Source organism: Sarcophilus harrisii, chromosome 2 (genome assembly GCF_902635505.1).
Source record: "Sarcophilus harrisii chromosome 2, mSarHar1.11, whole genome shotgun sequence".
Classification (NCBI taxonomy): domain Eukaryota; kingdom Metazoa; phylum Chordata; class Mammalia; order Dasyuromorphia; family Dasyuridae; genus Sarcophilus; species Sarcophilus harrisii.
Genome location: NC_045427.1, coordinates 78,302,607 through 78,433,533, shown reverse-complemented (window position 1 = coordinate 78,433,533; position 130,927 = coordinate 78,302,607). Strand labels below are relative to the sequence as shown.

The window sequence follows — 130,927 nt, the reverse complement described above, 5'->3', positions numbered from 1 at the left end:
GCAGCCCCTGGAAAGACTCTAGACCGGCCTGACAGCTTAACCGAGTCTCCAGTGGGCTGGAGACATAAGTTCCTAAGCCATGGTCATCTACTAGGGGAAAAATGGACTGCGATCAGCAGAGGGCATACCCGCACCAGTGAAATCCTAATTCCACTGAGTCTATATAACAGCTACAAAGCACCCTCCTCAAAACATCCCTGGTAGAGGTACCTGCTTCTGATCTGCTATCCTGTGTCATTTATACTTTTTACTCTATCCTATTCTGCATTTGCAAATTTTAGTCACTTAAAAAAAACATCCAAAATCAAAGACTTTGGACAATATGTTCTATCCTTTTCTTTCCAATTTATTTGTTCCTAAGCCTGATTTTTAGGGGGAAGGGGGAGAATTTTGTGTGGGTGGACATCTGTGTGGGTGTAACCAAGTTGCAGCAAACAGCAGGTAGAAAAATGTGTTTTTCACTGACTTGGCTGGCATCAGTATAAATTACAAGAGCCAATATATAGCAGTCCTAGGGATCTTAATATAATTCTGTCATCTAATTCCCCATTTTTAGTTTATACTAATATTTCTTGTACATGCAATGAATGAAAAGTGTTTTTGAACTTTGCAGAAATGGGACATCTTATATCTGAAATATTGAATCATATAGTTTAGAAATGTTTTTAGATTCTTTGTAGTAATTCAGAATTATGAACTGGTCTCCTATTTTCACTTTTAAGAACTACACACACAGCATGTACTTCCAAATTAAAAGTGAACATATATTTTACCTTTACTATTGTGGTTTTAATTTTAGCTAGAATATGTACAATCCACATAAACCTGACATGAAGAAACAATATTTTGCATTCATTTAAAATAACTGGAAGAGTCATATAATTTTTTAAAAAATCAACCTGACATACATCTGTACCTTAAAATGAATATCTTACTCAAAATGATTTTGGGAGTTGGGCAGTTAACAATAGTTCTAACCCATGCTATGATGAATTTCCTTCTTTTGTTTGGGCCCAAGCTATAACATCTTTGTGATAATTGAGCTGAACTCTTATGAAGATGCAATATTTGTCAATAGGGTAATTTAATTGTAAAGATTAATAGATAAAATGAAGAAACTTCTTTGGCTCCTCTAACAGGCAGGAAACAGCTCTGGTTCTGAAAAAAACAAAAACAATAAATCAAAGGCAACCTTAGCAGCTCTTTGGGTAAGACCTATAGAATAGAGAGAACTATATTTTAGTTCAGTAGACCCTGGTCAAGAGAAAATGCCTTCTCTTCCTGGGGAAATCAGTTGGAAGCCCACCCTGAACCAGGAGAAAAAGCATAAAAGAAATGGACTTGAGTAAAGAGATCTGATTTTAAATCATTTATGTCTTCATCTGTAAAATGGAGAAATAATAATGCACTACCTCCCCTTCCCAAGGACCATATGGAGATCAAAGTTCCTTAAAGGCAAGCCTTGTATTTCCTTCAGCATATGACAGTCTACTGAATATAGTAGGCATTTAATCAATGGCTTTTTAAAAGTAATGTTTAAAATCATAGAGTCCTTTGGAATCATCAAACTTTGGTGAAGTCCTGCATAAATGTCAGTTATTAGGAAACATGGAATTTTTAGATGTATAGAGAGGGGAAAGAAGCCTGAACAAAAGCATAAAAGCTTCTGATGCTCATAAATCAGAGTAAAAACATTTCACTCCACAGGTATGCTCACAGTGATGTATGCATCAGAGGACTTCCCCACAACAAAAATTCAAGGTCAGCTGGCCATCAAAGAACAACGTATAAAACCTCTCTGTTGGACAGCACAGCCATGGAAGCATTGCACAGGTCAGAAATGACAGAGGGATGGAGTGAGAAGAGACTAAGTTTGTGTAACAAGATTGGGAGGCAATAGATGAATCACCTAAACAAACAATGACCCCCCAAAGATTGAAGGAGAAAAAAAAAACCATCAGGAACATGAAAATAGGGCAATTTGGGCAAAGACAAAAATAATGAGCAAGGTCTCCATCATGTATTCATTCTAGAATGCAGTAGGTCTTTAATGAGAGAAAATATCTTGCATTTTGGATTAGATGGGATGCAAGAGTTAATGCTTCCAGAGTGGTAATCAAGAGCTTCTCAGAAAGCTTCAAAAGAACTTCAAAAGCATCTTTACCTGGCATTTAAGGTCCTCCCCAATTTGCCATCACTCTGCCCCTCCAGCCTTATCCCATTATTTATTCCCTTCCTCTCCCTCCATGTTCCAGCGAAATTTAGCTAGTCTCTGGCTAGTTTTTGACTTTCTTTCCCATACCTGCAATACTCCCTCCCTCCTTGCCTGCCCCTGCCCCTGCCCCTGCCCCTGCCCCTGCCCCTGCCCCTGCCCCTGCCCCTGCCCCTGCCCCTGCCCCTGCCCCTGCCTCTGCCCCTGCCTCTGCCCCTGCCCCTGCCTCTCTCTCTCTAACTCTCTCTCTCTCTCTAACTCTCAGCTTCTCTGGTTTGATTCAGCTCAAATCTCACCTTCTCAAGGACCCTTGTTTCAGTCCCTACTATTGGTAATGCCATCTCTGAAATTACTTCTCATCTTCTTTCTGTATATATTTTATATATAAAATTGTTTCCTAATGCCCTTCAATAGAACTATGATCTCATTGATATGAATAATTCTACTTTTAATAGGATAATCTGTCCCTGTATCTTCCTATGGAATTCTTGTCTTTGTTCAGCCAAAGTGCTGGATTCCTTCTTCTGGAATTTTTTTTTTCTATTTCCTGTGTACCAGTAGAAGATTTGAACTATGCCATTTTTTCCTCTTGCTACATAATTGGCTCACCATTTTAAACTATAAATTCATTCTCCTTCCCAATAAATTCCAGCAAATTCCTATGTCTCAAGAATAAATTATAGGACTTCCGGCCAAGATGGCGGCGAGGAGGCACAGAGCTGTGTAAGCTCCGCATTTTCTCTCAGAATCCATCTCATTACAAGCCTCTGAATTAATGCCTGACTGAAAAAAAAATCCCACAATCAGTTACCAAGAGAAGACATCCTTGAGAATCCCCAGGAAAGGTCTGTTTTTGCTCGAGGGCAGGACAGTTTTAGATCGGGCACAGACTGAGGGCAGCGGCAGCAGGAGCTCGGCAGGCAGCTCACAGCCGAGCAGACTGGAGCGGGTTGGGGTGTGATCTCAGCCGTCTCTGCAGGGAGAGCTTCACTACAGGATTGGATACTTTGCCCTGGCAGCAAATCAGTAGCCCAGCAGAGAACCTAAAAACACCGGGGGTGAAGAATATAACCCCAAACAGCTGGAGTCCTTGAGACCGGCCACCCACAGCGTCTCAGCACGCTCCCAGAGTCTCAGAGGGCAGGCGCAGCACAGTCCTGCTAGTGCCTCGCTGCTGCCCCCGCAGTCTGTAGAGGAAGCTCGGTAACGCCACCCAGCCCCTCCCCCAAAAAAGCAGATTCCATTTGGGGTTTTTTTCCTTTTTTTTTTCTTTGCTAGTTTGTCTCTGATTCTTCTCTGACAAAATGAGCAAAAAGTTAAAAAGGACTTTAACGATTGACAGCTTTTATACAGACAGAACAGACTCTAAACCCTGAGGAGACTAAAAACAGACTGTCTCCAGGTAATCCTCATTAGGAGGAGATCATCTGTTCCTCAGCACAGATGAATCTCATAGAAGAATTAAAAAGGCTCTCACAAGAGAGCTACAAGAAAATTGGGAAAAGGAGAGGGAGGCTTGCAAGAGAGTCTGGAGAAGTCATCCCACCTCACTTAAAGACAGAATGGATAAAGAAATAAAATCTTTGAAAAATAGGATTAGTGAACTGGAAACAGAAAATAGCTCACTAAAGAATAAATGGCAAATGGAAAACATTCCATAGAACAAATTGACAATTAGAAAAAGATATAAAAAGTGAGTGAAGAAAACACTTCACTGAAAATAAGAATAGAACAAATGGAATTGAATGACCTGAGGAGACAAGAAGAACAGTCAAGCAAGACCAAAAACCAAACAATGGAGAAAATGTGAAATACCTTCTGGGAAAACAACAGACCTGGAAAACAGGTCTAGAGAGACAATCTGAGAATCATTGACCCCAGAAAATACGATGAAAAAAGAGCCTGGACACTATTTTCCAGGAAATTATCAAAGAGAACTGCCCAGAAGTCATAGAAACAGAGGGTAAAATAGGCATTGAAAGAATTCACCGATCACCCACTGAAAGGGATCCTAAAATCAAAACACCAAGAAATATAGTGGCCAAAATGCCAGAACCCTCAAACAAAGGAAAAAATACTCCAAGGCTAGAAAACCCAATTCAAATATAGAGGAGCCACAGTAAGGATCACTCAAGATCTAGCAGCATCCACATTAAAAGATCAAGGGCCTGGAATATGATATTCTGAAAGGCTAAGGAACCTGCATGCAACCTAAAAATAACTTACCCAGCCAGAATGAGCATCTTTTCCAGGGAAGAAGATGGTCATTCAACAAAATAAGTGAATTTCACCTATTTTGGTGAAAACCAGAACTTAACAAGAAGTTTGATCTGCAAATATAGAACTCAAGAAAACCTAAAAAGGTAAAAAGAAATCTTGGGAACTATATTTATGCTGTAAAGATGTATAAAAATACATGTATACCTTTGTTCTAGAAATCAGAGGTGGAAAGGACATTGTATCAGAAAAAGGGTAAAGTGGGGGTACTATATCTCCCAAAGAGGCAAAGGAAACCTATTATATCTGAGAGAAAGAATGGAGGTGGATGAATATAGTGGGTATTTTACTGCCATAAGAATTGACTTTAAGAGAAAAAATGTTAAACATATTCAATATATGGAAACTTCTCCCATCTCATTGAAAAGTGAGAAGGGAAAAGTGAAAAGGGAAGGAATAAGCTAAGCAGAAGGGAATACAGAAACTGAGAGGGAAAGGAGTAAGATAGGGGGAGGAACTCTAAGGTGGGGAGGAGGGATACTAAAAAGGGAGGGCTATGAGAAGCAAGTGGTGCTCACAAGTTTAATACTGGTAAGGGGGAAAGAAGGGAGAAAAGCATAAATAGGGGTTAACAAGATGGCAAGTAATACAGAATTGGTAATTTTAACCATAAATGCGAACGGGGTAAACTCCCCCATAAAGAGGAAGCGATTAGCAGAATGGATTAAAAGCCAGAATCCTACAATATATTGCTTACAGGAAACATACCTGAAGCAGGGAGATACATGCAGAATAAAGGTAAAAGGATGGAGCAAAATCTACTATGCTTCAGGTGAAGTCAAAAAAGCAGGGGTAGCCATCCTGATCTGAGATCAAGCAAAACAAAAATTGATCTAATTAAAAGAGATAAGGAAGGGCACTATATCTTGCTAAAGGGTAGCATAAATAATGAAGCAATATCAATATTAAATATATATGCACCAAGTGGTGTAGCATCTAAATTCTTAAAAGAGAAATTCAGAGAGCTGCAAGAAGAAATAGATAGCAAAACTATAATAGTGGGAGATCTCAACCTTGCACTCTCAGAATTAGATAAATCAAATCACAAAATAAATAAGAAAGAAGTCAAAGAGGTAAATAGAATACTAGAAAAGTTAGATATGATAGACCTCTGGAGAAAACGAAATGGAGACAGAAAGGAGTACACTTGTTTTCAGCAGTTCATGGAGCCTATACATAAATAGACCATATATTAGGACATAAAAACCTCAAACTCAAATGCAGTAAGTCAGAAATAGTGAATGCATCCTTTTCAGACCACGATGCAATAAAAATTACACTCAACAAAAAGCCAGGGAAAGTAGACCAAAAAATAATTGGAAACTAAATAATCTCATACTAAAGAATGATTGGGTGAAACAGCAAATCATAGACATAATTAATAACTTCACCCAAGAAATGACAATAATGAGACATCATATCAAAATGTGTGGGATGCAGCCAAAGTGGTAATAAGGGGAAATTTCATATCTCTAGAGGCTTACTTGCATAAAGCAGAGAAAGAGAAGGTCAACGAATTGGCTTACAACTAAAATGCTAGAAAAGGAACAAATTAAAACCCCAGTCAAACACTAAACTTGAAATTCTAAAAATAAAAGGAGAGATCAATAAAATTGAAAGTAAAATAACTATTGAATTAATTAATAAAACTAAGAGTTGGTTCTATGAAAAAAACAACAAAATAGACAAACCCTTAGTAAATCTGATTAAAAAAAGGAAAGAGGAAAATCAAATTGTTAGTTTTAAAAATGAAAAGGGAGAACTCGCCACTAACGAAGAGGAAATTAGAGCAATAATTAGGAATTACTTTGCCCAACTTTATGGCAATAAATTTGACAACTTAAATGAAATGGAAGAATACCTTCAAAAATATAGCTTGCCCAGATTAACAGAGGAAGAAGTAATATCCTAAACAGTCCCATCTTAGAAAAAGAAATAGAACAAGCTATTAACCAACTCCCTAAGAAAAAATCCCCAGGGCCAGATGGATTTACATGTGAATTCTACCAAACATTTAAAGAACAATTAACCCCAATGCTATATAAACTATTTGAAAAAATAGGGACTGAAGGAGTCCTACCAAACTCCTTTTACAACACAGACATGGTACTGATACCTAAACCAGGTAGGCTGAAAACAGAAAAAGAAAATTATAGACCAATCTCTAATGAACATCGATGCTAAAATCTTAAATAAAATATTAGCAAAAAGATTACAGAAAATCATCCACAGGATAATACACTATGATCAAGTAGGATTTATACCAGGAATGCAGGGCTGGTTCAATATTAGGAAAACTATTAGCATAATTGACTATATCAATAAGCAAACTAACAAAACCATATGATCATCTCAATAGATGCAGAAAAAGCATTTGATAAGATCCAAAATCCATTCCTAATAAAAACACTTGAGAGTATAGGAATAAATGGACTTTTTCTTAAAATACTCAGGAGCATATATTTAAAACCATCAGTAAGCATCATATGCAATGGCGAAAAACTGGAATCTTTCCCAGTAAGATCTGGAGTGAAGCAAGGTTGCCCACTGTCACCATTACTATTCAATATTGTATTAGAAACACTAGCCTCGGCAATAAGAGTCGAGAAAGAGATTAAAGGAATCAGAATAGGTAGTGAGGAAACCAAACTATCACTCTTTGCAGATGATATGATGGTATACTTAGAGAACCCTAGAGATTCTACAAAAAAGCTATTAGAAATAATCCATAACTTTAGCAAAGTTGCAGGTTATAAAATAAATCCCCATAAATCCTCAGCATTTTTATACATCACCAACAAAATCCAACAGCAAGAGATACAAAGAGAAATTCCATTCAGAATAACTGTCGACAGCATAAAATATTTGGGAATCTATCTACCAAAGGAAAGTTAGGAATTATATGAGCTAAATTACAAAAAACTCTCCACACAAATAAAGTCAGACTTAAACAATTGGAAAAATATCAACTGCTCCTGTATAGGTCAAGCAAATATAATAAAGACGACAATACTCCCTAAACTAATCTATTTATTTAGTGCTATACCAATCAGACTTCCAAGAAAATATTTTAACAATCTAGAAAAAATAACAACAAAATTCATATGGAATAATAAAAGGTCAAGAATCTCAAAAGAATTAATGAAAAAAAAAATTAAATGAAGGTGGCCTAGCTGTACCTGACCTAAAACTATATTATAAAGCAGCAGGCACCAAAACCATTTGGTATTGGCTAAGAAATAGATTAGTTGATCAGTGGAACAGGTTAGGTTCACAAGACAGAATAGTCAACTATAGCAATTTAGTGTTTGACAAACCCAAAGATCCTCACTTTTGGGATAAGAATTCATTATTTGACAAAAACTGCTGGATAACTGGAAATTAGTATGGCAGAATTAGGCATGGACCCACACTTAACACCGATACTGAAGATAAGATCAAAATGGGTCCATGATTTAGACATAAAGAAGGAGATTATAAACAAATTGAGGAACATAGGATAGTTTATCTCTCAGACTTGTGGAAGAGGAAGAAATTTGTGACTAAAGACGAACTAGAGACCATTATTGATCACAAAATAGAAAATTTTGATTACATCAAATTAAAAAGCTTCTGTACAAACAAAACTAATGTAAACAAGATTAGAAGGGAAGCAACAAACTGGGAAAACATCTTCACAGTTAAAGGTTCTGATAAAGGCCTCATTTCCAAAATATATAGAGAGCTGACTCTAATTTATAAGAAACCAAGCCATTCTCCAATTGATAAATGGTCAAAGGATATGAACAGACAATTTTCAGATGATGAAATTAAAATCATTACCACTCATATGAAAGAGTGTTCCAAATCATTATTAATCAGAGAGATGCAAATTAAGACAACTCTGAGATACCACTACACACCTGTCAGATTGGCTAAGATGACAGGCAAGATAATGATGAGTGTTGAAGGGGATGTGGGAAAACTGGGACACTGATACATTGTTGGTGGAACTGTGAACTAATCCAACCATTCTGGAGAACAATATGGAATTATGCCCAAAAAGTTATCAAACTGTGCATACCCTTTGACCCAGCAGTGTTTCTACTGGCTTATACCCTCAAGGAGATACTAAAGAAGGAAAGGGACCTGTATGTGCTAAATGTTTGTGGCAGCCCTGTTTGTAGTGGCTAGAAGCTGAAACTGAGTGGCTGCCCATCAATTGAGAATGGTTGGTAAATTGGTATATGAATGTTATGGAATATTATTGTACTGTAAGAAAAGACCAGAAAGATGAATACAGAGAAGCTTGGAGAGAATTACATGAACTGATGCTAAGTGAAATGAGCAGAACCAAGAGATCATTATATACGTCAACAACGATACTGTATGAAGATGTAATTTGATGGAAGCGGATTTCTTTGACAAAGAGACCTAATTCAGTTTCAATTGATCAATGATGGACAGAAGCAGGTACAACCAAAGGGAAAAAAAAAAAAAACACACTGTTTGCATTTTTGTTTTTCTTCCCGGGTTACTTCTACCTTCTGAATCCAATTCTCCCTGTGCAACAAGAAAACTGTTTGGATCTGCACACATACATTGTATCTAGGATATACTAGGACATATTCAACATATATAGGACTGCTTGCCATATAGGGGAGAGGGTGGAGGGTGGGAGGGAAAAATCAGAACAGAAGTGAGTGCAAGGGATAATGTTGTAAAAAAAAAAAAAAAAAAATTACCCAGGCATGGATTCTGTCAATAAAAAATTACTATTAAAAAAATTCTTTAATTCTCAATTATCAGGGAAATTTTTCATGATGATTTTTTGAAATTTTTGAAATATGACCTTTAATCCCTTTTTATTTATTTATTATTTTTATATAATTTAGGATTTTCCTTCAGCATGACCAATTTTTTATTTTCATTTTTCTCAGTAGTATTTTATTTTTCATATATATGTAAAGATAATTTTCAAAATTTATTTTTGTAAGGCTTTGTGTTTCAATTTTTCTCTCTTACCTCTCTCTTCTCAAGACAACAAGCAGTCTGAAATAATTTAAACACATGCAGTTCTTTTAAACATACTTCTACATTTGTCATGTTGTACAAGAAAAAATCAGAACAAAGGAGTAAAAAATTGGTAAAAAAAAAAAAACAACAAATAAAAAGATGAAAATATTAAAAAAAAAAAAGAATAAATTATAAACTCTTCCATTTAGGTTTTAAAGTTCTTTATAAATTGGCCCCAACCTACTGTTCTAGCTTTGTGATATACGTTACTATACTTCCCATATTCTATTGTCCAGTCAAATTGACCTGGTTATTCCAGAAGCATGACATTTTTTTCAGTGTTCCCAAATGCCCTCCCTCCTCCTCTCTATCCTATAGAATCCTTTATTTCCTCCAAGATTCAGCTTAAACTTTATCTTCTATATGAAACTTTTCTTGACCCTCCCCCATCCCTATTTGCTAATGCCCTCTATCCCAAAACTCTCTTGTATTTACTTTCTATTTATTCAGTATATCTTTGTATAAACCAGTGAGATATAAACTTAGCAAGGCCAGAAATTGTATTTTTGATTTTCTAGCCAAATGACTAGCACAGTGTCTAGAACATAAGAACTTAACGTTTGCTGATTAACTCATTGATTGCTTAAAGGTCTCTTCCCTCCCTAAATCTATGATTCATCTTTGATTCTCCTTTGTTCCAATAGCTTAAAAATTGTTATATTTTCTTAGCTGCCCTTCCTACTTTGCTTTATTTTGAGCCAATCCTTCATTAACTGCTTTTAAGATGATAAGGCTGGGCCTGATGCTAGTATTTTGTTTAGATCAGGTTCAGTTTAGTGCTGAAATGAGACCGTTAGACATTGAACAGTTAACAAAAGGAAGTTTACTTTGGCCAAACATACAAAGAATAAGGATACAGTGGCACTTAACTTATATAGTTGTATCCCTCGTTATCTCCATAAGGTGGTCAGTAGGGAAGAGTATGGTGACTAACATCGTCTTCACACATCCATTAGAGAGTCCCTTTCCGACGTTTTGGACCCTTTGGAAATCAAAAAGCTGTGTCAAAAGTGTCAGTCCAATTATACTTGCTCTTGCTTTCATATCTGTATACAGCATGTGTGTGTGTGTGTGTGTGTGTGTGTGTGTATCCTTTCCACCTGTGATAGGCAGTTTTTAGTGCACCTAGTAAATTGTAGGATTTGGGAGACCCAGGCAAGAAAAGACACCTAAAGGAAGTCCAAAAACAAATTCTAAGTCAGAAAACTACATATGCTCTTATATAAGGCAAACAGTACAGAACATCTCTAAACTGAAAATGAAGAAGAAAAGACAATGGTAGAAGGGGTAAAAAAGAAAGAGGGTAAAAGAAAAAGACTAAGAAGATAATCCCTGGAAACCACCAATGAGAATAACAACTGATTGGTGGGCAAGGTTCAAAAAACCAAACAAAAACAAAACAAACAGACAAAACAAACAAACAAACACTATTTCAACTTTCAGAATACTTCTTGTTACTTTGTTATGTGAAGAAGTTTTTAAATTAAGATTCCAGAAATTCATTACCCTTAGAAAATTGAGAAATTCTGGGATCTATTTTTGCCATCTGAGTGTTTCAAACAGACAAAGTGGGGAAAATAAGGAAACTCTGGGTTTAAATCTTACATCCTACTCCTATTAGAGGTATGTCCACGAGGAATCACTTTAACCTTTCTCAGCCTCAGTTTCCTCATGTGTAAAATGGGGATAGTAATATCTATAATGTCTTATTGAATTCTTGTAAAGATCAACAAATCTTAAAACAATATATTATTGTCATAGTATGACAATCAGAGCACTAATCTGGCAGTTAAGAAAGTGAGAATTCAAGGGCTACTTGATGGATGCTGACAATATGACTATAGAGGAACCACTTTTCCTCTCCATACAAATAAGATCAGACAATTTGCTGATTTGCATCCATGGAAATATTTTCCATCCCAGAGAGTCCATCAACACAAATAAAATCGTAGGTCCAAACTCACAACCCCAAATTATTATTGCTTTATAGTATTGTTTTTTTTTTTTTTTTCTTTAAGCTTGGTAGAGTTTTCCCAAAGTTTAGGAAATTGGGGCTAATCCTTCCCTCTCTTACCCTTAATATTCAAGTTGTCCCCTTCTCTACTCTTACAATGGAGGAGGAAGAGATGATGAAAAAATAAATAAAATATATAAGTAAATTAAATTTACAAAATAAAAACATGTCTGAATCTCTGACACAAATAATAAGTTAATAAACTTCCCTAGTCATAGCAAATGAGGCAACATGCATGCAACTGGCCCTCTTCTCTTCCTCTGAGCCCTACTTCAGAGCACTAGACAATTTATTATAATAATATAATAATAAACAATAATTATAATAAATTATAATATTATAATAATATATAATATAATAATAATATAATATAATGTATAGCACTTTAAAGCTCCCAAAGTATCTTACAAATATGTTATTTGAGTCTCACTAGAACCCATGAGGTAAGTGCTATTATTATCTGCATTTTACAGATGAGAAGACTGAAGATGAGAGAAATGAGGGCCAAACAAAAATGCCTCCTTCCCTAAATTCAAGAGATATAATAAATATTAGAAAACTTTACTAGGGAATCAAGGAGATAATAAAATAAAGCAAATTAAGGCACAGAAACTCAAAACTGTCAAATATAAAAAAGATGTAATGATCTTCAGTAACCCTATCTCATCCTGTATAAGCAGCTCCCTTCCTTTCCCTGACCTATCTCCATAATGCACAGAGGCATTGTCCACAGAGTGCAGGGGCTGGATTCAGGTAGATCTGACTTCAGATTTGTTATCAGACACCTATTAGCAGGATCCTTTGGCAAGTAACTTAATCTCTTTGCCTTAGCTTCCTCCACTGTAAGACGCAGATGATAGGCATCTGCCTTGTTATTGAGAGGATTAAATGGAGTAATATTTGTAAAAAGCTCCTGGAATATATTAGGTGTTTAATAAATGCTTATTCCTTACCTTCATTTCCCAGTACTGCACATACCTAATAATTGTCTGCTTATCTGGCTACAGAAATGGTCTATCTCCTTTTCCAATCAAACCTTAATTTTAGAAAATAAAGAGACTATACAGCAGCAGCTCTAATCAAGAGAATAAAGGTTTAGTTTTTTTTTTTTTTTTTACACAATGAAATCATGCTCTCTCCTGAATTTGATATCTGTAGGACTGGGCTTGCTTTCATCCTGTCCTATCATTGATCTCATAATTATTCTTCATTAATACCTTATAATAAGAACAGCACACCTTTATGCAGCACCTTTGAGGTTTTTTTTTTGTTTTTTTTTTTTTTTAACAACAATCCTTTGTAACTGGTGGTACAGTTATTATCCTTTCCACATCTGCCTTTCCGCATCATGGTTTTGATGTACTGTGGGTTGGAATAAGAAATTAAGTGGGAATGGAATTTGGAAAGAGCTTTGTGGAATGTGAAGGCTGACAAATGATACAAAAAATATTTAGAAACTCAGAACATATATATATATATATAATTATTGTATAATATCAAACCAAAATTTAAAAATACTTTAAATAAACTCTAAAAGAAAAAGAAAAAAATCAGACTTCTCTGGTGCTTTTTCTTTTGGGAGGGCCAAAAAATTTTAGACAGATTTTTGAAATCATGGGGGTGCTGTGCCCCTAACCCCACTGATATGGAAAAAATAACAGTATAAACACGAGTACCCCTATTTTAGAAATAAGCAAGCTGAGTGTCACAGAGGTTAAAAAAATAACCAGGGTCATACAATGAGTATCAAGGCTAGGACTTGAACTGAGATCCTCTGACTTCAAAACAAATCTCTTTTTGCTATCCTACACTGCAGACATCATCTAGAATAAGAACTGCCCAGGAAGCTCACATGTCATTCCATGGTTAGCCTGATGAACACACTTCTAAAGATTTCATTTTTCATTCTTTCTTTGTTATGTTGTGTACAAGTCTTCAGGCATGTAATTATCCAGCACAGAACCAGCTGCTCAATCTTACTGGGTACTAGCTTGACATTTTCTTTGACACCTTCTTTGGTTCTGTAGGCGTTGCACAGACCCACACTGGCGATGATTGTTATTAGTTATATTCAGGGTTTTTCAAAAAATAACCAAAAAAAATGTGCTAAATGTAAAATTAAAGCTCAACTCTCCCCCCAGCAGGATTTTTGGTTTTCCTTAGCAGAAACTAGAAAAAGAGGAATTGACAAAGAGTATTAGTTGTCTTCTTCTGGGCTGTATGGCTCTAATCCTCTGACCTAGCTCCCCACCTTAACCCCCACTTGTCCTGTGCTTCCCTCTCCCCCAGTCTATTTCCCTTCAGAACCATCTGAGTTTCTCTGAGCTTTGCTCCCTCTTTATGTCCTTATTCTCTCTGGAATGTTCCTTATTTAAAATCTACCTAGTCCACTGAATCCATATCACGTTAATCACATTGTTATCTGCCCTCTATTACCTTTCACAGTTGGATAATTTCAATTCTTTAGTCTTTTTATTGGAGTAATATGTTGGCATGAGAGTAATTTGCTTGAAGCTTATGGGTAGCATATAAAAAGGTGATTGATATTCCATAAATGTGCTTGCAATAGCATGTGGGACTCAAAGGGACAACCTTGGTCTATCAAGTCCACACATCTTGGCTGAGGAGTTGGACAGTTTGGATTACACTCCCTGATAATGGCTTGTTTTGTAATCTCAGGCAAATGCTAAATGACCTCAATATAACCAGACTTTAATAACTAAGAATGTGTAGTATTATAATAGAAAGAAAAGATCCACTGGACTCAAAGTCATGAAGAGCTAAGTTTAAGTCCCAGTTTTGACAGCGGGTGACTCATAGACAAGTCATTTGACATCCCTGAGCCTTTGTTCCTTACCTTCAAAATGGAAATATACACATTGATAACAGGAAGAATATCTAGAACAATATCTTAATTATTTTTGTATCCTTGACCTCTTTGGTAGTCTGGTGAAGACTTTGAACGACTGAGAATTATCTTCTTAAATATATAAAATAAAATTCATAGAATTACAAAGGAAACCTGTTATATAGGAAAAGGAGTGATCGTTTCTCTATTATGTTTAATAACTAATTATTAAATTAAGGCCAAGATTTTTCCCCTTTTCTATTTCCTCATTTAGAAATTGACCTGTGTGGAAAATCTTGCTCAAAGACAACAAAGAGTGTAAAGAACTTCTAAGTTTAGGTGATTTCTACTCATTGTGTCTTCTCAGACAGGTCTGGGAAAATGTGAATTCTCCCTTTTATGTGATAGGTGATATGGAAATTGATAAATCCCTTTGACCAAGATTTGGGTGCTCAATATAATGTACCTTAAGACACTCACTGAAATAAGTCCATCTTTCACTTTAGTATTCATTCTCTCATTGTTAACAAATCGGAGTTGATTGTCATCCTCAAGAACATCCACTCTTCCAAGGGCATATAAACTGTGAACCCACCATTATGATTTCTCTTTGCATTCATGAGTGTTACTAACCCATTTTGTTGGTAATAGGCTAGCCTAGTTAATGATGAATTATCAAGAAGTTATGTCTCTTGATCTTTGTAAATGTCACAATAGAAATACATTTATCAACATATTTTTGAAAATGTTCATTGGTCCCAGATTAAGGACCTCTGAAAGGCAACCAGGGCAATGAAGAGTTTTAAATTCATGCCATAAGTATGAGTTAGACAAATTGTGAACACAGTCTAGAGAAGAAAAGATTTAGGAAGCATATAATAAATGTCTTCAAATTTTTGAAAGTATATCATCTGATAAGAAATAACCAACAGGATGATTTCAGAAAGGCCTGGAGAGACTTACATGAACTGATGCTGAGTAAAATGAGCAGCACCAGGAGATCATTATATACTTCAACAACAATACTATATGATGATCAATTCTGATGGACATGGCCATTTTCAGTAATGAGATGAACCAAATCAGTTCCAATAGAGCATTAATGAACTGAACCAGCTACACCCAGAGAAAGAACTCTGAGAGATGACTATGAACCACTAGAATTCCCAATCCCTCTATTTTTGTCCACCTGCATTTTTGATTTCCTTCACAGGCTAATAGTACACTATTTCAAAGTCCGATTCTTTTTGTAAAGCAAAATAACTGTTTGGACATGTATACATATATTGTATTTAACTTATACTTTAACATATTTAACATGTATTGGTCAACCTGCCATCTGGGGGAGTGGGTTGGGGGAAGGAGAGAAAAAATTGGAACAAAAGATTTGGCAATTGTCAATGCTGTAAAATTACCCATGCATATATCTTGTAAATAAAAAGCTATAATAAAAAAAAAGTATATCACCTGAAAGGGGATTAGTTTTATATTTTTATCCCAAGGAATTTGAACTTGAAGCAATGGGTAAAATTTGTGTCAGTCCTGAACAAATGACCAGAGAACTACAGCAGCTCTGCAACTACCATTAACTCTAAAAAATCCAGAGAACTCATACAAGTTATCAAAACTACTCTAAAAATAAAAATTAAAAACAGAGATAACAGTGGTCATGAGCAAAAGGCTTTCTTTATTCCACTGGAGAAGGGAAGCTGTACTCATGTGCCAGGGCCCCCTCTAGTAGGAGATCCATTTTAATGTGGGCAAATCTCAATATCTGGAACTATCAGTGGCTATGCAGTCAGCTGTAGATCTGACCCTGGAGGGGTAACAGCAACAATGAGACAAATTTGATTCATAGTAGGATTTCATGACCAGAACAAAAGCACAAGATTGTTCAAGTTCAAGGATCTAACCCTGGTTGAAGCAATTTTGGAATTTTGCTGTGGCTGAGATCATCTACAGGGAAAGCACAAACAATTATTGTTATGTCAAGCCCAGGACACAGCTTGCTCACTGGCCTTAGCTCTGGATAACACTGTCTCCCAAATACTAAAAAGAGAAGAGTAAAAAGAACAGGAGGATATTGACATTTGCAAAGAGGACTTCCTAATATTTAAAATTGGAAGTAGGTAATCTCAAGAAATGAGCCTCCCTTTCCTTCAAAAGACTGGACTCTTCAGATAGAGACAGACAGGGAAGTAGGGAAGCGAATGGAGTAGAAGAAAATGAGAGAGAGAGAGAGAGAGAGAGAGAGAGAGAGAAAGAGAGAGAGAGAGAGAGAGTTGTACAAATCAAGTTATTTAGATAATTAACCATTTACCAGTATACCACTGAATATTAGACTACGTTATCAAAATTTTAATTGGTAGTGAGAGGGTCCTCAATAATTTTTAAAGCATTCTGAGAACAAAAATTTTGGGAACTGCTATTCTATAGATAAAACTTTCTCAGAAAAAGGGGTTCTCTAATCCCCAAGATAATGATTTATCAGAAACTTGGAAAGCATCTTTTATTGATCCAACATCAGATGGCTTTATTTTATTGTTTATACCTTATTTATTATGCATTTAAAAAAAATGCCTTGCTTTAAATTCACTTTGAATGAAGCAAGTAAAAAGGCTGCACAGTGTTTAGAAGGCTTGAAACACCCTTCTTTTGAAGATCTGATGGAGTCTGGACAGCCCCTACCCCACAACAAGAGGGGCCATTCAGAACAGAGAAGATCCTTTCAAAGTTACTGCAGGTTCATCAAAATTGAAATTCAAAAGTTTCTGAGTTCCTGATTCTGAACTCTAACCATATGACCTTCTTTTACAAATGTTATTGCAAATTAAGAAAAGTTGTCAGGGTAAAGCATCCCTCCTGGCTTTGAACAGAGAGGTGATGGACTAGAGGTGTAGAAGGAGACATACATTTTCAGACAAAGTGTTGATTTTCTTTCCCCTGGTTGTCTAAACTTATTTGTTACAATGGAGGCCTTCTATTATGGGGAGAGAGGAGGGGAAGAAGAGGTAAGTTTGTGGAAAATGAGAAAGATAAAAAAGAAATACAGAAAATACACAGAAAACAAAAATTAAAATTCCAACAAGCCAATGTTATTATTACCTTTAAAATTTAATACTTAAGTGTATAGTTTCATGTGTAGTTGTCTTTTTAAAAATATATATTGGAATATTTATGCTTGTTGATGATTAAATTCAAAATAAATTTTTTTTCATAAAAAAGGAGTAAAGCAAAGTAATCTTACTATTTTTCTGTTATACCCAACACAAAACAAAATAAAGAAGGAAGATATCCTCTCATCTCTTCATCTTTGTCTCTTCTTAATGAGGAGGTGCAAAGCATAATAGATGGAAAACTGCCCTCAGACCCAGGAAAGGCTGAGTCTCAGTCCTAATTGTGATTCCCTTGAGAAGTCATTGAATTTTACTATTCTAGGAAATTCTATAAGTTTCTGAATTACAAAAATGGTGCCAAATTGCTTTGGTAGAAGGAGATTCCTCATCCTAGAGTTCCTTGTATCAACAAAATCATAGGTCTAGTCTCTTGTCTCTATCCATCCTCGTCGTAATGACTTATTCCTGAATAAGGAAACTTCTTTGGAATACTAGAGATCATTAAAAATAACTGGCACACACTGCAATTTCTGAGTGTTCTTGAAGGTTGGTCATCCCTTATATGAAGTCAGTTACCAAATCCTATCAACTTAACCTCTTTGATATCCATCCCTTTCTCTCCAGTACTACTTTTACTACCCTAGAATAATAGACCCTCATCATAACCCAATACTAATACTGAAACTACTCTCTTCTAAGTGTTCTAATCTCTCATTTCCATTCTTTTAAAATAATCTTCCTCATGTACAGCTTTGGGAATGTCATGACTGCTCAAAAGTCTTCCATGGGTCACACACGATTAAGTGTCTGAGATTAGATTTGAATTTAAGAAGATGAATCTTCCTAATTTCAGGCCCACACTCTATCTACTTCTCCATCTAGTTTTGCTAGAATTTCTGTCCTAATCCAACTCCCATCATTTTGTCCATTAAGAAACTATGTTTTTTAAGATTATACAAGTACTATCATCAGTATTTGAATGAAGGATCTCTAATCAAGTAATCTTTCCATTGTACATTACTTGGAGGTATTCAAGCAGAACACAATCACTTGTTGAGATTACTGTAAAGGGCTACTCTGGGATTTAAAAATCCTCCAAACAGCCTTTCAATTACAAGTTAACAGTGACACATTTTTTTTAAAGCTGAGGCATTTGGGGTTAAGTGACTTGCCTAAGGTCACAAAGCTAGGAAGTATTAAGTGTCTGAGACCAAATCTGAACTCAGGTCCTTCTTAGTTCTGGGCTGGTACTCTACCCACTGCACCTCCTAGCTGCCCCTAACAGTGCCACATTTTTTAAACCTGCTATTTATATCTTTTCCTATTTGGTGTCCCACCATGACAGTTAGGATTAATTTTTACTCTCATCTGACTCATGGCCTCGGTTTGAATCATGGATTGGCACTAATAACCATAGGACCATAGACTCTAACATTGCTAAAGTTTTTGGTATAATTTTAATATCTGAAACTGTATCAACTTAACCAATGAAGTGAGATTTGACATGTAGTAAAGAGTAGGAAGTGAATTTAAATTCTACTAAACATACTGAAGAATAAAACAATGCCATTAAGGCCACCTTTTCTAAAATGAGTTTCCTATCGACATCATAGCCCCCTCCCTTTTGAGTCCCAAATACTGTCTATCAGGCATTAACTGACCAGTTCTCACACCATCCCAAAGTGACAAAAGTAGAAAAGAATTTGTTTTGCCCTTTAGGGATATATGTTTTCTGACAGAGATCTGACTGTAGTTTATCAAAAAACACCTTTTCCAAGGATTGTCATTCAGCCCATAGGAGAACTTTTTGTCGGGTTTAATAAAGATATTGAATCTTCTGATACAGTGGAGGTAAGTTTTACCATTCATGCTTAGAGATCCTATCCTGTGATATTTCAGTAACTAAGACCTTTGAGTTGGGATCTATATGATGATTTTCCAATCCCAGATTTCTATCATACAGTCCCTGAGACTCTGAGTGAGCCATTTCCCTTCCCTAGGCCTTAGCTCCCTCATTTATAAAATGAGAATGTTGGATTGGATGATTTGTGACGGTTCTTTTAGCTCCAGATCCTGTGCTGCTGTTGCTGCTTCCATTCTGAGGTTTCAAGTTATTAAATAAATATATTAAGGAACACCCTCCTAGGTCACAAGCATGGCCTAAAATTATTATCTGGGAAATCAGGATCAAAATGGATCTCAACTCCTGATATATTTCAATATATGACCTTAAAGACTGGAAGATGCATTGGCTATTCAGTTCATTTTTCTCTGCTTTGACAATCCTTAGGGGAAATTGGTGAGCATGGGGATCATGGGACCATAATACCTATCTGTTGTCCATATCTAATGTAACAATGCTTGATTAGAACAGATCTCCGTATGGCAGTCTATCATTTCATGAACAAGCATTCTTAAGAGGAACATTGTGAAGACTCTATAGCAAAGGACTTCCAGGAGCTGTGAATTACCCTTTGACCACATATTTATGACCACAAAGCTTCAGCCTATATTCTTCTATGTACCATATGAACTTCAGGGAGAGTATATTTAGAATTCTGGTACCAATTGTTCTTTCTAATATTACTATCTTAGTAAATAAGTCAATTATTCTAAAAGTCAGTTAAGACTGCCTTCTCTGAACCAGTTTCATCCTCATCAAAATGGGGTAATAATAGAATAGGGTTATTAGGAAAATCACTTGAGATATTGTATTAAAATTTTGCAGACTTTAAATGGCATCTATTATGATAGTGCGGATCAGCTACTAAAAGGTATGGCTTTGAGTTGCAATGAAGAATTATCTGAAGGTTTTCACAAAATGGGATTGGATTTCCCATACTAGATCCTTGATCATAATAAATATAAAATGAAAGATAGCATGATGGGGTCCTTTCTCATCCTCTCTCCAGACCCCTTTTCCTTTCTCCCCCAAAGTCCCCTCTTCCTAATCTCTTTTTTTTTTCAAAATACATTTTGAACATATGATACATGTAAGCATTGGTTGCCTTAATAGAATGTAAGTCCTTTGAAATCAGGGACTCTTTCTTTGTTTCTTCCTTCTTTCTCTCTTTCATTATTCCTGCCTTCCTTTCTCTGGCTCTCTGGCTGACGTTCTCTCTCTCTCTCTCTCTCTCTCTCTCTCTCTCTCTCTCTCTCTCTCTCACTCATTTTCTTTCTCTTTCTCTGTCTCTCTGTAACTGTCTCTCTCTGTCTTTCTCTCCTTTCCTTCTTTCTCTTATATTCAGCATTCCACCATTTAGTACAGTGTCTGGCACACAGTAGATATTTAATAAATGATTGTTGTTTGCTTGAATGATGAAGAAAACAAAGAATAACAAGGAAAAGATATTTTTTCTATTGTCCATACAGTTGACTTTCTTTTACATTTTTCATTCTGCACAGATATTTATAAGTAAAATGTATAGTTAATGTACAGGTGTACTTTGAAGTCATGTTTAAGAAGCCTCCGAAATTCAGGTCACACCATTAAAGACACAGGGTCAAGCATCTATATTCACAGCATACAGCAGGATCAAGTAGTTGCCTAGAGCTCAACCCTTTGTGGACCACTTTCAGCAAGGAAGGAAATAACAGACAGCTTCCTTTCAGAGAATAAAGCCCCTGGAGAAACACATATGCAAACGGACCTTGCAGGATTTCAGTTAGCTAAAACAGGTGCCTGACAGGAAGAGATTTCCAAACCATTGTTTTCCTAGTTCTCATCAGAGACCTTAAAAACACATAAAAGGTAGGACATCAAATTGTGATGCAGAGCAATATGGGGGCTAGCACTGTTTAGGACATAAAATAAATATTGTATAGTCTTTAGTTCACCAGTTATTTCTGAGTTAATATGAGTTAATGGTCCTTCTAATTATCCTGATGGGGCCAGCTCACAGAACTAACACCCTCTTTCTATTTAGCCTTATCACATAATGGTACCTTCCTGTGTGTTTCAAGGAAATCAGTACTGAAGGAGTCAATGCTGTCTATTCTGAGCAGTTCCATTGTCCAGTGGAGTTTAGAAGGTCTCCAGATGTTTCCTTCCATTCCCTAGAGGCTTCCTTATGTAGCCTCTGTGCAGGCAATGTAAACAGTAGGGAAGGATCATAGCATCCCAGCATTGGAAGGGACCTCCCAGTTTCTACAGCATGACTGCCATAAAAGTTCCTCTGCAGGAGAAGGTCTTAACCTTTTGTTATGGACTCTTTAGGCAGTCAGTGGACCCCTTTTCAGAATATATAAAATAAAGCGCACTATATTTTAAATGAATAAAATGTTATGTTTTTAAATGCATGAAATAAATCAATTCTACTGAAATACAGCAATCAGAATATTTTTAAGACATGTTCACAGCCCCCAGATTAAGATCTGCTCTACAGTATCTCTAATGTGATAATCCAATAGGCTCTGCTTGAAAACTTCTAATGAGGGGGGACCTATCACTTCCTAAGGTCACCATTTAAGTTCTAATTATTAGGAAGTTCTTCCTGCTAATAACTTTGAATTTATCTCCTTGTATATTCCAATCATTGATCCTAATTCTTCTCTGTGGGGTCAAATAGAGCAAGTCCAATCATTCTTCTCCCCCTCCTGCACTTCATAGGGGCAGCAAAGTAACCACTGTGGATAGAGTGCTGGAAGTCCTGAGTTCAAATCCAGACTCAGATACTTAATAGCTGCGTATTTCCTCATCTTAAAATGATTTGGAGAAGGAAATGGCAAACCATTCTATTATTTCTGTCAAAAAAGTATAGGATATGATTGAAGGAAATGGAGTATTTGAGGATGAAAAAAGATCTCATTTAGAAGTCTTTAACTGTATCCCATTCAGCTCCTACTGTGCCAAGCTTGATTAGCCATGGTTTTGGAGCCTCCTTTGAGGATCCAGTATCTTAGGTATTCTACATTCCCCCAACCTTGTATTTATTTATAAATAGAAAAGGAATATAAGGGAGCAGAACTTCCTATGGAGAATTCTTGGAAGTGGAGTGGAAAAAATGAGATTGACAACTGCAGTCAGCTGTCAGTTTTGAAGCTGAAAATGGAAAGAAAAAGAGAAACAAGATCCTTCTACAATTAAGGTGGGGAGGGGATATAATGGTAAAGGAGCTAATGAGAGAGAATTCTTGCCAAAAAGTTTTCCACAGAAAATGTTTTCCATAATACTGTGCAATCTTTTTTAAATCCCTATTCATAATGGAACCAATCACATAAATCTTCCTAAGAGGGATGCAAGTTCTCTTGTGTCCTCTTGACCAGCTGTCTGGTTTTGGCATTGCATCTGGATCATGTTTCTATGACAGCAGATGGAAAGCAGGTGACCTTGAGGGGATGGTTATTCATTTCACAACTTACTTTGGCTGGAAAGGCTATTATGACTTGGGCCTTGCCAAGAGACACTTAAGTCCTGAGTGGATGACCTTGGCTTTTATGTGTGTTGTTAGTGTATGAATCTTTGGTCCTGGTGCTCTTTCACTTGTGAAATACAGTAATCAGAAAGGGCTACCTGACCCTGAGTCGACTGACCCTGTGGCTGGACTAGGTTTGAAGCTGTTGGAATCAGTTGGAATCAGTTTGGATCAGTTGGAACTAATCCTGTCATATCTCTGGAAACTTGTTTCTCACCTGTATCCCACTCTTCTGACCATATGTCTCGTCTCCCAGAGTTTCCCCAGCTTTCTCTATGAACTTTCAGTTTTTAGGCAAAACCATTTATGGAACAGCTTTGAGAGGGTAGTAACTACCTTCCTGAGACTCCCTCACTCCCTCTTGAAGCATATTTAAATCCTACTCCCTTTCTCCTTTCAGTGTTGTGTGGTGTCCCAAATTTTAGTTATCTTGCTTCAATTAAAGACCCTTGTAATTGCATAGACCTCTTTATTTCAGTTGACACATCATCGTTTCCTTTTGTCATTTTTTTTCAAACTCTGAGTGGCAGGTGTGCAGTAAACAGCACAGATTAAGCAGGATCAAAGGGCTTCCTTTTTAATGGACTCCAGGATCACTGGAAACCTCATAAGGTAGGTAATTTATCCACACTCCCTGCTTCTTTGTACAGCTACAAAGTCTTGGCAGCAAGATGTCACAAAGGGGGTCGTGGAGCTCGGAGAACTTGAGTTCAAATCCATCCTCAGACTAGCTGTGTGATTCTGGACAAGTCACTTAACCTGTTTGCCTTAACTGTGAATATGTAAGGAGATAATAGTTGTAAAGTACTTAGCCCAATGCACAGCATACAATAAACACTATATAAATGTTAGCTATGATAATAGTAGCAATTCTATAGCACTTTAAGATTTGCAAAATATTTTACAAATATTATTTCATTTGATCCTCACAACAATCCTAGGAGGTAGGTACTCTTAGTACCCCTATTTTCCAGGTGAGAAAACTCAGGCAAACAGAGCTTAAGCGACTTGCCCAAGATTAGATAGCTAGAAGGTATCTGGAACAGAATTTGAAATCTGATCTTCCTGACTCTGGATCCAGCATTCTACCCACTACATCATCCAATTCAATACTTAACAGTAAAGAAGCAAATTAGGGAACTGGTCTTGGAATGAGTAAGGGCCAAATTCAAATCTTGCCACTGACATTCATATGCTATTTAACTGAGGATAAGATAGCTACATTTTCAGGGCTCTGGATGACTCTTCTAGAACTACAAGTTGCAGGAAGTATGTTCTTCATTGATAAGAGGAGTTTATTCACCCCAGAATTCCCTAAAATAATTGAATCACAGATCCAATCTCTTAGCCTAGTTAGTTCCCATCCCTAAACACATTTTATACATAAGCGCAAAGTGCTGGATTTAAAAACTCAGGGAAACTCAAATTTCAATCCAGCCTCAGATGCTTACTAGCTGTGTGATCATGAGTCTCTTAACCTCACTTAACCTCAGTTTCCTTATCAGTCAAATGGGGATAAAAATATCTGTATCACCTATCACATGGAGTTATTGTTATGAATAAAGTGCACACATACTATGTATAAATCATATTTAAAAATTTAAAGCATTATGTAAATATTAATTTTCATTATTATTATTATGCCCTACAAGTTTCAAGAGACATTTACCTTGTGAAGGTTTGTTTTTGTTTTTGTTTTTGTTTTGGGGGGTGGGTTGTTGTTGTTTTGGTTTGGGGGGGAGACGATATCCAGTAAAGGTCAGCTACAATAGTGGAAAGATCACTGGAAGCAAAATTGGAGTTAGTGAATCTGGCTGAAAAACCTGAGCTGCTGGACCATTTGGATAGCAATTTCGATGGTTTTGGTAGTTTATTGTTTATGGTTTGTAATAATAATAAAAATATACATATATATGGAGAGAGATATGTACATATATACATAATTTTTAAAAGGGCAGATGGGAAATATGCTATATGTCAGTAACTGGCATGAAGTTTTCTGTGAAGTATGTACTTGATTCTATTTTAATTTAAACAATAATGGTCTGCCTATTAATATGAAGCTTGTGAGGGTTTTGCTAAAACATCAATATTGATAAACATTATACAGTTGGGATATTTTATCACACCATATGTAAAAGGTTATCTATAGAAAAATACGCACAGACTAACAAGAGGGGAGTTATTTAATACTGAAATCCAGTTAACATAAAGAGACTGAAATTGCACGGCAAGACATGACTTCAAACAATACTGCATAGAGTCACTTACTATCTCTTACATAGTTGATTTTGTTTTTCATACATTGTGTTGGGTCCAGTAAAAAGACATAAAAGGGGCTTCAATAAAAGTCAACCGAGCAAGAATCCTCCCTAGACAAAGAATATCCACAAAGAATACATAGATATTTGGTGATGACACAAGACACTATCAGGACAGTCAGCTTTGAGTTTGGGAGATGCTGCATTTAAACTTAGCAAGCATATAGCAAATGATGAGCAAAGTAGGTTTGCTTTGCTAAAAATCATTTTGCAAATAGAAATCACTCCCTTGGGCAATGGCTATGTACAAACTTTCTGAAATAAATGCAAATTATCCACGTTTTCTTCCCCCAAAAGGTTTTTCCACCTTTATTGGACCAAGGAATGTTCCATGGCACTGCCCTCATGAGACACATCCAAACATTACGGAAAACTGCATACGTAATTCATTAAAGCACTTGATTCCACAGTATTCACGTCTTTAGAATAACTGTAGGCTTTCTCTTTGATCCAGCCACTCAGGCAGGCCAGTAGGATCTCTCTTGCCTCCCTTTTGGCTGGCAGAAGACATGCTGGAATGGAAAGGATCCATTTGTGCTTGGATTCCATGCTTGAGCTTCGACTCTCTTCAGAAGTCCTCCGAGCCAAACGCAGGCTGGTGAGCGCCGAATTTGCACGGAAACAGTCAGACCGTGGAGTCCCTGGCAGACTTTAGGTGTGCAATCTTGGTCCGGCTAACAAAGGGGTAGGCAGTGCAAAGACCTCCGGCTGCCACAATAAAGCCTAAACTGCACCAAGCGCAAAATATAGACCAGCTGTAGCCATGGTCCACGTCATCGGGCAGACTATAAATTAATTTCGGAAGCCGGTTCAAATCATAGGAGATACTCGCAGCGTAAGTGCACAGAGAAATAGTACAAAATATCCCTAAAAAACAAGACAGAGCACAGAGATCAGTTACAGTCTAGTCTGATGGCCGGTTAATTTAGTTTTAGCCTGCATTTAACTCCATCCTTCTCAACTGGGTCTCTTACGGTTTACCGCAAGTCACAACCGCGGAGTCTCATCTCTAAACCTAAGGAGCAGATGTATCAGTGAAAAGAGAGCTAAATTTGGAGTCCAGAAAGCTTGGGTCCCAATCCTACCTCTGACACTTAGTAATTATGTGATATTCGGCAAGTCATTTCGACTCAGCCTTAGTTTTCTCATCTGTAAAATGGAGCTGGAAGTAGAACATGAGGTGGTCCTTACCGTCTCACAGAATTGTTGTGATTTATGAGATAATGCACATAAAACATTTGGTAAACTCTAAAGTGATATATGTGCCAGTTATTTTATTTATTGTTACTAAATATGGTTTATTTGTAATAATAATAAAAATATACATATGTATGGAGATACACACAGATTATATATATATATATATATATGTACATATATATATATATATAATTTAAAAGGACAGATGGGAGTTCTATATTTGAGCTAATCTATTCAGTTTTAATTTACCTATTGATTTATTAATGATTATTACTAATTTAATATTATTACTAACAATAATTAGATGAAATCTAGAGTCCTTTCTAGCTCAACAATTTTAGGATTCTGATAACAGAGTAACAATTGTGACTTTAGTGGAAGAAACATGCTATCAGTCTTAGGAGGCTTAGTATATGCATCAGGAAGATGTAACTCAAATCCTGCCTTATTTACTTTTAAGCTGTGTGACCTGAATAAATCTCTCAGTTTCAATTACCTTATTAGTAGAACTGGGATAATAATAACACTCATTTCCCAGGATTTTTGGAGGATAAAATGGAACAATATATGTAAAGCACTTTGCAAACCTTAAAATGCCACAAATGCTAATTATTGCTACTACAGTATGTCTAAGCTTCAAAGTATATAATGGGCATTTTAATGGTTCTGATTTATCTAGGTAGCACTCACATTCACACCTGTGTTTTTATATTGTTGCGAGGCTAGTGGGAGGGGGAGAGCATAAACTTATGTCTGTTGATGAGAGTAATAGTAATATTACTATTAATAGTAACTAATCATACAATATATCTAACAATAATAATTTGTTTATTTATATATATTATATGTCTAACATATATATGTTATATATATAACATAATATGTCTAAATTGATGTTTATGTCTTCAAAGAACTGATATATATATACTTTTTTCATATCAATACAATTATATATCTTAGTATATATATATATTTTTCCTAGCATATTGTTTCCTGTAGCTCCCGTTTCAAATGGATCTCCTTAGGTATATGCATCATTTAATAATTATTTTAATACATTCATTCTTCTCAGGAACTTGGAAGAGGTGAAAGATGGCTGCAATAAGAGATTATATATTTGAACCCATTCAGAATGCCAACAAATTAAGAGACATGATCAGAGTGGCCACAATCCAAATTAAACCCATTTGCTTTTAGCATCCATTTTCTACTAACACATACATTTGTAATTATCTCGAACAGCCTGGCCATTAAAAATCAGGTCTGGGATAAAATGGTGAGCCCCAATGCTCAGAGGCTAAACAACCAGCTGAGAGCTGAAGATTTTTTAGCAACTGTAACTATGCCCCAGTGATGTGAATGTTTCCATTACATAGCAATGACCTTCTGAGGATTCTCACATTTGATGGGCAGAAGATGACAATGAGACCCAGGAGCTTAGCTAAGAAAGAAAGTGGAGGGAGGGAGGAAAGGGGTCATGGAAACCCTACATGGCCCATTAGCCTGCATCAGAATTTCCAGATTCCATTCCTTGTTTTTCCACTGACTATAAGACTCCCAGAATGCCAGGCCTCCTCATGATTTCATTTTGTGGGTTTGTTGTTATTATTATTGTTGTTTGGTTTAATGCAGGTGTGTGATAAAAGTGCCATCAGTTTGAGAGTTGCTTTGGACTCCTTAGGGATATTCCATTACTAAAAGAGATAGTGAGAAAGACTTGGAAATTGGGAGGAAAAGGTCTTACTTTAAAAAGGAGACTCATTTTTGAGAGTTCCAGGGATCAGAGTAATTTTCAGAAGAACCCAGAGAAAATAGCAATTTTAAAGGAATTTTTTGAAGAAAATCATTAAAGGTAATCTGTTAAGTGCTGACTCATTCCCCATTAAACTAAGTTATCACACATTCCTAAGGCACTCTCCCCCATCATGCACATGTAGAAAAAAAATATAAGATCTAAAATGTTTAAAAGAAGTGCTGAGATTCTTTGATATTTTCTACCCTTTTGGGGGGTGGAAGGCAAAGGAAGAGAGTTACCAAAGCATTAGTTCCTCCTTCTTAACCTAGACTGTAAAAATAAACATGCTGTTACTTTAAGCAATTCAGAGAAGGAAAAAATCAGGATTAAAATATTTTTCTTAAGGAAATATCTTCAAAATGGAATTTTCCTTTTCTTGCTTTTAAACAGTGTGAAAAGCATTCTTATTCCTATATGACCATTTAAGCCAAACCAAAAACAAAACACTGTATGTTTACAAGGACCTTTTAATGAATGCTGGTAATGGAACAATAAAGTAGTTTGAAAAATTGATCTCTAGAGTATTAACAAGTAGGATATAATAAAACTATGACCTGTTCAAGGAAAAGAACTGTTCTTTGTAGTTAATTATATATAGAAGTGAGAATAAACAAAAATATTTCACAAGAACAAAAAATATAATATTTTAAAAATTTAAGCCTAGTGCTTTAAGCATCTTCTGGAGACTGAGGCTTCTGGAGACTGAGAAAGGATGTTTTCCAAAATCTAGCATTTTTTTTTTCAAGATAATTCAGCTAAATCAGAAATGTATGTCAAATCTCAGAGATAATGGGATACTGTGGCTTCATTTCTTTAAAAAATAACTAGCATTTAAATAATGCTTTAAGATTTACAACATATTTATGTGCATTTTCTCACTTGGATTTCATAATTTGTATAAATTGTTTTGGAGGCACCTAGGTGACTCGGTGGCTATAAAACGCTGGACCAACCAGTCAGGAAGGTCTGAGTCCAAATTTGGTCTCAGAAATTTACTAGCTTTTTACCTTTACACAAGTCACTTAATCCTATTTGCCTTAATCCACTGGAAAAGAAAATAACAAACTACTCCTGTATTTTTGCCATGAAAAGGCCAGACAGGGTCACAAAGAGTCAGACGTGACTGAACAGCCAACAATAAACACCATCAATAAGGACAACAATGAATTGTTTTAAGAGTACAATAATTTCAATGCTAATGGAATATATCTCACCTCCCCATTATCACCCCCCCCCCAAAAAAAGGCATGGGAACTAGATGTTGTCTATTGGATCTTACGTTTTAATATGGGGTCTTTGCATCAATAGAAACTCTTTCTTGATCAGCCCCTGTAAGAAATATTCCCCTGACTCAGCTTAAACCTAACCTGTAGAAGGCCTTTCTCAGTTCTTCTGTATACAAGAAGTCTTTCAAGTTACCTTCCACCTACCCTTTAGTATATCTATAGGTATCTACTTATCTATTTACATAGATTCTCCATCATGCCCCCAAAGATGCCTTTTTTTCTCCTTTTTATCCCATTCATATAAGCTCCTTGAGAGCTAGGACTGCCTTCCCTTCTATTTGCATTTGTATTTTTAAAGTTTAGCACTCTGTCTGAAACACGATATGCACTTAATGCTTATTGATTTGGCTTGTAGTCAAGGAAAGACAGCAGTACCCGCCACAAAGCCTTTTCTCTGCATCTCCTTCTTCCTGACAACACAAAGTCAACTCAATCTTTGGGACCAGCTCATATCCCTCATTTTGAAGGAGAAAAAAAAAAGAGGAGGAGAAAGAGGAGGAGGGGAAGAAGAAGAGGAGGAGGAGGAAGAAGAGAAGAAGGAGGAGGAGGAAGTTTAAAGTTTTCAAAACACATTAGAAATGTTATCTAATTTTATCCTCACAACAACTTGGAGGTAGATGCTATTACTAGGAGGGCAGGAGGAGGAGGAAGAGGAGGAGAAGAGGAGGAGGAAGAGGAGGGGAAAGGGAAAGAAAATGAGGAGGAAGAGTCAGGGGAAAGGAGGAAGAGAAGGAAGGGAAGAGAAAGAGGAAGAGGAGGAGGAGGGAGAGTTTAAGGTTGGCAAAACACAATACAAATGTTATCTAATTTTATCCTCACAGCAATCAGAAGATAGATGCTATTATTAGCCCCAGTTTACAGAAGAGGAAACTGAACAGAGGTTAAATAGCTGCCCCGGGGTCACATAGCAGAGATCTGAGGCCAGATCTGGCCTTCCTGACTCTAGGTCCCCACTCTTTTTCACTATATCATCTAGGTAGCTTGGTATATTGCAGAGAAAATCCTGTTTCTGGTATGTGTTAAACGAGATGGCCACCAGAGTCTCTTTCAGTTCCTATATTTGATGGTTCTATGAAATGTTCAATATTTAATATAGCTATCATATTAATTTTAGATAGGTTTAATTTATGATACAGTAGCATTTACTTTTATGTACTGTACTTTTATGAACACTTTATGACACTCTCAGGGGCCTTAGTATAATCAATGTTTACAGTAAATTTCTGACTATTTTCTAAGATCTAAATTTATTTTATTATTTTAACTACTTTAAAAGCCTGTGCTGTGTCCTTGCTTTTATGATATACTATTGGTTACAGCTATGATTTCACAGGATCACTGCATCATTTATTTGACACTGAGTCATAGGTCAGAAATACAACCCTCAGAAGTAACATTTTGTCTAAGGGAAAACATGAGCCATTCCTAGAAATGCATTCCAGCAAAAAGGAAGGATTGCCTGTCCTTATCTGTATCCCCATACAATTTCTCTCCTAATCTTTCCTCCTTTGCACCAGTCTCAAACAAGCAGATGGTCCTTTTCCTTGGCAAGATGAACTTCTTTTTATTCTGTGTTATTCACTAACTTACCCCCTTAATCACTTTCCCCAATCCCCTTTGTTGCTAAGCTTCAATCTTTCCCCATCTACAGGCTGCTTTCCTGCTGTCTATAAACATACCCAGGTCTTTCTTGTCCTGGAGAAAAAAAAAAAACAAAACCCTTTTAATTTGATCGTAGCATCCCTCAAGCTATCAACCTCTTTCTCTCCCTCTCCTCCCTATTACAGCCAAACCCTTGGAAAGAACCATCTGTGCTTATTGTCTCCATTTCCTTTCCTCTCATTGTTCTCAACCTGTTCTAATGTGCCATAGTAACAACTCATCACTCAAATGAAACTCTTCTCTCCAAGGTTACTAATGATCTCTAAATTGCTACATCTGATGATCTTTTCTAAGACTTTATTCTTCTTGACCTTTCTGCAGCTTGAGCCACAATTGACCCCCTCCCTCCTCTGTATACTCTTTCCTTCCTGGGTTTTTCTAACACTGCTCCCTCCTCATTCTCCTACTTGTCTGATTGCTCTTTTGCTGGATTATCATCTATATGACAAATTTTCTCTAGCATGGACATTGCTTCCCTTTTTTGTCTCTATTTCTCGCACCTAGCACAGTGCCTGGCACATAGTATGTGCTTAATAAAAACGTGTTGATTGATTTTTGGCTGTATATGCCCAAGGCTCTCCCCAGGACCCTTTTTTCTTCTCTCTGAACTCTTTTTGGAGTGTTCTCTATACATGACTCCCAACTTTACACACTTGGAACTCATCTCTGTCTAGCGCCTTTGTCCCATATCACTAATTGCTATTGGACAGCTTCTTCTAGCTCTCTTGGAGAGATCCCAAACTCCAACAAGCTCAATAGAGAAATAATGATCTTTCCTTCCATATCCATCTATCTTCTTAACTTCCTTGTTTTCACTAAGGAAGCCACTCTCTTGCAGGTTGCAATTTTGTAACCTGAATCACCATAAGTTTTTCATCCTCATCTCTCATATCCATTCAGTTGCCAAGTCCTGTTGATTCAAACTGTGTTAAATCTCCTATCCTTTTACACTCTACTCAACCTACCCCCAACCTAATTTAGGACCTTGTCACCACTCACCAAAAATATTTTGTGAATATTTGGTAATAACTTACATGTGTTATTTTCTTTAGTTAATTATTTTCTTTGTGCCTCTGGTACCTATGAAAGTACTTATACTATATTATATTAGGTGCTCCTTAAGTATTTGTTAAATATTTGCATACTTGCATGCATCCATGAATGAATGAATGACTAAATGAAAGGTTAGGGTACGTTTTTTAAGGCTAATGACTTGCTGCCATAATAATTTCCTAGCAAGATGTTACAGATAGGGGCAGCTAAGGAGGCCCAGTGGATAGAGCACCAGCCCTGAAGTCAGGAGGGATCTGAGTTCAAATATGCCCTCAGACAGTTAATACTTCCTAGCTGTATGACCCTGGGCAAGTCACTTAACCCCAATTGCGGGAGGGGGGGAGGGGGGGGATGTTACAGATGATACTTCTAACTATTATAGATTCTGCTATCTATAGATATATGGGAAAGAGAAATTCTATCAGGTACTAATAATTTTTCCATGGTTACATTAACACAGCTGAGTTTCTTCACTCTGTTTCCCTAATGTGGTTTTATCAACTTGTACGTCCTGCTATGAGGGGGAACGGATTTAAGTGTGGTCAGTGGGAAACCTCACTGGGAGTGAAATGAGCAGTTGGAGAAAGGAAGGAAGAGGAGAACCTGGGGAACAGTTCCCAAGTGTGCACAGATACTGTGCAGACTACCTATTCCACATGTGAGTAATTAGGAGCTGTCTGTAAAGAATAAAACGAAGAATAAAAATCTGACACACGTTAAAAAAAAAAAAAAAAACTTTCCATTTTAACACAGTATGCTGACATAACACTGAAATTCTTCCACTGAAGATTCTGCTAATAAACAGACACAGGATAAAAATCAAGACCCTCTATCTAAAAGTAGCTAAATTTAGCATTTATGATTTGTGGGTGTCAGGCTGATTCAGGCTGCTAGTGACATTTCTTAACTTTACTGCTTGAGTCAGATATATCCCTGCCCCCCACTTCACTCATATTTTCCATTACTAAATGTGTACAGTCAACACTGAATATTTACACTGAATGTGTTGAATGTGTGTATTATTTTCTCCCATGAGTGGGAATATCTCATTAAATCAGGTTTTGAAAGTGGGCCCTAAGACTAGATTCTGAGAAGGAAAGTATCCAGTCAGGCAGTGGGAACTCTCCTCTCCCCTGAGGTAAGGTGGGTGGCCAAAGAAATGAAAAAAGAGAAGGATTCAACCTTTGGAAAAACACACACAAACACACACACACATACACACACACACACACACACACATATACATATATATGTATATAACATACATATAACATATATATATATATATATATATATATATATATATATATATATATAACATATATCTCTGTTAGGTTTGCAAAACTATTGAAATGATCATGAACATTTTATTGAGTTTTTGCTGTATGTCAGGCACTGTGCTAAAGTGCTTAGAATACAAATACAAGCAAGCTAAACATTTTCTGCCTTCAGGGCATTTACACCCTTTGGTCGAGAAAGGAGAACGTAATGTATAAAGGGGTACCTGAAGGAGGGGTACATTTTGTTTATTTACTGCATCATGGCCCAAAAATGCCTGGAAAGGAGTGCAGTGGCCTGGCTTGAGGTGTATTAACATGAAAGCTCAACTCTCAGAGTCCAGGATCCTTGCAGGGCACACTCTGAGCTCCAATGGGAGGAGGATGAGGAAGATGGATAGAGTACACGTTCTCTAATTTGGAAATGAATGGCAAGCTTGAAAAGGATTGGAAAACAGTGGTGGGCTAGTTCCAGGGAAGATAAAATGAAAATTCACCAATCAGAGACACCAATTAGAATTGAAAATAGAGGAGGCACTGTCCCTTAAAGGAAAGGAGACTGACCTGGCCCATACTAACACTCAACTATGAGTCTGATTTCTGAGTTTTGGTGAGTTTCCAACTAACTTTTATTTAAAATTAAATCAGTCTACCCTACTTTCTCCTGGGATACTCTGGATTCCTGATTTCTATGGTGCTTTGGCTGATTTTATTGCTACCAAAGGTTTTAGATTATTCATTCATTAAGCTCATTAAAAGATATATTTTAAATGTACCATAGTGGGTGATGGTTGCCAGTGTCATTATTTCTCTGATTCTTATTTTTATACTTCCTCACAATGACATCCAGCAACATTTCAGATTATATTTCCTCTTCCTCTCCCTCTGTCCTTCCTCACCCTTTCTTTTTTTCTTGTTTCTCTTTTCTTTCTCTTTCTTTCTTTCTTTTCTTTCTTTCTCTCCCTCTTTCTCTCTTTCTCTTTTTTCTTTCTTTCCCTCTTTCTCTCTTTCTTTTTCTTTCTCTCTTTCTTTCTTTCTTTCTCTCCCTCTTTCTCTTTTTTTCTTTCTTTCCCTCTTTCTCTCTTTCTTTTTCTTTCTCTCTCTCTCTCTTTCTTTCTTTCTTTCTTTCTTAAAATAGGGGACATAATCCATGAAATGAGCTCTACTCAGAAGTCCTAGATTCAAAATCTTGCCTCTGAAATAGCTTCTATGATTATTTTTCCAAGTTGTATCTTCCCTGGAAGTCAGTTTTCTCATCTTTAAAGATGAGAGCGATGAGGTTTAGGTTTTGGGGTTCCCTTTAGTAGGGAACCAAATGATAAGATCTAGATTTAGGGAACCAAAGTGAGATTAGGATTTCTGGTGGTCAGGGAGTAAAATGATAAGGTGGCAGGTTCTATGTTCAGGGAACCAAATGGAGAGGTTTGGCTCCCCTGCACCCCCTTGGGATTTGGCACAAGGGTAGGGAGTTTGGGGGACTCCCTTCTGGCAGTGCAGAGGTTCTCTGTAAAGGAATTTACAGACCCGAAAACCTAGATTGATAAAAGAGGTTATTATAGGGATTGAGAAGTAAGATTAGAAATCCTGACAGAGGCACAAAGTCTAGATAGGGAAACAGGTGAGGGGAAAGAGAGAGTGGCACTGGAAAAGAATATTATTAGAGTGGGCAGAGGCCTACTTGGCATAGCATGGCATAGCCTGGCATGGCATAGCATGGTATGTTTAGAACCTCTGCAAAGAGTGGATTTTAGTTTGGCTCTTTTATAATAGGAGCTTTGGCTACAAGCTGAAGAGGGCTAGTGGGTAGAGTCCCAAGTTGGCTCATCTCCTAGCTGGATTTCAGCTTGAGCTGGGATTTGAATAGAATGAGTTTCTTGAATAGAGTTAGAATTTTTTTCCTAAGAACTAGAATCAGCCCCACCTAGATAACAGAATGAAACTGTCTCATTTCCCTTGGGTGGGGTCCCTTACTGAGGCAGAGTTGAAGGAGATTTTCTCCTTCAAGAATTTTTAGAATTTCTGAGTCTCTTCATCAAGAGGACTTAATTAGATGGGTTAAATGATCCTTTCCAGATCTAAATCTATAATCCTCCATGAGAGGAATATTGGATATAAGAGATAGCATTTATAAAAGCACTTAAAGGTTTGCAAAGCATTCTCCTAGGCTATCTCATTTGTTCCTCAAAACAACCCTGTGTTGTAGGTGCTATTATTATCCCCATTTTATAGTTGAGTAAATTGAAATTATTTTTTTTTTGTTACAATTAAAAACCCCAGAGGCACAGAATCCTTTTGCATCTGGGTTACAGAAATTCCCAACTTCCCTCAAACAACGGATTTGAAGTGGATATACCAGAAAGACTTCCTCCTAACCCAAACCCTGGGAATTAGAATACTAACTAACTTTCTTCTGCTTCCTCTTCTGTTTAGATTAGCACTGATCCCGAGAAGCAAAAACAAAACAAAGCTGAAACAACCCATCTCCCTATTTTCAGCTCATGATGGAATAATATTTTAGGGATAACTTTCATACTTTCATATTCTTCATCCTACTTCCCTCCTGCCTGCATTTCAACCCCCATCAGGTAATTTAGAAAATACCTTCATTTTACAACATTTAATGTAGATAATAGGACATCTCCCATTGGTACCATCCAGCTCTTTGTCTCAGATGGCAGATAAGGTTGATAAGGTTGAAGCCCTAAGGTTCTAGGTGGGTGGATGGGGGTCTTTGATTGGATTGTAGAGATCATCCTCTCAGCCCAAATGCTTCCCATTGTGGACATAGAGGCTACTCTGTCCCTGCTAACAGCTATTTTCCTCCTTCCTTTGTGAAGTTGGTTCAAACTCTCTTCTGGTAGTATGATGCTTTTAATCTCAATTCCCTGATGTTACAGAAGTGCCTGCTTCAATTGTAGCACAACTGCAGGGGAAAGTAGAGGGAGAAGCAGAGAAGATGGTTATAAAGGGTCACTAAATACTACTTTGGCTACAATGCTGATCCAATGTTGGAAGAATCACCTCTGTGTTAGCCATGGCTAACACAGTCAGTTCTCAAGACCTGGAACAGCTCAACTGCAGATGAGCTCCTGGCCTGGGGCAACCAAGGGTGGCCAAGCAGCTTTTAGTTAAGAAAGCCTCTGGGTTACTCCTTAACAACTAAAGACTTTCAGTATTCTATAGCCTACTACAAATCATGTGAGAAATTTCATTTTCTGACTTTGTTTAGAAGAAAAAATGTACAAATACACACACACACAAACACACACACACACACACAGTAGGATCAGTTTAAATTATGGAACTCTGGGCAAGTTGAAACAAGCTCATTCTAAATGATCACATGTCTGTGTCAAATGTAATTATTTTCTGATGTTGGGTATATTTTAAGGAACTATTAATTGTCCCGCTCACTAAAAATGCTTCATTAATGCATCAACTATTACATGAAGAGCTGTAAAAGAAATACACTATTCTTCATTAATGTCAAACTAGACTATTTTGGCTCCCTAGCCATGACAGAAGGCCAGTTCAGATGACAATGATTTTTCTTTTCCAGATGGCCTATACACTTGGAGAGGAGTTAGGAGTGGAGAAATAGTCAAGCCAGCCAAATCCTTCTTCTTTCATTACCAACTACCTTCCTTAGATCAGCCAAAAAAAGATGAATTTGGCTTCCCGGTAATCTAAAACAAGGAACCAAAAAGAAGTTATCTAAAATCTAAAGGGATCCAGAAAGGTGTGAGAATTCCCTGAGAGGAATTCTGGACTCTATAGCAATTAACTTCATTCTCTCTGCCTTGATGACAATCTCATCTAATCTTAAAACTCATATACTGTTTTATCAGTGGAGAGAAAATGCCCAAGGAACTAATTTCCTCATTTGGTATTATTCTTTCTAATACCCTTTACACAAATGAAGATAATCAATAGTATTTTCTGAATTCAAGTCCAAGAATAACTATGTCCTGTGATAAAAGACAGTAAAGATAGACAAAGCTTAAAATCTGAAGAACTTGGATTTAAATTCGGGATTGGTGAATTACCAAGTCATTTATCTTGTCTAACTTTTGTTTCTTCATCAAAAGGATGGAACCTTTCTTATCCATGCACAGAACTATGGGAAGAATCAGGTGAAATAAATTATGTGAAAGCATTTAATTACTAAAAAGCGTTAAATAAAAGTAAAGTATTATTAATTATTTTAACCCAAAAATGATCATCATAATTCACATTCAGTAGGACTCAGATTTGGAATGGATTTTCCATTAATGAGAGTGACCTTTTGCAGCTCTAGTTACACTCCACGTTAGTGTCCCTTTATGACCAATGACCACTCCAGTCATAAGAGAAAAGAATAGGATTTATTTTCTGGCCTTTTCATTTTTTTTGCTTGATGTGATTTTTACTGAAATGACAGACATCTCTTATTATCTTTTAATCTAACAACTGTAATTGGGAAGCTCCAGAACAAAGATCAGGGTTTCTTAAACTTTTTCCAACTGTGATTCCTTTTGGCCTGAGAAATTTTTAGAAAATTCCAGGTATATATAAAATAGTAAACAAATCCAACATTTGCTGACAATAAATCATAATTTTGTGATCTCCACAAACAGTTTAAGAATCTGGGGCTTAGACAGTAACTTCTGGAGGAGCCAAGAAAAATGTATTGTTCACCTATCATGGGTAGAGGAAAGGGGGTATTTTTACCATACCTGTCATAAGGAAAAGAAGTCCTGCAACATGCTGGGTAAGACTTTCCTCCCAAAAGAAACTGACAGTGGCAACAATGCAGCCGCAGAGGAGTACAGCTGCAGCCATTCCCAGGAAACCTGCTGTGATTCTTCGTAAGTCTGGTGCCAGAAGAGAAATAGAACAGAGTATTTAATGCTTCTGGGCTATAGAAATAAAATAAGGAAGAGTTTAATACGGATACTGAAGGGAAAGGTTAAAAAGCCTCCTTTCTGAAAACTTCAAAAGAGCAAAAGGGGGAATAGACATACAAATGGGAGTAGATGATGTACCCACCAGCTCTCTTGACTGCACTCAATATTTTAAATCAAGTCAGAAAAGGATTCCCAAAGAGAACTGGGCTTAAAGGAAGAATGGGTTAACTTGAAACATGCTTCAATCCAAGCTTGTGGTCTAATTAGTTCAGAAACTCCCAGTGAGTAAATTCTAGTAATGTAGATTGGCAACTACTTTGCACCTCACAACCTTAGAGAATTGTCTATCAGAATAGCGAACATAGAGACAGTGAATGTATCTTCAGTGATTTTCTGCACTAAAAGTTTAGCTGACAACTCAAGATCACAAAGCCAGTAAGAAGCAGAAGAGGTTCTTGAAATCAGGTCTTCCTGACCCACAGGCTGACTCCTCTATCTACTTAATTGACCTTGCTACTGCTCATGTCAGGGTTGCTAATACAAAAGCATCAATTTATGCTGTAAAATTGGTCAGTACTATTCCAGATGGCAGCAATTTAAGTTCTTCCTTTAAGGAGAGAAACTGATCCTTTAAGGAGAGATTTCATAAAATCTTTTTTTCAATGGGAAAAAAATTCTCAGTCTATATGATACCGGAAAGCACTCCAAGAATGTAGGCAGGTAGATGATTCTGAGGACAGTCAGGAAGACTCTGAGTTCAAATCCAACCTCAGACACTTACTGGTTATGTAACTGGGCAAACCACTTAACCCCATTTATCTCAGTTTTATCATTTGTAAAATGAACTGGAGAAAGAAATGGCAAACCATTCCAGTATCTGTCAAAAAAAAAAAAAAATACTACAGGGTCAGACAAGACTAAAGGAATGACCAATAAAAGCAAAACTTGAAGAAATCATACTGGGATAAAAGGGAATAAACTCAGAATGAATAAGTAATTTCCTCATCAGGATGTTGTCTCAGTCTAGCTCTTGCTAGTGATGTCTGCATGATTCAATGGTAAAAATTATCAAGGCAACTCATAAATCTGCTCTTAAAGAACTTAGACATGAAAATAATTTAGATAAGTATTCATCTTTGATTTGCTGAGAAAAGATGATTAAAAGTCAGATATCTCAAGGAATTTTCAGGACACCTTAGCATTTAGAAATAGAACATATTTAATTCTTACTGTGATGACTTCAACTTCCTAATGATTACAAATTTTAGATACAATACATATGAATGTAAGACCATTCAATATTCCAATTTAAGTGGCATGGAAAGAAAATACAAAGCTATTCCTTAGACCTGTTCTGATTCAGGATTTTCACTTCATTGGTTTTTACACAATAGTTTATCCTTTCTTTGGATCTTCAAGGTTTAGCACATCACCTGGCATATAGTGGAAGCTTAATAAATGTTTACTGACTAACAATAACAAACAAGACTTGTCCCTGTGGTTGTGTTCATTAGTGAACGGTTTCAGTCTTATGTTTGCTTTAAATATTTTCTTAAAAAGTCATCTAATCTGCTACCGCTACCTGATAGCTATCATCATGGAGGATTTTCTACCTCATTCTGCTTCCTAAATGTGATGGGATTATTTCTGGTGTTCTAATGTGTTTTCCTGATGAGGAAAAAGATAATTGCTGCCTTAGAGACATGCAGATACCTACAGCTCCTCCCCAGAAAATTACTGACATACATTCACAGGGACATTTGAGCAGATGTACAAAGACTTGAGAAAAGAGTGGAGGATAAAAAAAAATTGTATAAGCAAATTAAAAACACGCCTAACTACTGGGTTAGACATGGGTGATTATTTCTTCTCACTCAATGCCTCAAACTTGGTTTATAAAAATAAAACAAAGAAACAAAATCCCAGCAACAGGGCAAGCATGTTGTGATTTCTCTCTTCTCTACCTCTGTCTTTTCTATCTCTCTGTCTCTTTCTATCTCTGTCACTTCTCTTTGTCTCTCTCTCTCTCTGTGTGTCTCTGTCTCTTCTTTCTCTCTGTGTGTCTCTGTTTCTCTTGCTCTCCGTGTCTCTGTCTCTATTTCCATATTTCTTTCTGTGTATCTCTGTGTTGTTCCTGTCTCTTTTCTCTGTGTGTGTTTCTGTCTGTCTCTCTGTCTTTCTTTTTCTGTTTCTTTTCTGTTTCTGTCTCTTAGTATTTTTATCTCTCTTCTTTCTGTCTCTCTTTGTCTCTTCTCTCTCTATCTCAGTGTGTGTGTATCTCTGTGTGTGTATTTCTCTTTTTGTCTTTCTTTTTCTGTCTCTGTCTCTATCTTTCTTCTCTCTGTCTCTCAATCTGTCTCTTTCTGTCTATCTCTTATCTCTTTGTGTCTCTGTTTCTGTTTCTATCTCTGTCTGTCTTTTTATCTCTTCTCTCTGTCTCTCTTTGTCTCTTCTCTATCTTGGTGTGTGTGTCTCTCTCTCTGTGTATCTGTGTCTGTGTGTGTGTCTCTTTGTGTATGTATCTCTGTTTCGGTATGTGTTTCTCTCCTCTCTATCTCTGTCTGTCTGTCTCTCTCTCTCTGTCTCTCTCTCACACACACACAAACACACTTTTTCTCTCACTCTGTCTCTCACTGTATCTCTATCTCTCTGTCTTTCTCTCTTTTCTTTCTCTTTCTCCTGTTTCTCACTCTGTCTCTCTGTCTCTGTCTCTGTGTTAGGAGACAGAGAGATGTAAATGTATATGCACTGGCTCAATTGGTAAACAAGTCAAATTCTCTTTACACTGAATTAGTTTCATCAGCTTCTACTAGATGTGATTGGGTCCCAAGGGCAAACATCCACTGCACCATTTCTTGCTGCCAACATCTACTGCTGGGTTGTTAACTAGATGTAATCAAGGTTGGGTTCTGGAAAGAACAAAATCTCCTGTAGGAAGTCTCTGCTTCCTGTGGAACACCTTTGTGATAGATACTTACGGAGCAGGTGCCATTCATCTTGCTGGATTGTCTTGGTTAAATTAAAGGGAATGTTTCGCAAACGAATTGGCTGAGAAAAGTGATACTTGATAGCTGTGCATCTTTGGGCGATTCCTTGAAAAAGAGAAAAAAATAAAAAAGTTTTGTTTTCAAAGCCAATCTGCTAAAAGAGTAGTATGAGAAGGAATGATAGATTCACAAAAATTTTTGAATAAGGGAAAAATATTTGTTAGTCATCTATTGATTATCCTCAGTAATGGAGGGATCCCTTTGCTCAAAATAGCAATTTTCTTTAAGTCATCCTTCTGTTAACTCCTTCCTTCATATTTCTGTGGATATTAAACTGAATTTTCATATATATATATATATATATAGAGAGAGAGAGAGAGAGAGAGAGAGAAGAGAGAGACAGAAGAGAGACAGAGAGAGAGAAGAGGAAATAAACCAGGAGAATACTACATGGCTACATAAGCTTGAAATTTAAAATTTGCCTCAGGCAATATATATGAGTATAATTGAGAACAGACTAGTTAGGACTAGCAATGAAGAATCCAATTTCAATGTGAAATAAGTGTAAATAAATTTGCATCTTGCTTGGAATAATATTCTGATTTTAGATAACATGTTTTCAATTTCTGATTTTATCAAATCCTCATAATTTTGGGAGGTAGACTAGCTCCATTTCATGAAAAGGGAAACTGAGACTTCAAAGAGATAAGTGATTTAGCGCTGGCCAAAATAAAAATTATCTTAGTGAAGAAACTGGGAACTAATTCTGTCTATGATTCCTTGAGAGGGGTCTGTATGAACCAAGAGACTTGGACCCTAGCTTTCCTAAATGGTTTTTATAGAAATACATATTCCACACTGTATTGTGACATTTCATCCCAAGTTTGGTCATACTTTACAGATTTTTTGAAAAAAGTTTATAAAGCCATTCTGCTCAAGGACCATAATTTCTAAGAAGAGATCCTATTGGACATTCATCCACTGAATTTATGGCCCAGCAAGAAGACTAGGCTCCTGAGTTCACACCCTGTTTTATTTCAATTCAATTCAATAAGCCATTATTAAGCACCTACTAAGTATTAAGTGCTGTAATAGGCACTGAGGATTTAGAAAGCAGAAATGAAACAGCTTTGCTCTTAAGATACTTAGATTCTATTGAGATAGGAAGGACACTTTGTAAATACACAAAAGGAACAAAAGGGGCGGGTAGATAATAATTGGGAAAATCTGAAAATTACTGCTAAATAAAAGGCAGCAACAGCTGAGGAAGGAAGAAAAAAGATGATTAAAGTGTTACAGGAATGGAGAACATTTTGGGCAAAGATATGGAGGCCAGAGCTTGATCTATTTTTCTTTCTTTTTTCTTTTTTTCTTTCTTTTTCCTTATTTCCTTCTTTCATCCTTTTTCTTCTTTCCTTCCTTTCTTTATTTTTTCTTCCTCCTTTCTCTCTTTCTTAATTTCTTCTTTCCCTCCCTTTTTTTCTTCCTCACTTTCTTTTTCTTTCTCTTTTTCCTTACTCTTTCCTTCTCTCTTCAATCTATCCTTTCCTCTCTCCTTACTTTCTATTTCTTTCTCTCCCTTCCTCTCTTTCTTCATTCTTTTTTCCCTCCTTTTCTTTCTTCATTTCTTCCTCTTTTTGTTTCTTTCTTTTTCTTCTCTCTTCCTTCTTTCCTTTCTTTCTCTTTCTTCCTTCCTCTCTCTCTCTCTCTCTCTCTCTCTCTCTCTCTCTCTCTCTCTCTCTCTCTCTCTTCTCTCTCTCTCTCTCTCTGTTTGTCTCTGTCTGTCTGTCTGTCTATCTCTCTCTCTCTTTCTGTCTCTGTCTCTCTCTCGTCCAAACTGGAAATGCAATGAGCACTCATGGACCCAATTCCACTTCACAGGAGCTTTTTCCTATTCCTTTTCCAATCTAGGTCAGTTTGCCTTTCATAAAATAGCCCCATCTTCATTCACTCCCTTCTGTGGGTTTTTTTTCTGTGGGTTTTCCATATTAGTGCCAGACTTGGTGTGAATAGCTAATTGGCTTTAGTCTCTTGAAGCTCAGAATTCCCGAGCTTTCAAGCTGTCTGCAGAGGCCTCTCTGGTAACTGGAATTACAGATGTACTTCAACATTCCTGGCAACAGATGTCTTCATCACATCATCCTGCCTCTTTCAATCCTTTCATTACTGTGGTATAGAAAGAAGACAAATATCTTCTCCAAGGGCCTGTGATTTCATCAGTGTGAGAATTCCACAGACCAATGTCCCAAGGCTACTTTAAATGTGCCCAAAGATTTGATTACTGACATTGCTGTACTATGTCTTTGTACAAAGAGATCGTTCATTTGACATAAACAGGTTGTAGCATTTTAGTGCACATGTTGCATATAACCATTTGTAAGAGAAGGAAGAGAAGAGGAAAGGGGAGACAAGGGGAAGATCAGGTCTAAGCCTTCACTTAAGGGCATTTTCCTTGGAATATTTACAACAATAAATGCTTCTTACTTTGGATTTGGACACACTGCACAGTTGACTGAACTATGTTCAAAAATTTTCAGTCCTTATTGCCTCAAGGATCAATCAGTTCACAAGAATTTATTAAGTACTTATGTACCAGATACTGTGTTAAGCTTCTGGGATATAAATACAATGAATGAAATAATCCCTACTGGCAAAGAGCTTATTTTCTAATGGCAGTGATAATAAGTATACATATCAGTACAATGATGGAGATTGATTAAACATATCTAGTTATCCAAAACCATGTAAAATGTTAAGAAGTAAAGCTTAACTGGGTGAGAATTCTCTATGGAATAAATCAATCATAGACTTTAGACTAAGAGTGAAAAAAGTCCTTCATCAACTGAGATGATCAACTGAATACATAAGGAGTATATTCCAATTGGCTGAAGAAATTGGTCCTATGGGTCTAGAGAATATCAAGAAAGTTTGGGCTTCAGAGATTCAACCAAGTAGTAAGGAAAGAGCATTATAGCTAAACTCCCAAGAAGGAAGACTCCAGATCTTCTCTCCCACACTTGCTTTGAAAGGAGGAATAATACTTTGAATTTCCATGAAGAATTCATCAGAAAAGTTATGCTTTATCTATGGAGATCATCTTGAGGACTCCAACAAAAAGGATTACCAAGTGCTGTAAGGTACCTTTTTGTAACATATGTTCTATAAATTTCCTTTGGACTTTATATGTACATGTAGGAGACTATGTCACAAAAAATGAAGGGGGAAGATAGTGGAGACATATTTTATATTAACTACATTTACCATATTAATAAATACCTGTTTCTAAAACCCACTTGAATCTAGATGGCTAAATTATGTAGACCAATAATTATGACTGGAAAAACAACTCATATAAAGCTCCATTTTAAATCTCCTTCCACAATCCCTCAGCAATAAGTCCTAAGGAGACTTCTGGACCCTTAGTTGCTATTAATCTCTTTCTACTCATATTTCCTTGTTTATTTATTTGTTTTAAAATCTGTGTGTGTATGTATGTATATATTGAATCCCCTAGTAGAATGTATGGTCCTTGACATATAAAGCTAAGCACTTTCTAAATATAATGTAGCTTGTTATGGCTACCATATGTGCACATGAAAGGTAAGAATAAGAAAAGGACTTTATCCCTTCATCTTATTTTTGTTTGGTGTATTTCCTCCCCTACTCCCATTCATTTGCAAGGATTAACAAGAAATGGATTTTGGAAAATGGTTAACAAAAACTCAGAGATTTTTGAAGCTTGTTGCAAGGGAAGCTTCTAAACTGATAGTGATAAGGTATAGTTTAGCAACTAGAAATTAAGCACAAATGTGGAAGGAATGTCTAACCCTAAGTCAAAGTGAGTGGAGCTCTACTTGGCAGAATCCTGGGTGCAAAAGAACAATATTAAGCAGCAGCCACACAAGAACTATAGGGTGTAGCATCCTACACAGACTATCATGTCAAGCAGATACTAAGCACTATACAGAAATTGTACACCAGGCAAGATCAGCAAAGAATAAACCTACTGGGAAGAGTACAATATATTGAAAATTTTTATTAGGTATACAGCAATGATGGCAATTAGGCAGTACAGTGGTTAGAGTGCCAGATCAGAGGTCAAGAATTTTCATCTGGCCTTGGACACTTACTAGCTGCTTGACCCCAAACAAGTCATTTATCCCTATATGCCTCATCTGTAAAATGAAATATAGAAGGAAATGGCAAACCACTCCAGAGTTGCTCTTCCAATATACATGCTCCTTGACCATAAATATTTTCTCCTTTGATCCATGCTCTCTGGCCATATATTTTCTCTCCATGTTACCCTCTATGTCATGGATATCTACTGTTCCCACTGATGGTGAAGGTTTTCATAAGAGAGTGGTCCAAATCCATAAGGAAGGCATTTAATTGTTGCTTTCTTACCATACCATTTCACTGAATATTTTAGCTTTGAACTAAGTTTGTCCTCCAGTTGACTTATAAAAGAAAATATATCAGTTGGAGACTTGTGAACTATGGTTTTGAGCAGATATAGTTACACAGAATATGATGGAACTGCAATAGCTTTATCTAGGGAAGACACATACAAGTTCTATGTGCCTTGAGAGCTCTCTGCAGAGTTGCAGCTTAATAAATGATGGTTGAATTCTAGAGTAGAAATAGTAAACATGACTACAATAGCTAAAATGAGGGATGTTTTTCTCTGCCTAGGAAATTATGATCACTTTCATGTAATCGTAACTCTCCTGTACCTCTCGCCTTCTTCCCCTCTCCCATCATTCCCTTGGACAGAATGGAATCATCACAACAGGCGAGGAAAAGAGCAGAGAATGGTTAGGCAGGTAGGGAGCCTTCCTTTAAGTCCTTTCTGAAGCCACAGGGAAGAATGATGTGTGCCAGTGAAGAGGTAGGCAATAGGCAGATCACAGAATTGCCTTCCCTTTCCTACCAGGCTGATGATCTATCTGCCAACAGCCAAGAATACTGAAAGTGGGGAAGAAGAATCATATATTTAGGAAAAGACACAGAAAGGTAGCACGCATTTCATCTGGCAATATTCATTTCCTTACCCCATAACACTCAAAGATTTCAGGGACCTGAGCACCAATGGAGATCTTACTGACCATAGGGAGATTCTGCACTGAATTTTGCTTCCAGGCACCAATGTGTTCGGCTCCCATAGAAGATTAGTGTTCAAGACTGAATTAGTTAGCGAATTGTGAGTGAAGGTAAGAGAAATGCTAGAGTCAGAACATTACTTTTGGCTCTTTTATTTCTGAAACAGTTGTTTTAGTACCCTAATATAAATTTAACTGGAGAGAGGAAAGTTTATTAAGTTTGTGTTTCCTACAGTTTATCAATAGGACAGGGAAAAGCAAACTAGACAAAAATATAGAAGGGAAAGAACCAGTTGTTGGTTACTTAAATTCTTTTACTTGAGGAAAAAAAAAATCTGAGGTCAGTTGAGGAAATGGCATATCATGCTATAGTTATGCTGAATCCATCCACAAGGAGGCATTAGATTCAAATCTTTTCTTGGTCCCAGAAGTTATGAAATTACACAACATTCTTGATTTAGAATGCATCGAATCTGGCTCTTTAAAAGGGAGCACAGAAACTGAGTTTACAGCACCAGATGGCATCACACAGTGGGGGGGAAGATACATGCAGGGGTTGCAAAGAGCAACTTATGGACTATATTTAGTGATTAATTAGGCTCTTAAAGGGCCAGGTGGAACCAGTTGTGAGATGACACATAAAATAATCTAAGACAGTGAGAGGTGAGTAGGACTTAGGAGGGATGGTAAAGAACATATTTGATGATTATACTTTGCTTTTTTCAAGGACTGAGACAGGTACCACAGGCCCTTGAGTGAAAGTATGGAAAGAATTGGTCATGTGCCCACTTGTGTACTGCACTGTGTTGTGTCTATTCTAAAATGAACAAGAGGAATTTATACAAAAGAAATGTCAAGTCCTGGAATAAATCAGTTATGACTTGAGAAATAAAGAGTCTTTAATTGAGATAAGAAGGAAGCAAACAGGCCAGCTTGGAGAATGTCCCATAAGTATAGAGCACAAGGGATATCCCAACCCAGAGAGCCATGAGGAAGGTTTTTAGACTTTGTGGAAGAGTCGGGGAAGAGGCAGTAGGCTTGGTCCTGAGATACTAGCTACCCTCAGGAATTTGAACAAGAAAGACCACTTCCTTCTGGCTATTTTGTCCTACATGCCATGAATCCAAATGGAAGGGGTAAGGACATAAAAGATTGCTGTCTGACTTCGCAAGGAGAAGTTTTAGGGTGGAGGCTTAAGGTATGATTCAGCTCAAAACTAATCAACATTATCGTAAGGATTTGAATTCAAGGACACTACTAAGAGATAGTGGCAGTTAATATTACATTTGAAGTTAACAACTTTCTGTCACAAATATAGAGGAACAAATGGACATAGCAATGATAAGCCTTTTCTCTCAAATCCGAACCTTCCTCTGCTGTCGCCAACCAATTTAGTTCAAGCCTTCATCCCCTCACATCTGAACTATTGAAGATAGCATTCTAAGGGGTCACAGGATTATAGATTTTGAACTAAAAGAGATCTTTGAAGTCATCTGATCCAAATAACTTATTCTACAGCCGAGGAAACTGAGACCCAGAGAGATTAAGTGACTAGAGATCCATGTAGACATTATATTCCACTTTCAATCTATCCTTCCTAATACTGCTAAAATAATTTTCGTGAAAAACCAATTTTCTAGATGATCTTAACTTTTAGAAACTTCATCTAATCTACACCATGCATGTGACCTATTATCTTACTTGAGGCAACAACATAAACCAGATTATCTCTTCTTGTTCTTTCCTACTGTAAATTTTATTATTCTAACCTATTATTCAATATTATACCTTCCTATTCATTTAATTACAATGGTTGTCTGTTGCCCACCTATTGATTCCAGACTCTTCAGTCTGATATTTGTCTTTGTATTACTTAAATGAAATTATCCACACTCTTGTCAAGCTCAATTCTACTACCTTGATATTCACCATGCTGTTTTTTCTAACTGGAACATCCTCCACTTTTTTCTTACAATACTAAATCTATTCATCCTTCAAAACCAAATCCAAGACCTAATCTTCCAAGAAACCTACCCTAATCATTCAGGCCAAATTGATCATTAATGGAGTTTATATCTTATAATTTGAAGCTTGATTATATGCTTTTCTTCCTTCCTTCCTTCCTTCCTTCGTTCCTACTTTTGTTCTTTCTTTCCTTCTTTTTTTTCATTCTAATATTTATAAAACACAAGAAACCTTCAATATCTTTTCTATCCCTATATCCCTAATTCCATGATAGATACATGACATGAACTCAATAAATAGCCCTTGAGTTATGGTGAGTGAGCATGTCTATCACATTCAAAAAGTGAGTCTGGAAAAAAAAATGAGCAGAATGAATATTGGGGAAAGGTCTGATTGAGACAACTATTATATTTGATTCCTGCTGTTACTGAGCACATACTCAACATGTTTCAGATTAGGAAGAGAAAGTGATAATGAAAGCTGTCATCAGATCCAGGCTAGAGCAGCCAAGTTAAACTCAAACTCTAGAGAAGAGGTTCCTCGCACTTCTTGTCAAGCAGGTGATAGTTATTCCTATATATCTGGGTTTAGCATCGCGCTGGATGAGAAGGCAGAATTCAAAAATAACTCTAAAGAACCTTGGGAAACTAAGCTTTCCACTTTTAGTTAGGTATGGTTTGCCTTTCATACAAATACTAGTGAATGAAATGAAATTGTATTTACTTTTTAAAAATTAAATGTGATAGCCCAAGGGAGTTAGTTGATGAAATTGCACATTCACTCTTTCACTCAATGAAAGTATTCCCTTCTACTCACTGCTATGCCTTAACTGCCTTCTCATCCTGAAACTTTCCTTAGCTCCTGGGTTCTTCTTATACTGGGATATCCCTCCACTCATACCCCTTTTTCCTACTTGTTCCAAGGACATTGCTAGACAGACATTGGGCAATACAAAGAAAAGCAAAAAGACAATCTGTGTCCTCAAGAAGTTTACATTCTACACAAAAGGAAGCTGAAGGAGTGGGTTCCAGGGAAAGATGGGACTGATGAGGTATGAGTTCTATCTTCCAAGATACAGAGGTTTTTGAGGTGTGATGGAGAAATCCAGAGGAACCCCGCCTGGTGAAAAATGACATGAGTTCTTCCCAGCAGCCTCCTTTGGAGGAAATTGGAGGAAATACCAGTCATTTTCATTTCCCTCCTAATGGTGCTTCAGACTCAGTATTTGCCCCACAAAATCTCTACTTTCCTTCTTAGCTCCATTTCCTGTGGTATCTTCCCCCATTAGAAAGTAAGCTCCTTGAGAGCAGGGGCTATCTTTTGTTGTTGTTGTTATATTTGTACTCTTACCACTTTACACCATGGAGGGCACATAATAATTGTTTAATAAGATCTTGTTATATACCTACCAACCTATAATATCCTTGACATATGGTCATCTCTTTTCCAAAATATAGGGGAGTGCTTACAACATGCTCCATGGTTACATAACATGTACATTTATAAATATATATATATATATATTCATTTATTTATGAATACTTGTATAAATGGATTTATGTAACTTTCTGACATGCTGAAGCTCTTTACATCATGAAACCTGATCTGTGGGTTGGGTCTCTTTAAATTCACATTCATCAGAGCCTGGAAAAACGTACCTGAATTAATGCTAAGTGAAGTGAGTAGAACCAGGAGAATATTGTACACAGTAACAAGATTATATGATGATTAATTCTGAGAGACTTAGCTTTTCTCAACAATGTGGTGATTCAATACAATTCTATTAGACTTGGGATGGAAAATGCCATCCATATCCAGAGAGAGAACTATGGAGACTGAATACGGATTGAAGCATAGTATTTTCATCGTTTTTTTGTTTTTTGTTTTTTGGGGGTTTTTTTTTGCTTTTTCTTTCTTATGACTTTTCTCCGTTTTGGTCTGATTTTTCTTGCACAATATGACAAATATTGAAATATATTTTAAAGGATTGCACATGTTTAGCCAATATCAGATTACTTGCTTTCTTAAGGAGGGGGGAGTTAAGGGAGGGAGGGAGAAAAAATTTGGAAAACAAATCTTACAAAAATGAATGTTGAAAAGTATCTTTACCTGTATCTGAAAAAAAAATACTATTGAAGAAAAAATAAAGATAAGAAAATTGAAATAAATAAGTTTCACCTTTATTTCCCAGAGAAATATTTAGCAGTGAATACAGTGCTGGGGAGTATGGAAGATCTCTGTTTGAATCCTGCCCCAGAAACTTACTAGCTATGCCTGCCTGGGCAAGTCATTTAACTCTGTTTGCTTCAGTTTCCACATCTAGAAAAATGGGGATAATAATAGCACCTATCTGTCAGGGTTGGGAGGATATAATATGATGTAATTAATGTTTTTTGTTTTGTTTCATGCCCTCCTTTAATAGTATGATGGACTCCATGAATGCCTTCTCAGAATAATGTTTTTAAATGCATAAAATAAAACACAAAGAATTAGAAAGAAAACCAATTCTATTAAAATCATTTATTAAAATTAATTTTAATAAGACACGGATTCCAGTTGAAGAAACTTTGATTCAATGAGATGATATACAAAAGCATTATGTGTTTACCATTATTAGTTATTTTGGACACAAAACAAATGACCAGGTTTCACTCCTTTTGTTTGGAGGGAGGGGAAGCCTTGTCATTTTATTGCATTGAATAATAGTGTCCATCAAATCAAAGTACCTCATCTTGCTTTCTAAAGCTAGACACTAAATCTCAACCAATAACTTGAAGAAAAACTAAACGACATCAAAAACTAAGAGAACAATGTTTGGCTGAGCATCTCCTGCTGTATAAATGTTCTATAAATATTGTTTTGGTAAAATACTTAATCATTCATGGAAATGTGCCTTACTGGGAAAATAGGCTACATGTTTTTGACTGAATTGGCTGTGTTCCTAGCATTCTTTAAAAATAATTTATTGGTTGTCCCTCCTAGGCCTTTTGATACATTCCTCTTAATTGAAACAACTGCTTCAGAGGTTTATTTCCTTTATGGAAATGAAGACTAGATCACACTGAATTGGCTAACTCCTGTATATGGAAATTAGAAAAATAAGATTCAGTACTGTTAATTTACAAAAATAAAGGCATGGAAGAGAGGCCTAAGCTCAAAAATGTTTTGGGTTTTTTTTTTTCCTTCTCCTATTTGCCATTGTTGGTTTCCTTGCCCCATATCCTTAACTAGAAGCATTGCTCTGAAAAATGTAAACCTGTGTTTAGTTCAGAGCAGCCTTTAGGTCTTAAAGGGTGTGTCTGACAAATAGTTCACTCATCTGTATAGAATAAAGCCATAGAGGACCTTAAATCTAGTTTTGTGTGTGTGTGTGTGTTTTTAAGATTCAGTTTTTTCTTCACCTTTTTTTTTCTGAGTAAGCTTTCATCAGTAGAAAAACTATTTGGTTTGAAACTCATTTCCCTTAACTACCAGTACCCATCCTCAAATGTTATTGCCCCAGTTTCTCCAGTCAGGTAACTAAAAGGTTATTTAAGAAGAAGATGGAAAAGTAGTTGGCCAGTTGCAGAAATGATGGTAAATATTTGGTTTTTTCCCATTCTTTTGGAATTTCCTCCTCTTTCATTCCCTTTAATTGATCTATATATACCTATTATATATGTATATGTTGTCTCCTTGAACAGAATTCAAGTTCTCTGAAGGAACTGTTTTCTTTTTGTCTTTGTATCTGGAGACACAAACATAAATTGCAACCCTTATGATACCCATCTTCACAAGCAAACTAGATCTTTTTCAAGGGAAACTGTTATATTTGTTATCTTCTGATGCACTAGGAACATTGGTTGAAGGAGGACTGATCCACAGCCACACATTCCACCCAGACTTTTCCATTTTCTGTCATGGACAAGGTCCTCAATCCATTCCCAGGGTGGTCTCCTTTTTGTAGCTCCAAAACCCTATGGAAACTAGGTCACAGGCTGAGGAGGTCACCACTATTTATTATAGTATTCATTTACTTATTAAACTTGTTTTATATTCACTGGTAAGTTTTTGAGTATTGCATCCCTAATTCCATTTTCCCCATAACTCTGTGGTTTTTATGTGAATGATTTTTTCATAGCATGATGATTTTTCAGACGGCATATGTTGGGTTAAAGCAATGCATTACTAAATAAACAAACAAATGAATGAATGAATAAATAAGGTGTTTGAAAAGACATCAGCAGAAAGGAAAGCAAGGAATTATATGATGTACCAATTTAGAATCTTTTATATAAAACTAGAAGATATTTAAGAGGTCATCTAGTTTAACAGTCTCATTTTATAGATGTGGGAAAGAAGTTGCTAATGATCATTACAACTAATATGCATCCTAGGAAAACTTCAAATCCAGGTTTTCTGACTATAAGTCTAACTCTCTATCTATTGCACCATCACTATCTGACACAAGTCTGAATGCAGTTGAAAGTGATCTTTTCCTTGGTGGCTAACATCTTCTGCAAAGGGAAGTCTGTTTAAAGTCGATGTTTCTTAAACTGTTTGGTGAATCCCCTGGAAGAAATAATGTCACAAATCTGGACTCTGGTCTGTCAGAGGTCACTTTTGTACTCATATTCCTGCTCTACAACCTCAATCCAGTCCCACTCAAAACTGCAGGTATTTCTGAGCCACACAAAAATGTTTGTGGCAGCCCTATAGTGGTAGAAAGGAACTGGAAATTGAGTGGATGCCATCAGTTGGGGAATGATTGAATAAGTTGTGATATATGAATGTAATGGAATATTATTGTTCTATAAGAAATGATGAGTCTGGAAAGACTTACTTGAACTGATGCTGAGTGAAGTGAGCAGAACCAAGAGAACATTGTACACAGTAACAAGATTATGTGAGGATCAACTATGATGGATTTGGCTCTGCACAATGAAGTGATTCAAGACAATTCAAATAGATTTGTGATAGAAAATGCCATCCACATCTACAGAGAAAACTAAGAAAATTGAATGTGAATCAATGAATAGTATTTTCACGTGTTTATGTTGTTGTTTGTTTGTTTACTTGTTTGGTTTTTTCTTTCTAGAGTTATTTTTTCTTTTGATCTGATTTTTTTCTTATGTAGCATGACAAATATGGAAATATGTTTAGAAGAATTGCACATGCTAACTTATAGCATTTTAGGAAAGGGGGAAGGAGGAAAGGGAGGGAGAAAATTTTGGAACACAAGGTTTTGCAAAAGGGAATGTGAAAACTATTTTTGCTTATATCTGGAAAAAATAAAAAAGCTATTATTTAAAAAAAAAAAAGATTGCAGGCATTTCTAAGACAAGAAATATCAGTGTGAGCAGGCAAGTAGATTTTAAAGGAAATCAAGATGGTTGTAACATAGCAAGATAGTAGTATTTTTGTATACTACTACCTGAGTTCAAATCTATCCACAGATAGTGTGTGACCCAGGCAGGTGACTTAACTCTTCTGTACAAATAGAATAATAATACCTCCCAGGATTGTTGTGAGGATCAAATGATATATCTTCAATGAGTGTAGCATAGTACCTGGCACATAATAAATATTAAATAAATTTTGTTGTTGTTCATTCATTTCAGTCATGTCCAACTCTTTGTGACCCACTTGGGGTTTTCTTGATAAAAAGATAGTAGAGTAGCTTTCCATTTCCTTCTCCAACTCATTTTGCAGTTGACTCAAATAGGGTTAAGTGACTTGCCCAGAGTCACATGGCTAGTAAATATCTGAGACCAGATTTGAACTCAGGTCTTCTTGATTCTAGTCCCAGAGCTCTATCCATTATACTACCTAGTTGCTTCAATAAATAATAAGTATTATCATTTATATTTATAGAGTGGCTTAGTGAGGAAAGAGTTAGCTTGACAATGATATTAAAAAGTATAAATCTAAGTATTAAACTGAATGGCACGTGACTGGAAACCTCCCTACAAGTTGAAACAAATCCACTAATCAACACTTTGGGAATAGGGTTATTTAACCAGCTGTATTTCTATTTAATAAAATTATATTATAAATAACATATAAATATTATATATTTATTATATATATTTACAATAAGCATATAATATAGCATATATAATTTATATATAAAAACAATAATATTAATATCCAGCCCACATTTGTCCTTTCACATAGCAGGTACTCAATTAATAAGTTGAACTGGCTTAATGGAATCTCCACTGTAGTATTACTCCAAAGTCTCATTGAGGCAGCTTTGTCTATGCCAGTGGAACACTAATTCTAACAGGTTTTCCCAAGCCAAAAAGGCTTTGAGTATAGGTCCAGGACAAACCATCTCTGCCATCTGAAACCTAAATAAATTTAGGAAAGCTCATCACCAGCAGAGTGGACATTAGGTGATAAATTTTCTTTAACTTCAGCAACTCATGAATTTGTCACTGAAGCTGTTTAAGTGTTGGTGGACAGGATCCTATTTTTTTTTTTTTAACATTATTGACTTCTTGCAGTATCCACGTACCTGTCCATGTAGCACCATCCAAGTCATCCCAGGGCATGATGCTACTTAAGGGATAAGAACATGAGACCTAAAGCATAAACCACCAATTGAATCTAGTTTCAATGAGTGTGAGAGGGAAGGATTGTATAATGTTCTAAACTTGGAATCAAGGATCCAGAGTTAGAATCTTTAATCTGCTACTTACTATCAGTATAACCTTGAAGAAGTGACTTTAGCCCTCTACATTTGTGTTTTATCATCCAAGAAATAAGAGGCATAGAATAAGTGTCCTAAATATCTCGACATTTAAGATCCTATGACTGCTTGCTTTCATTTTGACCTTGCCTTGTTACTCCAGCCTGAACTCAGAAGTTCTTGAAAGCACAACATGCTGGTTAAAGATCAGCACAGCTCCATATCCATCACTCCATGACTCCTTACCCTAATCACTGCTCTTTACACTGCATCATAATGAACCTTTCTCTCCCCCTAACTTCCATAAAGCTGGAAAGATGATGGTGAAAGTGGCAGGACAACTAGATAGTACAATGGAGTCAGGAGAATCTGAATTCAGATCTGGCCTCAGACACTTACTAGCTGTACAAGACCTGGGTAAGCCACTTAACCTGATTGCCTCAAAACAAGCCAAAAAAAAAAAAAAAATACAAAATACAAAAGATCCTAGAATGAAACCTCAGAGTTATCTACTCTAACTCCCACCCTCACATTTTACAGATGAGGAACTTAAAGGATTTGCCCAAACTCAAACAATCCTCAGTGGAAGGATTTGAAGCCAAGTCCACTGTACCACACAGGTAAGTTAAAAATAATTTATGCAGGCATGTCAGCTGTTGAAAAATACAATGGTCAGGAATTTAGTAAGTGGTCAGAACTCATGAAGGATCATGGTAATTAAAGACCAACCCCTTATTACAACATGGTTCTCCTCAAATCAGTAAGAGGATTCTTATTACAGTATATACACCCTAATCCTGACATGGAATCCTATACATCATCTTTTATTTTCTATTCTATTATGCTATGGAAAAGCTTTTTTTATTTCTTAAGTTCAGAATAAAATAAAATAAAAACAAAAAAGTTATTCTATCTGAAAATATTCAATTATATTTCTCCAAAGACAAGCCAGTTTTGAATACATTAACATTCTTAATACTTTCCCCTAGGAATGGGGGCGGAGATGGAGGAGGAAAGGGAAGAGGTGAGAATTTTAGCTGCCTTCAAATTTAACTAAAAACTGTAGGACCATGATCCTGGACCTAGCTGCAACTAACAAGGGACATGTTGATAAAGAAATGGGACTGCTCCAGACTTCTAAAGGGTAACTAGATAATTAAAAGAAAAACCTAATTTAAGAGAATTCTGAAAAGCCTTCTGGCAATGTCCTTTTTATGGATTATTATCTGTTTACCAGAAGGTTTACATTATGCCTCTGGGTTTGTTTCCAAGGGCAGAAGAACCTAAAACAATGAAAACCACCCAAAAAATTCTTAGTATTGATTCCTGGGATAAAAAAGAAAATGGCACCACAGATCCTAAAGAGAAGCTTTCCTCTGTTTTCACAGATAATGCTCATTTGTGTCTACATGCTGGATAGCCAAATTGTCTCTAAAACTAACTTCTTGTAGAAGCCATTTGAGATTTTGGTAGCTGGAACTATACAAAAACTGGCAACCAGAGAACCATAAAAGACAGACCACTCACAGAATTTCAGACCTCAAAGGAGCCTTAGAAATCATTGAGGCCAAACAAGGAAGAATCAGAAACAATGGAATTCAATTAGCCAGTGTTCTATAAATCAGAAAATGTAAATTATTTAGGAAAGAACTCATTGGGATTAAAAAAAAATTGCTGGACAAAATTCAACCCAGTCTGGCAGATGTTAGGCTTACAGCAACACCTTAAGCCATATTTCATAATGCATTCTAAAAGTATACAAGACTTTAATTTAAAGATCATGCTATAAAATAAAATTAAAAGAGAAGCAGTCTTTTTCTCTCACAGGTATGAGGAGGAGATGCATTTTAACTGAATAAGATATAGAGGCAATTATAAAAGACAAAATACACACCAAAAAAAAAAAATCTTTCATTATAAGAAAGTAAAACACAAACAAACAAAAATTGTTGCACAAATTAAAATAAAATTAAGGGAAATGGTTGAATGGGAAAACATTTGGATCTATCAACTCTATACACACACACACACACACACACACACACACACACACATATATCTATATATCAATCAACAAAAGTCATTCTCCAATAGATAAGTAGTCAAAGGATATAAACACAAAGTTCTCAAAAGAATTGCTAATTATTAACAATCATAGGAAAGAGTGCTCCAAATCACTAAGAGTAAAGCAAATCTATCTCCCCAAATTTCATCTTGATTATGTACAGATAAATTTGGTTAATTGAGTACAAATATTTAAATATCATTAATATCTAGAGATTGATTAAGTTTACACTATCCATTCTCCTGCAGCTGTCTTTAGTTAACAGATCTATAAGTAAGTATCCAAAGCTCTAAACAAAGTTGATACATGGACCAGAAAATTATTAAAGTAAATTAAAGAAGTAATTTCCCAGGATTTGAAATAATTATACAATTTGAATTCAGCATGAAGAGTGTGTGTATTTAGTATAATCAAAGTGGAAACCATGAACTCATAAGACTGCCAAGAGGTCGGCTATTGGCCAGGAAAAACAGATAAAACCATCTGGCTTCTAATAAGTGAAAGAGACAGAGACAGAGAAAAAGAGAAGAGAGAGAGAGAGAGAGAGAGAGAGAGAGAGAGAGAGAGAGAGAGAAAGAGAGAGAGAGAGAGAGAGAGAGAGAGAGAGAATCTCAACATAATTTTGGAAGAAGGACAAAATGTCATACTGACCTCGAACTGAATTAAACCAAACCAATTCTTTTCATGGAAATTCCATTCTTGGAAAAATTATAAAATGGAGGGGTGGAACTTAAGTCAAGAAAACACTGAAGTTGTGGAATATTTCAGATGGAAAGTACCACCAGAAAAAAAAAAAAACAGCCAAGAGTTTGATTGACTTCCATGGAATGGGAAATTGTTAAATGGACAGACATTCCTTCTATCTCCATTCACCCACACACATGAAAGAAATAAGAATTAAAATAAAATTTAAAGAATTTGAGACATTGTATTTTGATGGCTCAATACATACATTAGAAGGGAACTTTCCAAAAAATAATAATTTTAATAGATTAGAAAAAGTGAGAGTTTCATTAGTAAATAGGTTTCTCTCATTATCTAAACATAGAGTTGAACCTTAATAGTCAAACACCTATCCTTTTCTTTTTAATGCTATAAGCCATGCTCCACAAGAGACTCCACAGTCTCTTGACTGCACTGCTACTCCAAATAGCCCTCTGCTCCTAGCTGGGGGTCTTATCTGCCTTCTTTCTAAGTCAAAGAAACCATAACCAGATTTAAAAAAAAAGTCATTTCTTCCTTTCAATACTTGGGTCCTCCAAGGCTCTGGGTCTTCCTCCAGGAAAGTACCAACCATCCTGGCTCCTTTTCCTTACTTCCCTTACTCCCTTTTTCCACTGAATTTGGATGCTTTGGTTAATAATTCACTATTCTCAAGTCTTGAGAAATTTTCTTTTAAACTTTTAGAATCTGAATTTTGATCATCCAAGAAAATTGCTCATATTTATGACATTTTTTTCCCTTTGAAATTAACTCCTCCACCTCCCACCCCCATTCTGTTCTTATTTGCCTAACATAGAATTTTTGTGGAACCAAGTGACAATAAGCAATGTATGCCAGTTACTCTCCAGTGTTGAAAAAAGGAGCTGGAATCTCTGGTTCAAGGTATCATCTTGAATTTTCCTAAAGAAATATTCTTCTTGGAGAAAAAAAAAGTGGCATCCAAGGTGTACAGACAAAAATAATGGAATATTTTATCTTGAAAGGAAAGGTTAATCTGCTGACCCTAAACTATACTTTATAAAGGCCCTATGAGGACACAATGGACCTAAACTAATCTTAATTAGGCAAACCTCTCTAGGATTGTAGAGATCCTCATGAGAAACTAGAATTTGATAGCAAATAAATTAAATTGGAATTATAATTAAGCCAAATTTAAGGACTTTGGGCTACAGAAAAATACTTTAAGGTAAGACCTGTACTGGTTTTTAACAAAATCTTTGAATTTTCACATATTTAAATTCCACATGTCCTTTATTCTCTAACAAAGTGTTAGATTCAGAGATTCTGACTTGCTTTCTAGATACTCAAAAAATAAATATAATACTTATAATGAATATATATACAATAACATAATATATAATACATATAACACATAGCAAATATAATAATAAAGTAAAAGTGGAAAATTTCACATCAACTAACAAATGATTATCTTTTAGTACAGAAGGATAAAAAGAACTCTGAATCATAGACATGTTCATTCTTCCTTTTCTGCACATGGCAAGAGCTCCTGCTGTAGAGTCCCAAAGCTACTCTGTTAAGCAGAGTCTGGTAACGGATAAAGAGCAAGTACTTGGATGTTAACGAGGCCGAAGGAGCATCTCAACCTGTTACCAGCAGATTTCACCTTCTTTTAATTGTCACCCCACTAGAGCTACTTTACTTGGTATATAAATGCTTCCCTTGAAAGACCAATTTAATTAACACATGTAATTCTTTGTCTAGCCACTTTACAACTGCACTTATGCACTCCAGGGAACATTCAACATCAGGGAATGGATTCACTAGATAATCTAAACATGATTTGGGCATGTTCAACAGCCTCAGTCTGTGTGGAAGCAAATTGACAAATGACAAATTCTAGCTTCCTTTAAGTAACAACTAAAATCCTACCTTCCACAGGGAGTTTTCCCCAATCTCTCTTAATTTCACTACCTTCCTTCTTTTGTTTCTTGTTTATCTTGACATAGTTTGCTTCCTATACATTTGTTTGTATGTTGTCTCATCCATTAGATTGGAAGTTCTCTGAGGGCAGAGACTCTTTTACTCTTTTTTTGTATCCCCAGTGCTTAGTACAATTCCTGGAATGTAGGAAATAGTTAATAAATGTGTATCAGTTAATTAATAATGGTACCTCACAAGGTTGCTTTGAGGATAAAATGAGGTAACACACACAAGCCCTTTGAAAAGCTTAAAGTGTTATATAAATATTAGCCACTATTGTTGTGCCAGATACTAAAGAAAGACAAAGATAAGTAAGTCACAGTCCTTGCCTTCAAGGAGTTTAAAATCTAATGGATTACAATATGAAGCAAACCTATGTAGTTCTGTTAAATAGATATTGTCATTTACATTTCTCTGGTGAATCTAAATGGCTTTTAAAAATAATCCAAAAGGCAAATATGGTCACCATCATTTATTCAAACAGGAAAATGAAATATATCAAAGCAATGTTTCATTTTGCATGATGCGAATAACTAGGAGCAAATAAAGAAAGAAACTGGAGAGATGAACTCTGAGATAAATTCAATTTTTTTTTTTTTTTTTGCAATCAGAAAGACCAACTGCTAAGAAACTCTCAAAACTAGACTGGCTGCACGTTGTCCAATCATTAAGATAATCAAAATAACCTGAAGCAAGCCAGCTGATTATAGCCCAAATCAATTCAAAAACCACTGATCCAAAATCCCATCTAAACAAAAGCTCTCTGAATCTCCATGACTCAAAAGACATCCTCAACTAGTGCATAGCCCTTTATTCACTTAGGACCGTCAATGAAGAGTTGAGGAAAAACAAGCATTACTGAATAGTCTGATGGGAAAACAAGCTGCCTTTATATTAGTCCCTTCAAAATCTACACAGAACCACCTGCTCCATTGAAAGAGGCTTAGGGCAGTCTGAAGCAGCAAAACTGTGCCCAACTTCACTGCTTCTGGTGCCAAGGGCTCATATATGCCAGCAACAAGAGTCTCCAAATTTCTCATTTCTAACCCACTTTGGCATAACCCTAACACTCCATAGTTGTGAAATCAGACTTTTTTATTCAAAAGAAAATTCTTCTTTATAAGAGGAAAAGTCTTCATTATAACCAATAGCTATTTCTGGTGTGACCTAGGTCACTCACTCTCTAGTACATTTAAAAGGTACGTGCTCTGGCACATCCCATCCTTTAGATGGGTATTCCAAGCCTGATTATATTTTTCAGGTTAGTCTTTTTTTCTACCTAGTGCACCAAGAAAATTGAGCAAAGTGAAGCCCACTGTGAGACTTGAGCTATTATTTTAATGAATGATATTTATTTTAAATTGCTTATTCATTAAAATACAATAATTACCACTTAAAAAAAATCTTGCACAAAATCTGAATACAACCTATAATCAAACCTCTAGCCTCCTTCAGGAGAAAACTGGCTCAAATGTGGCATTTGTAGTTGCTTCTCCCCTCCTCCTTTCTTTTTTTTTTTTCCTCCCTCTCCCTATGAATTTGCCAAGGGTTCTTTTTTGTTACTGCTGCCACGCTTTCAAGTCCTAGAGTTCCCATTCTAAGACTACATATGGAAATTCTGGGAAATGAGCATGGGTAATTATCCTGTTTGTCAACCAATCACCCATCCAACCATCACAATAAAAATGTTTTATTTGATAATTTTATATAAATGTATTTTTAGCATATGCCCTTTTTTTTTCTTTTCAGAGATTTCATTTTTATGGTGTTTTAATATTTGTAAAATGCTTTACAAACATTATCTAATCCTGAAAATAACCCTGGGAAGAAAAGGTTATTACCCCCATTTTACAGATGAAGAAATTGAAGCAGAGATAAAGTGACTTAACCAGGATCACACATCTAATGAAAGTCTGAGGAAGGATTTAAACTCAGGTGTTCTTGACTAATGCTTTGTCTACCATGTTATATAACTGTCAACATTATAGGTTTGACCTATATTCAAAAATGAACTATATTAAACCAATAAATAATTTTTTTTTAATTTTAGAAAAAATACTCATTTAATCAACAAGCATTTACAAGGTACCTAATACGAGGGCTCATTCTATTAGGGCAGAAATCTGTCTATTATAGACAGAAATATACAAAAGAGACTCAAGGTAATGGGGGAGGGGCACTGGTGACTGGGGGAAAAGAATAAAGATTTTCTGGAGAAGATGGTTCTTGAGCTGAAGCCTAGGAAAACTAAGAATTCTAAGATGCAAAAGGGAGGAAGGGATATATTATAGGTAAGGAAAATATAGGATTTTTTTGTTTTAAACACTGTCTCCATTTCAGGAAAGAACATTTTTGATTCTACTGAGAAAGTAATATGGGATTGTAAGGAAAAAAAAAGTTTTCTAAAAATTGCCAAGTTTGCTGATTTCCCAAGCATAAATTAGTGGAGATCAATAGTCAAGTGTCCCCATTTGTGCTGAAATAGACTAGATTTATTTTAGTAGCTAATGAAGTGATATTATTTCCTTGTAAATACAGAGAGAATTAACATTCCATTTACCTTTTCTTAATCAATTGAAAAAAGCCAAGAGGATCAATAGAATCATAATCAATTGTAAGCTCCACCTCAAGTCACTGACCTCCCTATTGCACCTCTTTCATCTTATAGGGGTGTGGGTATATTTTTGTGAAGAATATCTGATAAATGAAAGACTTTGCATGGAATAACTATATGGGATGCTTTACAAACTAGATTATGCTCTTCTGGCCAACTTCTCTATAATCTATATGATATTAATAATATATATGTATACAGCTATATAATATATATAATATAATACATACATATATGATACATGTGATTCACAAACACACATGCATATACATATACACATACATACATATACTTATACTTACATACATACATATACATACACACACCTTAGTATAAGGTCTAAATCCTTGAATTTTCTATTGTAGTCTTTTATGAAATCTCTCAATCCATATTCTTTTGTCATGTTTTTTTTTTTTTTAAGGAAGACTGATCACTATCTTTAGCACTCTCTGAAAATAATAAAATCATAATAACTAGCAGTTAAAGCTTTAAAGCTTATTAAGTACCTTCCACATTTTATCTCATTTGATACAGCAATCCTATGAGGTGGATGTCTTTATTTTCATTCCCATTTTACAGATGAAGAAATTAAAGCTGAGGGAAATTAATTGACTTGTCCAGGGACACACAGCTAGCATTAAAGGCAGGTTTTGAACTCAGATCTTCCTGACTCCAAGCTTAATACTCTATCTACCTAGTTGCTTCAAAAAAAAAAAAAGATATTAATACGTCATCAAAAAAATGTCAATACTGTTATACCTTACATAGAAGAAGCATGGCTTAGTGAAGAGACATCAACCCATGTACTCTAAGTTCCCAACACTTTGTATGTCCTGAATCATATTAAAACATAATTGGGAAATTTTTAACAAAATGAATAAAAATATAAGAGAACACAGATGATGCTAATATGTGGTTTTCTAAGTTAATAAACGGCCATCAGGGATCATTATGTATTATTTCTATAAGTTTGATTAATACTATTGGGTTAGGAGATTAGGATAATAGGTGTGGATCAGGAATGTCTGAGATCAAATTCTATGTCTCACATTAACTAGCTATGTGAACTCAAGACAAATCATTCAGCTTCTCTGGATCTCATTTTCCTCATCTATAAAATGGGATTATCATATCTATCTCACCATTATTAAGTCACAGGAGCTAATGTATATAAAGGGTTTCATAAATTTTAGAGAACTGTGTCATTGTCAATTACACTTAGGAACATATTAAAAGCCATTTTTGGCAATCTTATCTATCTAGAAGAGAGAGTTGTTAACCTGTGGCACATTAATTTTCATTTTTAAATAATTTAATAACTATATTTCTATATATAATATATATAAAATTTTTATTTATTTTTAATTTTTATCTTATTTTTATTTTATATATAAAATATAGAATACGTTGTATTTTATTTTATGCATTTAAAAATATCATTGAGAAGAACTCCATAGACTTCATTAGATTGCTAAAGGAGCTTGTTACACAAAAAAATTTCAGAATTCCTGATCTGAAACATAATCCAAAAGCTAGAAATGAACATTTTAAAATTCACTAATATAAATATATATGTATATATGTCTTCATGTCTGTATCTATATATGAATGTATATGTGCATAAAGTCAATATAATTTACTCATCAGAGAGTTCCTCTAGCCCATGAAGTTTGTTCACTCATTCACTGAAATTTTACCCTGCTTAATTATCATTTTCCAGCCCATCAGAGATTAAAAAGAAGAAAAGAGCTGGGAAGGCAGAGATAGGCCAGCACAATGCACTCAATAAGAAGTGACATCTGACAGCCTAATTCATAGTGAAGGAAGTTGGAGGGAATGGGCTGAGGAGAATGGGGACTTGGTGCGGGGAGGGGAGAAAGTATTTTTAAAATACCAACAATATAAAAACTCAAAGGAAGTCTGAAGCCATTTAGTATAGGAGCAAAGACCTGTATATATATTCTGTATATACCTCTGAAGATACTAAGAACTATGATATTCATAATGATGTAACCAAACTGTTAAACAATTTCCATAACATATACTATGGAATTTCCATATGCTATAGAATATCAAAATTATTTTTTTAGGAAAGTTAATAAGAATCCATTAAATGTTTTCATGTGCTAAACATTGTGCTAAGCACAGGGGCTACAAATACAAACAAACAAACCAAAAAACAAACAAAAAACACTGTTCTTAAGGAGCTTACATTCTAATGGGGGAAACCAAAATATAAAAAGAAAGCTAAAAGTGGGGGTGGGATAAAGAAGGAAAAGCCCCTATTACTGTCAATGAATCAGAAGCAGAGATGAGAGGGAAATGATAGATGGCTGGTCTGAGCCCTTTCTCAAAATGGCAGTTTCAGGAAAAACTCACCAATAAGAGAAGAGAGCTAAAAGTACCAGGGGATTTTCCAATTAGAAGGTGGCTGACATATGGTGGCACATTTGAAAAGTCAGAAACTTGGGCATTTAAAGAGTTAAACCTCCACTTATGGATAATACCTCATTTCCTGATGATACTAGACAAATGAAATATTGCTATGATTATTGTTCTCCTGATGGAAGTACATCAGGATCACTAGCAGCTCCAACATATTCCTGTTGTACTTGTTTAAAGTCTATTTGCCATTTTCTTCCCCAAATTTCTCTGATCTCCTTTGGAAGAGTTGTAATATAACTTTAAGGTAGGGCCAAGAGAGGCTACATCGCCCTGGGCTGTGTGGGAGCTCTATTTCTCACCATATGGAATAGGAACCCAGCCTACTATTTCTATTCCTAGCAAGAAGGGGAAAAAAATCCCTTGGATGATTAAAATCTTTTCATTAAGAAATTCTTTTCTAAGAAACATGTTTCCAAATCAAGTGACTTAAGTTGAGAGTTCATGAGCTTCATTATCTGATAATATCTTTATTTTCTCCTTTGCCTTGCCTTCCCTCCTCCTATGTTCCCGCCCCCCCTCCAATTCATCTGTTCCATTATAATTCAATGAAGTAGCTGACTGATTGAGAGGTTTCCTTTCCTTCTCTTGGGCTTATCCTTTAAACGAAATCTTATTTTTCAAATAACCAAATGGCTGGTATCAAGGACAAAGTTGGACACGGGAGTTGAAGAGCTGAGCAGAATTCACTTTGTTAAACAAAGTTATTCTGACATTTCCTTGATGTCAGAATATAAACTCCTTGGAACTTGGACCCTGGATATGGCATTCTAGTCTTGGTGTCCCTTGGTGTGATCACTTTTTGGTGAATGGATTTGAGTAAAGGCATCTGTTTCCATCCTTCACAGGAGGTTGATCATTAGATTTAAGTAATCACTGGAGTATACGACTTAAAAGGTTACCTCCTGGAGCCCCTTTCATATGCATAAAGGAGTAAATGAGGGGTCAAGAAAATTCATTTCATGTTCAGAGAATTTGAATAAGGCTTTCAGCAAAATAAGCTATTGTGCTGGTTACAATATGTGGCAAGCCAATGAGAAATATCATTGAACAAAAAGAAGAGGCTGAAATGACTAATTCATCGTGTGAGTTAAATGTGAATGAACAAATAAAAGTGCTCGCTAGGTATTTAACACAGTTGCTCATTAAATTCAGAAAGCACCTTTTTATTTACCTAGGACAAAAGGTTCCAATAATGGATGTTGTGGATTTCACTGTGCGTGGGCATGGATTATGTACATTGGTGGGTCTCCTGATGCAGAAGGAGAATAAATCTAGCATTCTTTTTTTTTTTTTACAACAGTCTCCATGTAAAATATAGATGGTGTTTTTTTTTTCTCATCAAGGTCTTTTCAAGGTATGGAACAGAAAATAAAAAACAAGCAAGACAAAAGTAGAAACCAGAGGAATAAACAAGGGATATTCCAGAGCACATTGGTTTTGTTGTCCTGGGAGGAAGACCTGGGTCCAAATCTTGGCTGTGCTACTGACTACCCTTGTGATCTTATGAAAGTCAATTCTCAAAGCCTTAGTTAGACTCCTCATCCATAAAATGAAAGAGTTGAGCTAGTTGACCTCTAAGGCTTCTTTTAGTTCTAAATCTATGATGTAGGCAAAATTTGACCTTTGGTATATGTCATCCCAAGTTATAGATCTCCACATTAGAAGGTGGCAGAGAAAACTAAACATTTGGAGGACAAAATCTGAATCTCAACAGGCTAAAATAGAACAAATGGAAAAGGATGAAATTTACTTACTTTAGTAGTCTGATGGATCAATGATGTCATTGGACTACCTCCAGTCGTTCAAATTATAATTCATCCATTCCATTGCATCCTAGATGATCCCAAAAAGGTGTCCCAAAAGTCTTAGTATAGTTTTAAGCTATACAAATTTCTGTTGTTATTGTTCAGTTGTATCCAAATCTTTGTGACCTCATTTGAGGTTTTCTTGGCAAAGATACTAGACTGGTTTGCCATTGCCTTCTCCAGTTCATTTTACAGATGAGGAAAGTGAAGAAACTTGATTAAGTGACTTTCCCAGCATCACATAGCTAATAAATATCTGAAGTTGATGAAATCTTGTCTTTCTAACATTAGGTCCAGGGCTATCCACTTCATCACTTAGCTGCCCAAAGGTGACATCTAAGGCCACAATATACATACATAATAAAAATAATAACTGAGTTAGTATATATGTAGTGCTTCAAGGTTTTACTTCATAAATATTAACTCATCTGATACAATAATCCTGGGAAATAAATGCTATTCCTATTTTACAGATGAGAAAACTGAGGTAAGTAGAGGCTAAATTTTTTTAAAGTATAGTTTTATTTAGAGTTTTTTAGAGCCTCAGGTTTGGCCTTCCAGTCAATTGCACTTAAACAAGAAATCTTTCTAAAAAGCACTAAATGTTAAGGAGTTTACTATTTTTGTTCACTTGTCAATTGATTGTGGGATTGTGAGGTTGTATCCTATTGTAGAAAACCATCTGTAAAAATGACTCTTCCCTTATCAGATTTTGATCCAAAATACCTTTATTCCATGCATACACCACTATAAGAAAAATTTTATAAAGGAGAGAAAGGAAATGTCATTAAGTGTCAAAATGCTTTCTCCCTGCTTGAATTACAGAAAAGAAAGAAGTATCTGCCCCAAAGTTTGCATAATGGGTGGACCTGATAGCTCACCTAGACTGAAAAAGAGGTAGTATTTTCAGGGGCAACTGTGTAGAAAAAGAAAGATGGGGATCCTATAAATGACTTTGCCTTCATCTTGTTCAGGGAAATGGAACAAAAGGATGAGACTTGTTCTTCACTAAGACTAGTAGATGAGTTGGCAGGGCCACAGAGCTCGCAGCATCATAAGGAATAGCTATAAGTAAAAGAAAGGGAATAAACTCATCACCCTGCCATATCACTATTGTATCATCAATTCAATAATATTTATTGAATATACCTACCATGTGCAAGACCATGTGCTTAGAGCTAGAGAAACAAAGAAAGAACTAGGCAAAAATGAAATCATCCTGCATAGAGAGGAATGCATGCTGAATTGGGAAGCAAAGGATTTGTATCCTGCATTTACTCTTGTCACTTTTCTAGACCTCAAGTTCAAAACTGATCTCAGATAGTAACTAGATGAGAGTGTTTATTGATGAATCTTGACAGGCAAGTCAAGTAGATCACAAGACCATAGAATTTAGAAATGGAAGGTACCTTGGGTCATTAAATCTAATCTTTTTATTTTACTGATAAGGAGATTTGTTTTCAGATTTTTATAGACTTTTTTCTCCTCTTCCTGCTTTTATTATTTTGTGAGGTGATATTGTTTATAATGTTTTGCAAGTGAATATTCAATTGCAATACTCATCTGGCTATTATGTCTCCCTACCTAGTAAGGACATAAAATGCTTGCTGGCTTAGAAAGTTTATAGACTTGTCTGTCCTCCTTGTGGCAACTGTTTCACATCAGTTAAACTTTTCTGAGAAATAGTGATAATAAGAGTTGATGACTTTACAATTATTCACTTCCCACTTTTCAGAATCAACAACTTATTTAAATATAATTATAAGCAACATCTTATTTAAATCTCTAGTCTTTATTTGGACAAATTTGACCTTTCTTCTAACAAGTCAAGTTTCCAGAGTAATTCTCCTATCAGCAACAACTCACTTAATATTATTAATTTCATTTTCTGAAATATTATTCTGTGCTCATCATGTACAGTACCTTTTGACTCTACACTTTAATAAGAATCCATTATATGCATACCTGATTCTTCTGGGTAAACTGTAAGCCTTTGGCCATTTTAATATCAACCAGGATTTTTCAACACTTGTACCCACTTTCACATCAAAGTAGCATTAAACTTTCAGGGAGGAAAGATGGAAAAGAGGGAAGGCTAAAACTCAGAATTCAAAACTTAAAAAAAAAGTTATAAATTGTTTTTACATGTAATTGAGGAAAAATAAAATATTATCTTAAAATGTATGAATCAGCTTGGTTTGTAGGATCTTGTACAGTTCTCCATAGAATTTGTTTCATCTTCTGGAATGGATACTGATCCTCAAGCAGCAACTATCTTCATGATGGTCTTTTGATTTGGAATCATCATAAACACTGTAACTATAGTTGTCTGTTTCATGACATATTCTTTGCTGCCTTTGACATGTGAGGAAACTATTTTCACCAGCTCTGTTAATTTACTGCACTGAAAAGAACCTATTCTATTTAATCTTCCATTTTAATTTATCATGAAAATACTGATATGGATATGGTTCCTATTATCCCAGTAATGTTTATAAATGCAAAAGTTGCATAGTTCTTAGCTCCATCTGTTTCCTTTTGTACCATGCCTCCGCCATTAATGCAGGAGCAGAGGGACTTCATAGGGCTATGGACCAGTTCATATTTTTATCCACAGGAATTTTACTTCAATATCTTAATATTGCTGCTTCTGCTGCTGCTCCTGAGGAGGAGGTGGAGGAGAAGGAGAAGGAAGAGGAGCAGGATAAATAGAGTTTATATGGCACTTTAAAATTTGCAAAGCAATTTACAGATAATTCATTTGAACCTCACAATAATCCCGAGAAGAAGGTGTAATTATTGTCCCCATTTTACAGACAAGGAAACAAAAGCAGACAGAGGTGAAGTGGCTTGCTCAGGGCCACACAGCTAATATCTTAGACTAGCTCCTGCATCCTTAAAGCCTGTAACAGAAAAGCTTAAATATAAGCAGATTTTGCCATCATGAAAAAATCTTCCATTAAAGTCTCAGTGACAAATTGCTATCTGAAGATGAACTTAGCTCAAGAGATTCATCACCAGTGGCTTGGCCACTAGATAATTATTATTTTGGCACCTTTGAAGTAATTTTCTTTTAATGAGTAAATCTAACATGGAAAAAAAAAAACAAAGTTCTGCCCTTAGGTTAAATATTCAACTTTATAACCAGAGGATAGGAAAGCCAAGGCTAAACAATAATTCAGTGGAAACTTAATATATGGGACAACAGCATGACATGACAGCTAAAATGAAAAAAGCAATTTTATCTTAGACTTCATTAATAGAGGCAAAGTGTCGATTGTGAACTATTGTTATTATTGGTTAGTTTTGGGTGCCTTATTTTAGGAAGTATATTAAGAAACTGGATGTTTGCCCAGAGAAGAATGGCTTGAATGGTAAATAACTCTGAGATCATACCAGATGAGGATCAGTTGAAAGAACTTGTTTACTTAGCCTAAAAAAGAGAAGGGGGACATGAAACCTGAACATTTCTTCTGAATTTGTTAAATTTGCTCTCTAAAGATTTAAGATACAAGTCAGATCATGCCTACCTTTTGTCTTCTGTAATAAACCAAGATATAAGGGCCATTTCACTCCAATTTTCCCATCATCTCTCTGTAACCATTCTCTATCTGCAGCAGCAAAGCACCTTGACGGAGAGACATGCTTGTGTCAGGAGAATCAAACCATCATCATCATCTCAACTACCACCTCCCTGAGATCTGGAGGAAGATCATTCTGAATCCCTGAAGCCAAGAGATTAAGGAAGGCAATCCTGTCCAGAGTACTAGTCCTGATTTGCTTTTAGCCCATCTTATGCATACATAATTTGAGGAAATAACTGCTATAGAAAAAGAGTCAGACATCCTCATCAACTACAGACCAGTTGTCATTTATAGGGCAGACAAGACAATCTAGTTGAAGCAGTAAAGCACTTTGGAGGAGAGAAGGGAGACAGCTTGTGCCAGGCAAATCAAATCCCTATCATCACCCTGATCACCATATCTCATTAAATAGTGGGAAACCAGTGCCTTCCAAACCACGAGTTCTGTTCAGCTCAATCCCTGTTATTGTTACTAAGGGAAGAAATCACCATGGAAAAGGGACCCACCTTCATCACTAACTGCTGATCAATTGACAGTAATGGACCAGTGATCTGGAGAACCCTGGGAGTGATGGTATCTCCCAGACCATTAGTCCTGTTTTCAGAAAAGTCCTCCAGCCATCATTCTGAGAAGCAATCCTCATGGTGATGTACTCAAGCAACTACATCTGTGAGTCCTAAAAGCCATAGTTACTGAAGATCCAAACAAAAATTTTCTTCCCACCAAAGCCCATGCTGTAAAGTGGCAAGAAAACAAAAAAATTCAGCATCAGAAACTGATGCAACTTTATTAGTAAAAATGTTTTTGTTAAAAATAATTTAACAATAGCAATACATCCAGTATCTTATTAAAGTAACTGTATGTGTTGCTGTTGTTAAATTGTTTTTAGTTTATATCCAACTTTTCAGGACCCCATTTGGTGTTTTCTTGGCAAAAGTACTAGAATAGTTCTCCATTCCTTCTCCAGTTCATTTTACAGATGAGAAAATGGAGTCAAACAGTGTTAAGTGACTTGCCCAGTTAATAAATGGCTGAGGCTACATTCTAAGGCAAATCTTCCCGACTCCAGGTTTGATTTATTCACTGTACCACATAGCTACCCATAAAGGTAATGCATTATTGCCACTGATTTTTGACTGCACCCTAAAGACCATGAAACCTTTGCTCTAAAATTTTCTCTGTATGTTGTCTCCTCTTTTACAATGTGAGTTCCTTGGGGAGCAGGGACTATTTTACTGTCCTATTTGTATTTCAGCTCTTATTCCAATGCTTTGCATACAGCAAGTGCTTAATAAATTCTTTTCATTCATTCATTCCCTATCAAGTGAGAAACAGAAAAAAAATAGCATTCCCTTGTGTTGGTTCTTCCACCTTTTCAAATATGAAATTATTGTTAAAGAAAGCCAAGAAATGATTAGCTTTTCTTCTTTGGGTAAAGAGAAAGAAAGCTTTAGCAAATGTCTGGATCACTGAAGTCTTCTATCACAAGCATATCACAGCTTTCTCTCAGGCTTAAGAGTCTGTGAACTCTAGTGCCTATTCCTATAAAGATATATATGACCTATTATCAATTATTTTCTAAACTCATCTAAAAAGAAAAGATTGTGAAACCTCAGAATCCATAAAAATAAATAACAAACATTGTCCTCTGATGAACAGATTGATTCCAACCATATCTACAGTACTTATTTCTTCATTGATAACCTCAGGAAACTTATGTATTAAAAAAGGGAATAAGGAATAAGAAAACATGCCGCAATCAAAAAAGCAAAGAAAAACAAGTCAATGAATTACTTAAATATAAGAAAATAAATGCCCCCAAACTTTAGTTGTTCTGAATTTTCACTACTCCTAGGGAAAATTGACTTTATTGCATATTTACATTTTTCTAAGTTAATTAAGCTGATATTCTCTTGGCATTCTTTATGTTATCCCCAACAACTGTGAATTACTCCTTAAAATAAATTAACATTTCAGAATGTTAGAAAAGCTTTCATCTACCTAGATAGTTGGCTCTGATGAGCCAGGGAAAATCAAATTTCCTCCCCAACTATCAGGTTTTTGCGGTTATAATTATAAAAATAACTGACATTTCCATAGTGCTTGAAGGTTTACAAAGTACTTTGTAATGCATTACTTCATTGATATGAAAGGGGGGAGACTTAAAGAAGAGAACAAGCATTTATTAAAACCCTACTATGTGCCAGGCCCTGTGCTAAATGCTTCAAAATATTATCTCATTTGATAATAGCCATTAGACTCCTCAGGGACAAGTCTGGAACCAAATACTGATTCTTTATTGCCATGGAAACTATTCTTGGATTTCTCATAATAATTAATTCTTTCTTATCTGTTCTGCTTTCCCTCTAGAAGACAGTATGCAATTTCATTTGCCACATTTATTAAAATATGAATATTTTGTTTCAGAGAGAAACTTGAGGTCATTAAAATAACTTTGCAATTGACTAAAAGCAATCCAGTCTTTTTATTTTAGGAAATAGAAATTATAAAAAGGAATAGATGGTTGGAATTTGGTCAACCAACAAATATTCTTTGATCCCTACTTCATACATGGAACTATGCTTGGGTCTGAAGTTACAAGAAGTTATAAAGATAAGTTTTGCCCTTAAAAAGTTAGTGAATTTGATGGAAAAGCAAGGCATAGAAATTGTTTTTTAAAAAGCATAACAAAGAATATGTGAATATGTAAATATGACTAAGTGACAGAGATAAGGAATTGAAAAATAAATGTCCCATACATAAATATAGATGAGAAGCAGTCTAATACTCTAATTTATAAGAAATCAAGTCATTCTCCAATTGATAAATGGTCAAAGGATATGAACAGACAATTTTCAGATGATGAAATTAAAACTATTACTACTCATATGAAAGAGTGTTCCAAATCACTATTGATCAGAGAAATGCAAATTAAGACAACTTTGATATACCACTATACACCTGTCAGATTGGCCAGAATGACAGGGAAAGATAATGCAGAATGTTGGAGGGGATGTGGGAAAACAGGGACACTGATACATTGTTGGTGGAATTGTGACTACATCCAGCCATTCTGGAGAGTAGTTTGGAACTATGCTCAAAAAGTTATCAAACTGTGCATTCCCTTTGATCCAGCAGTGTCTCTACTGGGCTTATACCCCAAAGAGATACTAAAAAAGGGAAAGGGACCTGTATGTGCCAAAATGTTTGTGGCAGCCCTGTTTGTAGTGGCCAGAAGCTGGAAAATGAATGGATGCCCATCAATTGGAGAATGGTTGAGTAAATTGTAGTATATGAATGTTATGGAATATTATTGTTCTGTAAGAAATGACCAGCAGGACGAATACAGAGAGGATTGGCGAGACCTACATGAACTGATGCTGAGCGAAATGAGCAGAACCAGGAAATCATTATATACCTCAACAACGATACTGTATGAGGATGTATTCTGATGGAAGTGGATTTCTTCAACAAAGACAAGATCTAACTTAGTTTCAATTGATCAAGGATGGACAGAAGCAGCTATACCCAAAGAAAGAACACTAGGAAATGAATGTAAACTGCTTGCATTTTTGTTCTTCTTCCCAGGTTATTTTTATGTTCTAAATCCAATTCTCCCTGAGCAACAAGAAAACTGTTTGGTTCTGCACACATATATTGTATCCAAGATCTACTGTAATCTATTTAACATGTATAGGATTGCTTGCCATCTGGGGGAGAGGGTGGACTGGAGGGAGGGGAAAAATCGGAACAGAAGTGAGTGTAAGGGATAATGTTGTAAAAAATTACCTGGCATGGGTTCTGTCAATAAAAAGTTATTTAATAAAAAAAGAGAGAGAGAGAGAGAGAGAGAGAGAGAGAGAGAGAAGCAGTCTAATATAGCTCTGTGATTTAATTGTTATAGAACTTTCCCAGATAAAGCAACCTACCCACCAACATAGGTTGGGACCTTCTCTTCAAATTGTATTATCGTTCAGTCATTTTTCAGTCCTATCCAACTTTTTGTGACCCCATTTGAGGTTTTCTTGGCAAAAAAAAAAAAATAGAGTGATGTGTCATTTACTTCTTTGATTCATTTTAGACATAAGGAACTGAGGAAAACAGGGTTAAATGGCTTGCCCAACCTCACAAAGTTAGTAAATGTATGAGGCAGATTTGAACTCAGGTCTTCCCAATTCCAGGGCTGCTTCTATATTTACTACAACACCTAGCTGTCCCAATAATATATTTATTTGATAATTTATTTCATGGAATTAAATGTTAGAGAAAAACAGAAAAGAGAGAACTGGTAAAAGTACAATGTATCTCATAGCATCTTAAGGATATAGAAAACCCAATAGAAATTGTGATACCAAATATTTGCTATTTTTAAAATGTTTTAACCTGCAAGTTAAATTAGAAGACAACAATGTTGTAGGACAATATATGTTCATACAACCTAGCATAATCTTCTAAGGAATCCATGATAAAATTATGCTGACCTTTCCTATTTCCAAAGAATTTTTTTTTTCCTTGTGAAGTAGAATGGTACTAGGATAGGTGGTGCTATCTCCATTAAAGAGAATTGTTATTCTCAACAGACCTCACCAAAATGTGAACTAGACATCCTAGTTTACCTGCCAGATCAAAAATACATAAACAATGAGAACAGACATTCTATCAGAAATAAAGCCGAACACTAAGGGTTTCTCCATCTCTAACTCTGTCTTGACAGATCTCTTCTCATAGCTTAAGACCAGTTTGTTCATAGAAATTTGGATTCTTCACAATAATTCACAATTAGGAATTTTGAATTTAAAAATATCTAGCATCAAAATTCATATACATAGTTATAGAGAGTAAATCTTCCTCAGAAAAATTGGGAATCACAGTCACAGATTTTCTGAATTAAAAAGGGACCTCTATGGTTGTCTAATACAACCAAACCTGAACAAAAATTGTCTCTAAAACAACTTTTGACAAATGGTCACCAGTCTTTGTTTGAAGATCTCAGCTGGGAAATATCTCTCACTGTATCCTGAGGCAGTCAATTAAACTTTTCAATAACTCTTTCTTTCTTAAATCAAACCTAATTTTTTTTCTTAAATAAAACTTAATTTACCTTGGTGTAGTTTCCCTACACTCACAAATCAATAAGAAAAAGTCTAATCTCTCTTCAAAGTTTTTGAAGTCCTCCTTTCTTTATAATAAACAATGGTAACCAACATAGCTATCAGTCAAAGGAACAGAATTTAATGTGGTTTTCACCCTGAAGAATACTAAGTCATCATTTTTTTGTACAAATATGAACAGCAATGGCTTTGGGAAAGTATTTCCAAAGTACAATTTACTAAGAATGGAATTAATAGTATCCTAAGGTAAACATTGACCTATCTTTGATGTGCATCTTGAACTTGGGGCTCATTGAACTTATGTGGATAGTATAGACATTGAAAGATATTCAGATGAGAATGTTCCAAATATTGATCCTTCTCATCTAGTGTTCATTACACATTTAGCAATAAATGTTTGCCTTGGGTTATATTAATATCTCATGAAATGTATAGTTTTAAATATCTTAAAACCTCCTTTAAAACCTTAAATATCATTTAAAAATCCATATAAATTAGAATAAATTTCACTTATTCATTGATTCAACAAGCTTAAAATATTTACTATATGCAAGGCAAAATTCTCAGGCCCTGAGAGAGATTTAAAAACTATGATGAAGTCTCTTTTCCTCAAGGAGCTTCTAGTCTTATAAGAAAGATAATATGTCTCTAAAAATTAAATTATTAGATAGGAAGGGATAAATTCATAAGAAAATTGACAAGAATTTACTCAAGAAAATAGTAGAAATATTTCCTGATTAAGGGTATCAGAGAAGAATTCATGAAAGTTATGTCATTTGAATTGGAATTATGGAATATATAGCATTAAAGCATAGGTATCATTTTAAAAGATAGAGATGGGAAGGAAGGAATTCCAAGTATAATAAACAGCAATAGCAAAGACAGAAAGGCAAGTAAGTATACGGTGTTTTTAGGAAATGCCAAGTAGTCCATTAGCTGGAAATGAAATACTGTGTATTTCAGAGTCAAAATAGAAAGGTCCCTTAGGCTCATGGTATGAAAGACCTTTAATACCAAGTTAGGATCATAGTTAATCAAAACTAGCTGATTTTTTTGATATACAATGATATAGTCTCTGTAAATCAAAACATTGCCAATAATGGAAAGCCCTTTCTTGCTAAACTACTAAACCTGGTTTTTCCTTTTGAGGTATTTTTATATCCTTCAAACTTCCTACTAACAGTTTTTTTCTTCAACTTAGTTTTCCTAAACACTCCAGGGCATAAAAGGAATTGTAGGAGAGAGAAAAAAAAAGAAGCAGCAAAGCACACATATAATAGAAACCAAGGGAAGAGAGGCTATTAAGAGAGAATAATACTCACAAATGATGCAGAAATTAAGAAAGATGAGTAGTAACAAAAATCCTAAAATTGGACACTAGATTTTTGGTGATAGTAGCTCACTTAGAACATAAACAATTTGCTTGGTCTTGAGAGGGTTGGCAGCAGAGACCATCCAATCATGGATACCATAATTCTGGGGAAAGTAGTGACCTATCCCTGGAAAATCTGTTCTGTTGGCTTCTGTATTATAGGGGAGAAAGGCTGATATTGGGGAGAGTTCCAAGATAATGGGGGCTAACAGATCAAAGCCTGAAAGAGTGTGGGATCATTTGCCAAAGGACAGAATAGCAAAAGATCACAAAACACACTCATGAAAATCTGCAGACCACCATGTGGAGGATGTCTGGCCATCGTTGTTGTTGTTCAATCCTTTTAAATCTTCCTGATTCTAAACCTAATATTCTATACACTTCACCATCTGGCTGCTCCAAGTATGGTCATCCCAAAGACAATATATATCTCCATGGATGTCAGGAGTCTGCACCATACTCCATTCATCATGCCCTAGTGGTAGCTCTGATAGTTACTATAGAAGGGGTTACTGATTCCAAATGGAATGTACTTTCAAAATTTTGGAAGGAGATCAGGAAAGTCACTGTCTAAAATTGAAAACAATATATGTATATATTATATGTACATGTATATATATGCATATACAAATAATATAAAATGTTATATATTATGTGAAACTTAATATTTCAAGAGAAATGTTCCAAATGGAGTATACTTCAAAATTTTAAGGATGAGGTCAGTCAGGAATGTCACTGTTTAAAATTAAAGACTATATATGCAAAATATAAAATATCACGTTATGTAAGATATCATATAGTAAGAGAAATGTTTTAAAAATATATTGCTGATGAGACTAGTTCACTTCCTGAATCTCAGAAAGAGCCTTGGATACATCTCAAAAAAAAAATACATCTATTTAAAATTCAACTTACATAAGCTATGTCAGTCTGGGCAAGTCACCTAACCCCCATTTGGGCAACTAGGTGGTAAATCTGAGTTCAAATCTGGCATCACACACTTATTACCCATGTGACCTTGGACAAGTCACTTCACCCTGTTTGCCTCAGTTTATCCAGCTGTAAAATGAGCTAGGGAAGGAAATAGCAAACCACTCCAGTATCTTTGCCAAGAAAACCCCATGGATTTTATCCATAAGATCATGTAGAGTCAGACATAATTGAATGACTGGATAACCAGGACATAAAGATGCTGTAATTTGGGAAGTTTTATTATCTGTCATAGGGATATTAAAATAACAGAACTATATGGTTACTAATAAGGAATGTTTAAAAGAAGGTATTGACCAGCAACTTGGACATAATGTTAAGAATTTGCCAGTATTTATCCAACATTGCCCAGGGAGAGGGCACTCTAAGCAGTCATCACAAAGTACCCATTTAGCCTGTCAGGCAAATCTTTACAATACAAATGGATACATTGAGCTGTCATGGTTTGGGGGAGTAAGACCACATTTCATTTACTCTCATTCTATCCTATGAGGCAGCCTAGTATCAATTTGTATTTTGAAATAGACTATGCCACTGATAAAACCATTCTCACAGTCAGTCTGATTACCAATCTGCCTGAGTCCTAACAATGTCTTTATCATTTTAGTACCTTTTGACTTTGAGCATGGCACTGAATGCTGGGCTTCAGTTTTCTTACCTGTAAAACAAGTGGGTTTTGGAGAAGGATGGAGAGAATCAGAATTATTTCTCCCAATTTTAAAGCCCATTAAGGATCTGTGATATAAGAATAAAATAATGTTCTTGTTCCAGGGCTTCTTACATTTTTTTCCACTCACTATCCCTTTACATCTGAGAAATTTTTACATGACCCCCAGGTATTTAGGCATATAAAATAGGTATACAAATCAAACATCTACTGATAATAAATCTTAATTTAGGAACCTCTGCATTCAGCTATGGGGTCACAAGCTACAGTTTAAGAAACCGAGTAATTCATCAGTGTTTCCTGTGCATTACTGAATCCTTTCTAAAGTCTGTGCTCTACAAAGGTAAGAAAAATGACTCATGTAAACTTAGCATCTCCTCATCTCCTAATAGTTCTCTGAACATGGTCAGAGGCACTTAATAACCATTTGTTGAATGAATTTCCTATAAACTCATCAGTTCAACTAGGTAGGGCACTAGATCAAGTGCAGGACTTGGAGTCTTCAAGACTCATCATCATAAGTTTAATATGGCCTCAGAAACTTACTAGTCATATGATACTGGGTGAGTCACTTAACCCTATTTGCCTCAGTTTCTTCATCTGTAAAAAAAAAAAAAAAAAAAAAAACTAGAGATAGAAATGGAAAACTACTCGAATATCTCCCAATGTCTTCCTTTATAAAGAACAGAATATGAACTTTCAGATCACTTTACTTTGCATCTACTGTCCTACTTGGTTTCAAATCCACAGAACAAGATGCTATCATACCAGGTATCCCCCTGGTATTCATTTCCACCCACTCCCCACATCAAGGTTTCCATCTTCCTTTTCTGTGTTCTGTGAGGTTCCTTTTGTATGTTATCTCTCCCTTTAGATTGTAAGCTCATTGAGGGCAGGGACTTACTATATGACTTATTTTTTAATATCCCCCCACCCTCAGCAGAGTTCCTAGCACTTCCCCTTATGTGCTTAATAAACATTCATTGGATAGTTTTGGATTAATAGATTTCAGTCAGTTAAGTGTCTGAAAGGAATGGAAGAATACAGGTAGAGAGATTAGACTAAGGGAAAAGTAATTACATCTCTTTAATATAGAAGACAAGGAGAAAAAGGTAGGTCATTTAACCTAGCCCCTTTGTCCCCACCCCATAATAGCATGCAAAGACAAAATGCATTATATCAGTAAAGTATCAGTAAGAATTGGAAACTATATCCTATTCCTGGGGCTGTCACACAAACTACATGACTGCCGCTTAGATGGTTGCTTACTCACTCTTCTGATGAATATTTTACCAACTACCCACAGTACAGTAACTATGAATAGCTGTCAAGTGTTTTATTAATTAAATTTATGAAAATTATACCTACTGACTGAGCCCTAAAGGCACAGATACAAAATGATAAAATTACACAAAAAGTAAAAATCCTATTACCTTTTGGAAAAATAAAGGATTCCAACAGAAAGGTACATTTTTAGAGTTACTGGGTCAAGATAAATATTTTTTGCTTTTTATGCCAGACAATAGAAATTTATTTATTGACAAATTAACATATATTAAGCACCTGCTATATACAAGGCACCTTATGAGAGGTCTAAGAATGACAAAAAACAACCCCAGTTTTCAAGAAACCCATAGTCTAATTAGAGGGGATGACATACAAACAGCTATGTATGTACAAGCTATAGCTAGGGTAAGTTGGAGGAAATCAACAATGGGAAGGTCTTAGAATTAAGAATTAAGAGGAAATCAAGAAGGCTTCCCATAAAAGGTGGGTTTTTAGCTGGAACTTGAAGGATGTCAGTGAAACCAGAAAAGGGAAAAGAGGAAGGAGAACTCTTCAGGTATGAGTACTGTCAGTGAAAATGCTCAAGATTGGGAGGGGGGGTGTTTTGTTTGAAGAAAACCTAGAAAGTCAATATCACTAATTCGTAGACTATATGGAGTGGTGACACCTGAGGAAAGTAAAGTGTAAAAAAGCTGGAAGGGTGAAAGGAAAGGTGGATTAAAGGGCTTTGAAAATTAAAGAGAGGATTGTTTTAATTTTGATGTAATAGCGAATCACTGAAGTTTATTGAATGATGCGGTGTGTATGTGTGTGTGTATGTGCATGCTTGCCCCTGTGCAAATCTATATTTAAGAAAGATAAATGTAAAGGATGAACTGTAGTATAGAGAGACTTATGTCAGTAAGACCAACGATCAAGCTATTGCAATTGTTCAGGAGATAGTAAGATAATATGAGTTTACATCAGGGTTGTAGTAGTGTTTAAAGAGGAAAAAGGATTATATATAAAAGATTGGATATGGAGAATAAGAGATAATGAGGAATTGAGGATAATTACGTAAGTGATCTTGGATGAGCGGGAGAATAGTGATATTCTCAACAACAATTAAAAAGTTTTTAAAAAAGGGAAGGTTTGAGGAGGAAAAAACTAATTTGGAGTTAGATTAAATTTAAGATGTCTATGGAATATCTAGTTCACTAAAGAAATGATAATTGGCTGCAGAGAAGTTGATGAGACCACTAAGTGAAATATTATAAAAGAAGAAGAGAAGACCCAGGACAGACCTCTATAATCAGAGGGCATGATCTGGATAAAGATTCAGCTGAGGAGATTGAAGAGACACCAGAAAGAAGAACCAGGAGAGAACACTGTCATGAAAAGAGGTATCAAGGAGACAAGGGTGATCCACACTGTCAAGGAAGAATGAGGACTAAGAAAGGACCATCAGATTAGTGATTAGATCATTGGTAATTTGGGAGAGAAGAGTTTGGAATGAATGATGAGGTCAAAATTCACACTATAAAAAATTAAAGATTTAGAAGAAAAAAAGTAGAGATACTTGTTATAGGGCAGCCTTCTCAAAAGTTTAATCAGATTCTCAAGGAGTTTAGGTACAAAAGGGAGAAAAGATATGCAAACATTGCCAATGAAGATGAATGGATAAGAGGGAATTTTTCAAGGCTGGAGAAGACATGAATGTGTTTGAAGGCAATATAGAAAGAGGCAGTAAACAGAGATTGAATTTAAGTGATGATGATAGAGGGAATAATCTGCCAAAGAAAATAAGATAGATAGGAAAGGAATTACTTGTATGCATAGAAGGGAGGAAAATAAGATTACTTGTGCATATAGAGTGACCTTGGCAAGGAAAAGAGCTATCTCATGATGTGAGACAGGGGTAAAGGTGGAGATAACGGCAGAAAGCACCCTGGAGAAGTGAGGCGAGGAGGAATGGAGAAGGGGAAGCTCTCAATAAATAGCCTCAATTTTTTTTTCTGTAAAATAACCTATGTCAAATTGCTTACCATTTTGAGGAGTAGAGAGAGAAGGAAGAGAGGGAGAATATTTGGAACTCAGAATTTTTTAAAATGAATGTTAGTTATTTTTACACATAATTGGGAAAAATAAAATATTATTCAAAAATATAAGGAAGTTTCTCAACTGCAAGTGTGAAGAACAGAAGAATTATCAGATGTTTGAGAAGTGAAGAAAAGTTTTAGAAAACCTTCTTGTGATGAGGGGGCTAGTGAACTAATTAGAGGATTACTTTATGCTTGTAATGTGTAATGTCAAATGTGTAGATGTTTTATCTCTCTTACAATGTAAATTCCAGGAGAGTAGGAGCTATATCATTCTTTTGTCTCCTCAAGGATACCTTATAGATAGTAAATTCTCAATGAACATTTACAAAATCGATCTAAATTAAGATCAAAAGAAAGAAAGGACTGCCACTTGGTTGAACTGGCCAACCACTACAGACAATGGACAGAAGGCAGGCTTGTACCTCTTCATTTGCCTCTGTTTTGTTTGTTTGTTTGTTTGTTTTGCCAAGTACAATTTTTTTTAAATGAGTGGAATTTTTAAGAAATCAAAAGGGAAACCCTGAAGTAGATACTGTGATGATAAGATAGCATTCCCTTAAGGGGTTAGTGACTAATACTTGATGAATTACTGTCTGAAGTAGTAAACACACACAGATACACACACACACACACAAAGCAACAAGAACAACAACAAATTTTTATTCTGTCATTTATAAGTTGTATGACCTTAGAAAAGTCATAACCTCACTGGCTGTCTGATTCTTTATCTGTATATTGTGGGTAATTTACTAGGTGACCTTCAATGTCCCTTCTAGTGATATATCTATAATTTCATCATTTTTGAATAATTACAGAGACTGGAGGATGTGCCACAGGACAGGAGACTAACAAAAATTATTTCAGCTTAAAAAAATAACAAGGGAGAGAAAGCATGTTTCAGATACTAAGCTACTGAGTTTGACTTTGGTACCCATCAAAATTGTGGAACATATTATTAATGGGGTGATTTGTGAACATTTGGAAAGGAAAGTGGTGACTATTGAACGCCAACATGGATTCTTTAAGTTATGCCAGACTAATCTCATTTCCTTTTTTGTCAGGGTAATTAATCTGATAGATCAGGGAAATGTTTTAGAAAAAAATGTCTAGGTTTCAGGGAAGCATTTGACAGTGTCTCATGACATCCTTGTAGAGAATATAGAAAGAGGTGAGCTAGATTACAGAACAGTCAGGGGGATCTAGAGATAGGACGAATTCTACAGGTGCTCCGTGCTGATCAAGTATATGACCAAATTCAAGTCCTCATCTCACTTTCCAGCCATCTTTAGACCATATCACCTCCACACTGACCTTAAATCCCACCTCCTCCTCCCTTTAGGAAGTAAGACTTCAACCTAAGACCTGTCCTGGTCACAAAACTAGCAAATGTCTGAGACCAGATTTAAACTCATAAAGATGAGTTTTTCTTATTCCTGCCCTGACTCAAAGAGGTAGGATTTTATTCACTTGACTTCTAAGCCATTTCTGGGCCACGTCCAATTTTTACATACAGTCTTCCCTGATTTCTTTACATGTTGTCTTCCCCTGTCAGAATCCTTGTCATTGAGTCAGAAGCTGTCTTGCTTGCTTGTATGTTTCCCCAACAGTTAGATAAGAGCTTGGCACATAATAAGTATTATTACATGTTCTTCCTCCTTCCTTCTTCTCTCTTTTCCCTCCACTTCTTTCTCTCTTTCCTTCTTTCTTTTCTTCTTTTTGTGTCCTTCCTGTAATCCTCCCTTTCTCCCTCCCTTCCTTTCTTCATTCTTTTTTCCTTCCTTTAATCTTCTCTCTCTCCCTTTCTTCTTTCTTTTTCTTCTTTTCCTTTCTTCCTTCTTTCTTTTTTCCTTTCCTTCCTCCTTTTTGTTTCCTTTCTTCAATCCTCCCTCTCCCTCCTTTCCTTCCTTTCTTCTTCCTTTTTGATTTCTTCCTTCCTTCTTTCCTATCTTTTTTCCTTCCTTCTTTCCTTTCCTCCTTCCTCTTTTCCTTCCTTCCCTTTCTCTCTCTCCTTCCTTCCTTTTTCCTTCTTTCCTTTCTTCCTTTCATATGATTCCAGAACCTTAACATGTCTACTATCTTGACCTGATTATTACCTGATCTGTCAGTCCTCCACGTTGTTTTGACCCAGAGCTAGGAACAAGAATAGGTAGGATTGATTTCTATTACAATATATGGTTATCTCACATAGTAATGAGGTCCCTTCCAACACTCAGATTTCATGATACAATGAATTAATAAAGGCATCTAGAATGGGGGTCAGGAATGTGTGCAAGCACTATCAGTTTTGCTAACATGGTTTTATATACATGAAAGACACTGGAGATATATTTTCAAAGGACTGAAGCATACATGGACATGCTACATTGATCTGCTCTGTTGTTGTTCATGCCCTCATAGTAAGGGGCACCTAAGTGACTCTGAATAAAGTACCCGGCCTGGAGTCAAGAAGACGTGAGTTCAAATGTATTTTCAGACACTGAGGTTTATGCTGCAGTCTTGTGTGAGGATAAAAAGACTTTATTTATAGCTTGTAAAATATATAAGGTAAGGGTATGGGCCAACTCCTCTTCTCCCCACTTACCCCATCCCTGCCCCTGCCGCTGCCCCTGCCTTTGGACCCATAGTTCTAAGAAATGGGTTTAGGTTTTTTGACATTTTATTTGTTCTCTTCATTCTAGGGGTAACGAGTAGAGTTCCCAATCTGTTCTGGGAATACATGCAATGGGAGTCTGGGAGTCTGGGAGTCTAGGAATCCAGGATTGATGTTGCATCCAGCCTCTCAGTGACACCCTGAGGAGCACAGGCTGAGGATACAAGTCCAGCAGAGATTGTCATTGTCATCTTTAAACATGAATCTAGCAGGATTAATGTTATATAGGAACTGAGCTAAGCTGTGAGCCTGATTCCTCCCTTCCCCCAACCAGTGACATAGAGGAGGGAGTGATAGTCATATCCCTATTGTCTAAGGGTGGGAGGGAAATGTTTTATGATTGTTTTTGTTACATCTTTGAAGAAAATATCCATTTGTGAAAGTTAATCCAATATTAAGTGATTAAATGGAACTGTTATAACAGCCACCAGGTCCCTAAAAATCACATGATGGGGGCTAGAGTTGATGGTAGAGGAGAATCCCCTCATAACAACCTCTTCAGGCTACCAGAGAATGGAGAAAAGTAACTACAATGTTAATAAGCCTCACTTCGAGAGAGTGGGGCCAGAGCAATCATATAACACACAGTTAGTATACTGGTCAAATTTTCAGAAACCACAATGCTAAGAATAGTAGCTAACATTTTAAATTGAATCAAGATCTAAATATATCTTGAGCATCTAGACCACTGGGTCAGATATGATAAGATGAAATGCAATAGAGATAAATATAAAGTTGTATGCTTAAAAAAAAAAAAAAAACTTCACAAACACATGATGAAGGAGACAAACAGCAATTTGTCTGAAAAAAAAAAGATCTGAGGGGCTTCATATCTATAGTATTATACAGAAGGCAAAAAATTTGAATATCTTAGATGTCCTTAAGAGAACAGTGCCCATCATCAGAAAAGCAATTGTTTTCTCTATTTTACCCTCATCAAGCAAAAATTGGAAGATTATGCTCATTAGTGGGCAAAATGTTTTAAGAAAGATATTAAAAAACTGGGGAGATCCCAGAGGAAGTCAGTTGGGATGGTGAAGGACCTCAAGGTTATGCCACATGAAAATTATGTGGGAACACTGGGTATATTTAGGTAGATGAGGAGAAAGCATGGCAGGGATATGAGGACAGGGAGGAAGATATGATAACTGTTTTTAACAATCCACCATTCTTTGAATAAATGATTTAAAAACTGCCTTTTCCAAGCAATGAATGATCTATGAACAAAACCATCTTTGAAGAATACCAAAGCTATATCACAGATTTCCCAAAACTTAAATAAGGGATCATGAGTAAAAAAGAATCAGTTTTTATGCTCAAAAAGTTATCAAACTGCACATACCCTTTGATCCAACAATGTTACTAGTGGGCTTATATCCAAAGAGATTTTTAAAGAAGGGAAAGGGACCTGTATGTGCAAGTATGTTTGTGGCAGCCCTGTTTGTAGTGACCAGAAACTAGAAACTGAGTGGATGCCCATCAATTGGAGAATGGCTGAATAAATTGTGGTATATGAATATTATGGAATATTACTGTTCTGTAAGAAATGACCAACAGGATGATTTCAGAAAGGCCTGGAGAGACTTATATGAACTGATGCTGAGTGAAATGAGCAGGACCAGGAGATCATCATATACTTCAACAACAATACTATATGATCAATTCTGATGGACATGGCCATCTTCAACAATGAGATGAACCAAATCAGTTCCAATAGAACAGTAATCAACTGAACCAATTACACCCAGTGAAAGGATTCTGGGAGATGACTATGAACCACTACATAGAATTCCCAATCCTTCTCTTTTTGTCCTCCTCCATTTTTGATTTCCTATACAGGTTAATTGTGCATTATTTCAAAGTCCGATTCTTTTTGTACAGCAAAACAACTGTTTGGACATGTATACATGTATTGTATTTAACTTATATTTCAACATATTTATCATATATTGGTCAACCTGCCATCTAGGGGAGGGGAAAAGTTGGAATAAAAGGTTTGGCAATTGTCAATGCTGAAAAAATACCCATGCATATATCTTGTAAATAAAAAGCTATAATATAACAAAAAAAAAATCAGTTTTCCCCATTAAACTGTTTTTAAATTTATTGCCAAATCATAGAAATCATAGATTTGGAACTGGAGAAGAGTCAAGAGGTCTTTTGTCATTTCTTAGTCATTTTCAGTCATGTCCAACTCTTCTTGACCCCTTTAGGGGCTTTCCTGGAAAAAATACTGGAATGGTTTTCCATTTTCTTCTCTGCCAGAGAAAACTGGGACAGAGATAAGTGACTTGTCCAAGGTCACAAAGCTAGTGTGCAACTGAGGTCATATTTGAATTCAGGTCTTCCTGACTCCAGGTCTAGCACACTATGAACCACCTAGTTGCCCTTGAGACATCTATACCCCCTCATTTTCCAGATGAGGAAACCAAAAAAAAAAAAAAAAAATCTAGAAAATTCAGGGGACCTGCCTAAAGTCATACAGAAAGTTGTAGCACATCCAGAATTTAGAGCTAAGTCCTCTGATTCTAACTCCTACCAAATATTGACCATCAATCAACTAGAGCTAGAGCATGTATATTTTCTAGACTTTTTTATTATTACTCTCCATCCTAAAACCAAAAAGCAAACCAAGATCACTTAATTTCGGTCTTTTCCCACCTTTCCCTATTTTTTCATACTGTTAAGAACGTTATATGCTATTATGGTTATTTCTTCCAATGACTTACTGGTGTTGATTTTATAACATTCTGCTCCCCTCTCTTCACTTTGGGAACTATGTATATCCCCTAATCTCATTCTTTTTGCCATTCTCTATAATGCAATTTATCATGACCCTTGTTTTTTTCTTCTATTCCCATTTTCTTTTTTTTTTTTCATAATTTAGAAAGTTTCCCCAATTGCTCATCATAATGCCCTACCTCATTTTTCTGAAAACTCGCTTTTTCGGAAAAAACAAAACAAAAAACATTTCTTATCTTCCTCCTTACTATTTGAGTTTTCTTTCAGGAAGGGAATTAGCTCCTAAGAGATGAGAAGAAAGGAAATATATATAACTTAAATGCTCCTGAAACTGACATCTCTGCTGAAATTTTTATATCTATTTTTCCACAATGTCAGGAACAGTATCAAAACTCACAACATCACAATAATAGTTACTAGTAAATAGAAGTATTTTTTCCCTGTTTGTTTGCATTATCATCTTTTCCCCCCCAATTTTTCCCTCAGCAGAGAAAATCCAATGTGTTCCCAGAAGATTTACTTTAGTCCTAAAGATTTTTATTCCCTTCTCTTTGGTTCAATTTTTCACTTTAGCTTTTAAATATATATTAATTTGTCTTCTTTAAAATCTTTTCCTTTGTCTGACAGTCTAGTTGAATGTAGGCACTTGCATGGGCACCCAATGCCAGTCAGGAGACACTGATGGGAATAAAGAAGGGCTAAAACCACCTGAAATAAGCCATTCCCAGGTACCAAGGACTCTGGGTACAGAAGCCACAGTCCAATTTTAGTCACACTCTATTACCACAGGACTCGCAATTATGTTTTTATTGCTGTTTGTCTTCGATAAGACACAACTTCACTGGGAAAGCTTTTTCACACTTTGAAAACTACGTGACATTTGATCGATTCTCTTGTTTTAACAATGAATGAAGAACATTCAGTGAGTGTTCTAATGGGCATCAAAAGGCCATAGTCATGTCACAGTTTAGAGCAAATGGTTTCTTCTTGAATTATAAAGCTTACAAAAATTGTATTCAATCCACAGATTATATGTTGATATTATCTGTATTTATTCCTAATTGTCTCTTGTTCTGCTTGTCATACCTACAAGTTTCCTGGCCAACACATGACTAAATCAAAGTGAATTCATATTTTGAATATATACTTTTGTATCTTTCAGCTAGTCAGTCAGCATTTATTAAGCACCTACTATTTATCCCACACTGTGCCAAGTGCCAGGGATATAAAGACCACAAAAGGTAATCATCTAAAAATATTTTGGTATTAATCACTTATCAAGGTAAACACTCATATTCTTCCATAAATATAAAATCTTAAAAACTAAAGAAAATAAGAAGGAAATAGAAAGAAGAGCAGAAGAAAATAGAACTAGGGGAGGAGATAGGGCTGGTTTCCTGATACTTTTGTTCCTATATATGTTCTTATTTTCATGACCAATTTGTAGCTACATTATTACCTTATAGCACAGTCACCTATGGGCAGGAGGGTGGCACATTGGATAAAGTGTTGGGCTTGAAATCAAGAATGTTCATCTTTATGTGTTCAAATCAGATACTTACAGGCTATATGACCCTGGTCAAGTCACTTAACCCTGTTTGCCTCACTTTCCTCATCTGTAAAATTATCTAGGGAAGGAAATGATTAAGACCAATCCAATATCTTTATCAACAAAACCCCAAATGATGGGGTTTTGAAAAGATGGACATGACTAGACAACAAAAATAGCATAGCCACTTGATATTATATAGAGAATAGTATAAAATCTATATGCAAAGTTTTCTAATTACGGTACTAGAATTTTTTCCCCTTCCTTTCCTCCACCCCGACCCCTTTATCACTTTAGAAGTGACATAGACCTATAATTTTATTGATGGGGGGAACTTCTGGATGTGGAAACTGTATCTGTAAACTTAAAAAGGTGCCTGATAATGATTTATCCATGATCACAAAGCTAGAACTTGAACTAAGTCTTTATAACTCCAAGATTGGCCTCTCTGCTTCCTTTCAAATAGGGCATAGAAGGGAAATAAAAGAGTAGGACACACTCATTTTGTACTCAGAAGATATTAATAGCTATTGAGAAAAACTCAATATATTGACACAGATAAATCCAATCTATTCTGAGTAAACCTGATCCTAAATGAAGTCTGTGCTATTCTCTTTTTTTTTCATATCACTATTGTTTGGTCTTCAATCAACTCATCTGGCTGGGTTACAAGGAAGTTGGAGCTCATTGAGTAGATTTCTGATATTCAGCAGAAAACAAAGCCTGTCAGATTTAGACAGTCTCAGCCTCTCATACTTTAAGAAGTTCTGTTAAATCTTGCATTAAAACAGATTAATCACCACAATCCTTTTCAAATACAGGACTTCACGAGGTGAAAATAAAGGAGAATTGAACTCACAAGTTGCCAGTTTGGGGACAATTTCTCAATACAAATGCCTTTATTTTGATAAGAATCATGACCAGGAAGGCAAAGCATTACAGAACAGTGATGATAGTTTTCTTCAGCTAATGGGAGAAAAACAGATAGGAAATTAAACCTAGTCTCCCCAGGCACAGTTATGTTCCCAAAATTACTAGAATAATTGGGAAGGGGGAAAAAAGTTTGGGTCAAAATAAGTCAAACTTGACATACAAATTATTTTCTTGACTATCACTGACAGTCTTCTATTTTACTTTCAATTATGGAGAGTTGTCTTTTTATTTTATGTTTGGATGATTTCATTCATCTTTCTCTGATACAGATTAGCAACTCCTGAAACTTAAATAACAATAAAAAAATAATAATGGCATTTATTTAATTTACTGTATGCCAGAACCAATGCTAAAGTATTTTAAAATTATTAACTCACTTGATCTTCACAGTCTTAGGTTGTTTATTGGGATACTGAGAGAGCAAATGACTCATCCATCACCAATTCATCATCTTCATCTGCAGCATCAGCATCAGCAATAATAATAATAATAATAATAATAACTGCTAGGATTTAAAGAATTGTAAAGTTCACAAAGTGCCTTGTATATATCATTCTCTGATCCTCACAATCCTGTGAAATAGGTGTGATCTTCATCATTATTTTATGAAAAACTGTGCCTTACAGAGATTAAATTGCATCATCACACAACAAGTAACAGACTGAGGCTGACTTTGAATTCAGGTCTTCCTGACCAAAATCCAGCACTTTAACCACTCCTTCACTTACCTGTTTTAATTCCAAGTCTTCCTGACACAGAATGCCCTGCTATCCACAACTCTATGGTGCTTCTTTCTGTATTTGTTATTTTAAATAGGAGTCTAAAATAATTTGAAAAGAGTCTGCCCCTCAAAAGTTTATCTCCTACTCTTTTATGAGTACCTGAAATTATGGAGTCTGAGTCTGTTTTATGGGATTTAAGATATTTTGAGCTGTGAAATCTTATGGGATTTAAGATATTTTGAGCTGTGAAAAAGCCAAAATCAGTAGCTAAGAAAAACTATATGAATCTAATCAATCTATGACGTAGGAAACATTTTTTTCCCTGCAAAGCTAAATGTTAACCACCAAGTAAAAAGAATGAAATGTCAGTGATTCTGATGAATATGATTACATAATCACTTAAAGCAATTTATTTTTTTTTTGAGTGTTTAAAGCCTAATTTGAAATTTCAATTTCTCTGTGAAAATAAAAACCTGAAAGAATTGTTTGGATTGTGCTTATTTAATGCATAGTTCCCAGCACTTAGTGCCTGGTACATAGTAGGTGTTAAATAACTGATTGGTTGATGTTAAAGATAATTTAATATGTAAGAAATTCTTTACTTTATCAATTTCACAAATATATTGAACTGAAATATCTGATTGTATGTATTTTCAGTCTCAACTAAAAGCAGTTCAGATAAAACAATACACTCAGATATGTTTTAGTCACAATAATCTGTCATACAAATTGTCAGATGTTCAATGAAAAAAACCTACTTTCAACACTTTATATTACATCAGAAATGGACAGATTAATGTGCCTTTGTCTCACTGAGTCAGAGAATTTTAGAGATGAAATGTACTATGAGAATCCCCACTATAACCAACAAGTAATCATCCAATTTTTGCTTGAAGACCTCCAGCAAGAGAGAACTCATTATTTGCTAAAGCAACCCATTACACTCATACATAAGTCTAATTGTTTGGCAATCTTTTCTTATATCCAGCCTAACCATACAGAGAGAGAGCAAAATAGATTTATTTCCAGTAGCCCTGGCAAAAGGAAATGAAGGCCTGAATTAAGATAATGGTTTTGTAAATGGAAAGAAGGTGACTAGAGGTAACAAGAGGAAGGATTGGTAAATTCAACTAAACATTGCAGACTTCTCATTATCTTTCCTAAAGTGTGGCACTCAGAACCAAGCACAGTAATGGAGATAGAACCCAATGGAGGCAGAAGACTAACAAGACAATTACTACTTGTCTTAAAAGAGACTAATATCACACTAGCTTTGGGAAGGGGGAGGGTTTCATACTGAATGTATTGTACTGAATTGTATTGAGCTTGCAGTCAATGAAATCACCAAGATCTTTTTCAGATGGCTTGCTATCTAGTCAGGCCTCCACTATCTCATCCTGTTGAAGGTGATTTTTTGAACCCAAGACTTAGATTATCCCTATTATATTTTAATTTACTGATAACTGAACCTAAAATGTAATTTTGCTATTCTTCTCTTTTTCACTTGATAATATATTCTTTCTTATCTATAATGTTATTGTTTGGTCTGCAATTAGTTTATCTGACTGGGTTACAAAGGATTAAGTCCACCTTTTTAACAGCGAAGATATATAGAAGATTTATCTGTAAAATCAATATTGGGATATCCAATGGATTTATACTCTCATTGAGATGGATAATCTTACCAACCATGCACTAGATAGCTTAGACATGGTTCAATTCTGAGCAACTCTTGTCTATATCCACTCAGAAATCTGTCCCCAGAAGATATCTCCATATTATCTTGATATTGTCTAGATATGATAGGAGGTTATCTATTAGTTATCTCTAGGGTCTTGCTATATTCATAACCCATCTTCTTTTTCTGGCTATACATTCATTAGAGAATGACATTCTTTACCTTACTTCTTCTTTTCATTCAGAATGTGTGAAAGATGTCAAGGAAAGAAGGGTAAAAGTTCAAAAAAGAAAAGAGGAACCTGTATGTATAAAAACATTTATAACAGCTCTTTTCAAGTTGGCAAAGAATTAAGGGATACCCATCCAATTGGAGAATGGCTGACTGAACAAGTTTACAATAAATGAATGAGCTGGAACAGTATTGGGCTATAAGAAATGATGAAAATTATTTCAGAGAAACCTCAAAAGACTTATATGAATTGGTGCAAAATTAAGTGAGAAGAACCAGAGAACAATTTATATAATAACAGCAATATTGAAAAAATAATGAAAGTCAAAATGAACAACACAATGACCAAAACCAATTACAAAGAATTCTTGATAAAACATGCTATCCAAGTGCAAATAGAGGGTTGATGGACTCGGAGTGAAGATTGAAACTTTTTTTTCCTCTTTCTTTTTCTTCTTTTTTGGAGAAATGATTAATTCAGAAATTTGTTTTGCATGCCTATACATATTTGTAATGAGCATTGGGTGTAGGGTCTTTTTAATGGATGGAAAAAATGAAGGGAAGATATAGGGAATTTAGAACTAAAAGTTCAAAAAATTGAATTTAAAAAACCAAACACAGAACCTACTCACATCCTTAATGTGCCTCTTCAATGCCCTAGAATGATCATCATCTTCATTTCTTTAGACATTATTGTTTTTCTTAGCCTACAGCTACACAAAATCATAGAAAGAATGTTCTTTTTTTTTTAAATGGGTCTTTGAAGACTTTCAATGAAGTATGTTTCCTTTAAAAGAAAGTTAGTTGGCTATAGACACAGAATGAGGCGTTGCGAGGATGGATAATGTATTGTTTGTTTTGTTTATTATACTTTTTTGATCTAAAGGAAAGTTCAAATGGTGATGGTGGTGGGGAAACACAATGCAAAGTGAAGACTATCTTTAAGAGAAGGAATAGATTGAGGACTTGGGGGGTTTAAGTCAGTAAATCTACCGGTTTAGACTATAGGTCCATAGAATGAGACTTGCCTGAATCCTCCCTGTAATCAACTTCCCCTTTACATCTTTTCTTTAAAAAAAAAATCAGTAAAATATTGATTAAATGATAAACCTTTGTTTCAGAAAAAAAAAGCTCATTAAAAGTCCTATAGCATTTTTCAAAGGCAAATGCTCTCCTTCTCTGTTCATTTTGGGGCACAGCTCATTGTTCACTTGTCCTGTATATCTCAAGATGTACATACTCCCAGACAAGCTTTCAAGTCTGTCCATCCAATTGCTTAGAGTTTGTATAACAAGCATTTTTGTATACTTGATTTTTCCTTTGATGATAATCAAGCCAAATTCATTTGAGTGATTATAGATCTAATTTGGGAGGTTCTACAATGTTCCAGGGCTTGATGCCAGCAGCACAATGTCATCAGCAAAGAGAAGCATTTGAAAGATTTCAAAATCTATAGGGAATCCCTCTTTGATTTGGGCTGAATTCTAGGCTTTCATGATAGTAGTGAACACCTTAGGTGAACATCTGTCTCCCTATTTTGTGCCTCATTTCATAGAATAATCAATGTGTCATCAAACAAAGTTTCCTTTGTTGTTACATCTTTCAAGGACTCTTGCATGTTTTTTGACATTTATTTATGTGTCAAGACTAAGTCTGGCTGTCCTGCACAGACTATTAATTTCATAGAGAATAAACAACAGGGGAAACAGATAAATCATTAGCAGAATGAAGAGAAAACCTTGAGAAATCTAACCCCCCCACACACACACACCCTTATATAAAAACAACAGAGCTTTTAAAGGTTTATATGTCCTGCTATCTTTCTTTTATAGATTTATCTCATGATCATAAAGTAGTTGTAAAACCACCAGTATTGTAAGTATTTGAATAAAACATTTAAACACAAATAACTTACATAGGTTATAGATTACCTATTCAATATTTCAAGCTTTAATTTCTGATATTACATATTACATATATATCAGCAGGACAAAAACAATTGATTTTCCTTTAACTTATCAGATATGATAAATGATGTCACAATTTGGTTTGTATAAATAATATATACACATCACATACACATATATATATATATATAAACACACACAGAGAGATATATGTAAATGTTGATAGACTATACTTTTTATTTTAAATTAAATGTAAGAAATTAAGGGTAAGAAAGAAGCAATTTTAATGTTATTTCAATGATTTGATTTCCTCTCTAGATTTCTCCTTTTAAAATTCTTTAACTTTTTGTCCTTTGTAATATATTCAGAAGTGTTATTAACATTGATTTGCCAAATACAATACCACCAATGACTGAAAGAAGTATTATCCTCATTGTACTTTCTTAACTGAATTTCTTTCTAATTGTCCACCTGTTTATACATTTATTTGATTGAAGTTAAAGCCTGATTACACTATGGCTTCCCACTCCCCAACAAGGACAGCATTTTGACACTTCATAGTACATCCTCACTATTCACCTTCATTGTTAAAAGGCCCTCTCTTGAGAGAAAGCCTTAATCAGAAACTGTACTTCTCCAACATCCCCACACTTTGGTCATATAACAATCTCCCTGAAAGAATTTAACCTGTCATCTCCAAACTCCCTTGCTATCCCATTTTACAAGCTTTAATTAAGATCTCCATTAAGAGGATTGTAATCTCAACAACAGACCCAAAGCAGGAAGGTGTTTAGAGACTTTGAGCTGTTGGTTTTGCTCTAAGCTCTAAAAGTTCAGGTTCAAATCATAAATCACCCTCAAATTCACCACTAACTCATGCAAGAGTACTAGGAATAGATACTGGAGAAACAGTTCTTAACGTTGGCTAATTAAAAACCCCACTGCTAATAGAGTAGACTGCTGAAAGTGAGAGGCTTTTAATACAAGTGCAACTGAACCAACATAAGGTTCTCTTGAAAGGAGAGGAATCAGAATAAACAATTCAAGGATGCCTTTAAAAGCAGGGAAAGGAATGGAGAGCGTGAGCAAAAATATGACCAAGAAGGACAAGAAGGAGATGTTGTGATCTTCAAGACCATGACAGCAAGAGGATCAAGGATAGCACTATAGGAAGCTGTCATCTAGCCCTGTCACATCCAGGTCATGAAAACTTCTTGTGACTCTTCCTAGTTCCGGTAAGATGCTTTAGTACTTCATTCTCTATTCCAAGGTACCTCAGTGATGTAGGTTAATATGATTCCTTAATATCTCCTGGGACAATTTCACTTACACTAGTTATCCATACATTGGGACAACATACCTACCAGGGCAACTAAATACATTCCCATACTTTAATAGGGAAGGAAAGGTTTTCACTTAGTCATGTCTAATTTGTTTTCTATCATGGCTGTCACAATCAGAGAAATGCTAAGAATTTGTTGGTGAGATATGCTTGAATACAGCATGGGACATAGAAATTTCCAGCATTGAGATTTCCAGATTTCCAGCAAAAGGGACAAGGGTGTTAGATAGTAAAAGGAAGCACATATAGACAGAGATAACCTGTGACAATCCTTATGGATCATAGGAAAGCAAAAACAAAAATTAACAAAAACAAAGAAAAAACAACAGAACTTTGTTTAGATTATCATATCAACTCTATATAACAAAGAACTTTCAGATATCAAATTTTCCAAAAATCAAAATAGACTGTCTTGTGAAATAGTGATTTCCTCATTAGTAGAGTTAAAAGAAGAAACTGTATGTACCAGCTCCTATAGATATTGGAAAAGGAATTTCTTCATCATCGAGTAGTGAGTTGAACTAGAAGTCCCCAATTCTTTCTAACTCTAAGATTCTACATAGCTAGGAAGAAAGTAAACAAGTATATATTGTGTTTACTGAAAAAAAAATCAAATTGATGTTGTTTGCATTTTTATAATTGATTCTATTTTAATGAATTTTATCTTGTATCACTCTTGACACTTTTATAACTAAGTCATGTTTCTATTTGTCACAAATTAAGTTTGGAAATTCAGCTTTCTTTTAAGTCGCTTGTGTCTGAATTAGGTTTAGGAGTTCACTAATCTCTGTTGTATTATTTACTCAAGGAAATTTGTTATCTTTGAAAGATGCAAGTGGATACCAGGGAATCTAACCTGTTATCCAAGGTAGTCTGGTCCACTATTGCTAAACTGTCCTTGTAAATGGACTCAAACAGTGTACATTTCTTAGCAACAGGATGGAAGGAGGAATTGTTGCTAGCCCTTCATTCCCAATTTCCAGCCAATCACTATTTCTTATGCCTATGATGGTACAAGCATTAAAACAAATCATATTGTTTTCCCCAGCTATGCTGCTGCTGTATATATATACACACACACACATATAAATGCTCCTTCTTTTGTCTGTAAAAATGACTTGCCTGCCCTGATTCTGAACCTCTTGGCTTGTTAGGGAGCTGAAAGACCCATCTTATCGCTAACAGTTAGCCTTACAAAAAATTGAATGTGCTTGAAACTTTATGCCTCAGTTTACCATAATTTCAATTATGAATTACTATGTACCAAGCACTTTGTTAAGCACTTTACAAATATTTTCTCATTTGATATTCATAATAACACTGGGAGGGAAAAGCCATTATCATCCCTATTTTATAGTTGAAGGCAGTAAGGAAAACAGAATTTAAGTGACTTGTCCAAGGTCATACATAGTTAGTAAGAATTTGAAACTAGATGTGAATTCAGGTCTTCCTGACTCTAGGCCTAATGCCCCAACTATGGCACTGCCTAGCTGATTTTTATTTTGACTAATAAAAGTTTAGTATTTTTAATAATTTATTATTATTATGGATTAAGAATGTTTTAGTTTACATATTGTATAAAAACATAATATACATTTTATTGATATATATTATCTATGTACATATATACATAAACACAAATGTGTTATTTATATAGATAATATATAACTAATATAATAAATTCATGTTTGTATATATGTGCATAATATACACACATAGATAATATATATCTACATTATATATTATGTATATGTATATATATATATATATATATACACACACATATTTAAAGAACAGTGAAGACAGCATACAATAAGCTTATGGAAAGAAACCCAGGAATTACTAAATTCCATTTTTTTTATTAAAATAAAAAATATAGACCCTATAGAATTTTGAGAAATTTGTTACTGCTTTTTTTCTGTATACCATAAAGGATGCATTTGCAAAAATATTTATGTCCATTGTTTTCTTCTTATTAATTTCCTGAGACACATTGCCTAACACTATGTCCCTTTGACTCATCTTTTCCAGAGAACAATCTGCTGAAGACCTATTTCATTTTGTGCACACCTATTTTGGAAAAGGTCCAGGAGCTCTTGCCTTGCACAGAACCATTACTGATCTCCACATTCCTTCTGTCATGGATTGAAGATTATCACATGCAAAGTCCTGGCTATATTTTTTATTTTAATAAATTCAAAAAAAAAAAAAAAAAAAAAAAAAAAAACAGGACATCTGAGATTTGGATTACAATTATCTACAATTAACCTGAAAATCCATAGGTACTCCAAGCCCAGTCTAATATGCTCTGTTAATGTTTGTATTTAGAATAAATCCATACATCCATGAGAGTTTCTCATATGAGCAGAATTTCAGTTCCTGAACAGATTTTCCAGGATTATTCTGTGTCAGATTTTTCCAGGTAAGGTGGATATTTTGGTATCTTTCTCTATGTGTTTTTTATGAAATAGATGCATATTACTATCCACATTTAACATACCAAAATGAAATTGGGATCTTAATCCATTTGTCAAATGTCAAGAAGTTAGAAGAATAAGGAAAGAATCTGAATCCAGGTAACAAAACTAGTTCTTCAGCCATTCTACCAAATCATTTTTTTTTCTTTTTCTTTTTAATATGACTCATTAAGACATATAAAAATGAAAGGCAATTGGAAATAGTAGATAAAAGGATAGCAGTGGAGTTAGGAAATTTTGCTTCAGTTGCATACTATGTGCACACATAGTCAAGGCTTTTAATCTCTTGCCCCAGGAAACAGTCTAACACTGTGTCTTATAAATGAGTTGCTAACCTAGATGAGAAGTGAGTTCCACACACCAAAGAGATGTTATGTCCACATTTATCTCCTATCATTTGGAGAGAGAGAAAGAGACACACAGAGAGACAGAGACACAGAGAGGAAGGGAGAGGAAGAGAGAGAGAAGAAAAGAAGGAGGGAAGGAAGGAGGGATAGGGGGAGGGAGAGAGGAAGTAAAGAAGGGAGAAGGGAGGGAGAAAGGAAGGAAAACTACATAGAATCTATTAATGTCAAACAGCAAAAATTCAAAGTGAAAATTCTTACCTCATATTAATGCAAAAGACTTCAGCCTAAAGAAAATACATTCAACCTCTATTATTCATCAAATTTTAAAGGTAAAAAAATTATTTTATCTATCATTTAGTTTAAATTCCTTTTCTAGAAGATGTGATTACTCAAATCCAGAAAATTTAATTGACTTATCCAAGGTCACCTAATTGGTGACCTTGGATTTATGACAGAATTGAGTTGGGAAAATCATAACAAGATTCTTTTCTTATCTACAAAGTTAATTCCTTTTATTTTTGGAGGGGGGAGGCAATTGGGGTTAAGAGACTTGCCCAGGCACATATCTAATAAGTGTCTGAAGCTACATTTGAACTCAGATCCTCCTGATTCCAGGACCTGTGCTCTTTTTCATTCCTTTTTTTTAAATGAAGCTCAGGTCTGACAATATTCTTCCCCCAAAGACCCCTAGAAATACCCTTAGAATGAAATACAAATTCCTTGGACATATTTATCACACTCCATAATCAAGCTCCAAACTAACTTTAGAGCCTTAATTCATTCTTATTTTGTATGTTCTGTGTTCCAGCCAAACTAGACTAATAGTTATTCTTTGAATTCAAAATTGTATTTCTTATCTCTTCACATTTTACATGCATTCTGTCACCGATGACTAGGACTGTATTCAAGTCTCTGCCTCCCAGAATGATTTTCTCTAAGGCTCAGTTATCTCTCTCTTTTTTTTTTCTTTTTGAAGGCTCTCCTGATTCAACCAGTTGTTAATAATCCCTTCCTCCTCAAATTTCCTTTAAATTTTTTTTATCTGTTTACATGCTGAATACCCCTACCCATGTAGAACATAATCTCTTTGGAGCCTTGAATTGTCTCACTTTTGACTTTGTATCTCCAGTATCCAACAGAGGGCTTGATACTTAAGTGAGTATCACAAACACCTTGGCTTCCTCCTCTACCATGGCTTCTATTGAAACTAGAATCACAAAGATACAATTACAAAGGCATCAAATGTTAGTCCAGAATGGGACTTTAGATTAGATGTAGCACAATTCTCTCACTTCACAGATGAAGAAGCTGGGGCCCAGAGACATTAAATGATTTGACCAAACACACAATAAATCGGTGGCAGAACCAAGATGACATCTCCCATCTCTTTACTTGCCACATAGTATGCAGAATTATCTTTATTCTAACAATATCATACATCCTACATATTGACTTGTAAACAATCTAGACGTATCCAGTCATATTAAATGAATTCATATCTGGAAAACTCTGGGTGCTTTTGCTAGGATAAATGAACTGCTTTGTAAGACCATTGAGCTGTCCATCACTGGAAGATGAAGGGCCATCTGTCAGTGATGTTGGTAGATGGAATTCCTGCTGTAAATTGGATTAGATGAGTTCTTAGTTCCCTTCTAAAATTCTATAATCCCAGAATGCTACCCTAATTCATTTCTTAGAATTCATTAAGTACCTTCTATGTGCAAGGCTAGGGACTTTAAGATAGAAACAACTCTCTCCCCTTAAAAGACAGGTGAATACAACATTCATTCAGATTTCAATGAGAGGAGAAAATGGCCAACAAGTGCCAAGTAACTTTGTATCTGAATTAATCACAATACTTTTAGAAACTGAGAGGGGAAGGGTAGAGAAGGATGTAATGATCTCAGAGATCATTATATTCACCTTATTTGGATCTGAACTCTGCTCTATTATTATTCAGATATTAGTGAGGATATAACTTCTGCATACATACATACATACACACAAACACACACACACACAAACACACTCTCTCTCTCTATTTATCTATCTTTCAGAGAGAGAGAGAGAGAGAGAGAGAGAGAGAGAGAGAGAGAGAGAGAATCTGGAGTAGAGTGGAGGTGAGGGGGTTGGAAAATGGAACAGTGTCATCTCCAGAAAAAAGACTTAGATGTAAGCTTTTGCAACTGCTTTGTCTCAATGATCTTCTATAGCTGAATGGACAAATATCCCAAACTACTTTTTTTCATGTACTTTGTTTGCGATGATCAGAATTAATTATGCAGCCTCTTCATGAGATGAAATCAAATCTGGATGCTAGCGAGAAGGGTAAAAAAGGTATACTTTCCAGAGGAGGTCATTGTCTCAGACCTTCATGGAAAGAGTTGGAGTCTTTCCATGCACCAGCAGATTCTGATGGCAGTATCCAGCTGAGTTAGCTCTGGGAAAGGGGAAGTTGATATGTTTGAAAAATGAGAAATGTGGCAACTTGCATCTCTCTGAAGGCCAACACATTATTAACTTCTCCTTTCTATCCAATTTCATTTCAAGCCATAACTGGATATAAATCTGTTTGGTTGTTTATAAGTTAGAGAAGAGGTCTGGAACATTAAAAGGAACTCATTTCTGAGTGTTTCTACTCTTAATATTGTACCAACAAGAAACATTTTTTTTTAATTTCCAAAAGCTCAGGAAAATTATTTTCAATATTAAATGCAAGGTTCTAAAAATACTGGGAACATACACCTACGAAAACAAAATGTTTACAAGAATGTGATTGCTGTGAAAACTTTTTAAGTACACCAGCAGTTTCTGGCATGGAAGGAGGTGTTTCGAAGATTTTTAAATGAGCTCACAGCTACTATTTAAGACAGTGGTCCCTTCAAAAATCAAAGCACAATTGAATATATCAGTGGCATATGAACAAAAGAGAAGCATGTTCTGAACAGAGGGAATGTGTTAAAAATTTGAAGTGCTGAAGTTCTACCTTAAAAGGGTTATGGCTGTCTATCTTTAGCTCACCCTGGTGTGCCTAGACACTGCAGTTGGCGTGATGATTCATCAGAAAGCCTTAGAAAAGTAGGTGTTAGTATCTGCCATATGGGTTGCTATATCTTGCCCATAACCGATGAATTACGGGCACTTTGGGTCTGGGCTGCAAATTCCTTGCATCTTATACACTGGCAGTTCTAACCTTTGTTTCTTTTGTATTTTAGCTCTCCATTAGCTTTTGCTGGCTCAAGGAGTGCATCAGTTCAGAGTCCAATACGGCATGCAGACCGAGAGAATGCCGGTTTGTCCCCCCCGGGGTTTGTACCAGTATTCATCCAAGAGAAAACCTATATTCTAAAAGCATTCGGAAGTTGTAGAAGAAGCCTAGTTGGAAGGGGCTTTTTGACGGTCACTAATGGAGTAGAGAGGTAGACAGACAAGGCGTACACATGCATACCAAGACAGACATGCACACAAAGACAGGGAAGAGGAGGATGAAAAAGAAGGGAGAGGAGGCAAAAGCAGGAACAAAAAAAGAAGGATTTGGGAGGTAAAAGCAAAGAAAGGGAAATGAGAAAAGAAAAAGGAGGGAAAACGGAAAGAAAGAGAAAAGGAGCCGAAGAGTGAAGAAGATGAGGGAAAGAAGCGAGGAGGAAGGACAGACAGGTGGAAAGAAATCGAAAGAGAAAAGAGTGAGAGAAAGGGATGGTGAGGATGATCATGACTTAAAGCCATGCCAAGGCGAGCTTGGACCATGTCCCGCTAGTCCATGCTCTGCCCCTGTTCAGACCTAGAGGTCCGACGGGAATGTGCGCGCTGTCTAGGGGAGCTGTCCAAAGGACCACCCGCGAGTCTCGGACTTCCCTCCTGCCCCTGGGAGGCAGAGGGAGCCTAGAGCAGCCCCTCCCCCTTGGCGCTGCCCCCTCACCTTTGAGGATCAGGTTGTCAATGTCCCTATCGATGCCCAGGAAGTAGCACTTCCTCCAGAGGCCGGAGTAGGTGGCGAAGAGTGGGCGGCCGCACTCGGACTCTAGCACGCCGAGCCCCAGGAGGGACCTCCAGTGCTCCAGCAGCAGCAGCTCGTCCTCCGGCCGCCCGGAGCCACGATTGCTGCCCCCGCTGCTGCCGCCGCTCTCACCGCCGCCGGGGCCGCCGGAGCCTCCCGCTCCTCCTCCGGCCGCCGCCGCCTCGGGGGCCGCGGGGCTGCGCCAGCCGGGGAGCAGCTTACGGCCGTGCGGGGACGAGTCCCGAAGCGGCAGGTGGGACAGGGGCATGAGCCGGTTCTTCTGGTCCGGGGGGTCAACACCTGCGCGGCTCCGCTCACAGCTCTCCTTGTGCCGCCGGGGGTCTGTCTCATACCAGTGGTCGGTGAAGATGGCCGTGACGAGCAGCCCCAGAGAGCAGAGGCTCAGGCACAGGCTGAGTGCCGTGATGAGCGCCCGCGGCTCCATCGCTCGCTAGTCTGCCTGACTGCCTGCCTCTCGTGCCTCGCCTCCCTTAGAGTCCGCAGCGGGGCCGAGCCGGGCCAAGGGCTGCAGCCGCCGCCGCCGAGCCGAGCAACTGGCTGGGCTCCGGCGCCGCCGCCGCCGCCGCCGCTGCCGCTGCAGTTAGACACAATGCACTTTGCTTCCCTCTCCTCTCTCTCTCTCTCTCTCTCTCTCTCTCTCTCTCTCTCTCTCTCTCTCTCTCTCTCTCGCTCCCTCCCTCTTCTTCTCTCCCTCGTTCCCCACCCGCCCCCAATCTCGCTCCCACGGTCTCCCCTCCCTTCTCTTCGCTCCTGTCTCCCTCCCTCTCCCCTCTTCCTAATCTCTCTTCCCAACCTCACTAAGCACCCCCCCCCTCGTTTCCCCAAATCCGGTTTCCCTTCCTCTCCCACTTTCTCCTCCTTTCTTTTATCCTGTTTCTCCCATTTCTTCTCCACCATCCCCCGCTTCAGCTTGCCTGCCTCTTCCTGCCTTCCTTTTAATTCTTCATCTTTCCACTTTTCTTTACTTCAAATTTTTTTTCCAAGTCTATCCCTTTTCTCTTCGTCTCTTCCACTTTCCTCTCCTTTCCCTTGTTACCTACTTCGTTTACTGCCTCCTTGCCTCCTTTCTTCCCTTCTTTAGTCTGTCATTAAGTTCCCATCTCTCCCTCGTGACCTTTAATCCTCACCTCGAAAACTACCTCAGAACAAATCCCCCAACATCAGACTCAGTCATGTCACTTGTCCAAGTCGATTTTGATCACTGCCCCCAGTGGCTTCCTGGATGCATCCAGTATTAAAGCCCCATCAAACTGGGTCTGCATAATATTTAATGCTTCACTGCACTATGTGCCATGTGGTGAGGTTCTCGTATCCCCATTTCTATCTGTTGCCTAGTGAGCATTTTGAGTGCTTAGCTCTGTCATGATATCTCTTTCCTTCTTCAGAGAAAGAGCACTTGTCCAGCTAAACCCTCCCTCATTCTGATTCAGCTATTCTTCTGGAAGAAAAGTCACTAAGATCCTTAAGAACGTCTCCGGAGACTTATAAAGCCTTTGGTCAAGAGATTTCTTTGTTCTTCAAACAACAATTTGGGGCAGGTTTCCCCATCCACTCATCACCTCCCCTCCATCCCGGCCCCATACTAGTCAGTCACCTCCTTCTCTTGCTTGAGTGAGTTTTCGCCTGGAATTTATTGATGAGTCCATGGCCTCAGTAAACACAGGGAACCGGCATTTGCTCTGTAAAGTGATTGTTATCAATGAATGAAGAAAGCCTCTAGTAAAAAATCAAAGTAATAATTTACTTCAGGGCAAGTTTCCATATGTACACTTTCCACGAAGAAGTCAGTTCAAAGTAGCACCATACATCACAGTCAATGAATAAAGCTAGGATATGAGGCTGGATTTGAACATCCTACTTGTAGTGCTTGCTCCATTGAACTATTTAACTGCCTCCTGTAGGTAGGAATAGCTGGGTTCAAATCCAGTCTTAGATAGTTAATAGCTGTATAAACTCTGGGCATATTGCTTAGTTTCTGTTTGCCTCAGTTTTCCTCATCTGTAAAACAGGACAATAATAGCATCTACCTCTCAGAGTTGTTTTAAGGATTAAATACCACATAAATATTAGCTGTTATTATTATGACTAAAGCATAACTTGAGGTTTTTCAAAGTTAAGGAAAGTGTCAATGGCCAGCTTTTCTAAAGGGCTAGTTGATTAAACTGAATAGTCTTTGAAAGAATAACTTGGTGCCCTTGGCACTGGTAGAAAAGGACAAATATGATATTAGAGATGCCAGTATGGCATTTTTCAGGTCCTTAGTTTATGAAATATTCAATGATCAAAAGGTTGTGAGGCATTCATTAAATGCTAGATGTCATTAGTGCATTGTTTAATGGCACTTATTAATGGATGCCCCATCTAAAAATTAATGTGAATTAAATTTTATTCTGAAATGACATATATAAAGACAGTATCGGAATCAGGCTTTGGAAATGTTTGCAATATGCATCTATATTTTTTCTAACTGAAGACTATGGACCTCTCATGAGCTGTTCTGTTCATTGAAAGATCACTTAGGCAAATTTCTCAATCTCCTCAGACCTTATATCCATTTTCTGGGGACCTGATAACATGAATTATCACTCAGATATTCTCACAGCTTTAGCTAGATCTACAGTGAGCTCAAGTCTAATTAAGGAAGATAAAGAATTGTAATTTTAGATTGTTCCTCTCACCTGTAAGCTTTCTAGCAAGAAATGCTAAGCTTGTCACGGGAGTCTCGTCTGTCCTTACACAAAGATGATAAGACAGGGAAGCTTTCTTTTATTAATATACTATAGAATAATCTTCCATTTTTACTCATTCCTACCTTTAGTTATGAGAAACAATTATAATCTAAAATTCATTTAGGGTGACATATGCCCTTTTACATCTTTTAAAATGAAATTATTTAAGATCTTGCATGTCCCAAGAGCCTCTAACCTCTCAACTAGTCCTAACCCCTTCTCAAACACTATGCACTGCTCAGAATTAATACTCAGTCACATTACCTGGCCATGTGAGCAGTCTTCAGACAAAAACCATTCCCCCCTCACTAGAATGAAGCTGAAACATTCCATTTTTCAGGCACTTCTGTTACATTTAAAAGAACATAATAGTCTTTCTCATTTCCCTAGCCAGAACACTTTGATCATACCCTCCTTAGAAAATAGCATTACCCTTGAATTTCATTTATGTCTATGTTTTAAACCAGTCTCAGCATATAATCTGATGGATTACCTTTGACAATACTTCACCAAAATATCACCGATTACAAATAAGAGCCATCACTATATAATTAAAAGACTAGTCCTACCAACTATCAATAAGGCAGCAATATAGGTTGTTTTGCCACAGGAAAAGCACAATGCTCTATGTTTTTAAATAAATTCATTTGGATATTTCCAAATAGGAAATCACATCATCCATTAATCAAATATACCAAGTTTCCATTTGCTATTGATTGCTGCATTGAGAAAATAGAGGCTGCAGCATTGAGTTATTGTCAGTAAGGTATTTATTTCATAATTTTTGGAGCACAAAGACAATGCATTTCAATGTTTAACTACAAGCTAAACATTTACTAAATATGGGAGACACATAATGGAATAAACGAGGCAGATTAGGAGACTGGATCAGTAAACAGCAGGCTATCACAGCACCTTGTCAGACAGAAAGCTGAGTCTATCTATGATGCATCAAATTCTAAATTGCATCACCGTCCCTTGTCTCAGTCTTGTCAGTGTTATGCCATGACTTCTTAGACATTTTCAGAATTTTTAACCTTTGTTAACCTTCCCCCTACTATGCCAGTTGCAATAGAATATCTTTTAGAGAATATAAGTGGAACTCCCAGTACCCAGTGATAATGAGATCGGGGTGGGAAGTGTTTCTACATTAATGTCTCACTATCCAGTCGAACTTGACTTAATAAAAGCCAAACGCACAATTCTCTCCTGTGAACCAGACCCCAATCCCAATTTCCCTGGCTCTAAGAAGGATTATTATCTTAGTCAGTGAGGTGTGGTTCATCACCTATGCAAAATCAACAACAATAAAACCAACAACAGTAATAATGCAGAAAACGTTGAGCCTGGAACTGGAATTCACATTGAACCAATAGATAAAGTTAACTCCTACAAATAATGCAGTCTCTTTCAAACAAGACATCAAATATAGTATAAGTATAAAGCTTCAAAGAAAAAGTTATAGAAGAATATGTTAAGAGACTAATTGGCAACCTGAAATCAAAGTTTAATGGAAATTTTAAATGGACCATAACAGATTAGAGCAGTACAATATCAAAATTTTGCATAATATTAGTAAAAAAAACAAAATGGGGCCAAAAGGGAGGGGAAAAATTGGTTGGTATTCCTATAGCACATAAGAAATAAGGTTAAAAAAACAATTTAAATATTTTTAAAAGTTTTTTTATTATCTAATTTTTATCTATTTATTTATTTTTGCTGGGGCAATTGGGATTAAATGACTTGCCCAGGATCACATAGCTAGGAATTGTTAAGTGTCTAAGATCAGATTTGAACTCAGGTCCTCCTGACTTCAGGGCTGGTGCTCTATCCACTGCACCACTTACCTGCCCCTTAAATAGTTTTGGAATAAAAAATGCAGTTTCACTAAGCAATAGTAAAAACTGATAACACGTACAGGCTATTATATTTGTCAAACTAAACAGTTTATCTCCCGATGGAGCCTATGAAATAACTAAGATCTAAGGTCAAACAAAATCAAAAGACCCTCCATGGGCCAATATGAATTTGGTCAACAATATGTTAACAAAGAAATAGAAAATGAGTGACTCTGTCATGTGGATTTGCTTTTGAAAATGGAGGGGTGAATGATGTCAATTCACAATCTGAACATTATCATTAGAAATTATAGAAGGGTAATTCTTAAGGACCTCAGATTCTGTGATCATTATAGATTATGCAATAATATGGCAGAAACTGTGCAACACATTATTACAGATATCAAAGTTTAGTGTCTTCCAAATACCTAATAAATCATAATATGATAGCCAAGATTACACATCAGAAGCTCACTATATATTAGGGCCTAACAGATGACTTCAAAATACCCTGAAAAACTTAACCAATAAAACTGTACTGGAACCTGAGTGTCATCATAGAGTAAATAGTTACCTGCAATCACTCAGACATAACATCAATTCATAGAATCTTAAGAATATTTTTCAAATAGATGAAATAATACCAGATATTTATGATCTCCAAGGTAAATGGAATGAAAAGTTTTCAAAATATAATGACTTAACTGAGCTCAAAGTTATGTGAGAATAGGCTATGGTACATATGATCCTTTTTGTTCTGAATACTATTGAAGTTATTCCAGGAATGCCTTCAGCGAGCTCACAGTGGGTTAGTTTACATATTCTTACTTTTCCTTTAACTGAACAAAGTAGTTATATTCACCTGTGCAATATCCACAGGAGGAAATAGATGAAGAAGAAGAATAAGCAGATGAAGAGGAGGAGAAAGAAAAGAACAAGATCAAGAACAAGGAGAAGAGGAGGAAGAGGGGAAGAGGAAGAGAAAGAGGAAGAAGATTTTTTCTTCAAAATGTCTCATACATACATTTTCTTTTATATTCTTATTGTTGTCACCCTTTTAAATTCTTTGTTTATAGCAATGGTTTCCTAAGTTACTCTGTGTCTGTGTCTTCTGTCTTCTACACTGCTATGCCCTTACATTTATGCATCTTATATAGTTCTCAGATTAATGTTCATGACCTTCATTATGTCACTTAATTACTCAAAAATCTTCGTTGACCTTTTTGTAGTGGCAAGAAACTGGAAACTGAATAAATGCACATGAATTGGAAAATGGTTGAATAAGTTATAGTATATGAATCTTTTTTTTCTTGGTATGATTTTCTGATCCTATTTTTAAAAATAATTTTTTATTGACAGAACCCATGCCAGGGTAATTTTTCACAACATTATCTCTTGCACTCACTTCTGTTCTGATTTTTCCCCTCCCTCCCTCCACCCCCTCCCCCAGATGGCAAGCAGTCCTATACATGTTAAATAGGTTACAGTAGATCTTAGATACTATATATGTGTGCAAAACCGATGAGTTCTCTTGTTACTCAGGGAGAATTGGATTCAGAACGTATAAATAACATGGGAGGAAAAACAAAAATGCAAGCAGTTTACATTCCTTTCCTAGTGTTCTTTCTTTGGGTGTAGCTGCTTCTGTCCATCCTTGATCAATTGAAACTGAGTTAGATCTTCTCTTTGTCGAAGAAATCCACTTCCATCAGAATACATCCTCATACAGTATCGTTGTTGAAGTATATAACGATCTCCTGGTCCTACTCATTTCACTCAGCATCAGTTCATGTAAATCTTGCCAATCCTCTCTGTATTCATCCTGCTGGTCGTTTCTTACAGAATAATAATAGTCCATAACATTCATATGAATCTTAAGGAATATTATTGTTCTGGAAGAAACGACCAGCAGTATGATTTCAGAGAGGTCTGGAGAGACTTACATGAACTGATGCTGAGTGAAATGAGTAGGACCAGGAGATCGTTATACACGGCAACAACAAGATTATATGAAGATCAATTCTGATGGATGTGGCTCTTTTCAACAATGAGATGATTCAAACCAGTACTAATTGTTCAGTGATAAAGAAAGTCATCTACACCCAGAGAAAGGACCATGGCAAGGGAGTGTGGTTCACAACATAGCATTTTCACTCTTTTTGTTGTTGTTTGCTTGCATTTTACTTTGCTTCTTTTTTATTGGTTTGATTTGATTTTTCTTGTGCAGCATGATAATTGTATTAATATGTATGCATATATTGCATTTAACATGTATTTCTACCATGTTTAACATATATTGGACTACTTGCCATCTAGGGGAGGGTGTGAGGGAAGGGTGGGAAATTGGAACACAAGATATTACAATGGTTAATGTTGAATAATTGTCCATGCATACATTTTGAAAAATAAAAAGCTTTAATTAAAAAAAAAAAATCTTCCTTGACTCCTTATATCCTGTTGAAAAACTAAACTTTTCAACCATTTTTCAAAGTCTGTCACATAGTCTCTTCTGATCTGACCAAACCTATTTCCTGCTACTACATACATGATCCTTTAATCAGGAGTCCTCAAACTTTTTAAATAGGGCACTACTTCATTCTCCCTCAGACTGTTGGAGGGCCGGACTATAGGAAAAACAAAAACTTTGTTTTGTGGGCCTTTAAATAAAGAAACTTCATAGCCCTGTATGAGGGGGATAATAGTCCTCAGCTGCCACATCTGGCCCGCGGGCTGTAGTTTGAGGTCTCCTGCGTCTAGGCAAAGAGGATTGTGCCAAAGATAAATTATATTCATTTCTACCTTTGTATGTTAGTTAACTCAAACTGTCTTCTTTGACTGCATGTACCATCTTTCACTACTTTATCTATACAAATCCTATTCACCCTTCAAAAATTAACCTATATGATAGTCCTCCATAAACTTATCCCAGACTAATTCTTCCTACATTGATCTCAATGATCTTTCAACTGCTGTAACTGATAAAAACCTATACTATAACTTAGTGCTCAATTATATATTATCATGTATTATTCACTGTTTTATAATGCACTTGCTTTTCTTCCGAACTAGAATAAAAACTCTTTGAAGAATTGAATAGAATATTGCTGATATCATCTTCCATTCACTCAGATTCACTACCCAGAAATAATCTTTGGCTCTTCCCTTTTCTTCAATCTTCATACCTAGTCAATTGTCCAGTTTTCTTAATATATTTTCATAATATGATTTGCATATTCTCTCTACTCACATACACTCTAACCTAATTCATGTTGCAATAGCTTCCTATTGGTCTCTCCAAATCCAGTCTATGATCTCTTTGATGTATCCTCCATATATCTGCCAAGTTATTATTTTTGAAGCAGAAAAATGACCATATCATCTCCTGACTAAAACTTCAATCGTTTTTAATTGACTCTAAAATAAAATAAAAACTACTCAGCTTATCACCTAAATCTTTTACTTCAACCTATCATTCTAGTTTTATTTGATATTTTTCCCCTTCACATAGCCTTAATAATCATCAAACTAATCTAATAGCTCTTTTGTTTATATGATACTTCATCTTCCTCTAGGTGGTGCAATATATTGCACATTGAACCTAGAATCAGAAAGACCTGAGTTCAAGTCCTATATTAGATATGGTCCACAGACAAGACACTTAACTTCTCCTTGCCTTGTTTTTTTTTTTTTTTTTTTAATCTAAAAAATGGAGTAATAATATTGCCTACTATCAAGGGTTATTCATTACATTGAATTCCCAATCCCTATATTTATGCACACCTGCATTTTTGATTTCCTTCACAAGCTAATTGTACAATAATTCAGAGTCTGATTCTTTTTGTACAGCAAAATAATGTTTTGGTCATGTATACTTATTATGTATCTAAGTTATATTTTAATATATTTAACATCTACTGGTCATCCTGCCATTTAGGGGAGGAGGTGGGGGGGTAAGAGGTGAAAAATTGGAACAAGGAGGTTTGGCAATTGTTAATGCTGTAAAGTTACCCATGTATATATCCTGTAAATAAAAGGCTATTAAATTAAAAAAAAAAAAAAAAAAAAAAAGGGTTATTGTGAGGGAAAAAATAGAAGAATATTTTCAATGTGCTTTGCAAACCTTAAAGCACTATATAAATGCTATTATTTTCCTTTGCACAGGTTGTCATCAATATCTAGAAAGTATCCCCTCTTTACCTTTTAATTTCATTCAAATCACAACACATGAGACTTTTCCTGAGACTCTGCCCTTCCCCACTAGCATTCTTTCCCCTCTGAAATTACTTTGCATTATTTTTCATATACTAACTTATTTATATGTTAAATCCCTCCAGTAGAATATAAGTTCCTAGAGATCAGTGGCCTTTAGTTTTGTCTGTGCATCCCTAGATTACTATGCACTGTACTAAAGCTCAATCTATCCAATGGTAGCTCAGTGTTTGAGCACATGCAGTGTGCTCTGCCTGTTGCAAACCCAAGCTGGAGTTTGGTGATCCTACCATCCTTCATACATAGATGGATAGAAATCACAGCACACAGTTCCTGCCTGAAGGGCTGGGTCCCTATTGACCCAGTTATCCTAAAATAGTCTCTTGAATAGAAAAAAATGCTTAATAAATGTTGAATTGAGTTGAATATTTGCAGTATTAATGAATTGGTGATAATACATTTATTAATTTCTTAATATAGATGAATGCTATTTCAATGTTTTATTTGAGCATGAAGGTGACCTAAGATTCTTGAAAGCAGTGCACAAGTTTTGGCTGGCTTTATTAAACTAAAATTACTGCGATCTGAGTCCTGTCAATAAACCATATGTCGTTTTCAAAAACTAGCCTAACTACCTGTAGAGAGATTCAACACCTACTAACAGATTGGCTAGTAGGCTGTGAATTCTTTGGTCATGAAAACCAATGACATAGACAAAAAATACAAAATGACTTTGTCTTACATAACCTCTAGCTTCTCTCATCTTTGACAGCAGTGGTTGTAAGGAGGCAGGGAAAAAATGCCTAAAAAGCACGTTAAGATCATCTACAAACATTTACTAAATGCTGGAACTCTAAATATGAGATCTTTGTCCAGTGACCATGTTGACACTTTCAGAAGAAATTAAATATATTCATACCAATAGCCTTACTATAAATAATATCACAAGACAAAGAAGTTGCAGTGAAATGGAAAGATTATTTAGAAATTGTCCTTGAAGAGCTAAATAAAGTTGATGAAATTGGTTTTGTGATATTTCCAAGAGCAATAAGCATCATTTCTTGAGATGTTTGGTCATCTCATTCAAAGTGCTTATAAAGAAGATAAGCAAAGATATTTTCTCATGTTGATAATGGCAATTGTTTCAACATTTGTTGCAAAGAAGTCAGAGAAATTCTGTCTGGAACTAGAAAAGAGCCCCCAAACAAAATCAATTATTTCAGTGCAAAAATGGGCACCAAAGGAGAATGATAAATATGCTAGAAAATATAATTCAAGATTTAGAAATTAAATAAGCCAAAGACTTCCAGATTACTCAGGAGCCTCAGTCTTGTATATCATACATACCTTCTTCAAGAAGAGATTCAGAAGGACTTACATCCAAGCAATAGCCAGCCCTCAAAAAATAAAATTGATTATCTTGACAGGTACTGCTTAAAAGTAATGGAATCATTTCAGAATCAGCTGGCTACATGAAGTGAGAATGAGTGGCTATAACAAAAGTCAAAATTGATATTAAATTAGAAAAAAAGGATAGAAATCCAATACCATACACAACGACAATAACTATAACTTGACCTATTTAAATGAAATGTTGAGTCTGACAAGTAGGAAATTGATTTTTTTCCAAAGTAATTGGGAATTCCCTCCCCCTACCAATCCTAAATGGAATCACAAAGTACAGACATTGATTCTATCATCATTTCTCAAAGACATTTAACAGATGTAAAAAATTTCCATAATCAGGAGGCTAAAAGTATCTTGAAACTGTTTCAGACAGCAAATACTTGTCATGCTTTGCAAGCAAATATACATAGCAGTCAAGAGCAATACTGGTTTTGCATATCTTATCATTTACAAAATATTTTAGAGAAGAACTGAAGATTACAATCAGTATTATCTCTCAGAACAGAAAAAAAGCAAAGAGGGGATAATAAGTATGAAGAAAACATTTTGTGAAATCCAACTAAACTATGTAATCATAAGAGTATTTATAGATGAAACTGGAAGGATAAATACATATGACAAATAAATATGAAATAGAACTTTCAGAGTAGCTCTTATAAGCCATTTTCTTTGTTAGTAACTTCATAACCACCACATTCGGGCTCTTCATACTCTGGTGTCTCATGTGCTATATGAGGAAATGGGAAGACACTCAATAAAATAACAGAAGAAAAAGTTGCTGAACGGGATCAAATAGGTATGAGAGGAAATACATGCTGGCAGCCCCACAATTTTAGAAGTATTAAGGTATCAATTTCTATCATACTTTAAAGGAAAAGATTCCAAAAGAATGGAAAAGATGACAGAGTGTTAAAGCAAAAAAGAGGTGATAAAGAATGCATAAATCATTACCAACCTATATTGTTCTTGCTAATTTCTTTAAAAAGTATCATAGAAGAAAATATAAGAAGGAAATAGAAAGGCTTGTGGAGATCATTCTCTACCACAAACCACATCTTGATAATAACAAAATTCAGAAATAGTCATAGAGAATATAAGAGCTCATTGTTTATGACTTCTTAATTTAATTGTGTGTGTGTGTTTATTCTATCAAGAGAAACACCATCTCAAAGACTTTTCTTTAATAAGGTATTTTGAATGAAAATCTCCAGGTTACCCTCTGAAACTTCTCTGGCAAATCTCTTTATTGAGAAGCTCACTTTTGTCCTAAAATTCCACACATTCAAGGCAGAGAGTATCAGCCTGCTTGTATTTGGATTTCTAGCACTTAGCACAAGTGCCTGGCACCGGTAGGTGCTTAATAAATATTTATTGGTTGAATATATTAAGATTATACAAGATCCAGGAGCAGCTAGTTGGTACAGTGGATAGAGCAGGAGGACCCCTGATCAGTCCTGGAGGACCCCTGAAGTCAGGAGGACCCGAGATCAAATCTGGCCTCAGGCAGTTAACACTTCCAAGCTGTGTGACCCTGAGCAAGTCACTTAACCCCAATTGCCTCAAAAATAAAAGATTATACAAGATCCATTAATAGACATAATTTCCAAGATAACTTTCTTTTGACAGTAGATGTTAACTGAAGAACAAAACACAAGGTCTTCTACTATAGACCCTTTCTAATGTCTCATTGCAGCATTGCAAAGGCTATGTCAGTTGAAAAACGAGCTTGAAAAGTCTTCAAAGACAGATCTATTGATGAACTCTATTCTTATTGTCCAAAAGGGAACATAGCTAAGTCTGAAAGAGTTCATTACCATATTAACCACAAAGTGACAATTTTCAAGTCATGTTGACATCTACTAAGTCATAGAGCAGTGAGATATATATTGGTATAGGAAATATCCACAATGACATTCACAGACTTTTAAAACATTGATGTGAGTAACAAACAAAGAAACACAGAAATAATGAATATATTTGTCATAATCACAAGGATGTCATAAAGAAGATTGACTACAAAATGTTGAGAATCTCCAGCTAATTTTATTTGCAAATAATATTGCACATCAAGCCACAAGATAGGACAAAGTCTTTTCAATAACATCTCTGGTCACTTAAAAATGATTGATTCAGTAATTTATGTAGGGAGAAACAAGTAAAAGAAAATTACATATTGTTTATGACACATTGTTGAATGGGCTATCCGTTGATTAATTCATTGCTATATAAATGTGTGTGTTTGTGTGTGTGTATGAGATCAACAATGCTGGTGGACAATGAGCTAAGACCAAAAGGAACTTAATAGGAGAAGGAAAGAAAGGCAGCTCATATTTGGAAAATTGTGGAGCAGTGTTTTCAATGATTCTAACCTATTCTATACATATTTAGCCCTTAATTGTTCCAAATATATTTTTATCTCATCTACCTAATTGCTAGTAGGATACCTGTTTATTATTATTATTTTACTCTATTTCCTAACTTTGATTCAAAAAAATCAATTAGGACTCCAAGTAATTATCCCATTCTGTATTCCTAACTGAAACAAATCTCTTTGGAACTGCATCCTCCCCTTTGAAGGATAGTCTTCTGCTCCTCTCTTTCTCCCCCATTCTGATTCACATTTCTTTTTTAAGAGACAGACTACCTTCTCCCTATTGGATAGAGAAATTGCAGACAACTAATGTTCATGCTTTAAGAGATGTTCTTATGAGATTTAAATTGACAACTTGATTGAGAAAGTAATTGCAGTTTTTATTTGCCCTTGGCTTTCAACTTTTGCTTTGGGATACCCAGAATCAACTTCTAACTTATTTGCTTCCTGTCCCATCTCCATTCACATCCAAACTTCCTCAGTCTTAAAGCTCACCTTTTCTACCTAAAGTTCTTAATAAGCTCCCTTTTTTCTTCATCCTCAGTCTGGCTCTTGCTTCTGTCTCACCCAGTCTTAAACTGAACCCTTTAACACAGAATCCCTTTCTCTCTGCCAGACTCTTTTTGCAATTAAATATTGTCCCATATACTCAGTTACTATTAGCATAGCTCTCAACCAATTGATGACTAAGAACCAGTATATCATTTATTCTAAAACTACCAGAGAATGTGCTACTTTCTACACAAACATGGTAGTTTTAAAATAATAATAATTTTTCCTTTATCTGACATTTTTGCGAGTAATTGTAGTATCTCTGTTGAAGTCATCACATTTCTGACACTCTCCCCCCCATTGCAAAGTTGATTTAGGACAAGGCCAGAAATAGATCTCCTAAATAGAATTCACTACTGCGACCTACAGTGCCCACTCCTGTTAAGTAATTTTGGTGATACTGACTTGCAACATGACTTTACTCAAATATCACAGACCCAAAAAATAGCTGGTCTCTTTTTGCTTCCAATTTCATCAACATTCCACAAAATGCCTTGTCTTTTTCACATGTTGGATGAAGCTACTTCCTTTTGGGAGCCTTCATGCACATATGGTGAAGAAAACCATTCAAAGTAACCCACAGCCATATTAATCTCCTTCAATGTGTGATGTTGTAACAGATGATGGCAAATTAATCTCCACACATTTCCCAGATGATCTGTATTATAGAGGAGTGGGATCTCATTCAGCTTAGCGCTAGAACACCAGCTCAGGGACCCAGAGCTGAAAATAAATCATGACTTGAGCCCTATCCATGTATTTTGGTGCAGTTATGATTTCATCAGCGTGGTACTTGTTTCATCCCGGCACATCCTTACCCCACCACTCCACATCTTCTCATCCTGTGTTATTCTTGTCTCTATTTCCTCATTAGCTCACTACAGAGGAGGTACTGAAAGCATGAGATCTTCCTTTTCTTCTTTTAATGTCTCATGGTTACCAGCACAAAATGCAATTGTCCATTAGCTATCCTAAGCTTATGCCACTTCCTTTACAAATCACATGTGTCCTGGATCATGACATTTATGCCACTTTTCACACATAATTTTTTGACTGATAATTCCCTGGAATTTACACACCCACTAGACATGTTTCTATTGCCCTTTGGGTCATCTACAATTTTGGTTCTTCTAAACTAGTAGTGGTGATCCATTATTCACTACCATATGGCATCCCTGGCAAAATATCAATATTAAAAAGAGACTTCTGCAGCAATGATCATTTTGGGATCCCTTGAATGGGTTGCACATTTTCCCAAATACAATCCAAGATAATCCAAAGGCTCATATATTCAGAGTTGAAAGGAAGCTCCAGGGCTATTCAGTGCAACCTCCTCATTTAACAGAACAAGAAAATGAGTCTGACAAAGTAAAGTAACTTAGGTGTGGAGCTGCAGGTAATATGTCAGGTAGGATTTGAATCCAATTTCCCTCTAGTATGCTTTCCAATGAACAACAATACCTCTAGACTCTTTCAATTCAGTTCTAGAGTAGCTTATTCCCCATCTGCAGCAGCTATTCTATATGGAGAGCTAGATGGACTAATTCAATGAACCTTTGGACAATAACTATGTGTCATAATTTGGTCGATAAATGCTTTTAATCCACTTTGTTCTTCTATGGTAGATAGATGGCTAAGTTAGTCTCTTTCAAATGATTGTGACTCTCAATGAAAAGGGCTTAGTGTGTTTCAGGGCTTGGTGCAATCAGCAAAATGTTATCCACAAGCACGGCCATATGGAGAAACCCATAATAAATGAGGACTCCCTCTTATATTTGGACACCATACAGGACACCCACTATAACATTAGGAAACAGCTTGAGTGGGCATATTGCTCCCTGTTTTATACTGTTTCATGTTGCTATTCAGTACATAAGAGCTAGTGTTGCATAAAGAATAGAAAGATAACCTCAAAGCCAGGAAGATCTGAGTTCAAGTCTGCTTCCAATATACATCTTCTGTGTGACTCTGGGAAATTCCCATAACTTGCCAGTACTCTGGGCAGAAAGTTGCAGAAAGGATGCCAATCTGTATTTTTTTCACTGTGCTTTGTTGTGGTTCTGTCATTTCAGTCCTGAGTCTTCATGACCTCATTTGGGGTTTTCTTGATAAAGATACTAGAGTAATTTGCCAATGTCTTCTCTAACTTATTTTACAGATGAGAAAAGTCAGTCAAAAAGATTTAACTGATTTGTCTAGTAAGTATCTGGACCAAATTTGAACTCAGAAAGATGTCCTCCTGACTCCGGGCCCAACCCTCTAACCCTGTACCACCTAGCTTCCTCGCCTTTGGAGTTGTGTTTACCGATGAAACAGTAAGTCCCATTCCTTTCCCAATTCAGTATATCAATAAATAAAATTATTTCCATGATCACTTCAATCATAAATTTTTGATTATTTTAATATGAGGCATGAGAGGTACCTTGTTTGAGGAGACAATTTAAGTAGAATGTTATTCTGTCAAGTCAAATATCTTTTTCTTAACAGACAAGATTCAAAAGGAATTTTTTTATTGTTTGTATTTCTCAGAAAGGGACAGTAAGGTAGCACAGTGCATAGAGCATTAGGCCTAGAGTCAGTCAGACTCATCTTCCCAAGTTCAAAGTCAGCTTCAAAGGTTTATTAGTTGTATGACCCTAAGCAAGTCACTTAACTCTGTTTCCCTCAGTTTCCTCATCTATAAAATGAACTGGAGAAGGAAATGTCAAATCACTCCAGTATCTTTGCCAAGAAAACCCCAAATGGGATCACAAAAAAATAGGATCAAAACAAATGAACAACAAAAATATCTCAGCAATAACTTGTTTGTTCATAATTGTTTGCCAGTAGTCTCTCCCTTTAGACTATGAGCTCCTTGAGAGCAGAGGTTACCCAGTGCTTGTTAGAGTGTCTGGCATGTACTAGGTCCTTAATAAATATTTATTGACTGACTGATGATTGACTCTTTCTAATGGAGAAAATCATCTGTGAAGTCAGCCTATTGCCCTTTCATTTTCCACAATACCCAATTCTCCAGACCATTCTCCAGAATGTTTTATAGAGAAAAAAAGTAAGCAGAGAGGTCAGAAGTTACTAATTCTCATGTGGTTTCTTTTTGGCAATTCTGTCTGTTATTTCTGATTCGTTTTAGAATATTTCCTCTTTGAGATATTTTGAAAATCATTCCTTGAGTGTCTCTAAAATTATGTTGCTTCCAATATGGATTTCCTCCAGATATAGTTAGTTTATTTGGTCAGAGCCATATGCTATTTCCTACTTCATCTTCTATATAATTGGCACTTCCTCATATAGGACATTGGGCACTGATGTGATTGAGTACACAATATTGCAACTTCACTCTCAGTGTTGATGAAAATGTCTCTCTACAGAAATACAAGTCTGGTACTGTTACTAGCAAGGTACCTTTGAGGCCACAGGAGCTGATGACCTATACCACTTCATGTTCTTTCCTTACCCAAAGTTCAACCCTGGAGGAAGTCTAACTTTCCCGTAGGAGAAGTGAGTTCCCCAGTTCTTACTTTCATTAATTCATCACCTCAATATCAACTTCCTAAGAAAAAATGCTAATTGTAGTAATGTCTCTTTGGGCTATAGTCTAGGGTTTCCCCCACGAAAAAAATTAAATGGGGAAAGTTATTTTTTCAAAAAAGCACTTGCTTCTAAAGCACCTACTAAATTATGCCAGGCACTATTCTATATTCTGAGGATACAAAAGGAAAAATAAACAGCCCCCTAATATCAAAGGGTTTATAGTGTAATGGAGAGAGACAACATGCAAACAACTATGTACAAAGATAGTTACAGGATGAATTCGGTATATTCTCAGAGGAAAGGAACAACTCTGTATAAACAAGATAAGTACAGGGTAAATTGGGAGTAGTCTCAGAGGAAAGACACTGAGATTAGAGAGGACTGCAATAACTTTCTTGCAAAAGGTAAGATTTGAGATGGCATCTGAAGGAAAATAGGGAAGACAGGAGGTGGAGATGAGTGAGTAAGGAGAGTATTCTAGGAAAGTAAAAAGCATACTCAACATAAAAACATATGTATCATGTATGGAGCAGGTTTATTCCTGCACAGAAGAAATTCCTGAGTATAAAAGACTCTTCTTTAAAGTTTTTATCTGTTACTCCTAATTTTACCCTGCAAGACCAAGAAAAACAAGAGAAATCAACAAGTGCCTCTGTGTGTGTCTTACTGTGCCAAGTGCTTGAAGATGTTAAAAAAAAAAAAAAGGTAAAAGGCAATCTCTTCCCTCAAGGAGCTCCAAGTCTAATGGAGCAGACAGCATGCAAGCAATTATGCACCGACAAAATATAGAAAGGATAAAATGAAGATAATAAATAGAGGGCAGACTCTAAGATTAAGGAATGGTTCCTTGCAATTTTAGAGGATATTTGAAGGAAGCCAGGAGATTAAAGTGAAGAAGAAGAAAGTTGCAGGGATAGGGAATTGATGGTGAAAATTCCTGGATTCAGGAGGCAGATGGTCATGTATGAGGAACAACAGCAAGGAGACTAATGTTATTGTATCACAGAACAGCTAATAAGAAGTAAGGTGTAAGGGGATTCGAAAAGTAGGAAGAGATCAAGTTACGAAAGACTTTAAAATCCAAATTGAGGGTATTACATTTGATATTGGAGGTTATAAGAAGCCACTGGAGTTTATTGAATATAAATGTGTGTGGGGGGAGAGAGAGAGAGGAGGGAGGGGGAGAGAGAAAGAAAAAGAGAGAGAAAGGGAAGAAGGGAGAGAGGGGGAGGGAGAGAAAGAGAGAAAAGAAGAAGAAGAAGAAGAAGAAGAAGAAGAAGAAGAAGAAGAAGAAGAAGAAGAAGAAGAAGAAGAAGAAGAAGAAGAAGAAGAAGAAGAAGAAGAAGAAGAAGACAGAGACAAAAACAGAGAGAGGAAGAGGGGAGGAAAGAAGAGGGAGAGGAAAAGAGATCATCAGTCCTATTCTTTAGGAAGATCAATTTGACAGAGGAATGGAAGATGAACTGGATTGGGTCACCAAATCAAAAAAGTGATGCAGTAACAAACTACTGAAGTAATTCAGTGTGAGATAATGATCAGGGGCTACCCCAGCATAGTGGTGGTATTGAAGTCTGATCCCTTTTCCATGTAACTGCCCTTCAAATACTTAAGAATATTTATCATCATTTCCCCTCCCCACCTTCACTAATCTCTTCATTTTATTTATGGAAAAGATGCCAGCAGTATTCAGTGCCTTCCAGTCATATAATATGCCATGTGTAAATGTTAATGTGATATAGTTGGTATATTCAGTCTTACCATGAATTTATAAATGTCCCCGCAATCTTGGTTAAATTGGATGTAACTGATTCAGTCAGACCGATTTACTGTGACTTAGTAATATAGGCCAATGAATACTGGAAAGAGTATCTCTAGATGGTTCCCTTCCCCCATCCAGACTGTGCATCAGGCAGCAGAGAATTGGATTGACTTAATCTCGTAGTGATTTTGAATGTGCTATAGCCATATAGACCTGGATTTAAGCAAGTAATTTTTTCATTGAGAATATGACCCTCAGCCATAGTACTATTTAAATATCCTGAATAAACATGCATAACCAGACAATTTCTTAGTAATTCTGTGACTACTGGAAAATATGCCAGAAAGTATGGAAAGCACAGAGTCACTTACAGTCACTTGCATAGTGTGCAATGTTAATATTTCTGCTTTGGCCAAAGAATGGTTATCTATGCTTAAAATACAAACTAGTTTCCCTCTCAGGAGAAAAAGTAAAGGGTTTGAAAAGTGCCTCTCCATTTTATAGATTATCAGAGAGAATGAAACATCCTTTAAGGGAGGAAAAAACCCATTTTAAAAAAGAAAAAAGATGTGAAAAGACAAAGAGAAAAACATGTTTTAGGATGTTGAAAGGTAGAAGAATACCACAGAGGAAAAAGGGAAGAAGATAGGCTGAATAGTTGAAGTTAATCAAGACATAGGAGATTTTTCCTTAAAAAGATGGATTTTTGAGGAGGAAACAATTACTGTCCTCCAACATTTCAAGTGTTCAAGGATTTATTAAATAATTACTATTTGACAAACTGCGTTAAATAATAAGGGTACAAAGAAAGCCAAAAAATTCAAAAAGAACAAAAATGAGAATCTTCCCTCAAATAATTTACAATCTAATGGAGGAGATAACATATAGACAAATATGTATAAAATATATACATACATACACACACAGAGGATAAATTTGACATTCTTGCAGAATTAAAAGTATTAAAAGAGACTTGGAAGAGCTTTCTCTGTCATATTTTAGTTAGGATTTGAAGCAAACAAGGGAAGCCAGATGATGAGACAAGATTCTTCAAGGAACAATGGGAAATCAATGGTCTTATTAGGTGAGAGATTATCCAATAAGATGTGGGAGAAGATATAACAAATGGTCCTTGGTGATTCTCTGTTAAAGGGTCCTAGTACTGAAAGCAGGCTATTGACCTCCAAGCAGGGTAAGAGAGAGATGCTTCCTTACCAGGACACATATCCAGAATATGATAAACAACCACCCAAGACTTGAAAGAACTGATGATACTAAGCCACCCAGTTGGTGCCTTACACTACCTTGGATATTTATTATTTATTATTAACTTTTCTCAGCCTCAGTTTCCTCATATGTAAAATGGATACTTTTACTCAAAAGTAAAGCACCTACATTATAGAATTGTGATAAGGATAAAATAATATATGTAAACTGCTTCACAAATCTTAAAGATCTATTTAAATGTTATCTATCAAGATTATCATCCTCAAAATAATCATTATCATCACCATCATTTTCAATATAGTCATCACCATTATCATCATAAAAATCATCATTATCATTATCATTATTATTGATAGTCCAGGAAGAGTGGGAGGTTTTCTAGAACAAAATCCTAAAGATAAAAAAAGAAAGATAATTCTGATGTAGAGGATATGATCAATTAATCATCAAGCATTTATTAAAAATTTTTACTATATGTCAAATATTCTACTAAGCTGTTGATCTTATTGAAAAGGAGATTAATCTAAAGAGTTCAGTGTGGAGAGACAAGAAATATATCAGTGAACAGAGAGCTTGGTATGATGAAAAAAGAATTTTATTTGAAATCAGTCTGTATGGGTTCATATCTTATTTTGGCCATTTATCTCCCTAGATATTGAGGTAAAATTGTGACCTGGAGTCAGGAAAACATGAATTTGGATATAGGCTAAGAAATTCACTAGATGTGTTATGCTAGTGTTTCTACTGGGCTTTTACCCCAAGGAGATACTAAAGAAGGGAAAGGGACCTGTATGTGCCAAAATGTTTGTGGCAGCCCTGTTTGCAGTGGCCAGAAACTGGAAAATGAATGAATGCCCATCAATTGGAGAATGGTTGGGTAAATTGTGGTATATGAATGTTATGGAATATTATTGTTCTGTAAGAAATGACCAGCAGGATGAATACAGAGAGGCTTGGAGAGACTTACATGAACTGATGCTAAGTGAAATGAGCAGAACCAAGAGATCATTATATACATCAACAACGATACTGTATGAAGATGTAATCTGATGGAAGTGGATTTCTTGGACAAAGAGACCTAATTCAGTTTCAATTGATTAATGATGTACAGAAGCAGCTACACCCAAAGAAAAAAAATGAATGTAAACTGTTTGCATTTTTTGTTTTTCTTCCTGGGTTATTTTTACCTTCTGAATCCAATTCTCCCTGTGCAACAAGAAAACCGTTTGGATCTGCACACATACATTGTATCTAGGATATACTACGACATATTCAACATATATAGGATTGCTTGCCATCTAGGGGAGGGGATGGAGGGTGGGAGGGAAAAAATCGGAACAGAAGTGAGTGCAAGGGATAATGTTGTAAAAAAATTGCCCTGGCATGGGTTCTGTTAATAAAAAGTTATTATAAAAAAAAAAGATGTGTTATGCTAGACATGTAACTTTTCAGCCTCAGTTTCTTCCTCTGTAAAACTGGGATATGAATAACACCTATTTCTCAGGATTATTATGAAGATAAAAATGAGATTTGTAAAGAGTTTTGCCAACCTCAATGTTCTATATAAATGTTAGCTATTGTGTGACCTTGGGAGAAGTCAGTTAATTTCCTTAAGTCTCATTATTTTTCTTAATCTATAAAATAATGAGGTTGAACTAGTTGACATTTAGGGTTCTTTCCAGCTTTAAATCCCATTATCTTTTTAAAATTTAAGACATGCAGGAAATGGAAGCAAAGACAAGTAATTGAAAATGAATGAATAAAACTATGCATAGTGAATGCTAAGCTCAAGAGGAGCCGAGGTTACCTAGGAAAGTTGAAAACAATGCAAAGAACATTTTTAAAGTATATTGGGGATAAGAGAAATAGGCCAGAGATTCAGGGTAGATGATAGAGAGAAGACTGAGTTTTTTGGTTCTCATTTACTCCTGTTTTCTATATCAAGAAGAATGATCTTCGGTATCAAAAAGATAAAACAAAAATGGCTAATAACAGAGTACATTAGAAGTAGGGAGAATTTAGAGGGCAACTAGCTGTTTTTGACAAGTTTGAATCACTAGGCCACAAGCAATTATATCCTAGAGTTCTGGGGGGCAAAATGACAGATGTGATAGCTAAGCCAAAGTGAGTGATATTCAAAGGACTATGGAGAATAGGAGAGGTCTCAAAAGAACAAAAGTCAAATATTGTCCCTATATAACTTCAATAATAGGAAAAGAATGAGTGAAGTCTGGAAATTACAAAACCTCTGAGCTTGATTGATTTTTGGCAAAATTCTACAATATAGGAGGAAGCAAAAGAAGACATGCCAGACTAACCCAATTTCCTTTTGTGACAGGGTTATTTAACTGATGGATCAAGGGAATATTGTAGATATAGTTTATCCTGATTTTAGCCAAGTATTTGATAGAGTTCCTCTTGCTATTCTTGTGGAAAAGATAGAAAGATGTCGACTGTTCAATAGTACAGTGAGATAGATTCCAAAATGATTGGATAACCAGGTCTCAAAAATTACTATTAAGAGTTTAATGAAATCTTGGAAGAAGGTTGACAATGTAATGTCCCCAGGGACCTGTGCTTGGAGTGATACCAATTAACATTTTTGTCAGCAACTTGGACAAAGGGATAGATGGCATACTTAATCAATTGCATAAGACACCTTGTTAGAAGGAATAGCATTCAAGGAGTATGGAGCTGGATTCCAAAAAGATCCTTACAGACTAGAATACTGGGTGACACTAATAATAACAAATTTAATAAGGATAAATGTAAAGTTTTTCATGTGGGTACAAAAAACCAGACTCACCAGATGGCCAGATGGCTCTTCATTTAAGTATAATCTGGAGGTTTTCATGGGCTGCAAACTCAATATCAGTAATCAGAGTGATATGGAAATAAAAGCAAACTCATTTAGTTTTATGTCTCAGTAACCCTGTTCAGGGGAGATGATCATCCTGGACTTTGTCCTGGTCAGAACACATTTGGAGCATGACATTACATTCCAGATTTACATTTTAGAAAGGTCATTAATAAGTTGAAAAGTGTCCAAAGGAAAGTAACTAGGAAAGGGAAGAGTCTCAAACTCTTCCATATGAAAATTAATGATCAGTTTAAAAAAGAAAAGACTTAAGGGGAGCCATGAAAGCTCTCTTCAAGAAGCTAAAAAATTATCATATGTAAGAGAGGCTCAATTGGTTCTGTTTGGCCCCAGAAAGCAATAGTAGGAACAAGGGTATACAGGTTCCAAAAGGACAAAAATTTCCTAAAAATTAGATTTGTCCAAAAGTAGAATCAATTACCTCAAAAAATAGAAGAACTTACTAGATATCTTCAAGCAAAGGCTGGATGACCATTTATCGGGTATGGTGAAATGATTTTCTTATTCATGTCTGGGATGTACTACATCTTCAACATCGTCATCATCAACATCATTGTAATCACAATGGCTAACATTTATTTAGTACCTACTTTGTGCCAGGCACTTCACAAATATTAATTATCTCATTTGATCCTCGTAACAACCCAGGGAGACAGGTACTATTGTTATCTTCATTTAACAAATGAGAAAACTGAGGCAAACAGTCTTTAAGTAAATTGCCCAGTGTTACAAGTAAGTACCTTAAACCTGGTGAACTCAGGTCTTCCTAACTCCAGGTCTGGCTCTTTAGCCATTAGATCACCTAGCTAACCCCAAGAGTATCTAAATTTCCTTTCAGTTCTGACATCTTATGCTTCTCTTATTTTCTTTTTTGTCAGTTTACCACATTTTACTTATGCTCTGAAATTTGCCCTATCACTCCTCCATTTTCATAGATTTCTATAAGGTTCTCCAACATAGTATTGCGCTATTAATTAATAAGTGTAAAGTGTCCTGAGTATCCTATTACTGTCTGAATCCTATATAGAACATAAAACATAATCCTTTCCAAGGATTCTAAAGGAAGAAAGCAAAGAAAATATTTTAGCACAAGAGATTCAAAAGCAGAAACAGAGCATAATGAAACTCAGTGCCAAAATGCTACATCTTCAAAGGCAGAAGAAACTGCAATGCTTTTTCAAGTTGCTTCCACTTTGTAACAAACAGAGAGTAAATGCTGATTTGTAAAGAGGAAAAATAAGATGCCAAAGGGCAAAAATGGATCTCCATTTCATAAAAAATCTTCAAACCACAGCAGATGTGTTGGTCCATCTCAGGCAGTTTACTTTCTGCCTGAAGATAAACTAGACAACTTCTCAAGATTATCTTCCAACCTTACAATTTTATGATATCATCAAAGACAGAAGGATCATTTCTATATCTACTATTTATATAAATGTAAAATCTGTTTGCAGGGAAATAAGGAAAATGATTACGTTTCCAAGAAAGAAGATAGTTAAAACCAAATGTGATTCCCTCATTGGAACTAAGACACAAAGAATTAAACTCTTCTATAACTAGATTTGAAAGAGAGAAGAATGGTGATGATGGCCTAGGAGTCTTAACCTTTTTTGTGCCTTGGGCCACTTTGACAATCTGAGGAAATCTTTGAACCTCTTCTCAGAATCATCTTTATTGCAAATTTTATAATAGAAAGAAATGATAATTTTTGGTTACAGGTCAGTAGCCAATGAGAATGAATATCTATTTTTTTTCCCCATCCAAATTCACAAATCTATCCATGGATCCTGATGAAGCATCCTTGACCTAGAAGTCAGCTGGAGTTGAGTTCTTCTTCCAATTAATTAGACATCAGAGAAAAAAGTCCTGCAGAGGAAGCATGCAAGGAAGATTGTAAGAACCATACCCAAAGCATGGTTGCTAGAGGCCATAAGGTAACCTAATGATAAGGAAGAGGAAACTGATCCATCTCTGGTTTTTCCATTACTTCCTTTTTTTGTAATAGAGATGAATCTGTATGACTTATAAAGTTTAATAAAGAAATAAATATTTGGTGCTACCTGAGCACACAAGGTCATCACTATGTGCAATGTAGCATAATGGATAGAGTGCTAGATTTGGAATTAAAAGTTCAAATTTTGCCTCATACTCTTATTAACTCAGCTGTTTCTTTCAATAAGTCACTTAAAATCTCTGCACCTCAGTTTCCTTATTTATAATATGGAAATTATATATGATGATAAAACCTAAGTGTTGTTATGAAAATGAGATAATATATTGAAAGCATTTGGCAAAATTTGAGTTATCATCTAAAAGTCAATTTAAAAACCCATTATATTTCATTAAATATGTGATTTGAACAATATTTCTATCTTCAAAAGATTCATGATTTCTTCAATCTGGGTACTCTTCCCACTGGCAGAGATCATAAATCCTCCATACCTTCATAAACAGACATGATGAGAGTCTGTGGATGAAAATATTCATTGCCTCCCAGTCAATCATTCAGTCAATAAACATTTAAGTGCTTACTATATGCCAGATGCCATACTGTTGGTACAAAAAGGGGCAAGAGACAGTAGCTCACAATTCAATGGGGATGACAGCAAGCAAACAAGTTTATATAAATAAGCTATCTACAAGATAAAGGGGAAATGATTAACAGAGAGAAGGCATTAGAATGAAAAAGTGTTGAGAAAAATTTCCTGTAGAAAGTATAATCTTAGCTGGGACTTGAAGGAAGCCATAAGGTAGAAATGAAGATGAAGAGCAATCCAGGAATAGGGAAGAGGCAGAAGAAAATGCTGAGAGCCAAGAGATGATGCTTAGTCACCTGAGACAATTCTTATTTACAGGATTGGACCGAGACCAGTGTCACCAGTTCTAAGAGTATGTGGGAGGTGCAAGGATATAAGGGTAGAAGAATGTTGGAAATGTGGGGAGAGATTTAGGGCTTTGCTAAATAGAAGATTTTGTATTTGATTTTAGAGGCAAGAGGAAGCCATTGAAGTTCACAGAGTATGCAAGTGACATGGTCAGACAAACACTTTAGGAAAATCTCCAACCTTCTGTGTGTGAACTTGCTCAGGCTTGTCCTTGGAAAATGGAAACTCAGGCCATTACCAGGCTTAGACTTAAACTCTTTCCTTCTTGGTACATGATCTCCGAAAAACACTGGTATCACCTTCAAGTCAGTCAGTCAGCATTTATTCAGCACTTGTTGAGTGCTGGTACTGTATTGAGTAATGGGCATACAAAAAAAAAGCAAAAGATAGCCTCTGTCCACAAAAAGTTCAGCCTAATGAGACACCATGAAAACAAAACAAAAATTAACTGTGCAAATGATCTACATATAAAATAAATTGGAAATAATCAATAAAGAGAAGGTATTAATTAGTTTTAAGGAAGATCAGGAAAAATGTTTCAAAGAAGAAGATCTTTTCATTTCTTTTCTTTTTTTGGTAAAGTCAATTAGAATTAAGTTTCTTGCCCAGAGTCACACACTTAAATGTCTAAGACTGAACTTGAACTCAGGGCTGTCCGCTGTATCAACTGGCTGCCTCCAATGGGGTTTTATCTTGAAGGGAGCCTGGGATGCCAGGAAGTAGAAATGAAGAAGGGAATGTTATTCCAGGTATAAGAGAAAGTAAGTCAGGATCACTTCCATATGTAGAGCAACTTGAAAAGATATCACAAAAATCACATTGATTCTATGTAATCATTAACCAGTGTTTCACAGCTATTCTGAACTAGATATCAAAAGAATTCATGAAAATGTGGTGCATTCTTTTACTGATCTCAGTGTGCCAGGTTTCATCAAACACTGCTGAGTGCAATCATCTGATGTGCATGGTGCTTGGAAAACCATTCTGTTCTTTTTGGAAGGGATAACTAATTTGACGGGATTCACAGCACACCTCCACAGAGCTGCACCTGGGCCCCTTTGATGGATGGGTGCCATATGATGATGACGGGTCACTCAAGTGAGGAAGCAAATGAAAGCTAGAGGGAAAAAAAGATACCATTTCACCTCTAGCTATTAGTATGAAAAGGCAAAACTTCGTCAGGGTCAGATTTATGGAGGACAGAAAGAAAGATATAAACAGAGAAACAGAGACAGAGATAAGAGAGAGGGGGAGTGTGGGGGGGAAATGCAGAGACAGAGAAAGAAAGAGCAAAAAAATCCAAAAGAAAGATATAGACAGCTTTGATGTATGGCCTCTGTTTGCTTATTTTATATATATTCAATATGGATGTGCCCTCTATTATAGCAGAAATGATCTGAATGTCTGGGAGGGTACTAGGAAAGATTCTTCCTACCTTTGAAGGGCATAACATATACTGGCCACTATGTGGTCACATGGACTTGCAACTTTTTCTATAATCAAAAATTACCAAATTAAATTTCCTCTCTCATGGATTGCCATCCATGGCTGGGTAAGGTCCCTGAAATTTCAAGTCTTTTTAGCCCTTATATTTAATCCTAACTCCAGTAGTGATTTTCTGAGGAGCCTAAGGCAAATTATTTGATTTCTCAGTTCCTTCATCTAAAATGTCTGACTCTTTCAGTTCTGAATTCAGAGGGATTGTATTCCATTGCTTAAAAAAAAAAAAAATAATTCTTATTTTCCAACTTATCTTTTTCCATATCATTCCTTCCTGCCAAGAAGCCTGGAAGCTTTTTTTCTATGAAAAGAGCACTATTGAAATGGATCACTCCCTGTGATATTAAGCAGCTTTGCAAAGGCCTATTTATTTTGTTATCTCTGGCAGTGGCTGCATACCAGATCCCTACTCCTGAAAATAGAAGGGGTTGGAATGTTGACAGTGAGACCCCAGAATCTAGCCAAAGTAGGGTAGAACCTAAAGCATGTTGGAAGAGCCATGAGATCTGGCTAGGGGGTTGGAGGAAAGGGGAAAGAAGAAAACTACAAAAAGTAGGTAGGGTTTTGAAGGGCTTTCTCCACCCCCAGCTAAGTAATAGGCAAAAACCTCAACCAATGGATGTTAAGAGATTTGGCCTATGGGGACATGCCATGGAGCATGCTCAGACTTGCAATTCCTTGTTCCAGTTAATAGCTTCTGAACTTACTTTCCAACATGTGTGGCTCAATGCTAAAAATGGAAAGGGGGAGAGAAGGGGGTGCTAAATGTTTTTATAAAATATTATTTCAGCTATTCCTCATGAAAACCTTGTAAAGTAAGTGTTCTTATTTTCCCCCTTTTTTCAGTTGAAGAAAATAAAGTTAAATGACTTGTCCAGAGTAATATAGCTAGAAAGTATGAAGTAAGATTTGATCTCAGGTTTTCCTGACTCCAGGCCAATTCATTCTATCACCAGAAGTTTCTAATGTGTTTATGCTATGAAATGGCAAAAAGTTCCCTTATCAATCCTGAAGCTAAAAAAGCTGGTGCTTCAGTGAAAGTATAAAAAAGCACCTGTTCCTTCAGCCTCTCTCTTCTCTTCTGCCCTTGAATTCTATCAAGACTGTTTCATATTTTTTCCTGTGAAAAGGTAGGGGCAGGGTTACTTTAACCCCTAACCAATTTCTATGCAGCCAGGAACATAGAGCATCCAAAGTACACATTCTGTCTGTGTTTGATTGAACTCTTTTGCATTTGTTCTTTCTTAACTTAAAGTGAATCTATCTATCCATTTATCAAAAAACGGATATATCCTGGTTTGGTGGCAGCTATTGTTGAGGTGAATCAGAATTCACCTAAGAAGAGAAAAGAATAAAAACCAAGAAGTGACCAAAATCCAGACTCGGGTTTTCCTGGACAAGGTCAATGTTTTAGTTGTCATGTGTTCACAGCCTCATGGAAACCAACATGGGAGTAAGTTCCTCCTACAATTCCTTTGTCTAGAAATAGCTTGGAGCATTTCTGACATGATTTACCATCAAAAAGGAAGAGAAAGGCAATGGGGGAGGTCACTGTCTTATATATATCCACTAGGTCAATAATACTTCCAACTTAGTAGTCAATAAATAAATTCT

General features: G+C 36.0%; 1 protein-coding gene across 1 annotated transcript; it reads right to left on the bottom strand.

The window, feature by feature from the left end:
- Positions 1–24,668: 24,668 nt before the first annotated feature.
- On the bottom strand, positions 24,669–102,868 carry TMEM178A (transmembrane protein 178A). Its single transcript, XM_012540251.3, has 4 exons — positions 102,329–102,868; positions 41,395–41,508; positions 38,246–38,383; positions 24,669–26,124 (listed from the first exon to the last, which is right to left on the bottom strand). The coding sequence occupies exons 1-4, from the start codon at positions 102,849–102,851 to the stop codon at positions 25,883–25,885; spliced, it is 1,017 nt and encodes a 338-aa protein (XP_012395705.2). The 5' UTR covers positions 102,852–102,868; the 3' UTR covers positions 24,669–25,882.
- Between the last annotated feature and the right edge of the window lie 28,059 nt (positions 102,869–130,927).

What these genes read in the sequence shown, in the direction of transcription:
- TMEM178A (XM_012540251.3), bottom strand. Translation starts at nt 102,851, where the DNA reads ATGGAGCCGCGGGCGCTCATCACGGCACTCAGCCTGTGCCTGAGCCTC. An exon ending in AGATGAATGGCACCTGCTCC is followed by an intron (nt 38,384 to 41,394) that starts GTAAGTATCTAT and finishes TTCTGGCACCAG; the next exon opens with ACTTACGAAGAATCACAGCA. An exon ending in ACTTCTTTTCCTTATGACAG is followed by an intron (nt 26,125 to 38,245) that starts GTATGGTAAAAA and finishes CTTGTTTTTTAG; the next exon opens with GGATATTTTGTACTATTTCT.